Source organism: Cupressus sempervirens, chromosome 3 (genome assembly GCF_028749045.1).
Source record: "Cupressus sempervirens isolate cs-2001-9-10 chromosome 3, ASM2874904v1, whole genome shotgun sequence".
NCBI lineage: Eukaryota > Viridiplantae > Streptophyta > Pinopsida > Cupressales > Cupressaceae > Cupressus > Cupressus sempervirens.
In genome coordinates, this window is record NC_143120.1 from 449,771,153 (window position 1) to 449,886,558 (window position 115,406).

General features: G+C 34.8%; 1 protein-coding gene across 1 annotated transcript; it reads right to left on the bottom strand.

Moving 5' to 3' along the window:
- Positions 1–18,328: 18,328 nt before the first annotated feature.
- On the bottom strand, positions 18,329–69,354 carry LOC149567009 (Vps51/Vps67 family (components of vesicular transport) protein). The gene is made up of 7 exons (XM_089820213.1): positions 68,797–69,354; positions 66,747–68,630; positions 65,282–65,476; positions 38,645–38,955; positions 38,033–38,215; positions 19,043–19,226; positions 18,329–18,871 (listed from the first exon to the last, which is right to left on the bottom strand). The coding sequence occupies exons 1-7, from the start codon at positions 69,106–69,108 to the stop codon at positions 18,695–18,697; spliced, it is 3,246 nt and encodes a 1,081-aa protein (XP_089676339.1). The 5' UTR covers positions 69,109–69,354; the 3' UTR covers positions 18,329–18,694.
- Positions 69,355–115,406: the final 46,052 nt, after the last annotated feature.

Here is a 115,406-nt window from a genome sequence, read left to right on the forward strand (position 1 = left end):
GATAGTTATTCACAAAGACTAATGTTATTTTCTTCTCTCTACTCCTCTCATGTTTATATATTTTTTCCTAATCTATCTTCAATATATCTTCGGCACACCTATTGCACACGAAGGTGTAATTGCTAGTTTACGATTATTTGGAAGACTTTCAAGGACACCGTCCATGCAACAAACACTATTTACATCATCTTCTCCTCTCTTCCAAAGACTATGGAGCCTACTATTTTGAGACAAAAAATTATTTATGGGCCACATGGGTATTTAGCCGATAGCTTTTCTTGTTCTGTCAGATTTGTCTCAAGAATAGCTTTCATTGAGAGCTACTTTCTAGACATGTCTTATATTTATATATTTATATTTATTATATTGATTGTCTAATTAATGAATAGATATGTTCCATTTATGAAAATAGGACATGTTTCTTCATTACTTATTCTCAATTTAGATAAGAAATTGATGCTATTTGGAAAATGACTCTCTGTAGTACGAAAATATTTATTTTATTTGTATGTTCTAAAATTTTAATATTAATTGCATTTTCTTGGAAGTTTTATTCTAATAATTTGTTTATTGAAAGATTACAATTTCTATTGTGAAACAAAGGTTGTGAAACATAATTAATTATAAAAATTATTCATTCTAACAAATTATTCAATTTAGATAAGAAATTGATGCTATTTGGAAAGTGACTGTGGTATGTTCTAAAATTTTAATATTAATTGCATTTTCTTGGAAGTTTTATTCTAATAATTTATTTATTGAAAGATTACAATTTCTATTGTGAAACAAAGGTAAATTATTCATTCTAACAAATTATTTAAACTAAAAGAATTTCAGAATAGTAAGAGGTTGGAGCCATTCGAACCCATGACCTCTTCAATAAAAGGCTCACAATTTACCATTGTGTTGTAGGATCTTGCCTTCAAATTTGGTTAATCTTAGATGATATCAATTATTTTATTTGTTTGTTTAATTGATTTTGAAAATTTTAATTTGAACATGATTTTCTTTTTAATTCCATTAGTAGACTTTATTCACTTTGATTCATAGATTTAATACATTTCCAATCTTTTATTTTTTAAATAAAAAATAATATATTGTCTTTCTGTCATTAACTATTCTAACATTTGTCAAAATCATAAATATAGAGAGTGCACAACTCGGTTCTTCAAGCGGAATATCATGCTTCAACCATGTGGCTTGCTCCGTCTGCAGTTGTGTCAGAGGCACCTGGCTAGGATTTGAAACCTATCCTTAATGCTTTTTTCCTTGGTCATGTGTGCTTAGTTGTTGCTTCTCATTTATTGTGTGAAATCTTATTCTCAGCCTTTTTTTTTTGCATTTGGCTTTTCCTCCTTCTGCGTTGTTTTTTAAGATACCTTGTGGGTGTCCTAATCATCCTTTGATAAGAGAAATATTGAGATTAACCTGGTGAATCATAGGCCAAATCTTCTATTGAGTGACCTCTACAGGTTGTGATGACGATAAGAAGGGGCAGGAAAATACATTGATTTTGTCCAAGATGAAGATGGTACTGCAAATCATGGTGTGGCATCCAAACCTTCATATAAGGTTGTGGTTAACAGAGAGAGTATAGTGGCTGCCATTCCAGATTCGACAATTTTTGATGGAAGCCTTCTATGCAAACATCTTGACAATGGAGGAGAAAGATGTGAAAGGACCGACACCGATGGAAATTGACGAAATTGACGAAACCCCAGTAACAATACCAGGCTAGGTTTTTTTTTTTTTAAATAATGTGTAATAGGCCAAAGCAAAGGTTGATTTTTATTATTTATTGTGATTAATTTATTATTATTTTTTAAGTTTGAGTAGATTCAAAGTCAAGACTTCCTAGATAACAGTCTCACAATTTATCATTATTGTTTAGGCTCTTGTCTAGGTTAAAAAGTATTGTTTCTTTCTTCATTTACATAGATTTTAGGTTCTTGACTACAAGAAAATTCTTTGATGATTCAATAAATCATACATGGAGAAAAACTTGGTATTTTTTATAAATTCAGTCGCATGATTCAGAAGGGTTTATTTGTTATTTTCTTAAAAACTCATGAAATGCAAGAAAAAGTCTGGAAAAATGATCCTTGGAATGTAGGTCAAATGTTGTTTACAGCCATCCCCTGGTCTTTATAAAAGACTTTGATAAATATTTAACATGTGCCTCTCCATTTTGGATAGAGATCAAAGGTTTACAACCTAAATTTTGGTCATTCATCTCTCAAATGTTAAGCCCTCTTGTGTCGATCCTTCAAGTTGAAGAACCCAAAATAATGTTGCCTCATTTAAATGCATGTATCGTTATCTCTTTGAATTATGATGTTGATCTTCGAGAAGATATTTCTATTAATTTTGAGGGAGAATATTATCGATGGGTATTGAGAAACATGGAGATTTGGGAGCATGTTTCCATTAACGTGTTGGAATGTGTAATTTCAACTGAAATGAATAGTAAATGAATAATAGAAGATTCTAGAAATTTCAAGAGGATTGAATAGGGTTAGGTAAAGTCCTGGAAGTCGTATAGGGTTAGGTAAAGTTCTGGAAGTCATAGATAGTTCTAGAAAAGTTTATTTCTCCTATGTCGGCTAATGTAGATGTTTCCAAAAATAATTTAAGACCTCTATAAATAGAGGCAACATGTAATGTAATTGACAAGGGGAAAATGGTGGAATGAAATATAATATATTTTGTTGTGCGGCAGTACATTTTTGTTTTGTGTTACATCTTTCAGATTGGCATTAGATCTATTGTGTGTTTCATCAAACAGGTATCAAAGCTTTCCTATGTTTCAACAATTGGTATTAGAGCTATAGTGTGTTTCAACAATTGGTATCAGAGCCTGGTTGGATAGAAGGTTGTACAAAATTCTAGATTTTGATAAAAGAGCTAGGTGGAAAAAATTGTTGATTAAAGAGGAAGCAATGTTTTGGTGCTGCTGAAAGATGGAGGATTGACTTGTGTAATAGAAAAGACAATTGTTTTGAAGAAGACCACACAGGAAGTGTTGAGTAGGAAAGAGGGCAAGTTGGCAAAAAGGTATGTCTGAATTCTTATCATTATTTAATGACATTTGAGAAATTATCCTATTGTCTTTAAAAGAAAGGAAGATCATAGTATTTAGAATTTTCTAAAAGATAGAGCAAAGTGTGTTAAATTCTTGTGTTTCAATGGGGAAAGTTGGAAAAAGAGTAAAGAAGAAAAAGGATAGTTTGGAAGAAGAATTGATGAATGTTAAAGAGTCAAATTCAAATTTGATAAAAGGGTTCAAAGAAGTTCGAAAACAAAGTTATGAGTATTTGTGTCAAATTGAAGATTTAGAAAAGAAATTGATCGAAGCTAAATAGAAAAATGAGAAATTAGAAGAAATGTTAAAACTATATGATGATGACAAAAAGAGAAATAAAGATTTAGAAGAAAAGTTAAAAGTGTTTGATGATGTTGAGAACAAGAACAAAGCTTTAGAAGAAAAGGTGAAGAAATTGGAAGAGGAAAATAGTATACTGAAGCTGGAATTGTTTAATCTAAAACAATAGAGTAGAAATTTGAAGTATAATCCATCTTCGTGTGATGTATCTTGTGACACAAATGATTTAAGTGATTATGGGATTGAGAACTGTGATTTTTCTGAAGCTGAAAGTGTTTGTGATGAAAAGAAGTTTGCAGATTTTGTTTGTTATGATAATAATAGTATTGGCTTGAATATTATGGAAAGAATGGGTTTCAAAGGTAAAGGTTTAGGAAAGAGTGAACATGGTATCATAGAGCCTGTTGAGCCAATCATGAGGCCAAAGTATGAAGGACTGGGATATATGACAGATGAAAGAAATGATGTTATTGGTTCAAACAAATTTGTTGAAAGTTAAATATATATGCAATGTTCAAATTGTAATAGGAAAGGGCACACGGAAGACAAATGTTGGGATCTACATCCATGCAATATTTGTGGCTTAAAGAGTCATAGTGAAAAGATGTGTTGGAAAAGAGATTGCAAAACTGATTCTATGGCAGGTTGTATCAAAATGAATTGTGGATGGAGCTACGGATCGAGTTGGAAGAAGATTACAAGTATGATCAAAAGTTTGTTTAAGTATAAATGTTCAAGAGTAAGAAGAAATACAGCAACATTTGGAAAAGGATTAGAGCAAGTCAAAGAAGAAACAGGTTTTCAGCATTGCATCAAAGCAGAAAAAGGTTTTCGACATGGCATCGAAGAAGAAAAAAAAATTTGACATTTGTGGCAGACGAGACAAGTGACAGGCATGCATTAACAAAGGCATTATTATTGGAAAATGGCATTTTGGCATTCGGAAAAAGAAAGCATTTTGGCATTTGTATGTAATAACATTTGAGGTTGAAATTAAGGGGGAGTGTTGGAATGTGTAATTTCAACTCAAATTCTAGAAGTTGTATAGGGTTAGATAAAGTTCTGGAAGTCGTAGATAGTTCTAGAAAAGTTTATTTCTCCTATGTCAGCTAGTGTAGATGTTTCCAGAAATAATTAAAGACCTCTATAAATAGAGGCAACATGTAATGTAATTGACAAGGGAAAAATGGTGGAATGAAATATAATATATTTTGTTGTGCAGCAGCACATTGTTGTTTTGTGTTACATCTTTCAGATTGGCATTAGATCTATTGTGTGTTTCATCAAACAAGTATCAGAGTTGTCCTATGTTTCAACAATTGGTATCAGAGCTATAGTGTGTTTCAACATAACGGCCATACTAGAAAAGAATGTCTATCCCTAAAAGCTATTCACAAAGTTTTTAACAATTCAAACCCTAATTTGGGAACAAGCCGATATGGTAATACTATTAAAAATCATTATGAAATGATGGATAGTAACAAATTTTTTGAAAATTTGAATTCTTCTAAAGCTAAGGATAAAGAACCACTTGTGGGTTTGGTGGAAAAAAAATATATAATTTTCTTTCTCTTACTAATCCTTTGCTTAAAGATGAATTTGAAGTTAGACATGCCAACAAGGATGGAAACATTAATAATAATAACTCATCTATTGGGAAGGCAATCTATATCCAGTTTGAAAGAGAAAAAATTAAATGAGGATAATGTCATTAAGTTAAATGCCGAGCAGATAGCTCTGTGTAGTCTTAATGAAAAATGTCAATCTTTGAAAGCCAAGGAACATCGTACCAAGACTCAAATTAAATTTAATAATCACAATCACCTTCATACAGCTAAGAAACCATTTGGGTTATCAATACCCAAAAACCTCAATTGGACAATAGAAGGTGGCTTTAATGAAGTCGTAGGTAAAAAGAAAAGAAAAACTTATGAAAGAAGCAACAATGTTAAAGTCAGAAAAAAAAAAACAAGCCAAAGAATACAAATCTACCCCAATGTTTTAATAGATTATGCAATACCCAAATTACCACTTCTACTTAATATCCATGATGAACATCCACAGTAGGAATACTAGAGGGCTGGAAATGCCTGATAGGAAATACATAGTAAGGACGTGGTGTAGTAAGATCCCTAAGAAAAATATTATTTGCCTCCAAGAAATTAAAGTTGCAGGCTATCAAGCCTATAGCTCCCTAAAACTTTTATGGGATAAAGCCACTTTTTTGTATTCCAATCACAACAAGGGCAAAGGGGGAGTTTTTATTCTAATTGGCCCACTATGGTCAGACCATATCATTAACAAGTGAATGTCTCCTTGCCAAAGGATTATAGGGTTCTTATCAAATTCAAAGATATTGATAAAGGAATATGCAATGTTTACACACCAAGTGTATATATAGAGAGAGGAAGAGAGCATCCCCATGAGAATGGATCTCTAATAATCTTCCTAAAGCTTACTGGACTTTTGTAGGAGACTTTAGCATGATTAAAAACAAGCAAGACTAGTCTCGTGGGAACAAACATGAATGGAAGACTAGTCTAGTTCAGAAGCTTATCATATTATCTTAAGCACATAGTTACACCTATTTAGACTAGTTTTATTAAAGGAAGGTATATCCTTGACGATCCCATTACTACCTAGAAAGGGATGCATTGAGCTTAGATGAGTGGGAAAAATGTGGCAACAATCTTGTTAGACTTTAGAAAAGATTATGACAGAATTGAATTACAATTTTCTTACCAAAATACTTTATGCATTAGGTTTCCCTCCTTTCTTTTTCCATTGGGTTAACATTTTGTTCAAGGATTCCTCTATTTTTATTGAGGTAAATGGAGAAATCTCTGAGCCAATCATGTTGGATTTATCTATAATAAAAGGATGTCTCTTAGCTCTAGCTCTTTTTTCTTAGTAGCAAATGATTTATCTTTAATCCTCAAGAGTGCAGATATGGGGCCACCTGTTAAAGGGATCACCCTCCCCAATAATGATCAGTTAGTTATTGAACAATTTGTAGATGATACATCTTTATTTGTGGAGTTGGATGAAGGTAACTTCAACAACACTCTTAACAGACTCCGGTCGTACTTCTATGATTGTGGGGAAAAAATTGCCTCTAGCAAATCAATAGTGTTGGGATGGACGGATGAGCCCCCTTAGTGGCTTATAAGGAAGGAACAAAAATGGGTTGGACCTGATACACCGGTTAGATATTTGGGGATTTTGTTTGTTGTAAAATCATTTACCAAGGAAATGTGGCCTTGAATATTTAATAAAATTAAGAACAAACACCTCATGTGGCAAACTCGCTCTTTGTTGCTGGTAGAGCTCAAGTGGTGTAGAAAGTGTTATCCTCTTGCATCATCTACTATGCTTCAACCTTTCTTTTTCCTAAATCTAATACTAATAAGATATAAAATATCTTAAGGGGGTTTTGTAGTCAGATGGAATTGGTAACAGAAAAAGACATTATGTGAAAAGGGAATGGTATTGCTCTCCTAAGAATGTAGGGGGCCTAAGACTAAAATATAATTAGGCTCAAGGAATTTCTCTTGCCTCAAAATGGATTATTAAGGTCCTAAATGATAATGAGCCTTGGAAATTTTTAATTTCAAACTCTATTTCAAAAAATGGGAGACAATGGGAAAATATCCTTCTCATTGACTTGATTTTTGGGGATTTTGATATCAAAATGTTTGGGTCTAATGTGTTCTCATCTATATGGAAGGCATGGTGTCAAGTTAAACCTATGGCCTTTTCTAGGTATGTTGTGGCAAAAACCCCATATTATTATATTGAAGATAGATCTATCTAGCTGGGCATTTACCTTAACAATAAACCTCTTTCTCTTACTCAATTTTTCTCAGCTTAAAAATGGTATAGGATTGACATTTCTCTCATTTGGCATTTATTGGTTGACAAGAAAATGGGGTCTTGGGAGGTTATTAGTAATAAATACAATATCAGTGTGGCTTAGAATAAGACACATACTCTAATCTTTAAAGTTGTTGGCAAGTTCTTTCTGGGTAAAAATTTGAACTCTCAACAAATGCTTGACTATATCAAATGTGAAGATGGTATAAAACTGAGTTATTAAAAAATAAAGCACATTTATAATATGCTCAAAAAAGATGTGGGAATCATATTGATCACATTAATGATAAATGGAGATTTAATTGGTTAAGCTCTAGACGGTTCTTCATCTTTGATTTATTTTGGTATTCATTGTGGATCCAAAAATAGTTTTCTTTAGATGGTTCCTTCCGCTCAAGAAACTTGTTGTGAGGTCTTTCTTTTCTAATGGTGGTCAAAAACCTATTGTTTGTTCCATTTTCAATTTCCAAGAGTCTTTTGAACACCTATTTTTTATTGTCATTTTTCTAGAAATATTTGGTCTCTTTTTTTGGGTCAATCCTTCACTTGGAATAGCAAGAACAATATATATTGGCATAAAATTCTTGTTGGCTTTGTGGTTGAGTTTGATGATAAGGTTAACAAATTTTGGTTTGTGCTCACTGCTCATATTTTATGGTGCATTTTGAAACAAAGGAACGAGGATATTTTCCAAAAGAAGAAGCGAGATCTTATTGAGTTTAGCATTAAACTCAAACATTTATATATTGTGTTACAGGTCACTATTACTTTGGAGATTTCAAGAGACGGATTTAATTCCCTTTTGAAAGGTGAAGCCTCGGTCTTTTTCAGCAAGGACATTCAAACTTACGATGGTTTGGAGAATGTTGGACATGATTCCTTAGGACATAATGAAACAAGGCATTTCACTTCAGAGATCCTGAGGATGAAGTAGGAGTTGTTACTGAATGATTTGGAAAACACAACATAGGAAGACTTGTCACTGATATTTACTACGATGAAAAGTACAGAATGAACCAGGAATCTTATATGAGACCTAAAATTAGAGAAGTCATCAGCCAGATTGAAGATAACTCTAATGATCTAGTGCCTATAATGCACAGCTTAGGCAATAGCTTAGGCCACTGAGCTAGTTCTGAAGTTACTTTGTTGTGTTGGGTTACTAAGACTATGTTGTGGTGATATATTTTATAATAGGCATTGATCTAGAACTTTTAATCTTATTCGCAGTGGTCAGCAATTTTAAATTCTTGTTGACCCTGTTGTAAAGGTTTCTTTCTTTATACTCTCTTGGTTATACTCTATTGATAAACTTATTTAATCTATACAAAAATTATAAATATAAATTAATTTCAAATTGTAAATTAATAATTTATTCCATCTTAATAAATAATTGATACTATTTATTTATATTAAATAATATAGCAAAATTAGCATTTCCTAAAATCAATTCTTTCATCTAATTAAAATATGGGAAAACTAAAATGATACATTAATTTAAAGAGTCTTACTCTTTCCCTTGCTTAATTAGAGAGTAAATCTATCAGCATTACAATTGCACCTCATTGGGTACAAGTGCTAATTTGTAAAGGTTTGTAAGAACTAGGAAAAGAGTGTTGTCTATCAAAAAATATATTTACATTAAGTGAAGAAACGGATTATTTTTATGATAGTGATGTTATTTGAGAAATTAATTTAGTTGACACCAATGTTTTCAAATACACAACAGTTGATGATGTATAAAACTTTAGCATGAGAAGTCATCAAGGGGGTACCATGGTTAAGAATAATGAGATCATCACACAAAAGGGGGAATCCTTTTCCCTATAAAATTCACCATCCGTTGTAAAAATGAGGTTGAGAACTTGTAGTTCTCCCTTCCAAGCTAAGAGAAGCACTTTAATTTTTAGTTCCTGTCATGACATGGCAGGTGGAGAACTATTGCCAAGGCCTTTTATTAAATATGATTAAAACTCTTTCAATTTAACCAATTTTACACTATTTTTTTGTTACATATTTTCATTTTAAAGGAGGACTACTCAAAAATGCTTGAATATTAATGCAAGAGAAATTTGGCAAACTTTTATTGGTATTGTTGACATCCGTGTAGAATCTTGGACTTAAGATTGAAGGAGATAGGGAGATTTTTAAGGGCTTTTTAATGTTTGTGGCAATAACAATATTTTTATTTGTGAACACATTTGGTTGATCATGGGGTTCTCTTGGATGGACAATACTCAGTGAAATTTTTCTCTTTAGAGACTGGTTCTACTAGATAGGCAATAATTGTTACTCTAAGTCTATTGATTAGATTATTCTTTATTATATTCTTCCAGGCAATTTTTTCATGTTTAGTCTACTAAATGATGCATATACAAATGTAAAAATTATTTATAATAGTCCTTTAGTGCCAATTTTCTATATCATCTCTATGTTTCCTTAGGTGCATAGATGTTTGTTTCATATAACACATGACCACTATGATTTCCACAAAACCCATATAAGTCTATTATAGCTGAAAAATAATCCTCATAAAGATGACCTATGCATATATTAATTCATGTCATGCATATAGTAGTAATTATACAGAAGGGGAAATGCTTAAATGATGATTAAACTCAGTTTTTACAACCAATCCAGATTCAACCTTTCTCACCATTGATTTTATATCAATGTTTACTAACATTGCACATTTGTTAAGGAAATTCAAACTTTTTTTTGCATCTTTTTATTGGCCTATGTCTTCGGTGGAAGAATGATAGGAAAGGTTGTTAGAATTACGATGCCAGAGAAGGCATGTCCTAGATGGTCTTGGTTCTAAGGTTGTTTCAAAACATCAATTAAAAAATATTGCATTGTTCTTACATGTGGAAACCAAATTCAGGGCTATAGACCTTGGATTTTGGTTTGTTTTGATTTTCACTTTTCTCAACAAATTATTTGTACTAGGATGATTTAATTAACCAAACAAACATATTGTATAAGATGTGTCATTGGAGCCTCTTGTTCATCATTCCAAATGAATAAATAATAAACATCCTCCTCATGTGTCATGCATTTATTTTCATAATTGTATTTCGTGCTTTGTTTCTTCCCTATAAGACTCTACATGTACACTATTATTGCATTGTTCTTCATGGTGATATTTCCTACGTGTGAAAGCTGCTTCTGGGCTTGTGCGTGTCTTTCATGATTGATTTGATATTCTTGAATTGATGTTCTCTTGTCAAATTCAACGGTGTGTACCTTTGTAAAGATTTCATTTTTGTTATTTACTTTTTAAAGTTTTGGTTGTTAAATCCTAAAATAGGGTTTTGGTTCCTAGATCCTATCCATTTCCACTAGTAGTCAATTTCTTTTTTAAGATTATTCATAATTAGGTAGGGAAAATACCTTTCCAAGTACATATGATGATACTATTGCAAATTACCATTGCATGGAATAAATGATTCCTTCTAAAATTAGATCTACAATGAGATATCATGTATAGGTCATTCATATTGTTTGGCATCTAATTAACTATTGCAAGAGATATTATTTAACTTTTATTTGCATCATTATAATAGTTTTGGTTAGTATTTGAGTCTAAGACTCACAAACTTAAATCATATTACATTCATTGCAAACCACTAATAGTGCCTATTTTGTAATATTATTTGCAAATATTACAATTTTAGAAGCTAATCAATTTTCATCCTTTATCTGTTAAGTATTCACAACAAACCAAGAAAATAGTCAAAATATACTCTATGTATTCACATTTGTACATAAATGTCAAGAAATAGGGAGAAACAAAAATAGTTTTTGGAGGTTAAATTTGAAGAGCCTCTCGCACTGTTTTGTTCTATAGGCTCCAGTAGATGTTTTAGGATCCTATTTAATTATTAATTGCTAACATCTTTCGAATCCAAATTATTGTTTTCATGTATTAGATGAGGTTATTCATTTTATCTCTCATCAAACTAAATAACTATTGGCTTCTGATATGATTGTGATCAATGTTGGATATAGGTTTTTTTCTCTTCTTATTTCTCTTTGCTCAACTTATGCATGCAATAGACATTGTATTCTAAAATGAAAGACTTGCACTTCATCTATCTTTCTTTTTCTCTCTCAAATTTAACTCGTGTTTTATAATATATCCCAATTTTTATCCAACCAAATCTATATTTTTCAAATAAGATATTTTGGGTGTGATAATAACTGTATCCACTTTGTTAAATTATTTCTTACCTATTAAAAAATAGCATATGTTTCCTCTTTTATAGTCCCCTTTTATAAAAAGTTAGTGGAAGCTAGCTTGGATTAAGGTATTTGAATAACTATATATTTGGACTAAACACTTCTTATTTGAAACTCAATTTTTTGTCTATTTTTAAAATGTGTTATGCCCATTAAACAGTAGATTGGACAAGGATTGAAGCATTCATATAAAATTATACAAACTAGAGAACCCAAAAAATGGACTCACAAAATCCTAGTAATTCTCAACAACATGGTTTAAAGCTGCATCATTAATCAATAAAAAAAATTGCATCTTAGAAAATCATACAACCACATATTTCATTTGCATTCTAGCAACCTTTCTTAGCTCCTCATTTTCACCTGCAATAAAGTTAAAAGAAAATTTAGTTAGAATGACTAGAATAACTGAGAGGGGTTGAATTAGTTATCATCAAGTGCAGAAGAACCAATTTAACTTTTAACAACTTAATCAAACTCTTGAATCCGCTTGGCCAATATAACAAATCATTAGTAATCCAACTTATTCATATCAACACTTAGCTCTTTGTTTTAGTCTTAGCTGAATTGTAGAAACATGTAACAGTAAATAGTATGAAACGTGAAAACAACATTCACACAAGTACAACACGAGGATTTAATGTGGAAACTAATTTGGGAAAATCCACCAAGTAATATGCTATCACTTTTTCACTCTTCTGAAGTTAGCTCAGTTAAGAGCCAACCCTGTTAAAGGTTGCAAAACACACTATTAGGTGAGACCCTATTAAAGGATTTAATCACCTTGTTAGGAGTGGCCTTGTTAATGGTCTTTAAAACATCCCATCAGAATGTCACCTTGATTCAAAGATTTAAAATATGATTGTTATGCCAGCCTTGATTAAAGGATTAAACTACCACAATGGTTAAAAATTAACAAATAGGTTGATATGATAAAATACAACTCACATTGCATGTCCAGATCCCCATTCAACTCATTGTTGGTTTATTGGTTGGTCTTCATCACATTCTCCATCTCTGATCTACTTGGAAACACTTCAAGAAATCTCTCTTTCACCAACTCATCACTTTTCCTTTGTGACTCATCTTCTCCACATATTCACTAGCCAACTAACTTGAAAACCATCGCATATGTCTCCTTAAATCGACGGGTCAATCTTTTGTTGCTTAAACATAATTGTAGATCTTAGGGCTTTGATCATATTGATTGAATATGTCCATCATTATTTCCTACTTTTCCCTTGAAGATTTTGGAAACTTCTCATTGAATTCTCTCCTTAGATCGCTTAACAAACTTAATTCATGCATTAAATATGTCAACACATAAGTCCTTATCTTTGACACGCTTTGGGTATTCCATAAATTCAACTGTGTCGACCTCAAATCTTGATTTTTTCACAAACAATTAATTTGTTGACACTCAATCATCACTATGTTCTTCATCTCGATCATCACTAGGTAGCTCAGTCAATACTACTTGTTTCTTGGCTTACACTAGTTTGCTCAACCATTACTATGCTTGATCATTACTTTAGATTTCCTTCTTCTTGCTCAATCATTACCATTTCTCAGCTAATGCTTAAGTTACTTAATCTTCAACTCAGTAATGCTTAAATTCTTCATTGACCTAGTAACTTGTCACTTGGTCAAACTCATGTTTTACTTTACTTCTTGACTTCTATCAATCATCTATTCTACTCTTCAACTCATTATTCTTCTTCACTTCACACAATGATTAAACAACGCATTATCTTGTCAAATACTAACTAATCAAGTGCCCTTTATACTTCTATCATACTTACTCCTCTTAAATACTAAACCACTTTACTAGTTCACCTCGTTATCTCTCTTTTCAAATCCTCTTCATCAATCAATTGATATGGCACTCTACATTGTTAGCAAATGTCTTACCAATGATGTTTGACATCACTAACAACATAACAATTGTTCCAATTTTAGTTTGAATAAATTTAACCCAATAATTTTTCTCTTAAAAATAATTGTATTCCAATGACAATTAATATTTTCCAAACCATTGCTTAATTACACCCACCTCTTTGTATTACTCTAAGTTGTGCAATTTTTATGGATGTGATTCAAGGTTTGGATGTCATTATAATTATTGTGTTGAAAAAGTTAACTAACCATGTCCATTTTCCAATCTATCATCATCAAGAACCTGAATTAGGTGTTGAGTATAGATAAATGTGCCTTCTCAACTTCATGAAATAGAACAATATTATATGGTTGTATTCGAACTACTGTAGTCAACTGCTCATCCCATCTAGAACAAACACATCTGAAATTTTCATTAAAATTTAGCTGAAATATTGGCTACTTTTTATCCAATAATAAATAAGGAAAAAAAAATTGGAATAATACCTATTTGAAAGATATTCCATAACAAAGTATCTAATAGGGACTTAAAGATAGCATGGTTCGGATAATTACAATGATAATGTATTTGGTTTAATATGTACCCTTTTTTGCTAGCCACATTCTGATCAAGATGATATTTATTGCTAGTGGTTATCATACTAGATACTTTGATGTTATGCTCTTATTCAATTATGCATTCAAGTGTGGTTTGATTAAATTCAAATGTTATATATTATTTTATGCAAATTATAAAAATATAATGGAAATTTTCTTGAAAATGAAATGCTAGCAAACCTCAAAGTTATTATAACAACTCAAAGAAAAGGCATATCTATCTAAACTACAATTAGATTTCATAGATAAATAACAGGTTATAGAGGGATCAATTGCAAATATAATTTTTGGGTTGTGAACAATTAGATTTATAAGTCAAATTATCATTTCTTATGTAAACAGGTTACTATCAGCAAAATCTTGGATTCAAGATTGAAGGAGATAGGAAGCTTTCTAAGGGCTTCTTAATGTTTGTGGCAATAGCAATCTTTTTATTTGTGGACACATTTGGCCGATCATGGATTCCTCTTGGATGGACTGTGTCAAATGAAATTTTCTCTTTAGAGATTAGGTCTATTGGACAAGCGATAATTGTTAATCTAAGTCTATTGATTACATCATTCTTTATTATATTCTTACTAGCAAATTCTTTCATGTTATGTCTACAAAGTGATGCATATACAAATGTAAAAAAATCTTTATAATTGTCCTTTATTGTCAATTTTCTATACCATCTCCATTTTTCCTCTATGTTCTTATTTCCATTTTTTTACAATGAAGGGATGTTTCATGTTTTATCCAGCTATAACAATTTCTAATAATCTATCACAAATTAATTCATATTGAAATAACAAAGTACAACAAATATGAAAATACAAAGAATAAGAGAACTACACCAAATAATTTAAAGACTACTACTTCCTTGATAGAACTTTTTTTTTAATAGAAGAATATCAAATATATTAGTATAAACATATAAGGCTCCAAATTCTTGAATTGAAAGAAAGATTTCAAGATTTGTCCTTTCTAAGCTAAAATTGACATATAAATTTATATTAGACGAAATAGAGTCAATAATTAGTTCAATGTCTTTAAGGTTGCATGAAATCCATAGGGTTGCCTCTCCCCTTGCAAATCTCTTCATTGTTCTAACATGTGTTTAAATGCTCTCAAAAGGCAAGATAAAATCATAAGTATTGCTCCATTTACACCAAAATTTGACATCGTTAGTGAAGTATTTTTAATTGAAAAAGTATGGATTGGAATAGAATCCATATCCTTTAAAGGGATAATTTTGGTGGTCACAACAAAAACATGATGTGAAGCATTAATGTTATGCATTTGTAAGCTAAATATGATAAATAAAAATTCATCCTTGTCTTAACCTCAATTTGGTACTTATAAGGAAAACCTTGCAAATTTGAATTAATCAAATTTTGTGACAAGCTTATTCAAAGAGTAGAAACAACATGCATAATACTCAACTAGAGTGATTTTCCCTATAGCTCAAGTCTCCATTGGAAATGAAAAATACCATCTTTACTACTCTGAATGTAATGCATTAAAAGTTATATTTTAAATGGAGCATTTATTAGATTAATTTTGTGTAAATAACATCAAAAAATAATCAATCTTTGGCAGGAACTTAGGTACATTTCAACCCTTATTAAAATAGTCTAAAGCATGTATTCTTGGAAAGATATTCTAATTTATGAATTTTTTTCCAACCTTATCATGTTTACTTTTGATAAATTGTCAAGATTGTACCCATGACACTTTCTTCAATTTTATTGTCAATGTGTTTTGTGTTTATTTCTATTGAGACAATTCTAATTTGTTGACTTTAGTCTCTGTCTTCCACTTATATTGAAAAAGCATGGATCATGTATGTTTTTTATTCTTCCATGTGCCTTCAACACAAAAGATGAATTGTACCTTTAGTTATTAATTCCCCATAATGGCTAGTTACTATAAAATTTTGGATGTGTTTATTTTTCCAAGATCCTTGTAGTATCAATTTTGGTTTGGGTTCTAAATGTCACTCTTGTGGGGTTCAACTTAAATCTGGATAATTGTTCCTATCATTGTGTCTTCTCTCTTGAAAAGAACAACATTCATTTTGAGGGGTCTTAAATACTTTTATAGTGCTTTAAACTAGAAAAAGTTTTACATTGGCATCTCACCCTTTTGTTCTCAGTGCACTTACCATTTCCCTTTTTTTCCTTAGAGCATGAAGAGTTGACTTCTAAAATCTAGGGACAAACTCAGTCCCACTCCTGCGAAACTTCATGACTAACCTCATTTAGGTATGAGCCTCCTACAGATCAATAGTATTTAATGGCAGGCCTGGTGGGACCACAGATATATCTTTTACCAAAGATTAAGTGCACTAGTTAGTGTCCTAGCTTAATGGAAGCTTTTGTTCAGCACTTTGTGACATGCATGTCAACTTTAGAAAGATGACACTATTGGATGGTGATTTGTTTCCTTAGGGAGTACTAGAGCTATGGAGTATTAGAGCCTCTCACCAATATATTCTTTAAGGATGGAAGACAACGGAATTTTCCTCAACAAACAACCTATCAATATCAAGCATACATGTTTGTATGTCTTGATTATCTAGTAGAAGAACCTATTGGGAAAAATATTGGAGAAATAAATTGTAATTTTTAACTAGAAGTAGAAAAATAAAAAAGGCAAGTTGAAGACCAAATCTGCAAATGGTCTAAAGAAAAAGAAATAAACAATCATACAAATAGCTACTGATGCATCTCGATAGGAAACCCTTGTTCCTTAACAGGTTTATTTAAAGAGAATTTAATAAAAAAAACCTCCTCAAATCATACTTCCAATGACCCTCTCACTTTTTAAGGGGGTTCCAACAATATGGAGTTCAAGATGGTTGTAGGATAGTGAAGATAAAACCTCACAATCTAGTTGTTTTGTCCCAAATGTTATGCATAAGCAAGTAGAGCTTGCTAAAAACCATCAAAAAGAACCCTAGCAAGAAGATAAAGGTTGCCAACTTTAGTTCCCTCTGCACACACCACTGCACCGAGAAGTATATAATTCCCCTTAGCCCCGGAGTATGTCTAGGCGTATAATATCAAAGAAAATGATGTTTTGCAATTTTGAGAAAATTTATTAGTTTTTTGAATTGTTTAAGGAGAAGACTATATTTGAAGAGAGAACAATTCGAAAAGAAGAAACTCTCGTCGAAAAGCACAAACTCAAGTTGATACAAGAGGCATAATGCTCTATAATAGTTTTGCTGCAAAAGTCCCCCATTTCTTATAAGAATATCATATTAGATATGTAGCATCACAATTGACATGACTTATCTCTAGCTGTTCTAAGTAGTAAGTGTGAAAACATTCAGCCATGAGAAAATATGTAAGCTCTTTATCCACTAAGCACTGAGAAACCCATTCATGTGTGCATTATTTTTACTAATGTTTCTAAGATTTTCCAACATTTATTTTATTTTCCTTGTCCAGGTCTTCATGTAAATCGAAATTATGTAAGCTCTTTCTCCACTAAGCACTGAGAAACCCATTCATGTGTGCATTATTTTTACTAATGTTTAAGATTTTCCAACATTTATTTTATTTTCCTTGTCCAGGTCTTCATGTAAATCGAAATTATAAGAAAAATAGAAAATTAGGCTGCATGGGAAATTATTTCGAAATTCTCAATAATGGGTCTTTGTAAATTATTAAAATTAATAAGGTTGAGTAGGGTAAGTACGTCGTTTTTCTTTCCCCAAAGTGCTACATCGCATTTTCTTTCTTTAAAAAGGAGATTTGTATAGTCTGATTGCTTTTTCAATTGCGTTTAGCATGTGTTTGGATGGTACTGCTCCGTGTATAGGTTTTCGTAGCAATTTACGTCATTATGCGACAAAAACAACCAAAATAAGGTAGGCGGCAAAGTACCTTAGCATGTTCTCGTAATTTCAAAATAGTACACTCATCTCCCTATTCTTTCTTTAAATTTAAAATGCTTACTCGGTCTTTCGTGTCACCATTGTCTTTGAGACTACATTCTCCTCTAACGAAAAGCCAGTCCCATATCCATTAATACCTTTTCCAAATTTTTATTTTAAGTTGAAATTGCTGAATCAGGCAAGAATTCGCATCTTCCCATAATAACGTTATCCTCCAACATTTTCATGGACATCCAATATGATTATAAAAGATTTCGTCGAAGTCTTTCTTATCTGATTACACAACTATAAGATTTATGAAAGAATAAGGGCCAATAATATTGGTTGTTTACGAGACGCCAGCACAATTTCTTGTGAACTTGTATTTCATCAAATTCAACATGAGCAATGTGGATAAGAAGTTCTGAACTATTCAAAAATAATGTTGAAAAATATGAAGGTTAACTCACTGATGACACAGAAATAGCTTGATCATATACAAAAGAATCTCTTTTTAGGTACAAGATTTATTACAATAAATGGTAGATTTAACATCAGAACCTCATGCTATCTCTACAGTATTGTGAAAAAATTCCTCCCCGGAATGATAACGATGCAGAAAAGCGAAACTGACAATCCATTTTTTCATCTTGTAAGATGCCCTCCTTGAACACTTTGCTCCTAAAACGAATGTGATGGATCATGCGACCCGCTTGGAAAAGAACAGAACCAATAAACCAATATTAGTTAGTCTGTTCAGAATTCACAAGCCAGCCTATACTTTAGGTCCTCAAAACACATTGAATACAGTAATGTTGTAATCAAATTCCTGGGTTCTCTTATTCTGGTCTGCCTGCACCCACAGTAAGCGATGACAAAAGACCTGCGGCCTGTACAGGTAACATATCACCAAATGTAGACATGGCAGCTGCTGATTTGTCCTTTAGTCTACCAACTTGACCATCACTTAGCATTGAACCGAGCCTAAATGTTCCCTCTCCAAATCTGCTTCCGACCTAACAATTATTTACACCTTCACAATCAATTGCTGGACATGGCTAAATAAAAGAAAATGATAACATATTGGAGTAGCGAATATTTCCAAAGCTAAATCTAGAAAATGCAATTGCACAAATGGCAGTGGATGGTAAAGGATTTCTCAAAATGCTGTAAAATGAGTTAAGTACCTGGCTCATGAGTGACTTCAAAAGAGGTGTTGCAACTCCAAAGCTTGTTGTGTCTTCAAAATCAAACTTTGAAGAGAGGTTGCCATTTGAAAACCCTTTCCATGAACTCCGTGCAGTAAAGTCATCTGAGAATGCCTGGTGCATAGCGGATGAAGACGTTCCATTTGATGACAAACTTGGCACGCTATGGAAACACAATATTTATTACATTTGTTAAGATCATACTGAAAATCCATCAACTAGAATTTATGAACATGTTCTTTTAGTTTACAAAAAAATTTGGTCCTAAGAAATATATTCTATTTGTTCTACAGAAATATTATGTATTCTACGCAAGCTGAAAAGCCTAATATGGCAAGCATAACATTCAATACTTTGGGATTTATGTTCTTTATTGTTGAATGGGAAATGATCAAGTGACAAATCATCAAAAGGGCTTTTTCATTATGGAGGTTCATGTTGGAATCCCCTAGATACATGTTACATGCAACTATGTTCAAATGTCTAAATAGTTCGCGACATCCCCAGAACATCTTTACAAATTTTAAGAAAGTTAATCTATATTAACTTTGTATTTGACCAGGTTACTGATGTAAGGGTACAATTCAAAGGTCATTATTTTGGTAGAGCCCTGTTGCTCAAAAACAATTTATCTTGTTTCCAGTAATGGCAACAATTTATCTTGTTTCCGGTCGTGACAACAATTTTTCTAATACATAAATATTACAATATTTTGGTCAAGATTCTGCATCATTCCTTCCTATTTGTAAAGCCTTATCAGTCTATGACAATCAATTACAATAGTAGCATTAAGAAGAATTAAAATACTGGTTTAGATATTTCAAAAACGAAATACGTTAGACAAGTATCAAACTTGAAGGCACGAAGGCCATATTCAAGTCTTAAGTAAAATATAAAATAACATTTAAAACTAATAAATTGTGTATTTGAAGTTCTTATTATGCATTATTTTTTTTCTATGTCCTCACTTAAAGACCAAATTTGATAGTTTACATTAAAAAATTATTCAGACAATATAAAAGGAAGTTATGTTCATGGGAATTTAAAACTATTTTTCAAATTAGATTCAAGCACAGTGTGATAATAGTAATACATCATACTACTGTCCACTTATTTGAATTTTAAAACTAATAAATCGTGTATTTGAAGTTTTTAATATGCATTATTTTTTTATATCCTCACTTAAAGACCAAATTTGATAGTTTACATCAAAAAATTACTCAGACAATATAAAAGGAAGTATAAAAGGAAGTTATGTTCATGGGAATTTAAAACTATTTTTCAAATTAGATTCAAGCACAGTGTGATAATAGTAATACATCATACCACTGTCCACTTATTTTTTCAAATAACTGAAATCCTTATTTACCAAAAAAATATTCATGGCTGCTACGCACAAGTCACATTTTATTACCAAAGTTTCTTGTGTGGACTATGGCATCCATGATATTTTCTTATCTACCTATATTTTCTTATCTACCTAAAACCCCTGGCTACCACAATAGAATTCTTCTCGGCATAGTTATCATATGCCTGATTCTCCAAGTATTCCACCCATTCAATTATTATTAAAATATTATTATTTTATTACTTTAATGGTCAATTATGCAATATATTTAATTACTTGTAGCTAAGATCGTTTCTACAATTTTCTTAAGTTTCTTATTAGAAACTTTCTATTTTATACATTTGTAAAAAAAAATATAAATCTCTTCGGTCATTTGTTAATACATGAATCTTTTACCATTACTCTCCAGTAATATAGTATCGGAGCGGTCATACACATTTCTGTTTTTCTTAAAAAATTCGACAGAATATTTTTTACGATTTTTTGGAAAACAAACTAGATTATTTTTTTGGGAGCTTTTGTATAGCAGAACTTGCATGGTTGCCTGTAGTCGTCAGTAACATCCAGACCACATTTTTATCTGCAACCCACATTTTTCTTTCTTGTGCAATCGTCATTTTTTTCTGTTAATGACCTATTCTTGGTCATTTTTCTGCTGCTGACAGATTTCTTCCAAAAAATGGTGTCTTCAGCTTAAAAGCTTTCTAATGAATGGTTCATACAGCACAGCACTTGGTGAAGGTTTTGCAAATGAGGTTGCAAGCAAAGTGAGTTGTATCATGAAAGAAACTCCTAGTTAACCGTGCCTGAGCTAGAGTAGTACTGGGATGAGTTACCTCCCAGGAGTCTCCGTGCTTCACCTTTGTGAGCATCACCTAGATCCAATGAGTGCCTAGTGTTTCATCTATTCTCATGAGAGATGGTGCATGTGAGCCGCTACTCATGAAATGAGTCAATGAGTTCGACACAAAAATTACACAGTTGAATCCTGATACCAATATCACGACATTTCTCATGGTCAGTTTTCTCTTTCTTTTGACATTTGTTCTCTAAAATCCTGTTAATCACGGCATTACAAAAACGACCTTGGTTTGTATTCTCTGCAAATCTGTGGCTTTCTGGGCACCATTCTTCTACAGCAGTCACCATTATTGGTGTTGTCTAGTGGTTTTAATACCCTTTTGTCTCTGATTTGCAGCAAGGCTTGCACCTTCTACCAACTTCTTTTCAAATGTCTGCAATTTCTTGAGTTTTATTTCAGATGGCTAGGGTTTCCTTTGAAACTCTCAAATTCTTTACTGGTTTCAAAAACTAATGCAGAATCATGATGGGTTTTTCAAGAGCTCAATTGGGGTCTCAGAATTGTTTGTGCTCCTCATTTTATGTGCCTCAATTTTTGTGCCAAGGGATTTAAGATTCACTTTCAGATTCTTTTGGGATTTTTTGCAAGGATCTTTGGGTTGTCTTTGGATTTTTTGGGTTCAGCCAGAAAATTTTGTCAAAATTTGTGCTAGTCGTACTTCATCATTTTTTTGAAGTCATACCTAAATTTGCCTATGTTTCTTGCATTGGGATTCTTGTTTTTGAATCCGTGCTATTGCATTCTGTTGTGTATTGGGGAACATGCAAGATGGCATCATTGACACACTTAATGTTGGAAGGCAATCAGAGATTCAACAACAACAATTATGACACCTAGAAGCAATGTAGGCTGGCAATCTTTGAATATCGTCACCTTGAGACAATTGTTTTGGGCACAGAGACTACTACCATAGTTCGAGCAAATATGGACAAGTTCGACGATCAGAATCAAGAAGTTGTCATGCTTCTCAAGCTCTCTATCACCGATAATTTGTTGCCTCATATTCCTTCTAGCAAGTGTGTAGCGGACATTTGACAACATTTAAAGGAGATGCATTAGACATTCGACAAAAATCAAGCATTCTTTTTAAGAACTAGTTGCTCTCCATCATGATGGATGAACGCATGTCTTCATAGGAGCATCTCATAGAGATTGAGGACATTTGAGATCAGCTCGAAGCTATTGGTTGAAAAACGGAGGAAGAAGATAAGGTAGTTGTTGTGAGATTTTCACACCATCGCCCCAAAATTATTGGGGACCCCCTTTTTTCTAATCGCCTTGGCAAATTTTTGGATTGCCCAAATTTTTTTGAGTTTTGAAAATTTCACGCCTTGGCACCTTCAAGACAAATATGGGGAGGCTTAGCTTATTTTCACCCGGTTTTCTTAACTTGATTTTCCAGAGCTATCAATTTTATCCCTAGGCCGAATAATTTTCTAAGTTAACTTCAACTTGGCAGGATAAAGTTGTGAATTTTGTACTAAGGCGTTTTCTTTTGAAAATTTGGTCTTAACTGTGTAAATTTGGATAATTCTTAAAAGAGAAATTTTAATTAGACTTAAGTTTTTGGAAAATCTCAAATTTTTCTTTGGTGAAAATTTTTAATTTTGTCGAAATGAGGAAAAATGCAAAAAATCGATTTTTGGTTCTAAATGCAATTTTAATTTTTTAATTTTTAGCTTGGCAAAATCGATTTGGTAGAAAATTGCAAAAAATTGGCTTTAATTGGATTAATTGCCTTGAAAACTTTTAAGTTTTTAATGAATTTAGTAATTTAATATTGAAAAAATGGCTTTTGGTTAGCCAAAATCCAAATTTAATGACGTATTAATTACTAAACCCTCATTAAATGGAAATATTTAACACCCTCAAGGCCATTTAATTTCAATTTTGCAATTGGAGCTAATTGGTAAATTTAAAAGTGCAATTTTCTTTTAGCAAAATTAATTTTTTTAAGCTAAGTATTTAATTGTGGGCCTTAACTTGAATTTAATTTTTGTTTTTTGTTTTCTCCTAGACCATGTAGGCCAGCTTTATGGAGAAAGAAAATTGGCTATAAAAGGAGTCTCCTCCCCATCTCATTTTCACAAATCATTTCTTCCTCTCCATGTGGGCGAATTTTGTGGAGGAGCAGATTTTTTCCAAACTAGGGCAAATTTTGTGGAGGCGAATTTAGTGGAAGGCAGTTTTTTGCATGCTTGGGCATTTTTTTGCTTGCATTTCTTCATTTTCAGACCTTGGCAATTTTTTTGTAAGCAGAATTCTTGCATATTTTGGTGGTTTTTTCCCTCCATTTGTGGGCTGCAATTTGTGCCCTAGGTAGATTTGTGGGCAGATTTCAGACTTCATGCTTGGGCGAATTTGAAACAAAGGCAAAATTTTCCATCTTTGGCATTTTATTGAGGCAGATCTGATTCTGATTTTTGAGCAATTCATGGTGAAGGTCTGATTTTTTCCTACTTAGGACTGCATTTTTTATATCAGATTTTGGCAATTTTGTTGGGAGAAGAGATACATATGAAAATTTGATTTTTGCATAGAAGGCAAGTGTTGCATAGTTTTAGGAGTGTAAATTTCTAATTTGCAAATGGGTTTGAACTTTTTGAAAGTCATATCCTAGGTTTTGAAAAGTCGCTGTAAGTTTATCGGTTAAGGTGAATTTTCATCATCTAGAGTTGCAAGGAGTGCTTGAGCTAATATATCCATCTTTTGTTCTAGGCTAAGGATTGCTCCGCTTGGTTCTTCTTGCCTTTTGGTCCACCACTCTACCATCCCGTAATAGGGCGACGAGCATGGAGGATGATAGTGCAAATAAGAATCCCAAGCGGGCGAACACTAAGAAAGACAAAGAGGATATGACGCCCAATACTTCCTTCTTCTCGAAAATGAAGAGAAAAACTGACACCAATATCTGTACAGTGGACATGATACGGATGAGGGACAGACTGAAAGAAGGAAAATCCCCCTTGACAAAAAGGATTTACAAGAGTGGAATTGTACACACAGCGGCCTTTCCTCCCACATTGCCTTGTCCAAAATTGATTATGGAATGTGCATCCAGATTTGATCTAAACAGTAATTCCATCATTTTTGATGGAGGGAAGAGAGTGTTGGCCAGCATTGGCGAACAAGCGATTGAAGAAACATTTAACATTCCCCAGTACAAGGGCATGACAATTGTAATGATGGATCAAGCAACTAAGTCATTTCAAGATAACCAAGAAGCCTATTACACTCATCTAAAGCAGAATTGGATACGCAAGGGAAGGAAAAGAGTTAACAGATCATCGAGGCTTACAGTGGCACTTGATTTTGAGAATATTAGAGAAGAGGATGTCAATGAAACAGATTTTGGATGAGTTGGGAAAGGTTGCTATCAGGAAAAAGCATTTGGGCACCCTTTCCTCTCTCAGAGTTTTTATTGGATTTGCAAAGGAATATGAGAAGGATCATGAAAAAATATTACAAGTAGCGAACAGTGTGGCAAAGACAGCAGAACTCAAGGTGAAGCACACACCTTGTTCTCCTCTGGAAGAAGTTAATGAAAAACTAGCTAAGTTCATTGCCTTAACTAAGAAAATGAAAGAAAAGGGAAGATTTATATTAGAAGATCATTTGATGTAAGCCCAAATGGCAATTTCCCTTTCTTCTAGAATAGGACAAGTGTCTATTTTTTATTGGCCACCATTTTGGTGTCTTCTCATTCATTGCCACTTTTTGCACTTTTTTCATTGATCCATTGATGAGGTGGCAGCTTCTCATTGGCCGATGGGGTGGCAACCCTAAATAGGGTTTTGAGGATCTAATCCGGATCGTTGATCTTGTTTTAATCTCCACCGTTCGTTGTATTTTTGGCCCCTATAAAAGACCATTTGCTCTCATTTGTAAAGTGTTGGAGAAATTGTTGCGAAAATAATACCAAAATTGCTCTCTTTTTCATTGTTGCGATTGGCATGTTGATCAAGAACATTGGGTGTTATTGCATGTTTTCTACTTCCACTTAGATTTTCTTTCAAGTTGTTTTAAGTTGATTGCATTTGAAGTTGTTTTAGTGAAGTTAAAGTAGATGGTTAGTTGTATGGTAGCATTAGTAAATGTTTGATAGGGATCAATACTAGGCCACTAGCATCCTAGCGGCTGGTTGGGAAGCTTTGTGTGGTCAACTAGTTTATTATTCCTTTGAATCATTGCACCTGTGGAAGTGAGGCCGCTGGTCAGCTCTCATTAGGTTCAATCCCCGTCCATTTGCTAACCTTCCATTCATAGGAGTAGAAGTAGAATAGTGAGTAGTTGGGTAGTCGAAGTTTAGAGAGAAGCAAGTTTAGAGAAGTTAAGCATTAGAACACATCCATTCACCTTCCACAACCATCGCTTTCCCATCAACATCATCATCGGCAGACACACCCTCCATCATCGTGACCATCAACATTATCTGCCTCCGCACATTTCACAAACCGAGTCACCATCACTTTCATTCCACCAAAGTCCAAGTCATCCTTGAATGAATAACGTAAGGCCACCTACGTGATTATCAGAAAATCACATTGATAAAGCTGAGCGAGTATCCAACAGTGTAAGGAACATTGGAGTTATACTCATGTCTCATGAGCATTAACTTTTCAAGAGAGGAGTTGCATGTTTGATATCCTGTATCAAATATTCAAATCCTAATATGTTATGTAAGTGATACAAAACTCGCATCAACAGTAGTCATCACCTCCAAGTGTCTACCAAAATTTTGAAGAGTCTACCAAAATCCTATGAGCACTTTATAAAAACTTTCAACATTACTTGTACTAATGTTGATCTGAAATTTCCAGTGTTATCACAACAAGTTTGTTGGAAACAAGAATTTGGTAGCAATGCCACCTTGTGCTCCTCAGAGCATGCCTTTTCAACCAAATCCTTTCACAAGGATACAGGCAAATCTCAACACTCTCAATCATGTCAAAGAAAGGGCTCAAATCAGTCACATGATGCTTCAAAGAAAAAAAAGGTGCAGTCTAACTATTGGCACAAATATGGTCATTTGCTCAAGGATAGTCGCAATCAATTGGCTTTTGAACAGCAGAAGTGTTGTCCTACATTTTGTCATCACAAAATGTTGGTAACAGCACGAAACTTTTCAAGTTAGTTTCACATTTCTTTAAATTTAATTTGATATTCAATTTCTTAATGTTGATCGATCAATCAACTTCAATTCCTATATCAAATTGTTTTACTGAAGGCTTTCGTCAAGTTTTTTTCGTTTTGCTTTCTGTTGAGCCTTTGCTTGAATTTTGAGGCCTTCATCGTCCTTTTCTTTGCTTTTGAGTTTGTGTTTGTTGGTTTTTAGTCCTTTGATCTTACTCATTTCATGCCTTTCGCTTTCCCCTTCGATTCGATCTAACTTAGAGCTTGATTGGAGTTGTCAGTCAAAAGATATGGTTGTTTTAGTTGTTGGAATTATAGATGGAGTAATTGAGGGTGGGGGGGGTGAATCAATTACCACAAAAACAAATCCACAAATCCCTTAGATGTCTTAAATACCTATTTACTATTGATACTCGGTAAACACCATAAAAATGTTGTAACTCGGTAGATTAACTGATTACTGATCATCTAGCATTCATAATTATTAATATGCATGCAAAGGTTAAATAAAATGATCACAAGAGACACCAGATTTAACGTGGAAACCCAATATGGGAAAAACCACCAATAACTAGCTACCAATTTTTCATTCTTCTAAAGTGAGCCCTGTTAGGAGCCAACCCTATTAAAGGTTACAGTACACACTGTTAGGTGTGACCCTGTTAGATGATTTAATCACTCTGTTAGGAGTGGCCTTGCTAGAGGTCTTTAGAACAATTCAACTGAACTGTCACCTTGTTAGATGATTTACAAAATAGTTGTTAAACCAACTTTGTTAAGAGATTTGAAATCACTGCTACAATGGTTAGAAAGTAACAATGAATTGACCTAAATAAGATGCAACTAAATTTGCTAATAAGAGATCTCCATTTTGCACTATTAGATCCTTCTTGATCAAATATAACTTTTCTGCTCCTCAATGATCTCTGCTCATCCTTCAAAATTCCCTCTTAGTCCTTCTTTCTCATTCACACCCATCACACATTTAGAATTCGCAACTTGACCTCTTGTATATACCATTTAGATTATCGAGTCAACTCATTCACAAGTTACATTTACCAATAAACCATGTATTAGTCGGCTGCAAATATTACATTAAACAAATTAATTTTATTTCACAAAATAATGGAATCCTTCACTGGCCAACCCTGCTCGGTAAATACTACATCTAGAAATAATTTTCTGAGTTAACCGACTCAACTCGGTTAACACTGCAAAAGTCGTAAAATCCTTTGGCTGCCAAGTTAACTCGGTAAGAACTAGATTTCCTTCACTGTCCATGAAACCTCGGTGAGAGCTATTTCCCGCACTATTTTCTCTTGATGACCGAGTGAGCTCGGTAACTACTATTTCCTGCATTATTTTCTCTTGATGACCAAGTGAGCTCGATAACAACTGTTTCCTGCATTATTTTCTCTTGATGACCGAGTGAGCTCGGTAACAACTGAAATTTCCTTTGCTAAACCTTGAAAGCTCAGTAGCAACTCCCTGTGCAAGGTAGAGCCTGAGAATGCTCGGTAGACGCTATAAACCTTCTTTGCTAACCTTTTGAACTCGGTAAACTTAGTCTTTTGCCTTGCTGACCAACTGAGCTCGGTAGACTCTGTCTGATGACTAATATGCATAGTAATGAGAATCGCCCAAAAATTGCCTGAATCGGCGATTCCGCGACCAGATTCATGCTGTGCGATTTTTTTTGCATCGTGTATCGGTATCGCCGATTTCTGGGCCATAAATCACCAAAATCGCCAGTAAAAATCGGGTATGAATCGCCCGCGGCATGTAAAAAGGGAAGTTGAAATTTTTTTAAAAATCACTTGTTTTTTTCACTTTGTTTTTTACGTATTCTCTTTGTTATAACCCTAAAAGGTCTTCTATTTGTTAAGCATGAGTAGAAAAGAGGAAAAGTGAGAGAGAAGAAGAGAAAAGAAATGCCATAGGTTTCCAACCAGCAAGAAAGAAGAGCACCAAAGAGATCAGCAGGCTATTTGGGGAGCCCATCAATTGCTTTGGGAGCATTAAAGAGCCAATATCAACACTCCTCAACCCATTTGCAAGAGGTAAATACTTTTTTTTTTCTTGCATGTTAGTGTATTATGCATTTTTTGTTAAATTTTTAGTGTATTATGCGTTTTTTGTTAAATTTCTATAGTTTTCAAGAATTTTAGTGTAAATTTTGAATGTTCTTTATTTTTACTAAGTTGCAAGCTAGGGTTTGTTGTTTTCTAATTTTTATTAGCTTCAAACTTTGATATTTTACATAAAAAAATTTATTGCAACAACCTTTGCTCTCATTTTTCACAAATTCCAATGGGTAAAAAAGATGAATGTTGGAAATATAATGAAGAGTTTCCTGGAAGAACCAAATATCAAACAAAATGCATGTTTTGTAAAGAAAAAATAACTTCCGGGGGTATTTATAGATTGAAATTCCACATTGCTGCTATACCTGGACACGATGTTACAGTTTGCACTCACCAAACTCCTGAGGCAAAACGCACTTGCTTAATGGCATTAGAAAAAATTGAAAAAGACAAAGCAAATAGGAAAATGCAAGTTGAAAGGTTAAGGGGTATTAGTTCCCATGTTCCCGCATCCGCAGCCGCATCCACATCTACATCTGCATCAACTTCCGCATCCATAGATTGTGTTGGAGAGGGTTCTTCTAGGCCTCCTTTTTATCCTAGTTCTTCTGCTCATGCTAGTGCTAGTGCTAGTGCTAGTGCTAGTGCTAGTGCTAGTCGGTCACATACTGAGACAGAGTCGCACACCAACCTATTGCAGCCTAGAGTGCGGAAAAACAAAATGGATAGTTACTTTGTGCCCCACACTACTCTCGGTTCCCAACCCACGCTTGAGGGCATGGGTTTGAACAAGGAGATTCATGATGCTGCTAGAAAGGAGATATGCAAATTTTGGTACTTTTGCAACATTCCATTTATTGCAGCCAGTTAATTGATTATTTTTTCTTTGTTTTCTTTAAAGTTAAAATTAAAAGTAAAAGTAAAACTTTAATTATATCTACTTGTTTTATAATTTGAGTCTTTGACATCTAAACTTTTATTTGTGACAGGGCTCCTTATTGGCAGAATATGATAGATGCAGTTGCTATTTGTGGTCCGGGGTTTAAAGCCCCAACTGAGGCTGAGTTGAGCGGATACCTCCTGGATGAGATGGTAGAGGACTTGAGGGTTGACCTCGAGGAGAACCGAAAGAAATGGATTGCAAAGGGTTGCACCATCATGACTGATGGTTGGATCAATAGGAGGAATAGAACACTCCTCAATTTTCTTGTATCCTGTGGAGGTGATTGATCATTTTACTTTCCTACATACATAATTGTAAATTTTGATTTGTTGAATGCTAATTCGTTAATGATCCATTTAATATTATAATTCGTTGTTTTGTTACTTGTAGGATATACCATGTTCATAAAATCCATTGATGCTTCCGCACATGTGAAAAATGCCACATATTTATGTGAGGCTATTGAGGAAGTTATAGCAGAGGTGGGGGAACAAAATGTGATTTAGGTGGTGACGGATAATGTAGCAAATTATGTTGCAGCAGGTAAACTTTTAACTTTTCAAGTTTTGAAAATAAATTTATTTGAATTTTGAAATTTGAGTTTCTAATTGACTTAAAATTGTTGTAGGTAAACTTTTGATGGAGAGGCACCCCACCATATTTTGGTCCCCTTGTGCGGCACACTGCATTGACCTCATGTTGGAGGAAATTGGCAAACTTGAGTTTGTCAAGTCATGTGTGGAAAGGGCAAAAAATATATACAAATTCATTTATAATCATGCATTTGTCCTTAGCAAAATGACGAAGTACACAAAAGGCAAGGAGTTAGCTCGCCCAGGTATCACGAGGTTTGCCTCGAATTTCATCACCTTGCAGTCCTTGTTGACATAAAGGGATGGATTGAGGAGCATGTTTGTTGGGCAGGAGTGGATTTGCTCTTCCTATGCTACGACCACTGTAGGGTTAGATGTGGCAGATTGCATATTTGATGAGGATGGTTTTTGGAAACTCGCTAGAGAAATCCTTAAGGTAAATTTATTATTTAACATTTAGTATTTTGCTTTTACTTTAAGTAATATTATTTTATATTTAAGTTTTGACTCAAATTTTTTGTTTTACTTTATATGTAGGTCACTGAGCCCCTTGTAGCTTTGCTACGAACTGTTGATGGGGAGAAGCCCTCTATGGGCTACATTTATGAGGGCATGGATAGGGCCAAGGAGGCCATCAGAGCCCAATATGCAGGAGTGCAGGAGAGGTATGGCCCTATTTGGGACATCATCGATAGGAGATGGCAGAATCAGCTCCATCGACCCATCCACGCAGCAGCTTACTATCTAAATTCGGCATTTCGTTTCCGTCCTGAGTTCAAGGCGGATGCGGAGGTTCTCACTGGCTTATACACAGTGATTCAGAGATTGAGTAGCGATGAAAATAGCGCTGCTGCGATTGTTGAGCTAGACCAGTTCAACAATGAGGGGCCACTTTTCTCTAGCAGGATGGCCATAAATGCTCAAACAACACTACAGCCAGGTAAAAATTAAATAATATATTCAATGTTCATGAATCTAGATTCTAAACTTAAAGTTGATTATATAATGCATTAATTTTAGAGTTGTAATTTGTAAATGAGACTAATTGTTTTTGTTTTTTCCTTATTTCAGATAGATGGTGGCAAATGTTTGGGGCCACAACCCCAAACCTTCAAAAAATTGTCATCCGCATTCTGAGTCAGTCAAGCAACACTTCTGGATGTGAGCGCAATTGGTCCATGTTCGAGCACATCCACTCGAAAAGGAGGAACGGGTTGACAGTGCAGAGGTTGAATAATCTTGTCTTTTTTCATTACAACCTTCGTCTTAGGATCAGACAGATTTTGGGCGCCGACTCCTCTCCGATCATTCTGGAGGAGATTGATCCAGAATCAGAGCGGATCACAGAGACTGTGGACCCAGTCTTCACTGAGGAAGACCGCACGTGGGTTGACCAGGTGGATATAGAGGCTGAGGCTGTGGCCAGGGTAGAGGAGGCAGCTAGAGCACGTTCAGGCATTGATAGACACACACGTGCACGCACAGACGCAGGCCCTAGCAACGTTATTCGTGAGCCCATTGCCCATGCAGGGGACATGGCTCGGCGGTCCTCTAGGACCTACCTTACACGCCTTTCTCATAGGCAAACTGGATACTCAGAGGCTGAGGTTGAGGCTGCAGCAGAGCTAGAGGATGATGATGAGGATGATGATGAGGCTTGAGCTGGAGCCTTGATTTTATATTTTGTTTACACTGTATAGATATTGATAGTGATACTGAATCACTGATAGACATATGTTTCAAACTTTCATGGATCTTCATCTTAGATTTATACATACATTTATGATTTGATGTCTTATAGATCTTCATGATTTCATCTTACTGATTCTATGATTTGAATCATTATGATCATTTGATTTTTATTTACTTCAGCTAGCATACAATTTACATTTTAGTACATAATGATAACATAGTTACGTATGTGATGGATTTTATGTTTCATGTTTATGTATGTTAGATTCTATTTGATGATGTTATAGTGTTTTTAAGTTATATTCAATAAAGGGTGCATGAAATAAGTCTTAAATTGTTAAAATCTTTACATTTAAAGGGTTTTTTCAAATTTTCCGATTCACCGGCGATTCACCCCCGATTCACGATTTGATTCGGCCGTGCCGATTCCGATACGATTCCAATTCACGTTACTTTGCTAATATGACATTTGTGTAACATCAAGGACAACACACAATTGAACAATTATATCCAACATTAGTGTCTCAAAAGTGGACATTTTTGATGCAACAGCACGAAGAGTGAATATCATGTTATATTTTCAATTTGACTTTCACTTTTTGAAAAATATAACTTAAATTCACCTTTTGTTATGTTTTTAAATTACTTTATCATTTAAATATTCACTTAAAGTAACTATAATGTACTTTATGTTATAATTCTAAGTTAAGTTACTGTTTTATTTTTAATTCTAAGTGATTATATAAACTATATAGTATATTTAAATCAAATGCTCATTTAAATGTTACTTTTTAAATGATATTTATGTGTTACATTTTTAATATGATATATAAATATTGTTTATGTCTCATTAAAGTACCAGTTTAATGAAATTAAATTGGTATATGTTTGTTAAACACTTTAAGTTATCAAAAGTGGACATTTTACATCACTGCATATAAAGTTCAACTTAAAGACATAAGACTATCAAAAGTGGACCTTTTTTTGTGTCATTACACCAAAATTGTGCACTTTCACTTAAAATGTGTCAACGCATTAAAACTCTGAGATACAACTTAAAATGTTGATCAGCTAGATAAAGAAAGGAATGAGATTATGGAGGTCAAAAGGAGCTTAAGGATACTCATGAGGAATTAGATGATGTTCGATTTTCTCTTTAGAGGCAGAAAATCAGATTAGTATCATGAACCACTCTCAAGAGCAGGAGGATAAAGAGAGACAGGAGTTTTTCCTAGAGGTAATTGATGAACTTGATAGCATTCAGCAAACGTATGCCTTGGATAACTGTCCCAAGTGATCAAGTACCCAAGTTTCTGATCACTTTCAGCTTATTGATAACCCCGTGTTTGAAGTTGACACTGATTGGATTCTAATAATCCCCTGATTGAGGTAAAAGAGGACTTTCCTTTTGATTATCATGAAAAGGATGATTCTGATTTCAGGATATAGAATCTCGGTACGATTCCTAGCAATGAATATGGGTCACGGGATAGAAGAGGTCAATTGACTACGGTCGTTCGTTATTGGATCAGTCCTAGTAGGATTCCCGATTTCACACTATGCAAGAGTTGGTTGGATTGCATACATCAGCCTTTGGGTAGTTTTTGGTGTAGTATTGAGGAGAGTTATGTGTTGATCGTAGGGAATGCTCCTTCAGCTTCATTCTTATTCAGAGTACCTATGTTCTCGGAGATTCTACAGATTGAAGGTGACAGTTTGGTATTTGATGTGCCCAAGGTGTTACACTCAGTTTTTGAGCGACTTGTTTGTTACATCATCTATTTAGGTCGAGTTGTTATCATCTTATGGGTTATGCATAGTTCACTAATACATTTCTGTCTTATCATATCGGTTGGTTATCACAGCAGGGTTTGGGAACCAATTGTTGATGATATGTATTTTTGGCTTGTTGAGGACTTGTTGTGATTCTGTTCAATCTGAGGTTGGTTTCAATGGTATTAGTGATGATCAGAGTTATTCAGTTTATAGATGCAGAGTTTTTTCAGAGAGTTATATGGGATCTAGGGATCCAGTTGAGAGATAGACTGAAGAGTGACATCTTGCTTCACAACATGGCCGAAATTGTTGGACTACAAGGCTACTTGTAAACTCGTATGGGATCTTGGTACTAGTTGCTTAAGGACAAGCAATTTTAAAGAGGGGAGATTTGTAATGTCCCCTTTTTGGAACATTAGAAATATTGAAGTCTTATTTTATACAATGTAAAAATTGACTTTAAGACATAGACTCAAAATATTAAAAGGTCAATTTAATGTTATAAAAATGACAAAAGGTCGAAGGAGGAATAAGATGAATTATCATAGAGAAGTTGAAGAGTCACAAAGGAATAGAAGGAATACCTGAGGGGAGTCGAAGAGTCTTAATTTGTGTATTAAAAAAGGGAAAGAGGCTCATTCTTGGGTATGCTTGATTTATTATTTCAAATTTCAGTTTCTCTCTTGCGAGAGTGTTTGGAAAGCTTCAGCTTTCAGCTAGTGTGAAGACGTAGCCCCTCGTGCCGGCAGACAGTAGACGCAAACCCATTGTCCGGAGAGACATCAATTCAGGTGTTTCACATGTGCTTACCAGGTTCTTTTCTTAAGTTTTTCCAATCTGACTTTTAAGTTGTATTTAGGATTGGATGTTGGAAGTCAGTTATTGTATTACTGTTGTATAATGCAAGAGTCGTATAAGAGTTTGTTGGTCTTTTATATTACTAGTTTGTAATGCATCTTATATGCTTGGATCTTGAATACTATTATGAGAAGAACAGGTTAATATCTTATGGTAAATCTTCTGATTTTCTATTGTGTTTCGTAATTCATCTGCCTGTATTCAAGTGTTGAATATCAGTTTGAGGAACAACCAGATATCTATCAGTTGTATTATTTCCTATGGTTTACATTGTTGGATTTATATTACTGATTTGTGACATACTTTCATATGTTCAAATCTTGAATAGTATCTTGGAAAGACGGTTATTTTCTTGTGGAGAATCTGGTGGTCTTATTGTTACATCGTATTATATTTGTTTATGTTGAGTTGGATATTATATTTAAGAAGAATTTGATTAAATATCTTTTGGATTTTCTACTAGGTACGATTGTGCCGGAAAAGATCTGCAATGTTTTATGTCTGAATATATTGCTGAACGGAAAGTTTAGTAAATATCCGGTAGACAAGAACAAATTTCCACAATCAAATAAAGTATGAAGATGCGTATTCTGGATTCGATTGTGTGCCATATTTTTGCATCAACGTTTCGAATCACACTCTGTGATCCATCATCAGGATATGAATAGCAGGATTCAAAACGTTGATGCAAAAATATGGCACACAATCGAATCCAAAATACGCATCTTCATAAATATCCGGTGTCGGGATAATACACACACACACACACACATATTCAGGAAATGTCCAATGCTTGCAATCTCTATTACTCCATTTACAGCTTACCTAACTGTCAAGATGTTAATCAATGAAAGTGGAAAAGCTTGAGATACAACTATAACTTTGTTAAGCATGTGCTAATGAGGATAACAGAAAAATATTGCTTAACCTTCCACAAAGCCAACATGAAATTACCCAAAAAAGGGCATGTACATTCAGGTTCTAAAGTTCTTTAACAATTAGGAAATGTCTAGGGCTTGCAATCTCTAGATCCCAATTACAGTTTATCTAACCATCAAGGTGCCAATGGATAGCAGTGGAGAAGCTCGAGATACAGCTATTAATTTTGCTCAGCATGTGTTAATGCAGATATTACTTATCCAGGGACATTTTCTTCAAAAAAAGGCCATTTTGGAAAAAAGTATAGATGCAATTTCACAACTATTGATGTTTAATATCAAGAAAAATGTCGACAAAAAATTTGGACAAAAGGTGTAAGGGAGCCTTCCAAGGCTGTAATAATAATACAGATATCACATTTATAAGGCTGCTTACATCATGATAGCTATTTTGTCAGTGCACTGACAACAATGCATCAAACTTGTGTCTACATCATCTCCGATCTCTATCTAAAAAGCTTAGACTCGGATGCAACACAATCTCGTGATGAAAAAAGAGATTGCTATATCTCTATGAGCAAGGAAGAAACTTGGAAACATTTATAAAGTCTTAGAACTTTTAAAAAATTAGTTTCAAGAATCATGCAGAGAATTTCTAATTTTTATATTTCAAAGAGCCAAATCAATATCTTGTACAATTATTAGTAAGATAGGTTATGGTAAATCAATGTTGCTATTATACAAAGGAGATGCAAAGTCCTTATATAGATTTACAAAGGCAATGTTTCTAAAAGAAACAATAATAAACTAAAGACGAAAATAGAAACTAAATAATAAACTAAAGATTAACTAAGATGACCATAAGAGAAATATTATAATATTAATACCCTCCCTTGATGGTCATTCTCTAACTGCTGTCTTCTAGTCACAAATTCTTCAAAACAATCTACTACGGAGAGCCTCCCTAGATCTACAAAATGTTAATGACCAAGACACCATTCAAAAAAAAAAAAGAAATACAGAAGGGTGACCCGTTCTTCAAAATACTATGCAACAAGAGACAAAAGTCTGCCATTGAGATGAGCCTGCCATAACTCTCCCAGAATCATCAAAACATGTGACCAAAAGTCATCACAAAAACATTGAGAACAACTAGCATGATTTTGAGGAACAATTGGCAAACCCTACAAATTTTGCAGATGGGCAAGATGCCCCAAAACATACTACAAAAGGTCACAAAATATTGGGAAAATTTTGGAAAAACCAAACACGACTATTGAAGTTAAAAAAAACAGACAACAAAATTCGAGACACAAATCAAAGAACACAGCTTTCTTTTTGAGAAAAAATGGTAAAACTCAACAGAGAATTTTTGAGGAAAAAATTTTAAACCTACCAGATAAACCTTCATGTGGAAAAACATGAGACTTCGAATAGTAAACCAACACATGGAAGAACATGCAAACATAGATTAAAATCTCTCTGAGAAGTGGCAGATATCTCTACTTCTCGCAAGAAAATTTACAAAAAGAACTCTACTTCTCGCGAGAAAAATTACAAAAAGAGAAAACCTAAGGTTTTCTCTTGAAAATTCAAATCAAGAAGACCTTAAATTCTCATCAATCAATTGGCCACTTCTTTGCAATAAATCACGAACTTCTCGCAATAACTTAACTACTTCTTGGGGACAGCACCAATAAAACTGGTGTGCCAAATGACTTGCCCATTCATTGTTACTTTTACAATTTTCAATGTTTGGAGAAAAGGAGAAGGGTTTTGGTGAAGAAAAAGGGTCTTTGGCAGCCTTGTAGATCAATTGCAAGTGGATTTAAAATGGATTCGAAGAGATTTTTTAAGCAAATCCGGATTCATAAGTGAGTTTTCTAAATTCTTTTTCTTTTCAGTGGGAAAGTGAAGAGGAAGATGTAAATTAGTTTCATATTGTATTTGACGTTATTTGCTTATCTTTTTACCAAAAAAGTTTGCTATTTTTAGTTTGCTTCAGAGTTCAGAGTCTCTGAATATGACTGCCAGCCATCAGCATTCCACATGAGGATGCAAGTTTGTTACATATTGTATTTATATATATCTAGATCAACTTGTTTGGTTTGTTTACTCAATACTGACTCATTAGATGCATCTCCTTGTTGAATTCTGCAAAAAATTGCATTTTTTATTAAATATTAATCATTTTTAAAGCTCTCAATATGTTCCCAATAAGTTGTCAATTTATCTCTGATATTTGTCGAGAATTTTTTTTTTGCCTTGCGGATAAGTGGGAAAGAACAAGATTTTGAACTATGCATGCAAGTACATAACAAACATGTAAGTACATAAAACCTTCAAAAATTAGAGACTTTTGCTCAAACCAAGAAATTGTGATCAAAATCCTCAACCAAGCTCACAATTTTCAACAGAACTCTTCACAATTAAATGACAATTTTTTTCAGCCTCTGACAATTTTTATTATGAGCAAGGAAGAAACCTGGAAACAATTATTAAGTCCTAGAACTTATAAAAAAATAGTTTCCAGAATCATGTAGAGAATTTCTAATTTGTAAATTTCAATGGGCCAAATCAGTATCTTGTACAATTGTTAGTAAGATACGAACATTCAATAAAATTCAACCAATAATATAAAGTACAATAACCCACTAATTCTACAAAAAGTTTTGAATAGAAAATGTTATTTGCTCACACCCTTCTAGATAACATGAATGTTTTGAATTTAAAAGTAGTTAAAGGAATGAATTGACTAAAAGAAAGGAACAAAATCTCTAAGAAGAATTGACCAGAGCAGACCTGATTGGAAGGTATTTTAACCGAGGAGCTGCTGTGTTACTCTTCATAGAGTTTCCATCAGAGTGTGTTGGAAGCTTCTGTTTAGTATCAGTATACATGCGATTAAGTTGTACCAACAAGCCAAACAACACAGCACCTCGAAGATAAGATTGTCTTTCATTCTCCCAAAGGTATGGTTCATAACTGTTTCAATACAGAATCACATTATGGATTTTCACTCAAGCAATTACAACATTATTCAGTTGGAACTACAAATTGCAACTTCCATGTATAAGTGCCAAAAATACATATAAAAATTGAGAACCACAAGACCTTTTATTTTTTCTTTTCTTCTTTTATGTTTATACTGAAAGTTGGACAGACAGGATCCCTGGGTACTCCCCTAAGTTTTGAGACCAATCAATGTTAATAAGGACGCATACTTACAAAAAATCTATTCCATGTTTTTATAATTCTCTGTCAAGAATGACTAAAATTACTGATCAATCTTTGGTTTGCCTAATTGACTAATCAATTAGTTATAAACTGTTTAATGGTAGAAATTATTTATCCACAACTATACTTTAAGTTTCCAACTGTATTGACTGAAAACAAATGGAATAAGAATCTTACGTGGCCCAGTCTATTGGATCAAGCTTTTTAGAAAGATTTTGAATCAAAAGAGAGACGCGCTTTCTCATGGAGGCTTCAGGTGCTTCAGAATTTGCCAGCTTACTCTTAAAACTTGCAGATGAAGTAGGATCTCTATCAGGTGAATTATCTTGTTCACAATCATTTATGGTATCCATAGGTACATCTCGGCCACCCGAGAGTACATCTGCAATGAAACGTATGTCAAATAGGATTTGTAGAAGACCCTTTTCTGAGACCTGGCACTGAAAGTCCTCTGAGGATGGAAGAAAATTTTCATATGTATTTAGTACCTGCACATAAAAAAAGCTTTCATTTCAATAATCAAAATTTTCATTAGTGATTATAAGGTAGAATAATGCATAAAGGCTGATGACTGGCAACAAATATATTTATTATAATTCATAACACTATTTTCAGTAATCAAAATTGAGAGAAAAGAAGAACAAAGTGAATAAAATATATTTTGATGCATATCCAAGCAAACGAATAATTTTGCAATTCCAGTCACACTCCATATGCTTAATGGATCTAATAATTTTAAATCTGGAACTTTGCATAGAACCTTCTAACTCTTGTTTCCTGGATTTCATGTTGAGGATCTTTCTTAATATTAGCTGCTAAACGTACCTGTTGATGTTTAATTAGTTCCTTGAAAATTGTTAAATTGAACATGGTGCATGAGGTAGAGATTTATGTTATTATTATCATAATCTAATCAAATATGGAGTATGTCTATATGGTTACCTTTCTTAAGAGTAGATTGTCCATGATTTTGATCATGGCCAAACACTTTGGATAATTGGGTTAGTGATGTTATGATTTTCATGTAGTATGTTAAAATGTTTTATCTCGTTCCTGGGATCTGTTTAATTAATAGTCTCTTAAAGTGGATATGCAATGATTCATTTATTCTTATGACTCCTAGCTGAAAGCATTTGCTTTTGTTCAGCTGATTTAAGGTATCTAGATATGTAAGATTTGAGGAAAAATCAGCAAACCCTCCAAACTTTTGCAGATGAGCAAAATGCCCCAAAATAAGAACACCTGACATTAAATCCCACAAACGAATTACAGATCCCAGAGAAGATTTTTAAAGGAAAAAATTCAAAAAAATCTAACAGATAGCTCACATAAAATCTGAGACACAGATTACCATACAAAACATAATTTTTAAGGAGAAAGTGGTAAAACCTTTCGAGAAATCATAGAGCCCTCTCGAGCTGTGGAGGCCTCACTTGGTCATACAGAAAACCCTTAATTTTTTAGGAAAAAATTATAAACCCTCCTAGAATTTTTTAACGATAAAAGTTTATTTTAAAAAATTAAGGAAGAAAATTGTAAACCCCAAATAATTTAAGCCAAAAAAATCAAAGATAGTTTTTTGAGTAAGTCTCATGATAATTTTTGCACAAGATAATCTCCTAGTATCCTGGAATATAATTAACAACTTGAATATAAAGATGAAACTTATTGTCACAGTGCTTGAGACTTGTAGGATGTCTTGAAGTAGTGTAATTGCTCAAGGTGTACTTAAAAATGATTGAAGACTGGAATATGTGTATCAGAACTGATTGTATGGTCACACTAAAAGATTAAGGATATCTTGTTAGGACTATAATGTTGTAAATGATTGCAGGTTAAAGGATAAAGCAGAGGCTGGTTCAGTCATGGTTAATCAGAAACTCAAAAACTCAAAAAGATAAAGCAGAGGCTGGTTCAGTCATGGTTAATCAGAAACTCAAAAAGATATTGTGGATAGGATAGGCATTGAATGGCTAAATGATACTAATGTTGGGTACAGTTGTAGGACTGTTAAAAGCATAGTTCCCAAACTTGCTGCAAGTCACACGAGTCAGGTCACCCCTACGGGGTCAAAACAACCGGTGGCCCTGACCCTCTGAGTCACGATGGCTGACTCACCTGACTCAGCTCACTCACCTGGCTCACTCAGCTGACTCGGCTGACTCATTTGACTAGCCTGATTTTTTAATCTAGCTTTTAAAATTTTCTTAATACATTTAAAATTAACCTTAGTACTTACGTAATTGATGTATGTTTATCTATGCGATCAAATTACCTTCTATTTCATGATGTCATTGTGTCTTCAAGCTTTATTCAATAATGGGTGCATTGAATGTTCTTTAACTCCTACAAAATCTTTAAATTTCAAGGGTTTTGTCACTTTGCCGAGTCACAGCCAAGTCCGAGCCGGTTCACAAGTCGAGTTACCCTTGCTAAGACAGAGTCAGGTCCAAGTTTAGGAACTATGGTTGAAAGGACTATTATTGGACGGTGAAACAAGTGAGGTAAAGTTTTGTTGCTGATTGATCATAATTACTGATTTGGGTTATATTAAGGAAAGGTGTTCATTGATACAGTTGGCTCATTGGTTTGTTCTTGATATGAGATGATGCATTGATGGATGAAAATGACCTAGAATAGGATACTTGGCATATTGAAGAAAATTGAGGAACCTATAATGGTTCAAATAGTTATTGTTTTTCCTCAAATTGGTCGATTACGTGATGGAGGGTTGTGTGGATTAGCAAGATCCTTGGCAATTGGTTCAGTTGCAGGGTACTCTACATCATATTGGTATCAAAGCTAGAAGAACTTGAGAGTGTGAGGGGAGGCGGCTCACACCACAACCTAGCTTCAGAGATTTTGGTATTTGAGATTTGCTAATAAGTTGTGATTAGAGGTGCTCATCCACCTAACTGCAAGAAGGCAAAGGAACATAGGAGATGGTGCATTGGTTTCCAAAAGTCTTAGGGTGAGAAGCAAGGAAGGGACTCGTTGGTGAGAGACAGGTAGTTGGTGACGTGATGCAGCATGGAGAGGTGAACATGTAAGTGGTAATAGCACCATAGATGGGAGCCATACAATCTCCATTGGAAGGAGTCACTGGAAGCTTGTTTGAAGTTGGCAGTAGCAAGCTCATCCAAGGTAAAGAGGAGACAAGAAACCAAGAAGACAAGAGGCAAGGACAAAGAACAGAGGCAAAGATGAATGAAGACAATGTTGAAAATAGTAATTTTCGCTCAAAAAACCTTGCAGGTCATTGTACCCCATATCGAAGAGACCTGGAAATTTTTCAAGGTCAGGAGTATCGTGTAGGAGCACCTAATCACCACGAGGTCAAAGGTTACAAAGGAGAAATTTTGTAGCAGTTCAATATATTAAGGTCATTTGGATATGTTGCAAGTCATAGCAAGTCATTATAACAAGTTAAGTAACACAAGTTGTAAAAAGATGCACAAGTTGTCAAATTGTCCTAGTTTAAGGTTCTAGTTGGTCTTATGGTCAAATGTTGCAAAAATGATCATCAGAGGGAACACAAACTGTAAAGGTCATAAAATGTCTACTTAGATGTGTTTGGAATGTTCATAATAGTTTGATGTAGATGTGTTTGGAATGTTCATAATAAGTTTGATGTAGATGTATTTGGAATGTTCATAATGAGTTTGGGTCATCAAGGATCAAAAAAAGTTAAAAGTTGCAAAAATACAACCTTTTAACTTCACAAAAGTTGCAAAACGGAAGACAAACGATTCTTGGTAATTTAACAGTTACAACTTGACAAGATATATATAGCCTTGTTATGGTCAAAATGAGGCAGATGGGTAAGAAAGTTAGAGGTTGCATGAAAGAATAACCATTCACCTCTTGTTGTCATGATTATTCTGCTAGATATTCTCAAAGTTAAGTGTTTGTTTTCAAGTTGAATATATATCTTCATGGTAGAAGGTGGAAACCTGTGGTGAGAAAGAAGAAAACCTCTCAAAGTGTTTGTGTCAACCTTTCAAAGGGAATAAAACTTGTTTGATAGTTCCAAGTTTAAAAGTGTTTCAGGAATATAGGCAGATTATCTCTATTTATGAATATTTTTTGTTGAATAACATCGATCTATTTCTGCAAATGTAATTACACTGCCATGGTTATTGGTGTGTTCCAAATGCCAATCCCAATCTCTTATAAATATAAGAGTAGGAGACATGTCTCATCTCTATGATTAATCATTATTAGTTAATATATATTAACAATATAAATCACAATATAATATATGTATTATATATAGTATATATGTATAATATATTATATATAATATATACATAATATAATATATTTAAAATATCATATATATGATATATTATATCAACATTGTACCTTACGATTAAATCAATCCAACTGTAGCTATAATCTTAACACTCCCTCTTGGCTAGGGAGGATTTGTTATGGAACACATTATGCTCTCAAGCATATGGAGATATATCATCTCAATATGATATTTCTAGAATGGCATATTTAAAGATATCAACATAAATCTATCAACACACACACACAAATATACATGTGTGTGTGTGTGTGTGTGTTGAAGTAACATGGATCATTTTCTGCAAAATTAATAACACTGCCATAATTATTGGTGTATTCCAACTGTAGATCCCAATCTCTTATAAATATAAGAGTAGGAGACGTGACTAATGAAGAGGTGTGTCTCTATGATTAATCATTATTAGTTAATATATATTAACAATATAAATCACAATATAACTTATGTATTATATATAATATATATGTATAATATATTTTATATATATAATATAATATATTTATAATATTATCCATATATGTAGTATAATTATAATATTATATATATGATACATTATATCAACATTGTATCTTACGATTAAATCAATCCCACTGTAGCAATAATATTAACACTCCTTAGCTAAGAAGGATTTGCTATGGAACTGTTGATGCGAGTTTTGTGTCACTACATAACATATTAGTAATTGGATGCTCGATACAGAATATCAAATACACAATTCCTCTCTTGAAAAGTTATCTCTCATGGGACATGAGTATAACTCCAATGTTCCTTACACCGTTGGATACTCGCTCAGTTTTATCAATGTGATTTGCTGGTAATCACGTAGGCGGCCTTACGTTTTCTTGTTTGAGAAAAATTTGGATCTTGGTGAGAAAATGGAGATGGTGGTTCGGTGTGAATGCTAGATGATGTTGATGGCGCGATGATGGCAATGTAGGGTGAATGGCGATGGAAGGTGAGAATGCCGATGTTTTGGTTTACTTCTCTAACTAACCTCTTCTAAGCATGAAATTTGGCTACTCAACTACTCCTACTCCTAAGAATGGAAGGTTAGCAGATGGACGGGGATCGAATCTAATGAAGGCTAACCAGCGGCCCTACCTCCATAGATGCAACGCTTCAAAGGAAAGTAAACTAGATCACCACACAAAGCCTCCCAACCAGCCGCTAGGATGCTAGTGGCCTAGTGTTGACCCCTATCAAACATCTACCAAAGCTACCATGCAACTACCCATTTTATTTTACTCTTACTCTAACAACTTGAAATGAAATTGCTTCAACTTGAAAAGAAAATTTAACTATGTGGAAGTAGAAAACATGCAATAACACCCAATGTTCTTAGTCAACATGCAATGAAAAAGAGAGCACTTTGGTATTATTTTCGCAACAATTTCTCCAACCCCCTCCCTTTTACAAATGAGAGCCAATGGCCTTATATAGAGGTCCAAAATACAATGGACGGTAGAGATCAAAACAAGATCGACGATCCAGATTGGATCCCAAAAACCCTAATTAGGGTTGCCACCCCATCGGCCAATGAGAAGATGCCACCTCATCAATGGACCAATGAAAAAAGTGCAAAAGTGGCAACCAATGAGAAAGCCCCAAAATGGTGGCCAATCAGAAACAAACACTTGTCCTATTCTAGAAGAAAGAGAAAGTTGCCACTTGGGCTTACATAAGATGATCTTCTAATATAATTCTTCCTTTTTCTTTTGTTCTTTTAGCTAAGGCAATGAACTTAGCTAGCCTTTCGTTAACTTCTTCCATAGGAGGACAAGGTGTGTGCTTCGCTCGGAGTTCTGCTGACTTTGCCACGCTGTTTGCTGCTTGTAGTATCCTTTCGTGATCCTTCTCATATTCCTTTGCAAACCCAATAAAAGCATTGAGTGAGGAAAGGGTGTTCAGATGTTTCCTTTTGACGGCAGCCTTTCCTAACTCATCCAATCTCGATCCAAATCCTGTCTCACTGACATCCTCCTCTCTAATACCCTCAAAATCAAGCGCCACCCCAACGTCGCTCATCATGGTCGAAATGGAAGTGTCGACGCTTGGGCCGTGTTGTGCAATCTCATCATGAATTTCTTCAAGTGTTCTGAATCTGGTAGTCAATGCGACATACCAAGATTCAACTATGCTCAATCCTCTCTCATCAACCAACCGGGCTCTTTCCAAATATGCCTCCGGTAGCCTAATGAACGCCTGCAGTCTAGGAATAACCAAATCCTTGATGGGAAGAAAATTCTTCCATTCCTCTTCAAATAATCTGAATTTGTTTCTAACAGTCACCAATGACTGGAATGTTGAGATGAAGGAGGGCAAGAAATTTCGCCCATCTTGGATTGTATCATAGATCCAACCCCTTACTTCATGTAACTGAGCTGATACCTCTTCTGAATTGCTCCCGCTGTCTTGAGGAAGGGCTGCCTGATGCAGCTGTTGGATTGGCTGGCAATCTCTCCAATATTTGTTTTCGGCCTCCAACTTTACTATCTTTTCGTTTGCCTTCCTCAATCTTTCTCTGATTGATGCTATGCCTTCCTGAACCTCCTCACATTCCATATCATCTGTATTTCTTCCCAAATTATGTTCTACTATTTCGTACTCTTGGGCTGCAATCCCATCCGCTGCCTTATTGACTGTTGGTATAGCAATCTGAACCCTTCGGTGACCATCACTGTGGCTTCTGATTACCCTTGCCACCGTATTTGCCATCTGTTTTTGGTTCTCGCTATCATCCTTTTCTATTAGTCCTTGTATATCATCAACTGCGTGAGCCATTACCACCTCGCCTCTCGGCATAAGCATTTGCCTTAACCATAGTGGTGCAGTGCATCTCCCCAAATCCGGATTCGGTTCGACCAACAAAGCATCACCAACGGCCTTAGACGCCTGACTTATCTCTTCAATATCAATCGGCCCATCTTCTTCTCTACTAGTTTCTGCCATATTTCCTTGCTGGTTCTCCGAGAGAGGGGAGTACTCCGTACTTTCACTGTAGCCACTTGATTCCGAATCAGAGCTCACCTCCACTGCGGCCCCTTTATCACTCGAATTGACCTCTTGGCTTCTAGCCTTAGTTATACTCTCCCTTGACGGCGCTGCCCGCTGTCTCTTGGCTGGAGGCTCCGAACGTTCTTGGCTTTTCTCTACCTCCAAAGCCCTCTTCTTGCTATTTCTAACTGTCTCCGATTGCCGGCCACTTCCTTCACCCTTCTGTCCGATTGATTCTACTAGACCTTCCTTCGGTTTCATCATCTCATAAGTAAGGAGAACCTTTTGTCTTTGTAGCTTTCTCAACTTGGCATTATACCACGACTCGGTATGCCAATCTACTGTCCTTGTGACTGCCTCCAAGGAAGGATCCTGATGATCGTCCCAATCCACTAGATTCAACTCTGTTCCAACTACTGTCTCATAGTCTTCTCTCAACACACTACGATCATCCTCCAATTGATCGGGAATATCAAGGCCTCTCCATCTGATATCTCTCATCATGTTCACCGACAATCTCGAGAAAGCTAGCTTTCTCACGTGAAAATCATCCTTTGCATTGGCCCAAAAGTCCTCTATAGTGGGAACATGCTTAAATTCGCTTTCATGAGATGCCTTGATAAGACCAACAGGGTCGAATCCTTGCCTTGCTCTGTACCATCCTAGATGATACCACTCCAATTCCTTTTCCGCAGCCTCAAAGGCGGCCCGATTTGGGCAACTATCATTGCCAATTATAATTGAGAAGGAAACGCCTGTTTTCCCCTCATTCCTCATTACTCTATCATAGTGCTCAAGCTGCCTAGCCAATTCCATCAAAACTACCTTGTTGGGCGGGTATCTTGGAAGCCTCTTGGGACAAACTGTACTTCCTGCCACTCTAATGTATGTGAATTGCGGGAATTGGATGAACCAACTCCCAAACTTCTTAATCCTTGCTTCTGCTTCCGATGAAAGTCTCTTAGCAGGCGCCCCTTGTAATACCCTTACTGTCTTCATGGCGAATGCATCGCAAAACATCTTGTAATCCTTGTTATTGTGCAAATGAAGCTGCGGATAGCATTCATGCACCAAATATTGCCCCGGCCCATTACCAATCTCTCCTAAGGCCCTAAGTCCCGGACTCTCATACAATCTAGCAATTAAGTAAAACAGATAGGATCCCATGTAGAATTGCCTTTGGTTTTGAACTGTTCTAAGTTGCAACTCTAAATTTTCACTTATGATCCTAGCCCAATCAAATTTTCCTTTTCCCTTTTCAATTTCATCAATGAAGAAGTAAATCCAATTTTCGAATTGCATAGCTTGAGCTAAGCCCATGATCCGGCTGAGAATAACAATGAGATTGCCATATTCCGGCTTGAAATCTGCCACTGTAAGCCTTGTTGATTTGTTAACTCCTTTCCTTCCTTCGTGTATCCAATTCCGCTTTAGATGTGAGAAGTAGGCCTCTTGGTTACCTTGAAATGATTTGGCCGCCTGATCCACCATTACAACTGTCATGCCCTTGCTCTGGGGAATATTAAATGTCTCTTCAATTGCTTGTTCGCCAATGTTGGCCAACACTCTCTTCCCTTCGCCAAAAATGATGGATTTACTGTCTAGATCAAATCTGGATGCACACTCCATAATCAATTCCGGACAAGGCAAAGTAGGAGGAAAAGCTGCTGCATGTACAATTCCGCTCTTGTATATCCTCTTTGCCAAGGGGGATTGTCCTTCCTTTAGTCTGTCCCTCATCCGTATCATGTCCACTGTAGCGATATTAGTATCGGTTATTTTCTTCATTTTCGAGAAGAAGGAAGTTTTGGGCGTCATATCCTCTTTGTCTTTCTTAGCGTTTGCCCGCTTGGGATTCTTACTTGCACTATCATCCTCCATGCTCGTCGCCCTATTACGGGATGGTAGAGTGGTGGACCAAAAGGCAAGAAGAACCAAGTAGTGCAATTCTTAGAAAAGAGCGAAAGAATGGATGTCAGCTTAAGCACTCCTTGCAACTCTAGATGATGACTTTCACCTTAACTAATAATCTTACAGCAACTTTTCGGAACCCGGGATATGACATCAAAGAATTACAAATCCCTTTGCAAATTAGAAAACAAAGCCTCTAAGCTTATCCAACACTTGCCTTCTATGCAAAAATCAAACTTTCATATGTATCTCTTCTCCCAACAAAATTGCCCAAATCTGATATAAAAATTGCAGCCCCTCTAGAAAATCAGAATTTTGTCTTCCACAAATTTCGGCCCCCACAAAATTCGGCTAAGCATGAAAAAAAAATCTGCCCTTCCACAAAATTCGCCCAAGCAAAGAAGGAGCAAAATCTGTAAAATCTGCCACCTAGGGCACAAATCGCAGCCCACAAAGTGGAGCAAAAATCCCCAAAAACGCAAAAAATCTGGCCCTTAGACAAATCGCCCAACAATGGCAATGGAGAAATTGCCCAAAAATCGCCAAAAAACTGCCTTCCACCAATTTCGCCCAAGTCTGGAAATCTGCCCTTGCTTCAAATTCGCCCAAGCATGAGGAGCAAATGAATTGATGAAAATGAAATGGGAGGGGACTCCCTTTATAGCAGCTTTCACCTTCCTCCCAGGCTGGCCGACTTGGTCCTATAGAGGACGAAAAAAACCAAAATTAAAGCTAAGTTAGTGGCCCACTTTAAATACTTTGCCAAAATTTTAATTTTCTAAAATGAAAACTGCACTTTTAATTTGCTAATTAACCACAAATTGCAAAACGAAATTGAATGGTGCCTTGGGGATGCTAAAAATTTCTATTTTATGAGGGTTTGCTAATTAATACATCCTTGAAGTTGAATTTTGGCTAACCAAAAGCCATTTCTTAATATTAATTTACCAATTTCATTAAATACCAAAAGCTTTCAAGGCAAATTTAATCTATTAAAGCCAATTTTTGCAATTTTCCTCTAAATCGATTTTGCTAAATAATTAAAATTTTATGACAAAAAATAAAATTGCCTCTAGAGTAAAAATCGACTTTGCAATTTAACTTCATCTTACAAAATTAAATTCTATTTCACCAAAAAAAATAAGATTTTCCAAGAACCTAAGTCTAACGAAAAATTTCCTTATTTGAAAATCATTCAAATTTACAATTAAATCCAAATTTTCAAAAGAAATCGTCGAAGTACAAAATTCACAATCTTATCCTGCCAAGTTGAAATCAATTTTGAACTTATTCGGCCTAAGGATAGAACTGATAGCTCTGGAAAATCAAGTTGAAACCGGGTGAAAAATACATCTAACCTTCTCCACTGGCCCTAAAGGCGATTAAAAAGGGGGTCCCCAAGATTTTGGGGCGATGTGTGAAAACCTCACAACAGGAACACATTATGCTCTCAAGCATATGGAGATATATCATCTTAATGTGATATTCCTGGAATGGCATCTTTAAGAATATCAACATAAATCCATTCACCCACACACACACACACACACATTTGAGGATTACTGTAAAAACAAGGGCATTGTGTCTTCTCCTTCTAAAAAAAAGGACTCTGTTAGCGAAACTTACTCTAGGAAGAGTAAGGGTGAGGAAGGGGTTAAGGGAAAAAAAAGGAGTCTGAAGCAAGAAACCCAGCAAACCCCTCAACAAAATGTGGAAGAGATTACTGAGTCTAATAACTTGGAAAATAATGATGAGAAAAATTTGGAGGAGAATACGGATGTGGGAGATTTCAGCTCCAACTTGGAAGGCTACCCGGAAAGCAAGGGTGAGATTGGTAAGGATGAGAAGGAAGAAAGTAATGAGAAAAATATAGGGTCGGCTAATGTTGGTGAAGAGAAAAATTAGAGTGAGCATTCCAAGCGAGTGAGGGATGGAAAAGAAGAAATGGTGAAGGAAAAGGAGGACCCTTCTAATGTGAATGTGAGGGAAGATGTTCAGACAGAGAAGGATGAGTCTTCTGGCAAGGAAGAAACGGGGAAGGAGAAGAACAAGTCTACTCATAGGGATACTATGCTTTCTTTCCTGTATACTGCAAAGCTTAAAGCTGATACCTCTCTGCAAGCTGACTCATGGATGTATAATGAATTAATGAGTTTGAAAAGAAAAATGGAAAAGGTGAAACAGAACAAGAAATTGACCGTGCAAAGATTAGTCAGATGGAAGTTCAAGTGGGTAATATACCGGAGAAACTAAAGGAGTATGAACATAAACTTCGTTTGCTGATCAAAAAAAGTAGCAATAAGATGGAGCAGGTTACTTCCAGCATTTGTGCTGCTGCTGCAAGTTTAGGGAAGCGAACCAATGAAGAAATCATATCTCCAAGTGGACCAAGTAAAAGAACCAGACAAAGCTCCAGGAAAAGGGCAGCTGAGGTTACTAGAGGATCGGCTGCTGATACCATCCAAGGCACTGCGGAGGTAGGCAAAGAGGTGGTCAAAATGATTAAAGAGCTGCAATAGCAACTAGTAGTGTCACTAGTATCTGGTCTCTATTTTTTGTAGTGGTCCAGGTTATTGGTCGTTGATCTTGGTTATTTTATCTGGTTTTTCTCTATTGTAAAAACTAGGTTCCAGGTCCTTGTAAAACCTAGGTTCGTTTTATGGTCCTTTTATGTGGTTTCAAATCCCTATAAAACCTGATTTTGTTACTGTTAAACAGCAAGTTTCAAGTCCTTGTAAAACATGGTAGTGCTTCATGGTTTATCTTTTTCTTTTCTATTAAGGGTTTCAGGTCCCTTTCAAAACCTGTTTTTACCTTAATCTAAAACATATATTACATATGGAATAGCTTCAATTCACTATGAGGCTAAATTTCTCAACACTACCTCTTTAGCAAAAGAGAGAATTGAAGCAATTATAATAGAAGATTTAAACACTACCTTAAGTGTGGTCTATGATAGATTTAAGTTATGCTGTTTGGCAAGATCTAGCCCAAAGAACCATAACAAATTGATTTTCATTGTGTCCAGCAAAATTTGGCCCGAAGAACCATGATGAGTTGGTTATCAAGGTGTCTAGCAAAATCTGGCCCAAAGAACCATGATAAGTTGGTTATCATGGTGTCCAACAAAATCTGACCCAAAGAACCATGATGAGTTGGTTATCATGGTGTCTGGCTGAATCCCCAAAGAACCATGATAACACTTGCTCCTAGACATCCAGCACATTTAGGTGCTACAAGTTAATGTAGTGTATCTAGAAGATAGGTCAAACTATTGATAAGGTCATCACCTTACAATGGTGACCTTACACACATGAAAGATCATCACCTTTTATTAAATATCATATGCAAAATAGTAACCACCATGAACCAAGTCAGAGGGTGGTACAAAGGCTTTCACCTCAATTCTCTCTCACAGAAAAGAATATATTACAAAGAATAACTTCTCCACATAGAGAAGATATCATTTCCAAAAGATTGCACTTCAAAAATTCTCCCTCTGAACAATGATCCTAGGAAGTCAGGTCCTCTAGTTACTCCCTTAGAGACTCTCTTTCCCCAAAGATTCTTGTCAAACTCACTCTGAATCTGATATCAATCTTTTGACTTTCTAGTGATAAGTCAATACTTCCTCATGATGCACACAAGAGTAGGCCCATCAAAATCATGCAGTCACACACATGTATATCTAGACTCCCTCTGAATATCAATCTTCTAAGCTCCTGCGTTGCTTTCGAAGAAGTGGCGTACTCCCTCTTAATGTAGAAGGATACTCATAATCTCAATCATCAAAGATGTTTGCTTCAAAAGCCTCACTTTATCTAGCTTGATCACAACTTCTTTTAAGCTACTGTCATACGCTGCCTAATGTGTCATTCTTCTTTTCTTGCAAGATTAACTTTAGATACAAAAGAAAATATCAAGGCAAATAACTTTTATAGTATGTGTAGAATTACAAATAAGAGAGAGACTACAATAAGCAAATAAATATAATACTCAAAGATAATAAATACTTATCTGTCCATGAGGATCATGGAACATCTCCTTTCTAATAATGGTTCAAGAGGAAATGAAACATTGGTTATTATTCTCCCCCCACAATGTAAAATTCCTACATACTCCATTTTATATAGTTTTCAATCACTATCTAAATCTTCTTCATATGGTCCACTTCCTTGGAAATCAAATAAATAAAATCCTATTGCAGCTCCCCCTGAAGCTCAAGTTCTCATATTAATTTGAGAATAAATTTTAAAATTTGAATGTATTGTGATCACACTTAGAACTGAACATCCATTTGCACCAAATGTTATTAGTGTAACATATTTTCATTATAGAAAACATACTTTACAAGCACATGGCACCTTTAGATCATCATACATATCATGAAATCAATAGTTGTCGGTCATCACATATGATATAATTCTTTTGACCTATCTCTATGTGCAACAAATCCATGCTTGAACAGGAGAAATATTTTCTAGTGAGTGCACAGAAATACCCAACAAATAGTAAGATAGGCACTATAATGTTTTGGTTTGAATTCCTCTCCTGATGCACATAATCAGAAGGGTTGTGGCTCATCTAGTTATAGAGTGGGATCTGAAGTCATGATAAAAACTTCCACTATGATCTTCTCAAGCTGTAAGCACAGAATGCTATTCAGCTGCTCCCAATTTTCTTCATGCCATTTTACTCTATTGAAATGTCTAATTATTTGTGCTCTCCTTAAGGCGACTGAAAAAAAAAAAAAAATTTGATAAATATAATTTCCAAGAGTTTTGGATGCTCTTTGATTCATGGGGTAATCTCACAATATACATGTGGGAATTCGTAGGTAATTCTCAGATAAAATCAAAACCCTGTGCAACTCCAGATTTTGTTTGTTTGTTTTACACATGATAATGACATTGGAGAGATTAATTATGAACTTACAAATCTGAACCATGACAATGTTCATTCATGCCAAATACAACTTTCTCATATTATAGTCTCTGGCAATATTATTAGCCAAACATTTGCCCAAACCTAAACCTGGATAAATCACTGCCAGATATTATATGTTCCTCCCAAAGTTATGTTAACCTTCAGTGGTCAAACACTAACACTCCATATGATGATTTGGCCCCACAAAGATTAATCTCTCCATCTATTCCACTAATCATCACTACTCAGCAATTAAGGTATTCAATTCTTCCCAAAATCAAGTAAATTAAATAATTTCCTCTAGAATTAAAGCAACACCTGTGAATCTGGAATAAGTCAGCCTTGAATGCTTCAACTTGGCCCACCTGACCATTTCATGAACAAGCCTTATCGGAAAGCAATTTTATTTTGTGTGTTATTGGTAGAATTTTCTCGGACTTTTGCCCCTTCCACACAGGTCTAGATCACACATTCCTGATTATTTCTGTGTGTGCTGCTCATTGCTATATCTGATCACTGTTTGTAGAAGTCGCTGTTCTAAATGTATACCATATGCAAATATGTTTCCATATCGAACCTGGAGTATACTGCACATAATAGATACCGAGTCCATTGATAAATCACATCACTTATCATGACTGTTTATTTAGTGGAAATTGATTGCCACTTACAGCATCTTTAAACTCTCATGATAATCATTTCAATTGTATTAAATCTGCCTTTCCAACTACCTCTGGTCCCTATGTATGTCTTCACCGTGAGTGTGGATTGTTAAGTTTAGATAAATTTGTCACTGTTGTACTTGATTATCTGCAACTCAAATTGTCAAACTTCCAAGGAGAGAATATTAATTGATTTCTATATCTCTCTCTTGACCATTTGATATTGGTATAAGTACTGTCTCCAAGAGACATGTCCTCTTCACAATGTGGAATCATGTCTGTTCATTGCATGGCTCTTCATTTAAACAAACAATCTTAGTGATAACCCAGATTAGTTAGTACTTAACCAATTTTATTATTGCAATTCATAGATCTACATAGAAAGTGAATCGATCAGTTGCTCGATCCAAATTATGATCCAATATTTGTATGTTCAATCATTGCTTGGTCAATTCTACGCATGTCTATCTGATCATTACTCGATCTGTACAAGGAGAATAATATAATCTGCGAATTCAGATTTCAGTTTACTTACTGTGATATATAGAGTTTTGATTTAATACAAGAATGATTTATTTGTCTCCAAAGTATATCAATACAAGCAATCATCCTTATATCTGACCGAAGCTACCATGTATCAACACTCCCTCTTAGCTAGAGAAGATAACTAAGTATAAGTCAATTTAAACATCACCTAACTCGTGGTACTATCGAAGCTACTATGTATCAATACTCCCTCTTAGCTAGGGAAGATAACTAAGTATAACTCAATAAGTTCACCTTATTTGAAAGAGAGATATCACCTATCTTGTGATATCAAAAATATAATATGCTTAAGAATAAGAACATCAAGTCATGTGATATTCTTCTTATATGTATATCTAAGTTATGGTAAGTGCACATCAAGTCTCATGATGTCTACCATAACACATCATGGCATCTCACCATGATTATCTCATAAAGAACATAATGATCTGCAATAGGTATCACGTCTCATGATATCCATCAAAATGCTCAGGAGATACTAAGTATGACATATTTAGATATCACCTCATTCATGGTATCAAGAGTATATTGAACATCAAGTCAGCATGATATTCATATATCATGGTTATGGTATGTGGACTCACATCATGTCGCATGATGTCTACCATAACTCATCATGTCATATCCATAGATATTATGTCACATAATATCCACCATGATTTTCTCATAAAGAACATATTGATACGCAAACTATATCAAGTCAGCATGATATCTATCAATAAGTTCATGGGATATTAACTATCAAGACATTGCCATGACTATCAAGTCAAGATGATATTTGCTGTGATAGTAGACATTTAAAGTTGTCACCTTACAATCTTGAATACAAGTGTACATTATCAAAAAGATTGTGACCCTTTAGTAATGTAATGGTGGGGGGGGGCAAAAGTCACAGAGTCACACGTATGACAAAAGAGTTTAGACAAAGTCATCATGGATTCTCTCACTTAGTAATGCCATGGCATCATGCACATTACATCCACCATGAACCATACCAGAGGGTGGATCCAACATGACTAAATCTATAGGGTGAAAACAATGACTTTCACTTCAAACTTCTCTTCTCATTGAAGAAATATGTAGGGATACAAACAATAGATCACTGATGTTGAAGTTCCTTTTTCAGAAAAGGCTTCATTCTCCAACATATCAAGCTTGTCCCATTAGTACACAAAACTTCTCTCTAGCATGAGGTTTAGTGAGAATGTTGGTTGTTATTTTTCAGTGATAATGTACGTCAACTGAAACTTAGAGAAACCATTTTGTCATGATTTACTCATGATTTACTCCCTCTGAATCAATATCATTGGATGCCAACAAATGTAGATCCTTAAGTTGCTCCATTTATAACGAAGATGTCCTGTTCACATACTCCAATAATGGAAAATATCTTATTCCAAGGGACTCATCATAATGCACATGATTTATTATTTTGATAAAGGCAACTTCCCATACACATGTATTTGTCTAATTTCATTGTAACACGGGTGAATGTGATGTGGATTTGACTCTAGATTTGACTACATCAGGCATTCAGCCAATTTGGCTTCCTTCTAAAGCTTCAAGTACATTCGTCAACCTCCTGACCTCCTCGTCCAAGGTTGTTTCTAATATAATGTTATTTTCGTTTTCTTTGAACATGTTCCAGCCAATAACTTAGTCCTATGATTGTAAACATTTAAGTATCCATCTAACTTCGAAGATCAATTTAATCAGATCCTCTAACTGCTCCCTTTTGTCATAGAAAGATATCCTTCTTCCAATCATAGAAGATAATTTTCTCTAATAGTCTCACATCTTCTCGCATGAATTAATATCATCATGAAATTCAACATTAAGAAATGCTTATCTCTTTATCAACATGAAAGATGTTTCCCTATCCTGGTAAGCATTCCAGATTGACTCTGCAGACAATAAATTTGTATGTTCATTACTTAGCACCAAAGGAATCACCTTTCTCAAGGAAATTCCATCACCTCGATGAGCCTCAACAATGTATCCATATCTATGTACTTGATCCTCTAAACATTTAGACAGATTGCTAAAAATCCTTATTTAGGCTCCAAGTTAATGAAAAACTCAGATTCCTTTACTCAACAATAGTTCTTTGAAGGTGGTGGCACTAGGGGTGAAATGTGCTCACAGGACTTTCGCTCACTACATGAAATAATATCACAATTGAATCCTTGCAGTCCCTTTATGAAGTTGTGAATTAATAAAAATTAACTCAATTTCAATGGAACATCCTCGCATCTCAGATTCAATTGAACTGATGGACCCAGAACAAATATTTCATCCACAAATATTTCAATGATTTCACTGATGCATAATAATATCAATCCAGGGAATAATCTGCACTGCTTCACATCCAAAACACTTTCAGTAGTGTTTCTTCACTCTCACGAGCTCATGGTGGGGGCCGGATGCACACATTTAAATGAGACTTCTTCAATAAACTATATTGTGAATCCAAGCGCATACATCCCAGGCTTCATCTAATGCGAGTTTCAAAAAACAACAAACATTGATCAAGCCTCTAGCAAGCAAACATTTGGGTCATGCAACTCATCCTGAGATCAATTGATCTGTAGATCCAACATTTCGATAATCTCTGGGACATTCATCTTCTATTGAGTCTTATTCTGCTCTCCATTCGCTAAGTGTAATCTCTTTGATGTTTATTGGTATTGAAGAGTGGAGGAATCTTTGCCGATTCATGAGTTTCACACTAGTATTTCAATCCTTATATCCGAACCTAGCCAATGTTTGATGACTTAGATTTCTAAACTTAATGCTCTGATACCATGTTGAGTTTAGATAAATTTCTCACTATTGTACTTGATTACACTTGATATCTGAAACTCGAATTGTCCAACTTCCAAGGAGAGAATATTAATTGATTTCTATATCTCTCTCTTGGCCATTTGATATTGGTATACATATTGTCTCTAAGAGACATGTCATGAAAGGACATGTCTCCGCAATGTGGAGCCATGTTTGTTCATGGCATGGCTCTTCATTTAAACAAACAAACTTAGTCATAACCCAGATTAGTTATTACTTAACCAATTTTATTATTGCAATTCATAGATCTGCATAGAAAGTGAATCGATCAGTTGCTTGATCCAAATTATGATCCAATATTAGTATGCTCGATCATTGCTTGGTCAATTCTACACATGTATATCAGATAATTACTCGATCTGTACCAAGAGAATAATATAATCTGCAAATTCAGATTTCGGTATACTTACTGTGATATATAGAGTTTTGATTTAATACAAGAATGATTTCTCTGTCTCCAAGGTATATCAATACAAGCAATCATCCTTATATCTGACCGAAGCTACTATGTATCAACACGGATCCTTATATTGTTCTCTCATGAATCTCTATAACATTGACTCTGTGTAAATGCATCCATTGCATGCTTCCAATAGTATTTCTTAGCATGACATTGGAATTGGACATTCTATGGGCCCCAAATTTATTGAGATGCAATTCCTGAAATTTTATTGTTGCCAACGCTGAAGATTTCCTCCTCTATTCTATTCCGAGTGTCTATCAATAATGATTGACATGCCAAGGGTCCTATCAGTGGACAGTAATAAGATGTATTGCTTCCTTAATTGTCTTGGAGTAGAGATTTTCTTGGCACCATTTCTGATGTATGTCACTGTATTTGTGTGTTCCAGTCTTGAACGGCTACTGCTCAACTTGAGGAATACAATACTCACTGTGGAATTATAGTAAGAGAATGTTCAAAACCTAACTCAATGAAACCTGTTGGTCTCCATTCAATGTCCCTGTACTATGCAATTACTATTTTTTCAGTCTTTGCTATGATTCCTGCCTATAATGGTTTCCGTTCCCTATATTCCTTCGTATCTGATGAACCGGTGTGGAAGTCAAACTATTTATTCGAGTAAGAAAATAGTCCAGTCATAGTAATATCACTTCAGTGGTAGAAGTGTTATGTATAATCCACAAATTCTCACAGTATGGACGATTTTTCTTTTGTCGTTTTGACAAGTTCCAAATATCAATAATTAAACCGACACCATAAATTTTATATCTGTAAAGTAATAAACACCTTTATTTCCTCATACCATTACATAACAAGGTGTTGGGTACCATAAGATTATTCATGCCCAGTTTACAAATACGTGATTGTAGTCTTCGCTCCAACTAAATTTGAAATTTCAAGGTTACACAAGACTTTCAAGATTCATGTCAGGCCCCTAATAAGAATTTGTTTTTATATTACAAGCACCGACAATTTCTCAGTTTTGGAAAAAAAAAATCTAGTTTATTTATGCTGTCCCGCAGATGTAGGAGGATGACCTTCTCTGATGTGTTTTCACAAGGTAGTTCTAAATAGATCCAGGATGCACCCTGCCTAAAAATGCCTGCTCACGCAGGGCATTGCGGATGCTGGAACTGACACTGGAGTTTGCCATTTATATTCACAATGTCAAACAAAAAATAGACACGGGTATACCTCTACAAACTGGGTTGTTCTTTGAACTTGATTGCATTTCCTGTAATTCAGTCTATCTTTCTTTCTTTCTTTTTCTTACATCTGCAGCCTGCTCTGATACCATGTTGAATAACATGAATCAGTTTCTGCAAATGTAATTACACTGCCATGGTTATTGGTGTGTTCCAAACGCAAATCCCAATCTCTTATAAATATAAGAGTAGGAGACATGTCTCTATGATTAATCGTTATTAGTTAATATATATTAACAATATAATTCATAATATAGTATATGTATTATATATAATATATATGTATAATATAATATAATATATATATATATATATATAATATAATATACTTATAATGTTATATATATGATATATCATATCAACATTGTACCTTACAATTAAATCAATCCAACTGTAGCTATAATCTTAACACTTTTCTGTTAACACTGGATTGCATATGCCTTTTGATTGTTTGTAGTTGATAAAATGGAGAATCTACCTTTGTTTGAAATAAGTTGGTGCAGCGGCCATGGAACAGAATGCAACTTCTAATCAATTTTCTGTAAATTACACTGAAACCCTCACATATGGACCTGTTGGTAAGGGTTCGGTTATAAGTTGCAATTTAACTGATGGAAAATGCAAAACCCTGGGATTTGGTAGTTGACTCAATGGACTTTCAAATGTGTTTGATTTGACTTCAAAAGTATAAGACATGTGAGAATACTGGGATACCCTAGCGGGCAGAGTATAGGGGAATTGTTATTCCTGACTGTGTTTGCAATGTCTGATCGATTAAATGATCTCTGAAGGTCCTTAAAAATTGTCAAATGGTTAAATAACATCAAAAAAAAATTCATAACCTTCTAAGGTTGCAAAACAACTAGTTGGATAAAGATGTTAACCCTGGTCACAGAAGTTTTTGAGATATTTTTACAAACTATCATCAAACAATCAAAACAAGAATGTAACCCTCATTCATGGAATTGATTCATGATCAGCATTAAGTTTAATTATCAATGTGGATAAGGAAGCTGCTACTTCAAGTGCAGGGAATACTGCTCCTGGTAACAGAACATGATCTAAAGAGAAGATGCAAGCTGAACCTGATAATAAGGATAAGCCCAAGGTGAAATCTGATGTTATTGAGTCTCTGCAGAGGCTTGAGGATCTGGAAAAGGAGACTGAGTCTCTCCTAATTGGGTTTTCTATTCCGTTTTGCTCGTGTCTGTGCAGTGCTTAGTGGGTCATTTGGTTTTCTGTTTTTTCCTATTTGGTATTACCTACTTTGGGGGTAACAGTTGTATCTGGTGATTATGTTGAAAATCTATCTGTTTTGAGATTGTAAAGGGTTTTGGGTCCCTTCAAAATCCGTTTTTACCATCAATCAAATTCAAAAACATTAAGTTGTTTATGTTGATGAAGGACAGAAGGAGGAAAATCAGCACCTAAGTTTACAATCAGTATTCAGTTGAATCTATTGATGGATTAGCAACTTGAATATGTGCAAATATGATTATGGAAGATGAACCTTATTGTTGCAGTGCCTGAGACTGGTATGATGTCTCGGAGTCATGTAATTGCTTGAGGCCATTTTCCTCTTTACAAATGATTGAAGACTGGAATATGTATATGAGAACCGATTGTATAGTCACACTATAAGATTAAGGATATCTTGTTAAAACTATTATGTTGAATGGTTGCAGGTTAAGGGATAAAGCAGAGACTGGTTATGTCATGGTTAATCAAAGCCTACAAATAGGATAGACATTAAATGGTTGAATGATACTAAAGTAGGGTACAATTGTAGGACTGTTGAAAGGACTATAATTGGGCAGTGAAACATGTGAGGTAAAGTTTTCTTGCTGATTGATCAGAATTACTGATTTGGGTTATATTGTGTAAAGGTGTTCATTGATACAGTTGGCCTGTTGGTTTGCTCCTATTATAAGATGATGCATTGATGGATGGAGAATGACCTAGAATAGTATACTTGATATACTAAATTAGTAATACAACTGAATTGTTGTTAAAGATGGTAAAAAGGGATTGAGGAACCTATCATAGGTTCAAATAGTTATTGTTTCACCTCGAATTGGTTGATTACATGATGGAGTGCTGTGTGGATCAGCAAGATCCTTGATAATTGGTTAAATTGAAGGGTATATCCAAGGGAAAGCAATCTGGGGAATAATATATAATTCTCAAAGCCAACAATGTAATGTGGTGATTCAATTCTAATGAAAGGTGGTGGCCATTTCACCAATAAAGTGTAAAGGAGATTTCGTTACAAGCAAAAAAAGAGCAACAATAAATGAGTATTATTCAGATTTTGAGTCAGACACACATACAAATAGAAGACTTAAATCCCAAAATAATACAGAAGTTTAGTTATCCCTGGGACTTAAACATGCCTTATAATTTTACCCAAGGTTGCACAGGGACGGGGCTACTTGGGATACTTAGGGTACAGGTACCCCTATTTTTCATTAATAGGGAACAGCGGTACTTGGGTATGTCAAACTTTATTTTTTATTATACTTCTATATTTATAGAAAATCTGTAATTATGAGTCATGACAATGGTTATTCAAAACGAACAGTGATAAAGTTTGCAAATGTAATGTATTGTTTTCAGTTTCAGATTTGCTATATGTTTGTAAATATAATATATGATAAATGTTTAGATGCATAACAGATAAGGCACACTTTACATGAACAACAAGATCATAAATCATATGACAATGACATTGCAAATAATAAACTACTGACTTGAACAGTGAAAAATTATTTTTAATGAATATTGTATCAGAGTTTCAAACTGATTAGGTACTGAATTAAGCATGATAAACAACAAGCTGATACGCAAACAAAAAACCGAAGAAAAAAAACAGAAATCTTAATCAAGGTCCTTAGCTATGATGCTCTCCACCGAGTACCCAGTACTTGGGTACAAGTACCAAGGGTGTGGGTATGAGTACCCACGCAACCTTGATTTAACCACGAAATAATATAATAAATTTTAGAAAAGTTTAACATGAAGATGAATGGATTTCCTTAGATGCCTGAAGCAAGAAAGGTCTCCAAGCTTTTTGTTGTGCAACTGTCGCTCTAATTGTTACATCCCAATTTTTTACCTAATTTGAAATATAGAAGTTGAGGTTCATGGGAAGTCAGTTGGCAATTTAATTTGTTATAATCTAGCGAAATGGTAAGATAGTTAGTCATTATGATTTCAAGTGAAGATGACATGTTAGTTGATCATTAATCACAAATTCATGAAATTAAGAAGATGGTTAACCGTTGTGATTATTTAAATAATTATTTATGATAATATAATTTAACGATAGAGAATTTCCTTGTAGGGAGCATGTCAGTGGGGTGGAAACATTGTCAGAAAAGAATTAGGCAAGAGCATCACCATCACTGGGCAAATGGATAGAGGACCTAGCAACTTGGAATAGAATACATCTGCGGGACCCACATAATTAATTTAATTAAAATAATTGAGTTAAAATATAAAACATATCTCAAAGGATTTTAATTTATCTTTCATCATATTATTTTGATAATAATTTATATTCATGCATTTAAATATAAAAATGATTTAATAACATTATAATTTAATAATTTAAATAAGTGATTATAATAATGTTCAAAATATAATAATGTTTGGAATTATAATATTTGAACTATAATTTCTTACTTTTAACCGATTAATAGTTGGCATGAAAATGGATTTAATATTTGATGATTTGAATTGTATAATCTTTCAACTTTATTTTCCAACCTTTTATTTATCTTTTCTTCTTATTCTCTCTCTTATTTTCCTTTTTTTAAAAATTTGATTTGAGTAGTATTCGAATGGCTTCTTGTAACTGATGGTAGCCGAAGAGCCAAGCTGCTTCTTTTATTACAAATTCTTTTATAAAGTCTCATGATTGTATCCCAACACATCTTTTACCTTTCTTCATCTCAGCTATCGGGCTCTCTACATTTACATAGGGTGGAGAGATTGAACTTTAAATCTGACTAAAAGCATTCCATTCTGTCTTTTTTTCCATAACACTTTCACATTCATATTTGCAGGATACCAAGCAAGGACGGAGCCCTTTTCTTTCAACACAAAGAATCCAATCAAATTAGAGGAGTCACATAAGATTCTACCGAGTCTTGTTTCTTTATTTCTTGTATTCTTTCATTGTGCCAAGTCTGTTGTGGTTCAAGTAGAATATAAAGACCAAGCTTTGAAGCCATCAACTCACGTATGTAAATCTTTCATGTTGATGCATCAATCAAGTATGCCTTTGAACATTAAGTCCCATATACTGCTATTTAATTAATGCTGACCGAATTCAAGGGAATGTTGAATAGATTATTGAATATGAATTTTGCCATCAATATCATTGATATTACTTAATCAAGATAGTATATTAGCCATGCATGAACAATTATCTCAGCTCAGAATTTATTACACTCAAGAATGGAAACGATATCATGAAATCCGAACACCAAGGAATTCACCAGGCAATGATGCCAATATAGGTGAAGAGGTGTTAAGCAATATAGTGGATATAAACTCGTAAGCACCTGGGATTCACCGGCATGGTAGCCTGAAATGGTGAGGTGTAGAGAGTCTGCACAAACAATTCACGTGGTTCTTGCTAAGTCCAATCTGATGCATATTTAATCCTTCTTTACTCTCTTTTCTCATTGTTATACCAAAAGTTAGTGCTCTGCTTTGTACGTTTACCTTTAATGATAGTTCATGACAGTACAATGCTAATTTTATTGTCCCATGTCTTTTACATATGAGTGCATCAATTTTTGTTAATGTCATGTTATAGACGATTTCCAACACCAAGTAAAGTATTGTAATTCTTGATTTGTTTTTCACTAAGTATATTATCTATCTTTAGATAGTACATAATGATAGGTCAGAGAATGAATCAAATATGTTCCAACTCTTCTCTTTTCTGATTGGATATCCGTCCATAGCCGGCTAGGCATAATAGTTGAGATCAATATATATATATATATATATATATATGTATATATATATATACACTAGTTGTTGGTTTCCTAATGTGCATAAGAGATCAATCTTCGAGTATCCTTGAGAACGCATCATTTATGAATTCAAATAGTAGTGTTTAAAAGCCTAATTGTTTAAGTGAATCAACTTCAATGCACATGCTATCACGATTTTTCAAACAAATTCAGAAAACTATTAACATCGAGGAATTCACCAGCAATGAAGCCATGAAATGGTGAAGAGGTGGAGTTAATCTGCAAGAACATGGAAGACAAATCAATTATGATTAAATTTAATTAATTAAACATTCAATTTTGAAATCTTTAAAGAACATAACTATGTAATCACAGTTTGTGAAATGTTGGATGCATCTATAATTGACAGAACCGGTTGTTTTGAGAATTCCTAACACTTGGGATTCACTCGGCTATGTAGCCAAGAAAAAGGTTGACAAGGTGAAAGAGAGGAATTTGTAATAATATGAATCAGTATCAGATATGACATAACAACGTTTATCATTTCTATGAATTAATTAATAAATCATGCATATTCCTGTTGTTGTGATCTCCTGCTGTCAAGTCATATGGTGAGTTAAATACCAGACTGCCCAGTGGATGGCAAGATGTCCCCTGTCTATTCTAGGTAGGGAGGGTCTTTCTCGTTAGAGATCGAGTGGGGATAAGTTGTGGTTCAAGCTTGGGTGGTAAAGCCCCTGACAACGTTTCACCTCTCCCCAAGATGTTAAACATGCGTCAAACAGAGATAAGCTATGCATTCAATTGTTTATCAGAAATAGGTATTATCACTTTTATTTAGAAAGAGGTAAGATTAAATTGAGTTATTTCATTGTTACCGTTATTTTACACCTAGATGCAAGAAATAGATTTATGGATAGTTTTTCAATTATATGAATATCGAATATAAGTATATTTTTTTAAATCTTGAGTTACTAATATAGTTAAGTAATCAGAAGGAAAAGAAATTTGAAGCCCTAATTGAATCCGTGGTAGCGGAAGCCCTATTTGAATCAGTGGTATCAGAGGCCCTAATTGAATCCGTGGTAGCAAAAGCCCTATTTGAATCAGTGGTATCAGAAGCCCTAACTAAATCCGTGGTAGTGGAAGCCCTATTTGAATCAATGATATCAAAAGCCCTAAATGAACTGATGGTAAACGATGCCCTAATTATTACAGTGGTATGTAATGCCCTAATTTTAAATATAGTGGTATTTAATTGTGATCATCATTTGATTTTGATATAGCAGTTTTAGATGATAGTTGTCATGTGTAGTTGTTATAGTGTATTTGTGGACTAACCTGGGTGGTTGCAGAAGCATCCCTAGTTTGATTTCGATCTTAGCTTTCCGAGGTATGTGATTTTCAATTTCTATAGTAATTTCATTTGATGGTATTTCAAGTTTTTAGTTAAGAAATTTTTTCTAACTGATTTTAACAGTAAATCTTATTCAAATGAACATGAATGATATAACAGTTTTCATATGAAACGAAGTAATAATTGTATTCTTTGAGTATGTTAGATGTTAATTTAGACCCGGGAAAACTGGATGTTACACTGATGTTACCAAAAACAGTTGTGTTATCAATGGGTGCATAGTATCATCATAACTAGCAGATCATCAAAAGTTCTGATGGTTTTGACCATGCATCATTTTTCTTAAAACAATATTCTCAAATAAAACCCATTTAAAGCAATTAAACCTTAAAGTGGTTTCCAGAAATGCTAGAGATGCAAGATCTTACTTAACTCAAACCTGTATAAATGGATTTGTTGAATAACAATACGATCACAAACTTTTCTAGTTTGAGACATAACAGCATATATTACTGTGTTTAAAATATATGCAAACAAATAATCACATTTTACAGAATACAGCTTTAACAGAGTCAAGAATGAAAAGCTACTAGAGCACATATATACCTTCTCCAATAATCTCCAAGCAAAGAGTTGGAGTATTATTCTGTCTAGAACATGACCACCAATTCTATAAATCTCTTGGCATCCCTGAAAAAGAAATTTGGTAACATATAGTGAAGGCATAGCTGGTAGGGATATCTTCGTCTCTAGTTGCCCTCCACCCTCATTTTCTTGTTTCAATTCAGTTTCTTCCCAACCCTGTAAATCACAGATTAACAAATGGCAAGCCTTGAAATTGTGGAACAATAAACTACAAGAGAGGAAGCAAACACACAACGTTAAAATTATGACTTGCAGCAGCAAAAGAAAGAAGCGGTAGACAGTTTGCTGTACAATCCAAAAAAGTCATTTTCTAAGGCTTCCTTAAGAAAGCAAATTAAAAATTAAACATAAGGATGCTTCAAATTACATGTAGATGTTCACTTGTGCAATAGATGTCACCCTGCTTTGTTTGAGAAGAACTCTTACTAAATTCCCAAAAATAGGACCCACATGACGCCAATAGATATCCAATAGATATTATAAGTAAAAAACAAACAGCAAGATTTTTATATAAATACAACAAGAGCTGAATCTCAGACCCTATGAAAACCTCTAAATTCTTGGCTCCCCTTTAATACATTTTCTACATGGTTATAAATATGCATCTCCTTGATTTAATATAGACTGGAAGGGTTGAAAGGGCAAATGTTACTCTTTTCCATTTATTGGGCAATAACAGATCTGATTGTGACCAAAAAAATCAAATGTAGAAAGAATCTAGATGCCTTATTCTCAAATTTCATTCAGTTATTAACTATGTTTCTAGGTTCACCTATTGCCAGGCTGGGCCCAAGTTTGATTCAGTACACCTGCAGGTTCTTGCAGGGTTTTGCAATTTGGCCAAAAAATCTTTCTGCATTCTGGGGGCATTCTAAGTTAAAATAAGAGTTGGATGTTTTTGATACCTGAAGGTTTTGTTGTACCTTGCTACAATAACAGTTATGAACTCATGTCATTTGGATATTTAATGGTTTCAACTTTCAATATTTATTGTTGTCATATATCTGCTAGTTGCATCTGCTGTCACATTATAGCAACATTATTTTAGGTTACAATTGCTGCAACATCCATTAAAATTTGATGTCTGAGAGTTTCCCAAATTTATTTTTGTTATATATGAACATTGATCCATATTTAGAAAAAATAAGCATACTGGCTGCATGTGTGTGTGTGTGTGTTACATTTTTTTGTACGGACGGACCCAAAACAAACCAAACCCACAAACCTAAAACGGGATTGATACCAGAACTGGCAAGTTAGGTTAATAATATATCCAGATTGAAATCAAGATGACTTAAATAAGGGCTAGAAGAGATCTCATGAGAACCACAAGAGGAAGATCAGTATGATTAGACAGAGCATGGAAATGAAATCAACTCCAAATGCCACAGCAAATAGAATATGGATTTCAAATGAGAATACAGACCTTTAAAGGAGTTGTCATTGATAAAGAATCATCCTCCCTCAGATCTCTTGTAAGAATGCCTGAAAGCTCTTTGGTTATCCACAATATCCACATGCTATGAGCTCTGATACAAAGATTGTGCATAGTTCTTCTAAGTTTATTCAGTTTGGTGCTCTTATTTTTATCCTGTGATTCAGGCTTCAAACTAACCCCTCTCATTAGTATTTGTCTTCCATAATTGTCTAAAAGAGGGTAATCAGAATCAGTACTGGAATATCTGGTAGTTGAAGATCCTTTCCCTGAAACTGAAGCTTTGTTCTCAACAAACCAGAGCTGAGAAGAGCCAAGAACTAGTGGGAAGGAATTTGAATGAAAGCTGAGAGCAACCAAAAGCCTTCCTAAGAAAAGAGCCCTTTCCACTAAAACTGTCGGTTCAAGTTTCTCCTTTTTCATCTTTTCTGACATCTCCTCATTTTTCATTTCTTGATAGAGAGCCTCTGAAAGATGTGCAAGATGCTCTTCAATTTCAACAATCAAAGTTGAGATAAAACCGAAGCATTGCTCTTGTAAATAAGGTGCTAAAACATTTATCCTTGAAGAAGATTTATGTGCACGGAGAAAACTTAGAAGGTCTTCCAGAATATGCTTGGATCCCTCGTCTATGGTATCTTTTATTTGACTAACCTCAGTTCCAAAATAAGAATTAAGGCGACCAAACCAGTCTTCATCATCTGTAAAACTCAACCCAAGTAAATTGACATTTTTTAAGTCCCCTCTCTTGACTAACCAGCCCTCACTAGTAGCTAAATCATGCAAATGGGTTTCAACATCTTTGTGACTTGCCATAGATGTAACTATGGTTTCGAGACATTCCCCAATCTTAACTCTCTCATGCAGGTCTGTGAATCCATCAGCTATTATTTGTTTCATCCTACTAACGAAAAGGCTTTCAAAAAGGTCATCCCATAGATTTTTTGAGTGCTTCAAAACAATCTCACACACGCATTGCCATGGAAACTCAATATTTGAACCAAAAACTCTTTTGAGCCACTCCAAGCTCCCTTCAAATGCATCTAGACTGTCCAATGTTTCTCTGATCAATGTCTCATTCTCTGCAAGTTCCTTGCCACTTTTCACAAGATCAAGCAAATACTTTCCCCCAAGCCTATCTGCAGAGAGAATATCATCTGCGCATGTCTTAAGCCATGCTAAGCACGACTCTGTTATAAAATCACTTGGCAAAATCATCATGGTCGCTTGCAGCTTCTCTCTATGAGATTTCCACAACTGCACCTCATTGTCTGGGTTTGGAATCCCACCAAACAATTGTGATCCAGGAGGTACTGCCAACACGGTCTTATAGAAAACAGGCAAATCATTTAGAACCTCCAAGAAGAGTTCCCCAGCCTGACATAGCGTTACCTGTATGACTCTTACCACATTACAGAAAATGGAACTGACTGCCCCCACCTTATCACCCAATCCAGACCCTGCCAAGCCTGATCTCTGCCTCAACCATGACTTCCTCGTGTCAAGAAACAGAGCAAAAACCTGCTTGGGGTTGAGCTCGTCAATGACAGCAACTGCACCCAATGCAACTGCATAGGATTCAATTCCAAGACCTTGTTCCAACAACCGATCCCTGCTTCTCTGAGAAATCTGCCCCCTGAAATTCTCCACTAGCTGCCACTGGTGACGCAACAGGGGAAACGATTTGTCCAAAAGCTCCTTATTGTTCTCCACAAGTAAACTGTAAACTTCCTTAGCGCGAAGATACCTTCCAGAAGCTTCTAGAAACATGTGTTCATCCAAGCAACCCCAAATATTCTCTGCGGTATCCACCAGATACTTAACCCTACTCCCAATTGCATACAACTCTCCCATTTTCTTGTTGTCTCTCATCAGCTGCAGAAATGACACAACATTCAACATTTTGCGAATTTTATCATAGTGCTTCAATTTCAGACATATCACTGCTTACTATTGCAAAAAACGCGACACCAAGTAATCAAAACACTAAGCGAAATTCATCTATACAATGCTTTTGAACTGAATTATGTTTTCTCCAAACCTTGGGTGTAAGGGGAACGGCCTCGTAGATGGCTGTATTGAGAGATCTGAAACCGCTTTGGATGTTGAGGACGTTTTGCGAAACCGCTTGGCAGGATTTCTTCATGAGGAGGATGGAATCGGCGGATTCGATGAGATCCCGGTAGCTGTGTCCCACCAATTGACGGAGATCCTCCTGCTTCTCCTCGATTTCTTTCCTCGTTTGGGCTTCCACTTCCCTGATTTCCACAATCCGACGAGTTTCGAATAGAGCTTCCGCATTTCGCACAGTGGCAACCTCCATGCTGCTGCCGGTGCTCTTGCTCATGCTCATTCTTTGCTTATCATCAATACGCTCTCCCGTTAACTCCTCCTCCCGGCCTCGGCTCTAATCTGCCATGCATCTTCTCATGCTCAATGGGTTGGGATCTCTGTAAAACCCCCTTTCGAAACAATTAACAGTTACGTTGTGAAATTGAAAATAATTAACAGAGCGCGCACACAATCAGACGTCCGGCCCAAAGTTTCCAACCGCTTCAGGTGCCCAAACTTTAACAGAGATTACCAGGATCTGTTCCACACCAGAAACTCTCCAAATCTAGGCGTATTTTACAGAGTCCTCCTCGAAACCCATAAATTAATTATATTAATTAACGATAATTAGAATAATGAAAATATGTAAAAATATTATGTAAAACATAAAATGCAATCAAATCAAGATATCTAGCTTTAGAAAATTTAGTGAAAATTGTTTGAATGATGTAAAAATTTAAATTGTCAATAAGAAAAATTATGTATGTTTGATTATTTAAAATTGTTTAAGATTGTCACAAGGTTCTTGGTCTATTAGTGAAGTTGAAAGGCTTACGAAGAGTCTATTAGGGATCAAACCTTATTGAATGCAAAGCCTCCTCCAACATCTAAAATTTGAGGGATGAGGCCACGATTGTGCCCTAGGTGAATTTGGTGGAATGGCTCATGGGTTCTTAACTCAAGAGACCAGGCAAAAATTGTTGAACCTCCATCAAAAAAAAAATTGTTTAAAATTATGGACAAATGATAGCATGTTATTGGTCAATCTTATGGCTCTAGATCAATTATGTTAGCATGGATCTACTCCATAATTCACAAATATAATCTAGTTAAATGAATATATCTATTTACAAAGTCACCTTAAAATCAAGACAAGATTAGCAATATTTGAAATACTTGAAGCTTTTTAGTCATACAAGTGACTTAATGGTCATATGCAAAACTAAATGTTTTATTTTTTACGATATTGTTATTTTGGTCGAATGGCGCATTGGTTCTTAACCCAAGAGACTAGGCAAAAATTGTGAACCTCCATCCAAAAAAAAAAATGCTTAAGATTATGGACAAATTATAGCATGTTATAGGTCAATCTTATGGCTCTAGATCAATTATGTTAGCATGAGTCTACTCCATAATCCACAAATATGATCTAGTTAAATGAGTATATCTATTTACAAAGTCACATTAAAATCAAGACAAGATTAGCAATATTTAAAATAATTGAAGCTTTTTAGTCATACGAGTGACTTAGTGGTCATATGCAAAACTAAATATTTGTTATGATATTGCTATTTTGGCAGAATGGCTCATTGGTTCTTAACCCAAGAGACTAGGCAAAAATTGTTGAACCTCCATCAAAAAAAATTGTTTAAGATTATGGACAAATTATAGCATGTTATAGGTCAATCTTATGGCTCTAGATCAATTATGTTAGCATGGATCTACTCCATAATCCACAAATATGATCTAGTTAAATGAGTATAACTATTCACAAAGTCACCTTAAAATCAAGACAAGATTAGCAATATTTAAAATAATTGAAGCTTTTTAGTCATACAAGTGACTTAATGGTCATATGCAAAACTAAATAATTTTTATGATATTGCTATCAGGATTTAATTGTGCAGTTTTTTTAGTCCAACTCGTTGACCCATGTAATCTAAGTAATGCTCATAGAGGTGAAGCACTGAGACTTCTTGGGAGGTTGCCCATCCCAATACTACTCCTGCTTGAGCGTGCTTAACTATAGAGTTTCCTTGATGATTACACCCACTCTTCTTGCAACCCCATTTGCAAAATCTTCACCAAGTAGTGTGCATTATGAACCATTCATTAGAAAGACCCTTAAGCTCATCAATTGATAAGTAGCAGATATTTTCCACAGCAAGTCAATTTATGATATTGCTATCAAGATTTAACTGTGTAGTTTTTTAGTCCAATTCATTGACCCATTTATCATGATTAGTGATTCACACATGAATCCATCTCTCATGAGAATAAATGGAACACTTAGCACTCATTGGATCTAGGTGATGCTCACAAAGGTGAAGCATCAAGACTATCGGGAGGTCACCAATCCCAGCACTACTCCCTCTTGAACACGCTTAACTACAAAACTTCCTCCATGGTTAAACTCACTCTACTTGCAACCCCATTTGCAAAACCTTCACTAGGTGGTGTGCCTTGTGGTGAAGGTTTATGGTGAAGGTTTTGCAAATGGGGTTGCAAAAAGAGTGGGTTTAACCGTGGAGGAAACTCTATAGTTAAGTGCGCTCAAGCGGGAGTAGTACTGAGATGGGTGATCTCTCGAGAAGTCCTCGTGCTTCACGATAGTGAGCATCACCTAGATCCAACGAGTGTTAAGTGTTCCATTTATTCTCATGAGAGATGGATTCATGCGTGAATCACTACTCATGAAACATGGGTCAATGAGTTTGACTAACATAGTTCAATCCTAATAGCAATATCATAGTTGGACTTGTTATGGAAAATATCTCCTACTTATAAATAATTTTTAGTTACTTACTCTAAAAGGAAGTTTTCTTAGAATGACGCTCCTTGCAATGCCTAAGATTTGTAGTGAATAATTAATGATAAAATGAATGCATATTGAGTGTTTATTAATAGCAAAGCATAGTGATTATTCATGGTGGGAGTGAAATGGAGGAGTTAAAAAAAAATTAAATATTGAGAGTTAAGTATGAATGAAGTAAAGATTGATCCTACATTATTTGGTTTGAATAAAGTAAGATTGATCCTACATTTTGCAATATTAACCTAGGACATGGAAGTATCAAAATCAAGATAAGGTGTGAATATATAGACAAGTGTAGTGATGACACACAGAATAAATGTTCTATATATGGGATGATTGGTAGAAATAGGTCAAAAAAGATCAAGCATGTGGATGTTAGGATTTAAAGAGACAGAAATTATAATTACATGCAAATATAACCAATATCATAAAATAATAAATCGCACAAAAGAGAACACAAGACACAAAGATTTAATGTGGTTCACCAAATCCCTAGGCTATGTCCACCAAAAACAAGTCCAATAAATTATTATCTAATGATTTCAACCTAATTACAATCTGTAACCTTATTACAATATGTAATCCCTTACAACTCAATACCACCGCAAAAGCTATTATCGCATCACACACTATGAAATCCCTAACACTAAGCCATTTTATACAAATATTTTTTCTACTTTAGGGTTAAAGTTAGTTACAACATGTCGGCCCAAAATGTTGATAAAATAGCCCCAAAAAGATTAACTCCACTAAGGAATTATGGAGTATGTACAGTACTTCCTTGATCAATCACCAGAAACTAAAAATGATTTATAGAGGTGGAATATGTGAAAGGTTTTTTAAGAATGAGCACAAGTTTTTACAAAATTATTTTATCCATCAAAATGGTCATAGAACTAAATGGGCATCAATGTAGGCATACAAAATTATTTATTTTTCGATCAATAATATTTGTTTGATTCTATTGATAATAAAAATTCTAGTATAGACCTCGTATCTTGCTTATGTTACAATTATCTGCATCTTGAGAAAATATTTAAATTTCTAATACTTGCCTACTTCCTCTTTAGCATTGTGTTACAAGATTATCCATTCTTCAAAATTGGGTAGTGCCCAGGTTACATAAAATACTACCCTAACTTACCCACCAAACAGTCCATAGTCATCCCCAATACAAAAAAAAATACTAATTGATTGAACAAAAAGGACTCAAATTCATACAATACTACCTCCAAAGTCTTTAGATGCTAGTGCCCTCTTTCCCTCGTGGATCTTAATTTCCATCAAGGAACCTTATGGGATCATAATACTACCCTAGTTTGAGCACCTTGTCTTCTTCATCTATTGTTTGATGTACATCATCTTCATTCTCTTTGGTCCTTTCTCCCCAATGAATTATTTGAGTAACTCATAGCCATCCTTTGCTTCTTCAATTCTCAATTCCTTGTGCATCATAGCACTCTGAACAAGGAACAAATGATAATCATGTCTTGTATCATCCACCAATATTTAATGTCCACTTTCCACTTGAAACCCCAAACCTAGTGTTGCAACAACCATCATTCAAATGACATTGCCCATTTATTCCAGTTTGAAAATGGAATGCATACCCATAATGCCTCATTATTAAAGCCTAGTTGCAAAGCCTGAACAAAAATGGTTGGGGAGATATTAATATCTAGTCTATACATATGCTTTGTGACAATGTTTTCCTCCCCTAAAGGTAGTCCAAAATTTGCCAAATTTTTGGTTTGTGGAACAAAAAATGCCCTTTAGTCACCTCTTTGATATCACACCAAAGAAGGTTTATTTTTGTTTTAGAGTCTTTAGAATGAATTTATGCTCCATGTTTCCCTTTTATGCTATGCAAAAACTATGCTTCGCATAGGAAAAAATAGTTTGAATGCTTCACCCAACACGTAGATTTCTAGATATTTGTCAAAGGGAAGTCTAGATTATTTTACTAAGCCATCATTCCCAATACTTATTGCTTGTCATTTTAAATGTATCTCGTGTATGCCTCATTAATGACCTCCATTATCACCTAGGTGTTAATGATCTCAGCCATTTTTATAGCAATTGGTGGTAATAAAATATTTCCATAAATCAATGCAAAAAATTACTACTCTCTATAGGGCTTAGTCTCAAATTCAAATTTAGATTTGGAACACAAATAGAAGAACATAAAAGTCTCATACTCATACTCACTTCAACTTTGGGCACTAATCACCTTTTCTTAGTTTTCCCTCATCCCAATCGATCCACTCTCCCTTCACACCCCAAAAATCCTCCAAGACTTCATTAAACCCCAACTCCACAAGCCTTACTCTGAATTTGTACATTACATCTATTATCACGTTGCCTTTCCTCTTCACATGCATAATCTCAAACCCTTCAAAGGACCCTATAAGAGATCTTATTTTTTAAAATACCATATCTAGAATTCACCTTTTGATATAACTATAACTATGATCAAAGAGCCTCCTTCTAGGTAAATTATCACCACATTATGTTGTATTTATTTTTGCACTACTAAGAGAGCACCCTGAGCCTCAACCTTGCCATTTCTCCCTTCACCTAAATACTTTATACCTAAAGAAAGAGTGTTACCTATTCACTCGTGAAAAATGAAACCAACTTCACAAAGTCCCAGGGTTCCCTTTAAGGCCTCATCAAAATTTTCTTTGATTCAATCCTTCTGTGGACATGTCCAATTCTATGTAGTTTTCTTAACAACATAAGGATTGTGACACCACAAGGCAAGAGGCTATGAGAACCACTTCCAAGCTACCCTTGCTAGAGTTACACACAAAAGCCAACAAGATTGGAGAAACCACAAGAAATTATACATATTTCAATGCAAATATGGTTAGACAATCTTTATTGAACATGCCAAGCATAAGGCCTACCTGGTTATAGCCATATACATTCAATTTACAATTAGCAAGCTTAGTAGCTCAGGCTTACTAAGCCAAATTCTTGTTATCTTTATTCTATCTAACTTCATTATACTTTTCCTAATCCTGGATGTTGTTATGTGGAGCCTAATCAGGCTCAGAGGTTAATTTTTCCCTACTCCATTTGGCGTGATTTATCCCTAGATTTTTCTACAGGGGTTTAGGGGCAACACCCCCAAGACGGGGTCAAAGGGAAGCACTCCAAAAAATTCAAATGACTTTATTATTGTAAAAGTCATCAGGAACTATTTTCTATTGGTCATAGCCCTAATTTTATAAGCAATAAAAAGCTTACATAAAATGGCCTAGGGTTAGGGATTTTATGATGTATGGTGAGATTCTAGCTTCTTGATATGCTATTGAGTTGTGAGGGATTAAATATTGTCATCAAGCTGTAATCACTGGATAATAAGAATATTGGACTTGTTAGTTCATGGACATAGCCCATGGATTAGGTGAGCAACATTAAATATTTTTGTCTCGTGTTCTCTTCTATGAGCTTTGTGCTTTTTTGATATTGGTTATATTTTCATGTAATTGTTTTTTATGTCTCTCTAATCCTAATATTATATCTCAATTATATAACCAACAAGACTGCAAGTCAACCTATTAGGCAAATTATTATAAAATATACGTCCTACTCCAAAAGAGAAATCAACGACCTTACAATTAAGCAAAACAACATCCACGAGAACAAAGATAAGTCCACACATGATCCGAGAAAAGATCCCCAATGTCGTGGAAAGTCTTGATACCATATGTAACCTTACCGAAGCCAAACATAAACATCACTCAAGCTACCAAGAAACAAGCACATCTCAAACAATAACAAGGATAACTCCCACATATGATGGAATTAATTTCCACGACCATAGGAACAAGATCCACATAGGTCCACATTAAGAAACTAACTACACAAAAAGAGGAAACACAAACAACAAAGGCCACTCCAAGAACAACAAATAGTAGCACTAAATAGGAAGCACTAAATAGGAAATCCTTTTGTTTGATGATGTTGACCCTACAAGTATCTTTGGCACAAAGGTTGAAAGAAGCATGAAGTGTTGGCATTGATGGCCAAAAGTATTTGATGAACAAAATGTCTGACAACCAATTGAAGGATAAAGAAGTAGAAGGAAATTGATGGTAAGCGGTTAAAGAGTTACATCAACATACACCTAGTAAAACCATGTTGATGTAGGTAGACATGAATAAATGATAATTGATTCGAGTCATCAATATAATGAGTTGCCATTGATGTGATAGAAGGAAAGAGCAAAATAATAGAAGCAAGAAAGGATGAAGGCCACCACTGGTTCACAGAAGGACTAACAGGACTACCAGTCTAGGCATTGGGTGTAGGGATTAGAGGTTCCCTATGAATGAAATAGATATGGAATTCAAAGTTTGAATTTGAAAATGAGTGAGACAATCTGGTCATGGGTAATTGTGCCCTGACATCAAGGAAATGATATAAATAACTAAATCAGACATAGTTGGTGTGGTTAAAGGTTGTTGCCACTACAACAAGAAAAGGAAAGAACTGAGAAGAAAGAGCTCAAAAAGAAGGAAACCAACAGAAGTAGTAGTTGTAAAGGGAGAAGAGACAACAAAAGGTTGTTGCAAACAACCAAGGGAGAGGTTAGAACATTAAACTTGCTAAGAAAGAAAGAATATCAATGCATCTTTAAGGATACAAAGTAGAGATTTACACAGCAAGCCAATGCCACATTTGAGTTCTAAACACTTAATATGTTTTCTTAGCATTGCATCTATTTGTAGCTCTTAATAAGGAAAGTTTCATTAGTAATATTATTATAAAATCCTCTAATGAGGTGTCTTTGAGAAGGATATTTGTAAATCCTTTAACAATGTAGTTTTCGCAAGCTTTCATAACCCTGACAGGTTGTTGACATTCCTAACATGATGCACTTCTAGAAGAAGCACTTGTAGCTCTTAATAGGGTACCCCTTTACATGCATTATAAGGTCTAGTGGGTATATCATCCCCATCATGGCTTTCACTCTCCAACCAAGGGTTTTCACATACAAAAATATTAGTGTCAACTTAATGAATGTTTTTAGTTGTCAAGTGGATCATGATAGGTTTAGTTGAAGCAGTTAAAAGAACAACTAGTTTAAAGGATGATATTTATTCATCCCCCTTTTAATACTAGTTTGTACCAACAATTGTTATTATAGTCCATATCCATGTTGCAACAAGTCTAACAATTTGAGGGAAGATCTCATGGAATCACTAAGAAGGTAGTTGTAGGAAAGCTTGAACACCATTGAAGACTTGAAGGAAAAGCTAAGAAAGTCCTTAGATAAGAGGAAGAAGCCAATCAAAAAGCTCAGTGAAAGCCAAGAAGTCACTAAACATTAGTACAATAGTTTTGAGGAGTCAGAAGAAGATATTTCTAACTTCATGGCTAAAATAGAGCAGTCGAAGGAAATTGTTACTCAACTGAGCAATGAGAAAGAAGAGCTAAATAGAGAAGTTGTTAAAGCTTGGGTTGGATGATATGTTTCCATCCTAACAAGAGATGAAGCTATAATAGTAGCAAGAAGAGAGAGTGAGTTTAAAACTAAGGAGAGAAGCCATCCCACTATAAAGGAGTTCATGGAACTCATTGAAGAGATAAGAAGCACAAATGAATGAAATGAAAAATTGGGGATATTTAATGAGATCTCCAAGAAGATTGATGAGAAATTGAACGCTCAAAGAAGAAACAAGAGAACAATCAACCTTGGTTACTAAGGTGACAACAAAACTGAAGAGGGAGAGACCTCTAGAGTGAAGAACCTAAACAACAACACATCAAGAAGTACATCTCCAAAAGGTAAGGGTACTACTAAGGCTACACATGTAGTTCTTATGGTAAGAAAGGGAATAAAGCTAGTGTGTGTTGGTTTAATTAGATTATGCATGTTCAGTAGTGTACCTATGAAGAGTACTGCAACAACTGTCATCTCTATGACCATACTACACAACATTGTATTTCTCATTTCAATGAGAAGAGAATAGATGGACATGGGCATAGAGCATAAGACTACAAAACAAGAGCCAAAGATAATCAAAGGTCTCCCAAGGCAATGAGTCTCATTAGAAAGGATAGGTTTCCCACATCAGTATACACTATGTGTGATGTTGAAGTTGATGAAAGATCAACCCCATAGCTCCCAAGAATCACTTGCATGTAAACACTTGTCACAAAAAGATAGAAGCAAAAGCTATGGAGGCTAGAATTCCCAGATCCACATATGAGACATTCTTGATGAGCAAAAAGAGAAATTGCTATTATCAAAAGTGAATGAATATAAGATTACAAAGAGAGATCATCCTTATAAAGAAGACCAAAACCCTAAAAGGTAAAACATAGGTTTCATGATAATAATTAACAAAAAAACCTAGAAACTACTACTGAAAGCAAAAACAAATGGGTCCCGACAACAAAGGTCTAATTAGGTAGTCAAGCACAACCAAATCTTTGTAAAGAGAAGAAATAGAGAAGACCGCATGAGAAACCCTACTCCAAAAAGAGATGGAAATAATGCTAAAAAGAACTAGTGAAGGACTGAAGAAGCCTCAAAAATAGGGAATGTCTGAGAATATATGAACAAAATATGATCGTGAAGAACATAATTGAAGCATGAAGTTGAAAACACTGCCAAACTGTTGATATGAAGAACTTTCACTATGTAGAGAAGACTAATTCTAAAGAGTTGATCAACCAAAGATGGAAGGTATCTTCATGACCTCCAAAAACATGAATGAAAGAATGTCTATATGGTAATTGATCCATTTCGCCAAAATGCATAGGTATCCAGTCATTGCAATCACCTAGTACATAGGATCAAATATTCAATACATAACTCGCTTATTAGACCTAGAAAGATATAGAGCTGATATAATCCCCCTATAATGCTGAGAGGTAAGACATGAACACTGAAACTAAATGCAATATCTCCTGCAGAAAGAAGAGCCAGTAATATTGAGAGTGCAAAAGAAGTACAAACACCTATAATGGCATGTGTCATCGACACATCATGAGGCTAATGACATGGAAGGAACACTCACTTGACAAAGGCAAATGGTGAATATGACCAACATGAAACCCCCAAAGGCACTTTATAATGGAGTGTGAATACATAAAAGCACAAAGATGTGCAAGATCTCAAAATGCAATAGAGTGACACTTTATCTTAGTGCATTTGCAAAAATACTACAAAAGGATGTCAACAAATATCAAAAGAGACATAAGGTTGATACAAGAGATAGTATAACAAATGAAAAATCATCTAAAGTTATGAAATTGTTCCCCAAACCTAAAACAAGCATGCTATCAACCATAATGCAAAAATACAAAAAACTAAATAAAATGTTCTTGGAGTAGAATTTGGAAAGACAACCAGCATCCCTAGAAAGATCTCTGAAATACCTTTCTAATGATATAAAGAATTCCTAATTCGGAGATCAGATGCTCAAGACATGTCTTTTAGAGTGCAAAATAGAACCCATATCTTTGACTGCATAAACATGCAAACAAGTGCATCAAAAAAAAAAATAACCTACACCATCACAACTGGCTTAGAAAGAGCTTTTTGACAGTATATAACAATACTAGATGAACCCAAGGAACAACACTAGACCATGGAAAGGTACCAAAATTATCTATTATATCTACCACTATATGCCATCTTGCAAGAAACTACAAATATCATAGAAGACAAGGCAGTAAGTCCCTAATTAGAAAAGAGAAAAATAAGGTCATTGAAAAACTAGAGAAGTACTTCACCACCAAGTGGACGAAGAAGAATGAAGTGGTTGAAGCAAAGCTAGATAAGGTTGAGAACTCACTGGTCAATGGTGAGACCTCAAAAATTGACTAAGCTCACAAAGCTTAGAGGAGTTAGATAATAAATGAAATAATCATATGTTGGTCCCCTAGTCTAAACTGATAGACATGTAAATGAAGAGAGGAGATGTTGACGCTAAAAGAAAGAGTAACATGTTGATGGAAGAACAAAATGTTGAAAAGTAACCATTGAAAAATGATCTAAAGCATTAATGACATATGGTCTCTTTGTGACATAAATACAAGGATCAAGAATCATTTGATACTTTGCATTATTGAATTCACTTGTACTTTCATACTGCAAAACCTAAGAGCTCATAAGAAAAGTTATGAGGTACCACTTGCAAGATTATTTTTTCTCAGTTCTACTTAGCAAATAATATTGACTCAAGCAGAAATAATGGCTGAATAATTTAACAAGGTGAATCTAATCGACAATAGGCAAAGCAATGATCCCGAGTACCAGACGATCATAGAAAAGGGAAAGGATGTGGAAGGTGAAACTGTAATATCATCATTGCACGATGATTTCTTTATCACAAAAGATGTGAGTAAATATCTAGAAGTTGAAATCTAAGATATCGGTAACAAGGAGATAAGAGAGTTGTACGACACATTTTACTGGGAAGAAGCCCTACAAGATGAACACAAGGATTTGGTGGAATCTACATTAAGCACACCAATGGACATATGTAATTACTTTCACAAGGAATGGGTAAAACTTTTTCTATGTAGAATCCATGAGAAGTACGTATGGTTGGACAAACCATAAGTAATCTCAAAGGCCCTAATTGAAAGGATAATTGGGTTCAATGCATCTATCATTGATCTATCAATGAGTGTCATCTTGGTGAGGAAAGCAACTTCATTGACTAGAGGAAAGATAACACATGATAGAATGGGTTGTACATTGGATGAAATTCCAAACTATAAGTTAAGGTTTGTGACCATGTTTTTTAAGGTATAAATTATGCAACACCAATAGGGAAAACTATGTTCCCAACAATATAGCATACAGAGCAATTTAGATCATCCACAAAAAATCAAAGGTTGACCTATGCAGATATATGCATAGATAGATAATGGAGAACATGGGAAGTATAATGAATGATCGTTAGGATCAAACCTTACAATTTTTGGATTCATACTTGTATGCATTTTATTCTACTTAAGGGGAGAATATCTTGGATTTTCAAGCATCAAGTGGAGTGAAGACCAACTGGTCATGGCTCAAATACGAGAACTGTACAGGAGGAAATTGGAAGGCAAAGGGAATGCCATGTCATGTGATACTTTAAAAGAATTCTAAAAGGAGATGAACTTGAGAGAAAAAAATGTCCACGAGTTGAGTGGAAAGCTACAAATTTTGGTGGTCACATACAAGTGTATTGTATGCTCGGCTCAACCAAGAACCCTATAGTTGACACCTTTTGGATATGAAGTAAAGGATGAGGAGGACTGACCCTACATAGGAAGGTTAACAACATCAAATGAAAACTATATCCTACCAAGATTTGACACTTGCAAAGAGAAAAGAAACAAGCTTCTCTTGGAGTAGAAGAAAGCTCAAAAGCCAACTCCATAAAGAATAACGAGGAGTCAGACACCTAAGCCACTTAAAGAAATGATATTCAAGGTGATGAGCATTGAGGAAATGGAAGAAGAGTTAGAAACGAGTCCCCCTCACACACCTCAAGTACCAAAAAGAAAAGAACCATCACCAGATCAACCTGAGGTTGAGCGAATTGAATTTGAAGATGATGTAGCTAGAGAAGCTATAATCATTAAGGCCATTGAAGAAGGAGCAGAAACATCATTGGCACCAAAGAAAGGTAAGATGAAATCTAAACTAGTTCATATTAGTGAAATTGTGAATACAATTGTAAAGAAGCATGATTACACTATTCTTAAGAATAGATTTTCAAGATTTTCTAAGGAAAATAGGACAAAGGCTATAAGTGTTATATTAACTAGCATGATAATAATAGAAAAAAATCCATATGATGTTGGGTTATCATTACCCAAAGATTGGAGAAAAAAATTGAATGACAAATGGAGCATTAGAGCAAAAGATTACAAGAAAATGGTAGAGGATTCTCTAATCAAGATGAGACCAAGGATAAATGAGTCTCAAAAGATGGTCATGGTAGAAGTGTACATGGGAAGGTTCAACAACACAAGAGATGTTATAGACATCTCAACCAAATGAATCAACCAAACATGGGAAAGCATAGCCTAGAATTTGAAGGAATTAAATCCAGATATCGATATTTATTTGAAGAAGAACTAGGCATCAGGGAGGCATCAAGGAACCAATTAGCTCAAAGTTAAACAAAGTAGTCAAGCCCAAGATAGTAGAGGTAGAAACGAGCACAATGTTGAGACAAAGAGAAAAGCTTAAGAGAGGAGATAGAAACCTCCTAGTCCTCAAAGGGAGGAAGAGATCATTATGACTCGAGAGGAGTCAACTACACCCAGGATAGTTAGAGTAGAAAGGCATGTAGCTAAAGATAAATAGGACAAGCAACTGATAGTTTCCCCATTGGTTACACAGGGTGATGACAGAACCCCTGAGGAGTGATTAAAGTCACCAAACGATATGAATCAATAACAAACCAATGAAACAATCAAGCCAATGACCATCTCTATTGACTCATCACCAAAGAAGGATGAAGATGATATGGATAAATCACCTGAAGTAGTACAAATGCCAGGTGATGAACCCTTAGAGGAGAAGTCCCCAAAAATTGAGGAGGAACTAGAATTACCATCAAAGGGAGGTGAAGAGGCTAAAGAAGAAGAAGAGCCAGATAGAGAGAAACAAGGCACCACAACCAAACCTGCATCTTCAAGATCAAGAGTGTCTTAAAGAAAGACACATGGATAGGAAAGCAAAACGACAACACCAACCATATCAAGAATAACAGGTGGTGAGTATCATAGGAATGAGAGAAGGTCAGTTAGAGACATAATGGTATCATCATCTTCAAGCTTTGAAGATAAAGGATAATTCTATGAAAAGGATATTGGAACAGTAGAAGGAAAGGAAAAATTAACACCCTCATAGTTGCTAAGAAAGAATTGATTAAATACATGAACAAATCAAGAGTACAAGCAATACTTAAAGAGCCAAGGAGAGCTCAAAAAGAAATAATGAGCAAGAACATTGGTAATTGTCATAAACATCATTATAGAGTTATCCTCAGATGTCCAATATGATCCTAATATGGATCTCATCAAGTAACTCTCCACACTAGTTGACAAGATGAAAGATTATCAAGGAAGTGTAGAAGCACTCGTAGAAAAGTAGCTCAAAGTCTAAATAATGAATACTTCAATGCACAATCTAGTAGAGTAGAATAGGACCACCCTAAAACTTTTTAGGCTTCAACACTGGTCATGAAGAAGACATTAGATCCACAAGCACTCTCACCGTATCTAGAAATGAAGCTACAACAAACTCAATAGGAGCTACGAACATAAAAGGATAACTTCAATGTAGTCACTAACTTAACAACTGACTATTTGTCCAAGACCCAAGGGACATTAAACCTCATTCATCATTTCAAAGATGAGCAAGATAAAAGAGCTATTAGACTAATGGAAGTAGAATTTAAGCTATACCTAATGACAAGCATCATCCAAACACATATTACAAATGTAGATGCTCTAGTCCATAAAGTTTCAAGCAACACCATGAGTGAACTTGAAACACTCTTAGGTGAGATAAAGAGTGATTTCATAGCTCTCATAAATCTAAAGGTATTATTGGATACTCATCTTGCCACCACACAAGGTCAATACCAAGACATATCCAACAACCTGTGGCCAACCCACATAACCCTTTATTGTTGATGAAAAAAAGTGGGAGAACATACAGAGGAAAATTTAGTACTAGGGGGAATATATAAAGGGCAGGAATATTCACACAAAAAAAAGAAGGCGGGGGAAGAAAAGGGGAGAATAAGAAAGTCAAACTAGGAAGAACAACAATAATGAAAGGGGGGAGAATTCAAAAATGAAAGAAGTATAAGAACAAAAATGTAGGAGAAGGATACAGAGACAAAAGAGGAATAAAGTGAGATAGAAAATTTGTTAGGGGAGTTTCTAACAAATCATTGCCAAGTACATCTATCGGCAACATGGTCTCACCAGTACAGGTGATGGTACGATAGATAAATTTTTCCATCAAAAGAACTTCACAAAATAGAAAGAGGGAGTGTTGGTAAATGATGTTTTTCCATCAATGCCAAAGGAGGATATTGTTGACCCTAGAAGTATCTTTGGCACAAAGGTTGATATAATTATGAAGTTTTGGCCAAAAGTATTTGATTGGCAAAATATGTAACAATCGATCAAAGGATGAAGAAGTAGAAGGAAGTTGATAGTAACTAGTTAAAGAGTTTTAGTAGCATACACCCCAGCATAACCATGTTGACATAGGTAGTTAGAAATAAATGATAATTGATCTAAGTCATCAACATAATGAGTCACCGATGATGTGACATAAGGAAAGAGTGAAATGACATCCAAGCAAGCAAGGACGAAAGTCACCATTAGCTCATAGAAGGACTGACAAGGCTACTAGACTAGAACCTAGGTGTAGGAATCATGTGTTCCCTATGAACATGTTGGAAATATAATAGGGAAAGTAAGATATTGAGATGGGGGATGAATCAGGATCTATACAACTTCTACTACTTCAAACATGAATCACATTCATACTTAACTCACCACACACGTCTACCTTAACCTTAACCATGCAACACCATATAACAACATGCAATATCATATCTAACATCTAATAACATGAATAACACATATAAAAAATAAATCAACACATGACACCATATATGATGACACAGAAACCCTCCAAGATGAATGTAAAACTACGGTGGGGATGACACCCACATAATCTTCATTGGTGTAGCAATAAAGTGTGCTTGTCAGGGCTACAAAGTTTGATCACTTTTGATGATCTACCCTGTGAGGGTTCTGCCCTGCTAAGAGCTTATAATTATGTTAAGTCTACCTTTATTAAAGGATTTTACATCACAATAAAGTGAGTAATTTTTTAGGAGATTTACAGTAAGCATGTTAGGACCACTTTGTAAAGAGATTCACCTAATGCACTGATTAGAATATAATCTGTATCATGATCCTTCAGTTTGTACTCTAATTGCTGATGACATATATTCTCTTTCCAATATTCAATCACCTCAATATGACAGATATATTTGATCTCCTCTCTACATTGCTTATTTGCCTTAGTCCTTCAACCTTTGATTCACCTTCAACTGCACAATCCTCTCTCTTACAACTTCAACAACAACAAAATCCTAGCTAGAACCCTTCTTTTATAACCATATGATGAAGCTTCTAGATTTTGATCAAAGATTCGGGTTCATTTTTTTTGTCGCTTGAGCTTTCTATTTTTCTGATTGGCTAATCCCATAACATAGGGATGAATTATGATCCACAATTATAAGTGTAATTACCTCCATGATTGACTCATTGATCATATAAAGACAATTCCAACTCAGCAAAATGGTTTGCATACGAGTTTGTGTCATTCCAAACTCAAATACAATAACTATTCTACTTAGCACATTTAGCTTCTAGTACTTGGCTCTACTTGTTCTAACATGTTGTCTCTTGACATGAACTTGACTCAGCCATAACTAATTTTACCTTTTGGATTATGTGGTGCATGTTGCCTCCTGAATCACTCAGCAACTACTAAAATGCTTGACGAAGTTTGTGTGCACTCGATAACTATAACTACCTTGACACATACTGAGCTTTGTATACACTTTGGTACTTGATAACTAGACATGTATGATGACCCAATCATAGTGATGATTGACCAACATTTCCTAGTAAATGACTGAGTGGTTTTGCACCAATAGAAAATTTGCCTTTAGGGTCAATAATCTTCCCCTTTGGCATTAGCGGTAAAATCACTTATTAGTATCAACAGTGCATGCATAACAAAATTTCAAAACTTCAAAATTGGAACTCCCCGTTTGGGTATACTTCATACATTAGCTCAGTAGCTATAAACAATGTTATGCTCCTTGGTATACAAAATTTTCCCTTCTTGTGATCTCTGATCTATGTACATTTCCCCCTTGTTTTTGTCGTGGTTGCCTTTTGATAGTAAGCTAGGGACAAGGAATTAGACCATACTTAGTCCAAAATGGTTTGTGCCATTATAAGATGAGATCCATTGTAGCATCGAAATTAGTATTAAGTGTCGCAAGAATATGGCATTCAATTTCCAATCTTGTGGTTAAATCCACCATATTTTTTTGCAATGGATAAATTATGATTACTTTGAATTAGATCCTTGGTAGTTTTCAAATTTCTTTGCATGACCTCCAAACCAGATGTCAATAAAGCTTGAATTGTGATAATTTATGCCCTTATTTTTCTCTCTTCGTATATCAACTCAGATTGTTTTCCTTGCAAGTATCTCAACTTTGAATAATGTACTAAGCTTGAACTTGCATCCAAGTTCAATGTGTCCCCACCCTATTGCAAATTAGCATCAATATTGTCCATTTGGTCTCTTAATTCTTGTGTAAATGATGGGATATAACATAGCTTCATAAATAATGTATTTAGATTTTGGAAAATCTTCTCAAAATCATTTACAAGGGTAGAAATTTCAACCTACTCAATTGCAATCTCTGTTGCAAATTTCCCCACTACCTTATTCTCAATTTTTCTCTTTAACCTCTGCATAAGCCTTTCTCTCGTGTCCATATTAGGGTCATTCAATTTCTTCACAATTTTACCTAATTGTTCAATGATTGGAGCATGTTCATTTAAGTTCTCAACATCAATGATTTCAAGGAATATATCCTTGATCTCATGTAATACTTTCTTCTGTTGATGTTCTCTCCTTGTTTCCTCTTGTTTGATTTTCCTCTCAAATAACTCACTTAATAGTATTAATTGATCAAGAGTCAACTTTTGTGTGTCTCAATTGAGGATCAAAATCACTTCATATAATGTAACAGGCTTACCTTGAATTCCCACTAGAGACTTCCTTTTCTTTTTCTTTTTCTTTATTCTCTTCCCCTTTGATTTTGGGGTGTTGGAGCTCGACCTTGTCATATATAGACCTTTAGTTTGTACACTTATGCTTGGAATATGTGTCTCATTGGTTTGTATATGCTCCACATTTGTTATCTATCCTAATAGTATTCACTTGTTGTTCAGGTGCATTATCCTTTTCCTTCTCAACATTGGTAGTGAGTTCACTTGTGGAACTTGGTTGTCTAGCCTCCTTTTCTCCCTCAATCTGAGGTTCTAAGGCACTTGGTCTTTCACCTATAGTGGACTAATCCACTTGATCAATCTGACTCTTTTCATGATTTTCTTCTTCACTATTCACATTAACATTAACATTTCCCTCATTGGGATCATTATGTTGTTCTGGTACTTGGACATTTTTCTCTTCATTGCCCAACACATCCTTTTGCTCGACCTGACCAACACTTATATCTCCTTTTCCTTATTCTTAATTGATTGTGACAACTAGAATGGTAGGAGTAACATGTGTTGTTTGTACCTGCTATGTAGGCTCATGTGCATCGATATTTGGATAGTCCTTTACTTGCACAATTACAGGATTGGGGTCTGTCAACTTTTCACAAGCTAGCATCTGTTCTGACTCGATCTGTATAGGATCTTTACTTTGTTCTCTCAGCTTAGCTGGGATGTTTTCTTTACTCAACCCAATTCTTTCAGGTTTGACTTTTTGTTCTTCATCAATGACCATTGTTTATGTCTGTCCTTCACTCAGTTGCACCAATTTGTGAAATGTATCAACAAGGTTATCTAGGTCATCATTAATATCTTCAGTATTATCTAGTTCCACATGTTTCTACTCATCTTTTTTTGCTTCTTCATTTTCTTCATCCTCGAGAATCAATCTATATATTTTCTTCCATATCATTTTTCTTTCCTCTACAACATTTTCAATTTTTCTTTTCAAGAATAGGAAACCCCTCTCTTAGGTACAAATATATTATTGAACTCTTTCATGGATTTTGAATTTTGTTTCTTATTTAACTCAGGCTTGAATTGGGCAAGAGTGCCCTCTCTAATTTACCTTTTAGTTGTTAATGCATACTTCTATTTTATATCTACTCTACCATAGAGCTCATTGGGTATCATGTTTCCCTAACTCTAATGATGTATATTTAAATTCTTCCATCATATCTAACAATGCTTGCTCTACTTTGTTCGTTTCTTCCTTGCTCAATTTATCAAACTTAATAAAACAAAATATGGATACCTTCAACCCCCCAATATTTTCTCATCAATTATTTGGGGCTTCTTGTGTAAGGCCACTCTGAACTAGCCTGTATCCTCAAATTTGGTCATTTCTTCATCATTATGCTTAGAGGTCACAAGCCTTCTCCTCAACTTCTTCAATGGTTTTTTCAACTCAACCTTATCTGGATTATATTTCCTGTTTGTTTCACTCTTACCTTGAGTTGGTCTTGTAACTTTCACGACTTCTTTCAACTATGGCTTGACAACTATAGTATTAGTTGCCTTAGTTATCTGTCTAGTCACTCTCTGAGTTTCAGGGGTAGGATTTGAATCCTTTTTCTCATTTTTATTGGTATGTGGCTCAGCCACAACTACCTCTTTACCCTTAGCTTTAGACTCTTCCTCTTCTTCATGTTCTTATTCTTCTTCATTGTCCTCTTCTTAATCTTCCTCACTGGATAGATCTTCTCCTTTTCCTTTAGTAATTTGCAATGGTGCCTCCTACTTGACACCTTCACCCATAACTCTCTCTGGATTCTTTGTCATCCCTTTTCTCTTCCTATCCATGTTAGGGACATTAGTCTCCATCATGGTCTTTATTTTGGAAGTTTCATATGTTCTAAATGGCTCAACTTCCTTATCTATGGGTTCATCCAACAATGTTGTCATTGTTGCAATTGCTTCATCAACATTAATCTCATAAATTAGTGGCTTCGGCCATGCAATTCTAGGTATGATAGCTTGGATACAAGTTCTATCTATATCTAGTAGAAAATAGATATTCTCATAGTACTTGTCAACTTATGACTTAGGGATCCTTGACCTACTTTTCATTTTATGCTTGAATTCTTCAAAGTAACCATCCAACATTGTCTCAAATTTATCTCCCAACTAATTAATAAACTCATTGATTTGTTGGGTGATCGACTTATTCATACTCCATGTTATGTTACCTTTAGTAGGCAAAGAATTTTGCACATAAAATAGTATGCAACTAACAAAGATCCAAACTTACACATTGTATTCTTTGTCTTTCTGATGCTTCTCAAGTTTTCATCCAATTGTTGTAGCTACAAGTCAGTTAGGTTGTAGGAATGAACTTTCTTCACAATTTTCCAAGCAATGTCAACTGCAACATAGGGAACGTTGTCTGGCTGACTTGATTGGTAAAACTTATGAGCTATAACCCTCACAATAAAGTTTATCTTGGCATCCTTTATGGTATAAATTATTATACAACACTTATTCCACACTGCCATAGTGTTATCTTCAATCACGACTTTTCTTTAACAATGAATGGTTTCACTTTGTTTGTTGTAGCATAATTAGTCACTCGGTGTACGAATTTCTTTTTGATTTCTACTAGTACACCCTTAAGCAAGAACTTTATTTCATGCACTAGGCTAAGATCAATCTTGAAAACCTTTAGAAAATCTAGGGCATAGGTAAGTCTTGCCTTGATGATATGCTTGTGCTCCTCTTTGAGTTTCCCCTCAATCGATAACCTCCCATATGCATTCCTCAATTAGAAATCACCTACTTCACCAATTATGTACATATACCATGACCTAACATCATGAATCATTATAACCCTAGGTGGGATTGATGATAGAGCACCAGATGCATCACTCTTCAATGTAATTTTTGGATACGATTTAAACTTTGGTGGTTTGATTGCTTTGTTATGAATTAACTATACAACACTAATATTTGATGCTTCATCCTTCTCAAAAGTCAAACTTGGTGTCATTTCTACATTTAGGGCTTGAAACTCTACTCTGCTTTGCTCGGTGATAACATGACCTTCAAATTACTTCAATTGCCGACAATAGGTTGTAAGATCTTTGCACAAATCTCTTAGCTTCTCTATGGAATCACTCTAACTCTATTTTTCTCTAAAATCTTGAATGCAAGGTGTGCAAAATGATCAACATAATTCACTATAAGGGTCAAAAATTCAATTTTAGGGCCTCCTAAATGCTTTATACATATAGTGGGTGCATGAAAATTTTCTCAACCCATATCATAAAACTTAGTTGTCATACTTCCTTTAGTTTTCAACTTGGCTCACATGCTAACTTGGTCAATACTACTAGTCTAACTTGGGCACATTACTCATTCATTCTTCAATACTAACACTCATCTGTCTCTAGCTTATCATCTCAACATCCACATGTTACTCGATTCACACTTCAAATCTTTTCCTAATGCATCATAACTTATGTTGATTTGGAAATTTGCAATTTCAATATTAGGAACTGATGTATGATTTAGAGAATTTAAAATACAATTCCATACATATTTATTTAGTTTGAGGTTGGGGAATCACTTAATCCATTGTATTGGGTGATCACAACTTCACCATTTGAATTGTTGCCTTCATCAATTTTCTTCTTCCATGTTTGATTCATTTGGTTTCTCACTTCTTCAACATTAACTTTTTCTTTGCCATTGTTCTCTTCATTATTGGATGCTAATGCTCAATTCATACACTCTCTACTTAGGTGATCGACCTTCTGACAATTAAAAAATACTGGTTTGAAATTTCTCCAATTCCTGGATCTTCCTCTAAGATGTATCCTTGCACAATTTTATGCAACATGTCCATACTTTCCATGTAATTGCCAATATACCCAACTATTTTAATCCCAATTTATAGTATTACCTTGCCTAGTTGCATTTTCTTGACCATCGGGTGTCCAACTATGTTTTTCATTAGATATACAATCTTGTTCTTTATGACCATACTTCTGACATGTGCAGTAGTAACCACCATATCTAGATGTAGCTTGTGTCTAACTAGTATTTGATCTACATTAATGTGCTTGATTTCCATGCTTGTTATAATTGAATCAATTACCATTGGATTTAGGTTTAGGATTTGACTTAACAATTTTGCTCTTGCAAATTTTTACAATATGGCTAGTTTTTTCATAGTTATAGCATGTACGATTCTTGTTCTCTAGTTTTCCATTCCTTTGTTCTCCATGATTTGATGATACTCCTTGCTTAGTAGATGATATGAACTCGGTGTAGCCTAATCCAATAGTGTCATGAGGTCTTCTTTTTTCTTTTAGCTATTCATCAAGTTGTCTCATAGCCTCTCCTAAATCTACTTATCCTTTTAATGATCTCCTTTTTAGCTTTCAACTCAACTTTCATTTGATTATTCTCATATCTTAGATTCACAATCTCAACCACCTTCCTAGTAATCTCATGATTAGCACTCAATAACTTATTCACCATGTCAAATTGATTGCAAGTCAGCCTTTGTACCTCATGAATCCTTTCATCAAGACTTGTATCCATTTGTCTTTTGTCTTCATCAACCATTTCCTTGTCTTCTTCAACCTTTTTCTTTTGTTTGGTAACTTTACATAGCCTCACTAACTATATTTCATGTTCTCTTTTCAATGCTCTTAATTCTTCATTCAGGATGTTATTCTTCTCCAATAGATTTACTATTACTACATATATTTCACTGGATCTATCTTCACATAAGTCCTCAATGCTTTTTACCTTGTATTATTTGTCATTTTGTTGGATTGCCATCTCCTTCCTTCTCTTCAAGGATTTCTTTAGTTCCTCCTTTTTATCCTTAACTTGTTCATATGCAAGATGCAAATCAAGCTTGTGATTCTTAATCACCTTTCCCAACTTTTAGGCTTCAATCTCCAAGATCTTTGATTCTCAAGTGGTTAAGCCTCTTGCTTAGAGAACTCAACTCTAATACCAATTATTGGAAATCTAATAGGGAAAGTAAGATGTTGGGACGGGGGGTGAATCAGGATCTATAAAACTTCTACTACTTTAAACATGAATCACATTCATACTTAACTCACCACACACCTTTTCCTTAACCTTAACCATGCAACACCATATAACAACATGTAATATCATATCTAACATCTAATAACATGAATAACACATATAATCAATAGATCAACACATGACACCAGATATGATAACATTGAAATCCTCCAAGATGGAGGTAAAGTTGTGGTGGGGATGACACCCATAGAATCTTCACTACAATAGCAATAAAGTGTGTTTGTAAGGGCTACAAAGTTTGGTCACTTATGATGATCTACCCTACGAGGGAACTGCCCTACTAAGATCTTACAAGATTTTTTAAGTCTACTTTGATTAAAGGATTTTACATCACAATAAAGTGAATGCTCGGTTAGGAGATTTACAATAAGCCTATTAGGACCATGTTGTTAAGAGATTCACCTTTTACACTAGTTAAATTGTAATCAGTACCATGATCCTTTGATTTGCACTTTGATTGCTAATGCCATATATTCTCTCTCCAATATTCAATCACCTCAGTGTGTTAGATGTATTTTATCTCCTCTCAACACTGCTTGGTCACCTTCATCCTTCAACCTTTGATTCACCTTAAATTGTGCAATCCTCTCTCTTACAACTTCAACAACAAAAAATCCTGGCTAAACACCTTATTTTATTACCATATGACGAAGCTTCTATATTTTGATCAATGATTAGGATTCATTCTTTTTGTCGATTGACTTTTCCATTTTTTTGATTGGCTAATCCCATAACATAAGAATTAATGATCTATAATTATAGGCATAATTACCTCCATGATTGTCTCCTCAATCATATAAACACACTTCCAACTTTGAAAAATAGTTTACATATGATTTTGTGCCATTCCAAACTCAAATACAACAAACTTTGTTACTCAGCTCATATAGCTTCTAAAACTCGGCTTAGCATTAACTTGACTTAGCCATAACTGATTTTACCTTCTGGATTGCTTGGCACATGTTGCTTTTTGAATCACTCAACAACTACTAAAATGCTCAGCAACACTTGTGTGCATTCAACAACTATAACTACCTTGTTACATATTGAACTTCTTATACACTTTGTTACTTGATAACTCAACTTGTATGATGACTCAGTCACAATAATGACTGACCAACATTGCCTAGTAAATGACTAAGTGGTTTTGTACTAATAGAAAAATTTGACTTTAGGGTCAACAAAATGAAGAAAACATGGAATTCAAAAATGAGCAGAATAATTTGATCATGGGTAACTGTGCCCTAACATCGAGGAGTGGATATAAACAACTAAATCACTCCAACAAGAGAAGGAGAAGATACAATGATAGGATGTTACAAACAACTAAGGGAGAGGTGAGAACAAAGAACTTGCCAAGCAAGTAGGAAGATTACTGCATCTTCGAGGATACAAAGTAGAGATCTACATAGAAAGGCAATGCCACATTTGAGGTCTAAAAACTTAGTATATTATCTTGTTGTTGCATCTATTTATATCTCTTAATACGTAAAGCTTCATTAGTAAGCTTATTATAAAATCCTCTAACAAGGTATCTTTCGTAGGATTTTGTAACCCTGATAGGTTGCTAGCATTCCTAATAGGATGCGCTTCCAGAAGAAGCACTTTAGTTCTTAATAGGGCACCCCATTACACGAATATAAGGGCTAGTAGGTATATTATCCCCACCATGGTTTTCACCTTCTAACCAAGGATTTTCACGTACAAAAATATATGTGTCTTCTTGACGAATGCTTTTGTATGTGAACTTACTTCCTTTTACCTTACTGCATTTATCTTGGTTTTAGTTGTCAAGTGTCTTACACTAAATTTAGTTGGAGCAGTTAAAATAACAATTGGTTTTAAGGACGACATTGATTCACCCACCCTCAAGTATTGTTTGGGACCAATAGATGTAAGAGTTCCAAAGCACCCAAGATGCTCCTACATTAGACACTTGGGTAAATAAGGACCGATGCATACATCAAGAAGCCCTGATGATCTAATAAGTATCATAAAGATCCAACTCATCTTGAGATATCCATGAACCGCCTGCAATAGTTTTATAATGCCACGGAATAAGATTTGTAATCCATTCCTTTGGTTCTTTTGCTAACTCTAGCATCCAAAATCTTATGAATTTTCTCTATCTTCTTTTTAGGATAATTACTTTTATCAATTGTCTCTTTATTAGATTGATAATAATCAAAGATGTGTGAAATCTTGAAAATAGGTGAAATGTCCATATCATCGAGCAATTTGACTTATAAAGCATTTCCACTATCATACTTTCTTAATATCTTACAAGGCCAAAATTTATTCATTTTCAACTTACTATATGTCCTAACAAGAAGTATGTTCTTCTTCAAGTGTACCATTACCTCATCTCCAACCTTAAAAGTATTATTTATTCTCTTCTTATCCATTATTTCCTTGTATCCTTGATTAGTTTCATTTAGATTACTCTTCACTTCTTCATGCAAATTCTTCATAAAGTCCATAAATTCTTCTGCTTCGACATTATTCCTTACTCTAATATCCAAATTCCTTAACTTGGTAGTTCCTCTAGGACTCATGTCATTCACAACCTCAAAGGATGTCTTCTTAGCACTTTTGTTTACTAAATTTTTGTATGTAAACTCTGCTTGTGCCAAAACCATGTCCCAATTAGAAGGCTTATCACCAATCAAATATCTCAACAAGTTATCCAAACTTATTTTCACAACTTTAGTTTGTTTGTCTGTTTGTGGATGGAATGTAGAACTAAACTTAAGCTTAGTATTCAACTTCTTCCAAAGTGTTCTCCAAAAATAACCAATAAACTTAGTATCTTTGTCAGAAACAATAGTCTTAGGCAATCCATGAAATCTTACAATCTATTTGAAAAATAAATCTAAAATCTTTACTACATATGATGTCTTCTTACAATCTATGAAATGTGTCATTTTAGAAAAAATATCAACCACTACAAAGATAGAATCATTACCTATCTGAGTTCTATGTAATCAAGAATAAAATCCATATCAATATCTTCCCAAGGTTTGTTAGGAACATGTAAAGGTGAATACAATCTAATATTCTGACTACTTCCTTTAGCTACTTGACAAATTATGCAACTCTGCACTATTTTGCGAACATCCTTATACAATTAGGGTCAAAAGTATCTCTTTGAAATCAACTTCATTGTCTTATCAATTCTAAAATATCTTGAAAGTCCCCATTATGGTTTTCCTTAATGATATTATCTCACATAGATCCTCTTGGCATACACAACTAATTTTTTTTAAACAACACATCTTCCTGGATGAAATAATAAACCCATTTATCTTGCTCAAATTTCATGTGATTCTTACAAGTATTCCAAGTTTGTGCGAAATTGGGGCTAGTCTCATAGAAATTCATCAAATCTTCTAATCCAAGCACTTCAACTCTCATCTATATCAACAAACTTATCCTACTCAATGCATCTTCTACCTTGTTTAACTCTTCACATTTATTCTTCAACACAAAAGATTTTTTTTGCATGTATTCAACCCACTTCATATGTCTTTGATTTAACTTATGATGACTTCTCAAATACTGGAAAGCTTTATGATCAATGTCAAGAGGAAAGTGTATACAGGCAAAAAGTGGACAATCAAATATGAAGTCAAAGAAACAAAGGTGCAACTACTAAAAAAGAAACTACAAAGAGAAACATACAAAGGAAAATCTCAATCTGTGTAAATTGAGGAATAATCTTTATAAATTTTGTAAATAGGAGACTGACTCTATATTACTTTGTGTATCTTTAATGAACATAATTCCTTAGGTAAGACTGAAGGTTTTCTTGACTCCTTTCTTTACTTTCAATGCATGTGTGAATGGAGGAACCATTCATAAACTTTATAAATTAATAATTAAAAGTTTTGTCTTCAACCTTCTACCGATAAAACAAAAAACAAAAAACTTTATGACAATGTACAATGCAAATTCTCTAGGCATCAAGTAATGTCTTCATTTATTTAAAGCTTGAATTATTTCATTAAACTCTTGGTCATTGACTAAATATTTCTTCTTAGCATCATTCAATTTCTCACTCTAGAAAGTTATAGGCTTAGCTCGTTGAACCAAAATATCTCCAATTGCATTATGAGTTGCATCATAATCAACTTGAAAAACTTTGTTAAAATCAAGAAAAGAAATCAAAAGTAATCATGCAACCTTTTCTTTCAATGTTTCAAAGCTTCTATTTGTTCCATGTGTCAATTCATTTTTGTCACCTCATTGTCTTTGTCATCACATTACACACTAAACTGAAATTTCTAATAAAAATCCCATAGAAACTTATTGAACCATGAAATGATCTAACTTCTCCAATATTCTTAGATGTAGGCTACTCAAGTATATCTTATACCTTTTCAGGATCTATCTTCAGTCCATCAGCACAAATCACAAAACCAAGGTAAACAATCTTCTCTTTCATAAAACAATATTTCTTCAAATTTATCAACAACTTTTTCTCTTTTTACCTCTGTAAAACTTGTTTGTTATGCATTAGGTGTTCCACTTTAGTCTTATTATAGATTAGTGTGTCATCAAGATATACAATCACAAATTTACCCAATAACTTATTTAGAACCTTATTCACGAATCTCGTAAAAGTACTAGTGCATTAGTTAAACCAAAAGGCATAATCAACCACGCATACAAACCCTTATTAGTCTTAAAAGTAGTCTCCATTCACCCCCTTCTTTAATCCTAATATAATGATAGCCACTTTTCAAATAAATCTTTGTAAAATACTTTTCTTCACTCAGATGATCCATATGATCCATGATGTCATCCATCCTAGGCAAATGAAACCTTCATTGTTATTATATTTATAGCTTTAGAACCAGTGCACATTCTTCATTCTTCTTAGGTGCTAATACAATAGATACTATACAAGGACTCAAATTTTCTCTAATAAAACCTTTAAGTAAATCTTGCACTTTTCTATTCAATTCCTCATTCTCTATAGGTGTTAGACTATGTGTTGTTTTTTTAGGCAAACTAGCTCCAGGTATAAAATCCATATAATGACTAATACTTCTTACAGGGAGTAAACCATCAAGTACATTATGTGAAATAATATCTTGAAATCAATGAGTCAACAAAGATCTAACCTTATGTTCATCTCAAGTTTATATTTTTTCTCAGTCCTTCCAGTGAGCAAAGCAAAGCAAACATTCTATTTCTTCATGTCTTTCACAAACTGATTTCCTTCAACCAAGCAAATGCTAATTGTAGTACAATGATTTTTTGCAATTTTCTCTACCAAAGGAAACAATACCTATCTCTTCCCATTAGCCCAAATAGTGTACTGATTCAATCTACCATCATGTAAACCTTGTCTATCATATTACCAATGTCTTCCCAAAAGAAAATGACTACAATCCATAGCCATAATATCACACAAAACTTCATCAAAATAATTCCCCATCTTAAATTTCATAGGAATTTTTTTACTTACCAGTAACTTGTGTTTACATTTGATCTAAGCAATGTGATAAGGATTAGGATGTATCAACCTTTGCAATTTCAACTTAGATACTAACTCCTTAGATGCCAAATTATCAGAACTACCATTGTCAATAATCACTTTGAAACATTTTCCTTCAATCTTACATCTAGTCTTGAAAAGAATTTTCCTTAAAATAGTATCTCCATCCAATTGTTCATTCCACAAGGTTCTTCTAGCCATTAGATTCTCTACCCTTTCAATTTTATTAGGTGCATCCACTGATTCTTCCTAAACCAAATCATTTCCACTACTACTTCCTATCTTCTTACTAGAAAATTTACAATCGAAAGCTCTATATCCTTCTTCACCACATTAAAATAAGTGGATGTAAACCAAGATCTATCTTCTCATTTACCAATACTATTATTCCTAGAGCAACTAGAATAATTACATCTAGTGTAGTTACCTCTTCATATGCTTCCATTATCCTCTTTCCATTCAGATTTTTTTTTTTTCATTAGGTGTATTATTAGATCTTCTACTTTGTCCATAAGATCTATGTCTACTTTGCTGAAATCTTTCACCTCTTTTCCTTTGCCTATGTTCTTGTTTCTACGCCAACATTTCTCTAGCCTTCAAGGCATACAAATATGCTTCCTCAACACTTTCAATTTTCACAAAACTAATTTCATCTTGTATAGAAGTTCTTAAGACAATCAAGTATCTAGAAACCTTTTCAACCTTATCATCGACATGTCTAGATCTAATGTCCAACTTATAGAATTCCTTAGTACAATCTTTCACAATCATGTCTTTTTGTCTCAAGTTTTGCATTCTTCTCAACAAATTGACTTGATAATAAGTTGGAAGGAATTTATTTTTCAACTTACCAACCATTTTCATCCAAGTGTTGATATTTTTTTTCCCCTTTCATTGACTGTTAGTTTGCAAGTGTTCCCACCAAAGAGAAGCTTGTCCTTTCAACTTTGAATTTGTTATCCTCACCTTCTTATCTTCATGGATACTTCCAAAATCAAAGTAGTTCACAATCTTAGATAGCCAACCCAATAAAGCATCAGTATCAAGCTTTCCATTGTAAGTGGAAAGTTCAAAAATAGCTCTTGAATTTTCTCTAGCCAAAGCCTTAAAAGTTCTTTCATAATCTTGTTCTTCTTTAGGTTCAGGATTAGGTGTTGTTGCCCCTTCTTCATCACTAACATCTTCAAGATGCACTCATCTTCTCCAGGCTATTTCAAAAGCTTCAAGTCTACTTGCAAATTTTCTGAACATGTCCATTACAGTGTTATATGCATTTTCTCTACCTCAAACCATTTTGACAACAATTCCTGAGAGAATCATAACCCTCTACAAGTTACAAGTCAAAATTCAAATCTCCCACCCTACAACCAATCCAATCAAGGTTCTCCATGATCCCAAAACTTCACAAGGAAAGAAACTTTTGCTTTGATATCACTTGGCACAAGGCAATATGGCCTAAGAACCACCTCCAAGCTACCCTTTCTAGAATTACACATGGAAACCAACAATATTGGAAACGTCAAGAAACTATATAGATTTCATTGCATGTATGGTGAGACAATCTTCCTTCAATAAGCATAAGGCCTACCTAGTTTCATCCATAAAAATTCAATTTACAATTAGGGAGCTTAGGAGCTTCGGCTCACTGAGCCAAAATATTGTTATCTTTCTTCGATATAACTTAATTATACCTAGATCTCAATTATATAGCTAACAAGACCACACATTAGCCTATCAAGAAAAATATTACAAAATATATGTCTTTCGCAAAAGAAGAAATCAATGACCTTACAATTGAGAAAAACAACATCCATGGGGACAAAGATAGGTCCACACATGATCTAAGAAAAGATCTCCAAGGTCATGGAAAGCTTTGATTCCATGCATAACCTTGTTGAAACCAAACCCGCATATTACTCGAGTTGTTAGGAAATAACCACACCTCAAACAAAGAGAAGGATACTGCACATAATGGAATTAATTTAGGTGAGAATAGGAACAAGATCCACAATAGGTCCACATTAAGGAACTAACCATGTGAAAAGAGGAAACACGAAAAAAAAAAAGAGGTCATTCCACAAAAAGTAGACAACACCAGCAAAGAGGAAATATTTTTGGTTGATGCAAGATTGCCAAAGTACCCAAGATGTTCATGCATCATATTGTCCCTTCTTAGACCTAAATAGGCTTGAATTTGATGTAGGGCCAGGTTTCCCATGTTGTCTTATCTTCTAAAGTAAATGGAATTTCAATCAAATTGACCTGGGTGTTGCTCCTCTCTATGTTGTCCTTGATCCCAAATATACTAACAAGATATGCAAGGAACAATGTCAGTAAAGGCATAGATGGTTCAATACTTAGTGTGAGTGCTGAATGTGGGCCTATGATTCAACACCACACTTCAACATAGTCATTATTCATCAGGTTGATCCAAGAATAACCATGAGATCATTCATCTTTAATGTCTGAACAGGGTGAATTTTTGCCTTATATCTAGACGAGGTTTGAAATAGTGCTCTCAAAATCAAGAGTTTAGTAACCAAACCAACTGGAATGAAGCATTTATGCTAGAATGATATGCAAGATTACACTAGTTTTTAAAAATATTTTCTATACAAAATAAATGAAGTTAATCTATATGAAATGGAAGTTAATCCAAGAATAAGTTAGAAAACCTAATCTAGAATTTATGCATTTGAAATCTAAATGAGAAGCAACTGTGAAATTAAATGATAGTAATGAAATCTCCTTGAATGCAAGAAAGTTGAGTGCTTAAATCGATAATGTTTCGATACTCATCAATTGCATCCCCCGTAATGAGAGATGTAAGTTCTCCTTTTATAGAATCCCAAAACCGATCAACATGGAGATCCAATTAGACGAAGGGTTTAGATTTGACAAGAGTTCGATCCAATTGGAAAGTTTCCCTTTCTAAGAGAGTCTCTTTAAGAATCTTGTAGAGTTAACAACTTTCTTTTAGTGTGAGTGATGAGTTAACTAGCTTTGTTTCCTTTGTTAGCTTAAAGAATAAATTTGACAACTGAGTGTCAATACACTTAACCAAGATCAAGAGTAAGTGCCGAGTAAGATAAAGTGTCGAGCTATAACAGGTGCCGAGTAATAACAAGTGTCAAGTAATAACAAGTGCCGAGTGATAACAAGTGCCGAGTGATAACAAGTGTCGAGTGATAACAAGTGCCAAGTGCAACAAGTGCCGAGTGATAACAAGTGCCAAGTACAACATGTGCCGAGTGATATAGTTTTGTTCAGGTGCTGAACTATCCAGGAAACAGCATGTGTCGAGTATCAGAAATACTTCAGGAGCCGAGTAACTCAGTAGATCAACATAAAAGTTTGAAATTGCATAAATTATGATGCAAACAGTTTTTGCAGCTGACAGAAGGTAAACTTCGAGGGACTTAATGATAAAATCGAATCTTTTATTTTTCCCGTGCAATTCTCATGCAGCCAATAAGAAAATGATAAAGGCATGCAATCAATCAGTAAAAGACAAGTATTGAGCGAGAAATTGAGATTCAATATGGATCGTAGATCCAAATCAAACCCTAAGTCTTTGAAGTCTTTATAAGGAAGATGAAATTTTATTGTAAATATATGAAAGGACATACAAGGGTGCATAAGCAAGTCTATTTTCAGAAGCAAGAGTTATCAGAACACAAAGGATCAAGATCAAGAGAAGGCAGAAAAGGAGCCTGCATTCAGCAATCAAGGATTGTAATCTATTAGGTTTATTGTATCTAATACTCTCTATCAATTGTATTAGAATGAAAATCCTATGGTGATAGGTTAGCTTTACAACTATTTTGTAAGATCCTTTTGATTAAGTGATTAAAATCCTTTAACAGGGTGACACTTTATGTTAAGTGTTTGTAAATCCTCTAACCAGGTCACTATTAATACAGTGTAAAGCCTTTAACAGGGCAGGCCTTTAACAAGGCAAACCATCAGAAGTGGTTGAACAATATTGCTGCAGTAAATTTTGTGGGTATCATCCCCACCCCAGTTTTACCTTCTTATTCCTGGAGGGTTTCTGGGTTACCAAATTCCAGTGTTATGAGTTATTGATGCATGAGTTTTGTTACATGTTTATTTGATGTATTTACATGCATGCAATTTACTTATGATTAAAGTGTGATACTTATGATTCACCCCCCCCCCCTCCTTTCATAAGTACTCTTTCCATATTTGAATATTCCAACATCCTTTTTTTATTAAAGTTAACTTAATATTTCCAATTTTGAATTGAAGAGAGGATTCTAGAGAGAATATTTTATTTATTAATTAAATATGACCTCATAATTGCATATTCCCATTAATTAAATAATTAAATTTAATAATTGAGATGAGGATATTTAATTAAATCAAATATCATTAATTAATTATTTCACGTGTATTGGATTTAAAAGGGTAATTTAATTTAATTAACTGCACTAGGGTCTTCAATCAAATTAATTTAATCAAAAGGATTTATTAAACAATTTAAGTTAATATTTAGGAATTAAATAAAGTGTGAGATTATTGCAAACTTAGGGTTTTCTACAATCAATAATTAGATCAAGTAAATTCAAGTGATAAAATATGCCTAGTATATTAGGAATTTGTCAATTGATAGGCTGATGTTTTAAGATTAATGTACCAAAATTGGCTTAGGGTGTCAAGGTGCCAATTTTGGGGTATTACATTTACCCCTCTTTGAATTGATGTATGAACAACACATTAATTCAAAGAATAGTCTGATGTTTAAAGCAAAGAAAAAGAATAGAGATTGGTCTTGAGATTGATTATCCAAAGACCAATTGATAAGATTTTTAGGGTTATCTCTATAACGAAGCTTAACAATCCAAAGTCTAGATAGAACACCTAGATACCGGTCCAAGAGAGAAAATATTGTCACGATTCATAAGATTGTCCTCAGAACAAGGATAAACCCTTAGGAGTCTGGCTAGAACATCTCGATACCTATGCATTGAAAAGATGACAAGACCAATTATACTTTATAAGATTGTCCCCATGATGAGGCTCAATCCTTAAGAGTCTTAGTAGAATGCACAGATACTTGTCCATTGAAAGGTGACTGAAAGAGAGCTTAGGATTATCTATAGAATAAAATTTAATCCTATGGGGTCTATGTAAAACACCCAAATATTGGTCCATAAAAAGATGACAAGACCTATCACGAGTCACAGGATTATCCCCACAATGAAGCTTAACCCTTGGGAGTTCAGGTAGATCACCCAGATCCCTATCCACCAAGGCATGATGAGGACTATCATGAGCTAATCAAGATAACTAATAGAAATTCAGTTAGTTGATCGATAGATAAGACAATAGTAAATTGATGCGAGATACAAGGAACAAAGATGCCACTAGAGTTTGGAGATCATCAGAGATAGATTATGGGGTATTTAGTTTAAAATGAGATATGAGTATTGGATATGCCACTAGTGATGAGATGCCCATAGCATGAAGACTTTGAGTTTTGATCAAACTGATTTAAAGCAAGATTTGATTGATGCAATGATGTAACCATCCTATCCCCTCAGGAGGGAAATTGAAATATGACACATTAGAACAATGATGTAAAGTAATAAATATAAAGATAGAGATGTGTTGAGAGATTTAGAAGAAGTTAAAACATATCAAAAGAGGTTGTAGAAAGTTTGGAATCCATTAAGAGTAATTTGAAGGTTAATTTGACCAAGTTTGACGAAGGTTGACCAAAGTTGACTTTTTGAGGAAAAAGTTGGAAATTTTGAGAGAATGTTGATATGATGAGATTTTGGTATGAATATTGTGCCAAAAAGATGGACTACACAAACATTTGATTGTGTTGATCTCAAAAATTTAAAATTCATCTTTTGAGTTGTTTATGAGTGCTAGATTTTGATTTTGATCCCGAAAATGAATTAAGAATGGTCAAACTATGTATGGGGTGATTTTTGGGTCAATCAAAGCACTTTTGAAAAATTAGGTCAAAATCTTATATAAGATTCCCATTCACACACATTAGTTTCAACGATCCAAATGTTAGAATCAATTGACAAACTATGGACCACCAGTGAGTGATAAAAAAACCTTCTTTTTTATTTGATGATCACACATTTTGATCAAATTTTCTCATGTTTTTGTACATTTTTAGAGTAGAGTTTATCATTTTCTCATGTGGCAGTCTATTTTCTCGTGCAAGGCTCTAAAGAACCTTAGACAAGTCTTTGCTAAAAGGCAACATCTCACCTGGGAAGATATTATGTGTCGAGGGAGAGGTACCCATGTGGCACACTAGAAACCTTAGGGTAGGGGTTTCAATCGCATTACCTAGTGTGAAAGCTCACACAAGATTGTTTCTTCATGCTAGAGCTACCCTAGTCTCATGCGAGACTAGGTATTAATGTTCAAAAAATTATTTACTCGCATGAAAACAATGAGTGAATTTCTTAGAGCTAGTGGCAATTTTTTGTCATTTTTCATTTTTTAGTGAGCATCATTATAGATAGTTGTTGCATTATTTTTATTACTTTAGGTAACATTTTCATGTATCAAGTGCAAATGGTGTTCATGTTGTTTGATTGGTAGTGGGTTGATTTTCCAGATATTGTTTTTTTGCTCGACATACCCAACCATTAGGGGCCTTGTGAGACAGTTGGATGACACCAAGGTGGGTCATCTTGATACTTTAGGTCTATTGCATCTTCGTGATATCCTTGACATTCAGGTGAATCATGGCCCACTGACAACATTGGTGGAGTGTTTCCATAGTGAGACGAACATGTTCCACCTTCCTCTAGACGAGATGACCATCACTCTTGAGGACATATATAGGATTATGTGGATCCCCTTCCATGAGCCACAAATTGAGTATGATTTAGAGTCGAGACCTAGAGTGGTGGCTCTTAGAGATATTTTCTAGAATGAAATTATTATGAGTACGACCATTCCATGGGATGAGTTGATATAATGATATAGACAGGCACACTGCTTGATAGTAGTACTTAGGGCATTCCTTGGTTGTTATTTGATGCCAGACATAGGGAAATATAGTCTAGTGTGTGGATGGGGTAGGATGCTCTAGTAGATGTTATATCACCCTACTTGCTTCAGATGGGGTCAGTGCATGTTTGCACATATTGACCACGAGATGCACAAGATCAACTATTGTAAGGTGAAGAATATGATGGCTGGTGTATTTGTTTTATAAGTGTGGGCATGGGAGCATGTTCCTATTGTGAGGTCAATTTATAAGGATCTTCATCAATCCTAAGCGCCATACATTTATAGACACAGAGGGGATATGATCCATCTTGCAGTGGGTAATACTAACTATTGGAGATGACAGTTGGATGATTTGATATCTATCACCAGGAGACCGTGGCAGAGTATTAAGGCATGGGATGATGCTTGTAATCGGTTGGGATACATTTTAGTATCTCAACCATTGATTGGTAATTCATCTCAGTACATTGAGATATTCCCACTTACTCAAGTGTAGAGATAGCTTGGTCAACAATAGGATACCCCACAAGAGTACTACTCATGCTCACTTCGAAGGTGAGGTGAAGAAGGGGTAGAATGCAAGGTTAGACCTTGGGGGATCTATGATAGCTTCTAGAAATTTGACCATCATCTAATGGAGATACATGCTAGGGGTGATAGGTGGCAGAGTTATGTTGGAGTACAAAGATTACTTTGCGGCACACTCTTTCCCACACTTTAAAAATTTGGTTTCTAGAGTACCCCAACTAGAGGTATAATAGGTACCAGCATTGCCATAGAACTATTAGTAACCACCCAAAACCCATAGTTGCCAATGCTCTCTCCTACTCAACACTAAAAAATTGCACTAATCTCTGCCCCACAATCTAATGATCAAACTCATAAAAACCATCTGCACAAATAAAACCATGTAAAAATATGTCAATACCTATCATGGTGTATCAAAAATAGCTCATAAATTCTCCTACTCTACTTTGCAAGCACAAAAACTGAACTAAATGACTGAAAACATGGAAAAAATGATCAAAACTACACTGTGTGATACTTCCTTGTAATAGAGTGTGATACTTGTGGTTATTTTGTATCATGTGATACTTTGCAAAGTACCTGTGTGATACTTTCCAGACATGCAATACTTTGCATTGTCTCATACGACTAAAGGGTGGTGCTCATATGATAAAGGTTCCTATAGTAGTGTGATAATTTATTGTATTACGTGATAGTTCATACAAATTTTGTGTGATACTTTTAAAGTATCACAAGAGATTCTACGTCAAACCTATGAAACCCTACAAAAATGGCTATAATTCTCAACAAAATGACTTAAAATGCTCAATAAAGAAAAAACTTACCAAGCACCATAGTCTGTAGGCCAGTTATGCAACCGACTGTGCTAGAAATGATGTCTATCGATTGAAATCCTCGCTTGTATCATCACTATCTCTCTCAAATGCTCAAAAGCTCTCAAAATCACAAGACAAATGAATTGAAAATTACACTTGGATTGCTTATATAGTCTTCTGACCAATTTTGACCTATTTTTTGAACTCTTTGGAACTGCGCACAAATTGTACCCCTAGCTAATTTTGACATCTTGGATCTATTTTTGGGATCAAGATTGAACTCGAGTTTATCTCGATGGTCAAAATCACATTTGAAAACTCTTTCCTTCTCCTATGCAGTTGACTGACCCTTTGAGGTATAATCTTCAAATCTCACTAGGGCATCATTATTTCTACTCTCTCCCACACTTCTTTATCATTTCATTTTGCCTTCATATCCTCTTTCTCCTTTATTTGATGCTTTATCTTCCTTGGTCAATTTTAGTCAAATTAGGGCATCCCATCAGTCCTTAGTGGTCACTGTTGGATTTTAATCACTTATCTATCATCACGGACCTTGATCTATCTCGATTTGATCATATTTTTCTCATTTTTGCATCTCCTCTACCTCATTTCAATTTCGATCCTGAGGGGGCAAGAATATTTCGTCATTACTGCAAATTTCTTGCTTACTATGGCTACTTATTTCTTAGACACATATGTTTGACCTTTCCATTTTATCTTTGATCTATTTGCTTTGCTTGACATGTTAGTACTCTTCTTGAGTTCTAATATTGTCTCTCTCCTAGTGTTCACATTCCTTTACAGTACATGACTAGGGAGTTGTAGGTTGCCATTTGGGACTCACAATCCATGAGATCTCTCAAATAGAAGGACTTAGAGAAGTGCACATTTTGTGTGTACAAAGTTCAAGGCAATACAACTAGGCAAGGTAATACCATAAATTGGGATTACAATACTTGGGTCAATTATCAGTTGTGTGGAAAGTATGGACATATTACAACAAACTATGCAAGGATACATTTTAGAGGAAGATCAGGAAATTGGAGGAATTTTGGACCATTATGTTTTAACTATCAAAAGGTCGATCGTCCAAGAAGAGACTACATGAATTGAGCATGAGTATAAAACAATGAAGAGAACAATGGAAAGACAAAGGTCAATACTGAAGAAGTGAGAACTCGGATGAATCAAACATGAAAAAAGAAAACTGAAGGAGAAAGCAGTGTAAATGGTGAAGTTGTGATCACCCAATCCAATGGATTGGGTGATTCTCCCACCTCAAACTAAGTAAGGAGGTATGTATGGAACTGTATTTCACATTATTAAATCATACATCAATTCCTAAGATAATATGCATAAAAGTCCAAATCAACATGTTAATGGATGTACAAGGATATATTAGAGGTTTGAATTGAGTAATGTATTTTGGTGTCGAGTTGAAGTGTTAGTGATGACTGAGTATCAACATTGGAGTCTTGAAAGTGTTTTGTAACTGAGTTAAAATGTCAGTTATGATTGAGCTATGGTTTTGACTGAGTAGAAGGAGTCTATAAGTGTGATGATCGAGTTTCTATGTGTTGGACAGGATAGTTGTAACTCACCCACCATACGTACATAGCATTGACAAGGTTTGAATTGAGTAATGTATTTTGGTGTCGAGTTGAAGTGTTAGTGATGACTGAGTGTCAACATTGGAGTCTTGAAAGTGTTCTATAACTGAGTTAAAATGTTAGTTATGACTAAGCTATGGTTTTGACCGAGTAGAAGGAGTCTATAAGTGCGATGATCGAGTTTCTATGTGTTGGACGAGATAGTTGTAACTCACCCACCATATGTACAGAGCATTGAGAAGGCCCTAAAGTTGAAATATCCAAGTTATAGAATGAGTTTAATGAGTCATTTCAATCACAAATCATTTAAGTTTTTTGAAGAGAAAATCGTGTTCGAGCATCTAAGAGCATTTGAGCAAGTATTGTGAAGATTTTGTGTGTGTCGTCGACTAGTGAAGTGAATTATGAGTAGTTGTGTGGAAGTTGAGTTGTGCGGAATTTGTGAGTGAACCCTACTCAAAAGTAATGACATCAAGTTCATCCACAATCAAGAAGAACATGGAGTAAAAGGTTAGTAACACTCAATTGGTGAAAATGAAGCATGTCCTCCACCTAAGTTTAAAGCGTATCTTGAAATATCAATGAAGGGTGATTCCTCAAGTGCCCTTTCACCAATTCCACCTAGGATATCATGATCCACAATGTAAGATCATGCTACATGTACAAGATAGGTGAAGTAGGCGATTTTGAATTAAGGAATGCATATGATAAACTATGTGAAATGGAAGACTAAAGGACAAACACAGGATTGTTGTCAAGAAAGGGTTAAAAAATGTCCTAAAGTTTCCAATGAATTTTAAGGTTGAATGGATCCAAGTTGTTTTGAGTGGTGTGCATGATATGAAATTATGCTTGGAGAATAGACTAGTGAAGATAACAAAGAATATTATTCGTCATGTTATAGGATACCCTATCACAGAAAGGGCTAAAATCATTTGTTATCAAGGAAGAGATGCAATCGAGGCTAACACACTGGCTAAATGGAGCAAAAGAGGAATGACAATATGTACCATTGAAGATTTAGGGATTGTATTCATTGTCAAAGTCATCACACACAAATTTTATCAATAAAGCTATCCTAATGGCATGTCATGTGTTGCTATTGATGTAACAAGGAAGATTATTAGGAAGGATCACAACTGTGACCTAGTTAATTTATCGTTGAAACAATCGGCAGACAATTTGGACACCATCTAGAAGACTAAGAACAATATGTGCAAATTTGGCTCTTTTATTGTTTGCATTTTCTTTTATGTGCAAAACGTGTTTCCCACCATTGGTGATGTTGTGTGAGATAAGATGAAGCCAATTACCAAGCAAATTAACAAAATTATTAGTTAGATGGGTGATAATTTTGAAATTGTTATGGATGGTTGCTTTGAAGAATTCAAGAGGAAAATGAAGATTAGGTCTAAGATACCACAATCCGTGGTAAACAAATATTATGGTGATATATGTTTCTTGGTAGACATTGATTTTACATATGCACAAGCAGTTCTACCTAGGGTTGCATGGTTGAGACCTTTGCCTTATGAGGTTAATATAGATGAAGTAGCTACAACTATCATAGCTCTATTGGCAGAGGAAGTGGACAAGGATTATGAGCCATTTGGTAGAATCATGCAAATCAAAGTACCAAAATTGAATAAAAAAAGGAAGAGCATGATAGAAAGCCTTGAGAAAGCTTTAGGTTTAGGTGTCGAGAAGGAGAAGCCTTTGCAGATTACAAAAGGAAAAGGAGAGGATAGAATAAGTAGTGGTGATTATGAGGAAGAAGATGTAGAGGGAAAATGCAAGGAGATAGTGGCTATCAAGCCATAGGCTAGAATAGGCAAAAAAATTGTCATTCTTGAGCCTAATGTGAAGAGAAGTTTGAAGAAGGTCGTAACAAAACCTACCTTGACACCACCAAGGCTAATAGGATAGAGTGCTAGGGAAACTACTACTTCAGTTGCTAAGCAACAAAAGAGAGGAGTATTAAAGTAATAAAACTAGGAGAGGGCTCAAGTTCATCCAATAGGAAGACTACTACAACCAAGGCCGAGTCAAGAAGATCCACCAAGAAGCCTAGGAGAAGGTTGAGAATTGCAAAAGAAGATGAAGAGGTTGATGAAAAGAAAATAGATTCTAAAGAGACTGGTCACTACAGAGTAGCTGTGCATAAGAAGCCCCAAGCTATTGATGAGGTATGTGAAAACACAAGGGGAAGTGCAGGTTTGTCTAGATATCAATTTGTAAAATATGATAAGTTGAGTAACGTAAATAAATAAAGAGTAGAAAAGGTAGTTGTAGATAAGACGAAAAATTTTAAACATACACCATTAGAGTTAGGGAACATGATTCTAGATGAGTTGTATGACATAATTAATCAATAATGGAAATTTGCATTGATGACTAAGAGGCAAATAAGAGAGGGCACACTTCCCTAAATAATGCCCGACATGAACAAAAAGTAGATTGCTAAGGCAGTCAAAGAATACAATAATAGATTTATTCCTAAAAGGAGTGCATTTTTGGTCTTGAAGAATAAAGTTGAAACTATTGTAGAGGAGAGTAAAGTGTTGTGGAAGAAAATATTTGGTTTGATACCAGATGATTAACAAAAGAACGAGGAGGAAAAAGATGAACAGGTAAATGTGGAACTAGACAACACTAAAGATATTGGTAATGGTCAAGATAACCTTGTTGATACATTCAACAATTTGGTGCAACTAAAGTGAAGGGTGGACAAAGAATATGGTTATTGATGAAGAACCTAAAACCAATATTGCTAGAAATGAAAATGTCATGACTGAGCCAGAGAAGCAATGTGTAGGTCTAGTTCAAATCGAGTCACAAATGTCAGTTCATGAGAAGTTGGTGGATCCTAATCCCATGATTGTGTAAATAAGAGAATACCTTGAGATTAGTACACCAAAGTCCAATAAACTAACACATACAACTCCATCTATTTTAATAAGTTTACATGTCAAATATGGTGATGTCAAGTGATAGGGTGTGTCGGCTAATGAAGAAACAAATACACATGAGCCTGAATAGTGACAAGATGCCACAAAGGGAAATGTTGGTATAATTGAAGAAGGTGAGAAGAAAGATGCAAGGCAACATAATAGAGTAAATGAGTCTACTATAGGTCAAAGACCAATTGCCTCAGGACCTTAGACTGACAGAATGAAGGAGGCAAGATAGCCAAGTTCTACTAGTGAGCTCCAAACTAATAAAGGCAAGAATAAACAAGATGAGTCTGTACAACAGATGGGTACATATGTGAGTACAGTGGATACGAAGACAAAAGATTCTACATAGAGAGCTGAGGAGACAAGGGCTAGGCCATAGAGACCAAGTCCGAATGTACTAACTCAAGATTCACAATTGTAAAATGTGCTGAGCTCTAGCACACCACACTCCAAAGGGAAGAAATTGAAGAAGAAGATGAAACACTCACCGCAAGCCATAAGAGGTAAACCAGTTACTCTAGATGAAGAAAGTGTTAAACCTAATTGGAATCCATCTAATCTAAGTGAGGAGAAAATGAAGATATTAAGTGAAATATTTGTAAGGAAGGTTAAGCAAGTCAAGCTGAGGAAGGAACATCAACAGAGGCAAGTATTGTATGACATCAAAGACATTTTTCTTCATATTGTCGTTGTTGAAGATTTGGATGAAAAATCTCTAATTATTGAATAATTGGTCAAAATTGTGGAGAAAGTTAATGACCCTAATATTTATATTCAAGAGAAGTTGATGCAAAGAGAAGAAAGTACAATAATAGAGTGATCGAGAAAGTATCTAGTAAGATAAAAATCAAGCAAGTCGAGCTTTCCACTCTTATTGAACTAGAATCATTAGTCACAAATGCAAACACATTGTTTGCAAAGTTTTTTGATGATATTCCCTCTTGCTGCAAAACTATAAAGGAGAAGATGGATAAGATAGATGCAGATCTACAAAAAGGAAGGAAAGAGTTGCACATGGATCGAGAGGGTTCAAGTTCATCCAATAGGAAGACTACTACAATCAAGGCAAAATTGAGAAAACCCATCAAGAAGCCTAGGAGAAGGTCGAGAATTGCAAAAGAAGATGAAGAGGTTGATGAGAAGGAAATAGATTCTAAAGAGACTGGTCACTATAGAGTAGCTGTGCATAAGAAGCCCCAAGCTATTGATGAGGTATGTGAAAGCATAAGGGGAAGTGCAGGTTGTTTGGATTTCAATTTGTAAAATATGATAAATTGAGTAAGGTAAATAAATAAAAAGTAGAAAAGGTAGTTGTAGATAAGATGGAAAAATTTAAATATACACCATTAGAGTTAGGGAACATGATTCTAGATGAGTTGTGTGACAAAATTAATCAACAATGGAAATTTGCATTGATGACTAAGACACAAATAAGAGAGGGTACACTTTCCTAAATAATGCTCGACATGAACAAAAAGCAGATTGCTAAGGTAGTCAAAGAATACAATAATAGATTTATTCCTAAAAGGAGAGCATTTTTGGTCTTGAAGAATAAAGTTGAAACTATTGTAGAGGAGAGTAAAGTGTTGTGGAAGAAAATATTTGGTTTGATACCAGATGATTAACAAAAGAACGAGGAGGAAAAAGATGAACATGTAAATGTGGAACTAGATAACACTAAAGATATTGATGATGGTCAAGATAACCTTGTTAATACATTCAATAATTTGGTGCAACTAAGTGAAGGGTAAACAAAGAATATGGTTATTGATGACGAACCTAAAACCAGTCTTGTTAGAAATGAAAATGTCATGACTGAGCCAGAAAAGCAATGTGTAGGTCTAGTTTAGATCGAGTCACAAATGTCAGTTCATGAGAAGTTGGTGGATCCTAATCCCATGATTGTGTAAATAAGAGAATACCTTGATATTAGTACACTGAATTTCAATCAACTAACACATACAACTCCATCTATTTCAATAAGTTTACATGTCAAATATGGTGATATCGAGCGACAAGGTGTGTTAGCTAATGAATAAATAAATACACCTAAGCTTGAACAATGCCAAGATGCCACAGAGGGAAATGTTGGTATAAGTGAAGAAGGTGAGAAAAAGATGCAAGCCAAAATAATAGAGTAGATTAGTCTACTATCGGTCAAAGACCAATTGCCTCAGGACCTCAGATTGACAGAATGAAGGAGGTAGGACAACCGAGTTCCACCAGTGAGCTCCAAACTGATAAAGGCAAGAATAAACAAGATGAGCATGTATAACAGATGGGTATAGATGTGAGTACAGAGGAGAAGAAGAAGAAAAATTCTCCATAGAGAGCCGAGGAGACAAGGGCTAAGCCATAGAGATTGAGTCTGGATGTACTAACTCAAGATTCACAATTATAGAATGTGTCGAGCTCCAGCACACCACACTCCAAACAAAAGAAATTAAAGAAGAAGATGAAACACTCACTGCAAGCCATAAGAGGTAAACCAATTACTCTGGATGAAGAAAGTGTTAAACCTAATTGGAATCCACCTAATTTGAGCAAGGAGCAAATGAAGATATTAAGTGAAATATTTGTAAGGAAGGCTAAGCAAGCTGAGCTGAGGAGGGAACATCAACCAAGGCAAGTATTGTATGACATCAAAGACATCTTTTTTTATACTATCATTTTTGATGATTAGGATGAAAAAGCTCCAATTATTGAACAATTGGTCAAAATTGTGGAGAAAGTTAATGACCCTAATATTGATATTCAAGAGAAGTTGATGCAAAGAGAAGAGAGTAAGTATGATAATAGAGTGATCGAGAAAGTATCTAGTAAGATAACAATCAAGCAAGTTGAGCTTTCCACTCTTATTGAGCTAGAACCGTTAGTCATAAATGCAAACACATTGTTTGCAAAGTTTTTTGATAATATTCCCTCTTGCTGCAAAACTATAAGGGAGAATATGGATAAGATAGATGTAGATTTACAAAAAGAAAGCAAAGAGTTGCGCATGGATCCTAGCACCAACTCACTTTATTTATCTAAGATCTACTTTTTACAAGGGAAGTAGTCAAAACTTTTACAGGAAGAGTGTGATATAAGAAATGAGGTGAATTCAATTCAAGCAAAGTTGCTACCTCATAAGGAAGTAATGCAATTTAACATATACAAATTGCTAAGGATCTTGTAAATGACTAACACCTATCCATGGCAGACAATATGGAGAATATGACAGCCAAGATAGAAATAGAAAAACAAGTACTTCACACTTTCAAGGCTAATTGGGACAACACAATGATAATCATTATTAGATTGCGCCATCTATTTTTGAAGGAATTCGGGATCCTCCTAGAACCCCAATTGAAAATCACTTCGAGTCATAAGTGACAAAAACAGGGGGGAACAATGCATGATCAAATGTGTAAAATCAAAAGTTTTTGAAAAAGACTGTGAAAACACAAGTACAATATATATATGTATAGACCGAGCCACAGGTACAAATTACATCCTAAGGGGGAGTACATAATTTTAAGTTTTGGAATGTCAAGTTTTGATCATGATAAAGTGTTTCTGCCACTAATGCCAAAGGGGGAGATTGTTGACCCTAACGACAATCGTATTATTGTCAATTAATGCAAAACATAGTCATTTATAAGATAGAGTTAGTCAGTCAACACTACAACCGAACTAATCCATCTAGGCTGAGTGATGTATATAATCAATCAACACATGTGATGTATATAATCAAAGGCATGCAAGGAACAATAATTAGATAAGAGACACATATTTGAATATAATGCTAAACAATAGATATAATAAATTTTACAAAAGAATATAATGATACAAACTAAATATTAAAATTTTTTTTAAAATAAATAAAAATAAAATTGATGCCGTAATTAAATATTTACTAATCATACTTACTAAAACTTACTTATGATAATGCATTGTTTAATAGTTTGTATTATAGACACATTAGAGTTTGCACCTCAATTAAGCACACGGTGTAGGAGAATTCCACTCTAGGTGATGATAGTTGTCATCTCAATCCATCTTTAGTACACATATCACATTATCATTCTCATTATTGCACATACTTCATTGCATAATGGAGGATGATCCACTTTTGATGAACATGTGATTCCACCTTGTGTGGATGATAAGTTATCTTCTCTTTATCATTGTCTCTTATCGCCTTTCCTAAATAAGGAGGCCTATTATGTACATTTCAACCATGTCTAGGAATGTCCATGTAATCTATCTATGTTCATTATCAGTAATATCAATGTTGCATCTTAATGCAATTATCTTGCTAATCTCTTACGAAAGTTATCTTGGTATTTTTTTTGATGTTGGGTTGTTGCAGAGTCCCCTAAAAATCTAAGGACACAATTATCCTTCTTACAAATTGCACCATTGACTAAATTTCGAAAAATAAAAACACAATGAATTTTTTTGAAATTTTCAACATTCGATCTTTATGATTATTTTATGATCGAAACAACAGACGAAAATTTTAACGTGAGTCCCAGTGACATGATCTGCAACGAGCCCACAAAGATCAACCCTCCAAGCATTGCAACCAATATGCTCGGGGGACCCTCCTTCGCGCAACAGCCCAATCAGAAATCCATCTCCGATACTTGATGCCACATGCGAGCACAAAGGCCGACTCCCGATCACACAATTTCTGCATCGTCTACGAAGCAAACAACCACACTGACAAATCCCCTTCTCCATTTGTCTCCTGATCCTCAACATATCCGCAAACCCGATCACGAAGCTCACTTCCCTCCACTTTATTTGGCGTCCCATTCATTACAGGTAGAACAAACTCCATGCGACAAGACAATGTGTCGTCATCTACACAAGGAGCTCGTGTGCACTTGCTATCTCAGATCTATTTGGTTAGCATGACCCAAACTAGTCCATGTGGCCCCCCATCTATTAGCTTGGCCTCCACATTAGATTTGCTGTTGATAACAAAATTGGAGTGTTTGCCAACTCTCATTACTGCACTGAGACTCGCACTAAAGGATCCAACCGTATTGCCTTCTCCTGGCATAAGGCAACTTATTGCCTCTAGATAGTCTCTACAGGTCATACGATTGGCCACAATAAAATATGCCTCATCAACAGATCCAATCAGATAGCCCCAACCATACACTGTGGCTCGTTGGCCCTCCAAATCCAGTCCAATCCCGAGTATTTGGCGGTTGCAAGTCGACAACACATACTCGTGGCTTTTACCTCGCCAGAAGTGGGGGATTTAATTGCCACATCATAAAAATTTCCACATCATATCTTCCACATCAGTTATCAAACACACGACCGTTACGTAGAAAGACACGTTGTCCAATCAGATAGTGATACATCATTGTGGCCACCCTAAACATCATACACTAATGGAAGAATTAAGCTTGGGAAAAAAAGT

Bases quoted from the DNA above. Each gene is read 5' to 3' on its own strand.
- LOC149567009 (XM_089820213.1), bottom strand. From the start codon at position 69,108: ATGAGCATGAGCAAGAGCACCGGCAGCAGCATGGAGGTTGCCACTGTG. The intron at 65,477-66,746 runs GTCTGTATTCTC...TGTGATTTACAG, and splicing joins CAATGACAACTCCTTTAAAG to GGTTGGGAAGAAACTGAATT. The intron at 38,956-65,281 runs GTATATATGTGC...TTTTATGTGCAG, and splicing joins CTTGGAGATTATTGGAGAAG to GTACTAAATACATATGAAAA.